Source organism: Ptychodera flava, chromosome 9, assembly GCF_041260155.1.
Source record: "Ptychodera flava strain L36383 chromosome 9, AS_Pfla_20210202, whole genome shotgun sequence".
NCBI classification, from domain to species: Eukaryota; Metazoa; Hemichordata; class Enteropneusta; family Ptychoderidae; genus Ptychodera; species Ptychodera flava.
In genome coordinates, this window is record NC_091936.1 from 9,020,470 (window position 1) to 9,164,648 (window position 144,179).

A 144,179-nucleotide genomic window follows, 5' to 3' on the forward strand; every position below is an offset into this window, starting at 1 on the left:
TGACTGATGTGCATTTTCAAGGCTTTCAAGTCTATGCTTTGCGTTCTTGAATACGTATGACGGGCCTACCATTTTTGGACGGGATAAAGCCGTCACTAAGGGCCCAAGCCTACGGGCTGGATCCCTACTTTTTGTAGGCAATCAACATTCTTCTTGTCTTTCACTCCCCTCTTCATGATATTCAGTAACGTTTTTGCTCACGTGCAACTCAAAAACCACTACACATCAAATTCTGGAAATACGTACATATGTACTTGTGTGTAATATATAAAGCAGTCAGACGGTATGGAGTCGAAATCTTTATTTAAAATACCACAGTCCAAATTACTACAATGAAATAAAGTAAACCGTTGCACAAAAAACCCATCCCTCCCCACCCCTACCACACCCCAGGGGACTGATTTCTGTGCCCCGTGGTAATGCAAGGTAATGCAAGATTACACAAGGCTTTCTAAGAGCAAACAGTACATGCATCAGCAGACTCTGTTCCCTTGCAACAATGGTTTGCTCCTCATTGAAGAGCCCAGAAATTAGATTTTCAAAGCATGTAAATACACACTTGTCAAATTCTTAGCTACACTTGGTTTCAAGTCAATGAAATTTTACCAAAATTAAGTAATTTATAAGAGCTCCTCTTGTGTCTCTCCTATCTTATACAAACCTATTTGGAATTTCGCAGTCCAGGCGGGGTTTTCCTACCGATTGAGACCTTTGGGCCTGCGCATTAATGAGAAAGTTTCTACCGGATTCTTTTCCAGCACAAACTGCCCTGTATACCGTTCACCGCATTCATGTGTGTTACATGAAAACTGAACACAAATCATCGCGTTCAACCCACTCCAAACTTCACAAATCACAGACTTGAACCAAAACAAGTTCATAGCCTCTGTTTTATAGAATCCCGCAATTTAGGGTCAGCGAAAGTGTCTTTCCCCATTTACCGAAACCGAAGGAGACACGTATGACAGAATCAACCTTTTAGAACTGCCCGTTTAATATATATATGTACATGCTGATCGCATGAAATAGTAATGCTATGCGTTGCGTTTATCACGTAGGAATCCAGGGCTGGCTAACACCAAGATTGGCACACGATTTGATTTGGAATAGAACTGCCAATGTCCATGGTGGGATTGGGAACAACGTTGCACTTGACCTTGTGAACGAATTTCTGAATAATGAATTTAAACGTGAGTACACACAATAATTTCATTTATCTTACCGACTGCTTTTATGCGACATTTCGTCAGTATTGTATCGTTCCTGCTTGTTTTTATGCTTGTGTAAAAGTGAGTCAAGATATTGATGTCGAGGTAAAACATAGGCCATCCCATATCCCATCAGTCAACCATTGCTCCCACTTCTATGAATTGCTATGACACAGTTAGATTGTCAGCCCTGAATGATTATTTTGGACAAGCACATACATACAGCATCAGCTTCACTTGTCTCAGCCTACCGTGAATTGGGCCAGACTTTCGTGTAGCCATACAGATGGACGCCAAACTTAGAATTAGGGCTACAGAGTTATAATTATGGCAAATTGGAACAAATTTGGCAAGGCTTACCTATGTCTATCACTTAGCAATGACAGACACAGTTGGAAAATTCATAGTACATGTATTGACACTCGTCAGCTTGCAAGCCTGATCATAGGCGGCCCACACACTATTAATGAGCTTATTATGAGCTTTTCTCAGTTTTCTCTATCAGTTTCTTTCCTTTTCTTCATGCTCCGACTGATCGTAGTAAATAAAATAAATGACTATATAGCCTAACCTAGCCTATTGACTCTTTATTTTTTACACCCCATTACAAGTCGTTTATCTCTCATATACACACATCTTGTAATTGATAAGTCAACACAACTAATTATGGTAATCCGTGGATTTATCAGGGATTTCATGTGTTGGTCAACATTGCGAAAGATAGGAAAGGTTACTAAAACGGGTTACATCTCTATACTTTCCAATGTTCATCAACCCTTGATAAGTCCACAGATAAGCATAATTAGTTGTGTTGACTAATTTATTACAATATGTGTATATGAGAGATAAGCGTCCTTGTAATGGGTTGTTAAATGAATAAAGAGTCAAGAGGCTAGGTTAGGTTATATAAACATTTATTTTATTTACTCCGATCACTCACAGCATGAAATCACAGTCCATCTATCCATAGAGGGACTGTACGAAGAAAAGGAGAGGAATTGATAGAGAAAACAGTGAGAAAAACTCAATAATAAGCTGGGCTTATAAAGGCCACATGATGGTGTAGTCAAGTAATTGCTCAAGGTTCTCAAGCATACCATTTTTCAGTGAGTAATACAAAATGAGTAAATAATGACTTCTTGCCGAACTCCTGTTGTGTATAAATGCCTTGTTAATTCTTACATTTTGTATTTACCCACAGAAAATCTGAAACACAGCCATGGGCAATACTCTGAAGCACAGGTTAACCGATGCTCGAAATTGGTTGGCAGTCTGGGAAAGAAATTAGAACATACTTATTTTACTAATGTCATTAACAAACACAAATACGTCTCCCACTCGACAGGACAAAACACTTGCGAGGATGTTAAGAAATTAGTGGGCGTTCTAAAATCCCACAAGTTATTTGATAGCCAGCCTCATAGGGAACATAGAGCTTTCCCTCGATTTATAAATGAAATATGTTTAAACAAACCAGACAAGTTGAAATCACGTTTAATGCAGTATTCAAATGCCATCGACATGGAGAAAAGTATTCTGTTAATGGCGTAAGGATGCGACCCAGGCTCATTCCATGTACTTTCAATCCGTATTTTTACATATAACAAAAGGTCACACCCGACATGTGTTACTTTTCTATCAGCTCAGTCCCCGAAGAGTTCCGATAATTTGTTGGCTTTTCGAAAATAGTGCGCTTGCGGTTGTTCCCCCCCAAATGCGTGTTCTATAGTTGTTTTACTTTAAAAAGTTTAACTACAAATCTTCAATTAGCCTTACTGATCTGTTAACGGCAATCAACGGCTGGATATTGGGCAAAAAAACCATGTTCCGGATTGGGAAATTCGCTTTTGTTTTCGCAAACGCATTTTGAAATGTTTAATAAACATATTTTTCAGTCAAATATGTCAGCGTTTTTCTTCAATTCAATACAATATTTTGAAGTATATTTTGTTTCTCAGTCCGGCCACATGTTGTTTAGCATTATTTACTCAGTCATGTTGACAAGTTTTAGACAGAATGCAGAAAGTCCGAGTAAAAAATTACAATTATTTGTATCAACACAAAAAAAATGTCACGATATCCAAGTGTTATGGTTTCAAACAAATCGTGTACCTTGCCTGTAGAAATTTTGGCAATGGGTGAAAAACTGAGAATGCTGTAATTTCGATACATTGTCAGCAATTACACCTACTTTTCAAAGGAGTAAAGGTAAGTTATATATGTGTTAACCCATGACGAGTCAATCTCTAAAATTTGACTGAAATTCGCTGACAAGGCCGGTGTGAGTTGACAAATAAGCGCTGTTTTTCACGCAACACACCTTCACTCGGAATTTGCCAAAACTGAATACAGTTGAAACTGGCCAAAATACCCAGAAACGTATTTTATTAACAAACAATTTGCCAATTACTTTTTAAAAGTTACGACCAAAATGCAATGTACGTTCAGATTCTTCATAGGGGGATTTTATATATTACCTGTACAATTTATGGTAAATTTTCCATTAATCTGTGTAAATATTTGATACTTGGAGACTTCAATGCTCGAACAGGTGGTTTAAATGACGGAATTTAACATGATGCGATTGAGCATTTTCCAATGGATGAAAATACTTACCTAAGTGAGGATGCATTACCAGAGTGCAATGGTTGTGATGATGCGATGCCAGCACATATGGTAAATATCTTCTTTAGCAGTGCAAAGCTACATGATTGTGCTTTGTAAATGGCAGAACAATCTTCAATTTGGATTGGTTGGGATACTTCAATTCACTCTAAATCTCAGCATGGATGATGATGTCAATTTCAGGGAGTTTGGGGGCGGCATGGAAAAATTTGCTCAGGATAAATTAGAGGGTGTTTATGACACTACTGCAAATGAACAAATTAACATATATTATGAAGTTCTTCATCTCCCAATTACCGAGGAAGAAGTAAAACAGAGTGTTATACATGTGAAAAATAACAAACTGTCGGTATCGATGGGATTCTGGGAGCAATTTTGGAATTGGTGTACTCGTCCCACTTTTAGTTAAGCTTTTCAACAAAATTGTCAATAGTTGAAGGTTTCTATATTTATGGTGCCATAGTATTATCTTCCCAATGTTCAAAAAGGGGATAAATCTCAGCCCAAAATTCGACAGAGGAATTACACTGTTAGCGATCAGCAAAATTTTACAGTCGAGTTCAATTTTGGGAAAAAACTATTGCCCCTTTGAGGGAAGAATAAGCTGGTTTCAGAAAGTGATACAGAACTGTTGACAACTTTATCATTGTACACACTGTTATTCAAAATACTTTTGACCGGATAAATAGGACGGCCATGCATTTTAGGAAAAGCTGGATTGCGGGTTGAAATATACACAGCGCTTAGGTCGAAATGTCGAACCATGACAATGTTAAATCTTGTGTATTAGGCAATGAAGGACATACAGAACTTTTGCAATGTCCTTATAAGACAGGGCTTTATTTGTTCCAGCGTTTTTGTCTTTTTTCTAAGTGATATGTATGATGAGTTTAAGCAAGATCCATGGTGAGACGATTGTTCTGTAGGCATTTTACAAATTTTGTACATTTACAAATTTTGTACATCCATAAAAATATGCGCCGATCAAAAATAATGCTGTTTCATTATTGCGATTGAGATCGATCCGTCACTGCAGTCTGCCGACACAATGCTAAAGCTGGAAATTTATAGAATTCGGTCTCTGATACAGTGTTCATATCAAGTTCTGCTTTCAAACTTTAGCTCTTACATGACCATAAAATAATTGCTCTTGTGTCCATGGAGACTGAACCGCAACAACGTCGTTGACTGTTCTTTTCGATATTACACTCTACGTTAGCGAAGCTGAGTGACAGGGGATAGTTTGTCTTTTCCAAGGAGTATGACTAGAAAGAACAGTCAATTCATAGGTCACTACACTATGGGCTTGCGTCACCTTCATACATGGGGATTTCTTTGCTTGCTTTGTTTTGTGAGCGATTTCCGCGCTATCAGTAGAATTTGCAGGGGAAAGAATGGCTCGAAATGCGTAATTTTGTGAGTTGCACGTGAGCAAAAACGTTACTGGATATCATGAAGAGGGAAGTGAAAGACAAGAAGAATGTTGATTGCCTACAAAAAGTAGGGATCCAGCCCGTAGGCTTGGGCCCTTAATGACGGCTTTATCCCGTCCAAAAATGGTAGGCCCGTCATACGTATTCAAGAACGCAAAGCATAGACTTGAAAGCCTTGAAAATGCACATCAGTCAAGTTGTTAGCCTTCGTTTTATACAAGCACAAAATTTACGGTCATTGAAAATTACTTTCCCCTACTAACGTAACCTATAGGAGACCCACATAAGAAAATCGGCCTCAGTGACCTTTTGTATACCAACCCCAAAACTATGTAACTAACATTGAAGTTGGCGCTTGTGGAGGTTACAATGAGGTGAAATGGTAGGCCAAATACATTTACCAGTATTTACCGAAGAAGTTCATGGCCCACTTAGTATGAGCCGCAGGTGTAATATTTTTGAAAATGGCACTCAAGTTGGTATCAGTCTTGCAATCATAATGTCACCACGTCTACTACTAACAGTGAGAAGACCTACTTATGCTTGGTATCAGTATCAGTATCGGCATTAGTGTTGGTGTTTCCGTGATATAGTGAACAGAATGTTTTATGTAATGGAGGGGGGGGGTAGGATATTGGTGATCACGTACCAGCCAATAATCTGTGTCCCTGTATTAAATATTTGTAGTGGTTCCCGGCCCAAAATTGGAGCATGTCAATCTTCCAGTGACTCATCATGGAGTCACCATCATTATGGCGTTCGGCGTCTTTCTGTGCCATGTGATAAAGGCCACGCCAGGTTAAACAGCATGCGTATTCTTTAACATGGTCAGGCCTGTTGCTATTGGCTTGACGACACTCCTCGTTACAATACCAATCACCGTCTAGAAGAAAGTAACACATTTACTCGTAATGGAATCTGCATGACATAACATCTGCCCAAATTAGTTTTGTCTATTCAACTACCTGCCTTTAGTCTCCGTTAGTTTCAATCATTGATTGAAGACTAATTGTACTCTGTTGGGTTTTTTTACTGAATTTGTCTGCAGCACCTACACAAAGGTAACATTGGCGCCATTTAAATATCCATTAATATTACTATCAATTAATAATTTGCGCAATCGCGCAGTCGAGAGAAAACCCTGATCCAATAAGAAATCATATCAGGTGTTTCCCATACGTAAAATTAAGAGATCGCATCATTATTTCTAAAAAGATGCAGGCAATCACAAACAAAAATAAAATGACTACTACGATCAAATAGGCCTAACGAGTGTTTCGAGCAGTTGGAGCCGTAAGAAGCAGCCCTAGAACCACAGAATTGAAATGCTCTTCCAAAAAACATCAAACACACTGAATATGGTCAATCAAAGTGAATCTAACTATGCTGCAATAACATCAACTTTCGTCAATAAATACGGTAAGTAAAGATATATCACGCTATAATATTGCCTATACGTAAGTCTAACAAAGAATGACCCTTCGTTGAACTTCTTTGACGCCAACTGATCGGTAGGGTAGTACATCTGTTCATGAAATTTGCATATGCATTGTTTTATAGCTCTACTTGATTTGACCTGAATAGAAACAATATCTGAACTGGATAAAGTGTCTCTTCTTTATTTTGACACTGTCACGTCTTGATAATCAGTAAACTTATTCTTCGCTATTTCCAGTATCCTTTGCGCGATGTTTCTGTGCAACCATAAACGGTTTTTGTGAAGTGGGAGGCTATATCTTGGAAATGGAACAGTCCATTTATCTTATGTGAATGAATGAATGAATGATGTGATAGAAATATTAATATTTTAATATTAATGTAATATTTAGGAAATGCAGAGGTTAAAGGTTACAACAAGATCGAACAATAATTTTAATTCAGTAATAAGGTTTTGCTATCGTAAATAGTTTCACTGGCCTTTGAAGACGTTATTAATTTCTCTTAAAATAATTTCTGATATGATATTAATTGTTTCAATAAAGTAGGACGCTATGTCAAAAAGCTTAATTTTATTACCTGCAAGGCATTGTTAAAACTCGATCGAAGTATTAGCATCGTTGCTGGAAGTATTCAACTGTGCCGATCATCCCACCCTCATGTAAAAGTAATGGTTATCCCTTGAAAGTGTCTCAAGTGCAGTTCTCTCCAAAATCGCTCTCAAAGGCCTAGATGGGGTGCATTTTGAGATAAAAACAAACGATCAGCAAAATCTTTACTTGCTAATACCAAAGGTCCGATTTCAAGCCAGTCGGACAACGCACAAAATTTGTCTGAATGTCACCGTCATCTCCAACACTAAATCTATGATAAAGGAATGCTGTATATCGTTATGTCAACGACTGAGTCAACAAAAGTTGACCTTTTTACTAAAATCGGACCAAATTTACTGGCGTTGGTGGCGCGATTCTTGGCCGAGCGCACTCGTCCCAATTAAGGCAGAGGCCAACTGCAAACTTTCGGCGGGTACAGAAAGTCCGTTAATCGATCTTCAATTCTGCCGTTAGCTTTCAAATGGAAGAAGACACCTTTGATACAATGGATATCAGTGATGGACGTCAACGCATTTTATCATATCCAGTCGGCGTAACATGTCGTTTAAATGATGAAATTAGATAGCAAGTATGATTTTCGTCTTCCAGATATAGCTCTAATTTAGACTTCAGGTCTTCATATTCAACCGTGACATCCAAGATACCCATAATGCCTAGCTTATGCCCTGTAATAGCTCTCATGTTTACCTCGGTATCTTTCAGCTTTGCTCCCTTGAAATACTTGTCATAGTCATCTTTTGACAAGAGAGAGATTCGGGATCCGGTGTATATTTCAATGTTCATGAGTTTTCCATTTACTCGTGGTGTTACTCTTGCAAGTTGACTGCCTTGTTTGTTTAAAGTCTTAACACTTGTGAGGCGTGAAACAAAGTCGCTGTCACTGTTATCACTGTCTTCTTCTAAAGCATGCACCTTCTTGCTTTTTCTTTCCTGGAATTTCTTTTTGCTTTCTCCCTTCCCTTGTTTAGAACAGCAAGCACTTTGAATGTGTCCAGTTTTCTTACAGTTGTGACACTCAGCATCTTTAAATCTGCAGTCAGCTGGCTTATGGCCTTTCTTACCGCATCGATAGCAAGGCTTTGTCTTCCCTTGAGGATTACTGACCTTATTGACTTTGAAGTCTTGCGACTGATGCCGTATGTTGTGGGTTCGAACCCGATTGAAAACTAGCCGTATCTTGCATGCAGCTCTTCAACTCAGGCTGCTTCTTATCAGCTGACTCCATCCTCGTCGCCAATTATGTTGTGTTTAGTGCACTTTTGATTTGAGCAAAAGACACACTGCTCACACAGTGTAGCCATTAACTAGAATTCTACTTTATTAACATAATCTCATAAGGGACTGGACGTAAATTAGCAGGGGGGAGGGCTGGGGGGATTTCGCAAGAGAGTGGCAAAAAATTCATGACCCTCCCCCAAAATTTAGTCCAAAAATTTATGACCCTCCCCCAAAGCAAGGCTGAAAAATTTGTGACCCTCCCCCAGTTTCAAAAAAATAGAATTTTACAAATTGATCGAATCTTAAACGTTCAAAAATTGAGGTGGGGATTTACAACACAGGGCAATATAGATGGACACCAGCAAAGGATGCCTGCAAAAGTTTTATTTGCTTCTGCTTGTGACAAGAACAAGTCTAGATATGGATGTCAGCCTTACCCAAGAATACTTTCACTGACTCTGTGTCAGTCACATTTGACCAGCATGGGTAAAACTATTAAATCTTGTAAAAAAAATTCTGGATATTCTACCGGTATGCTACAGATTTTTCAGTACTTTTAATAGAAGGGAACCCCCTGATTTCTCTGCCTACATACTATGCATTTCAATTGTTATGATAATGGTTTTAATATACTGTTTAATTCTTACACTGTTTAAACTTAGTAAACCAATCACCAGATAAAGGAGTCTAGTATTCTTGTTTCTAGTGTGGTATGGGTGGATTGTTCTGGGGAACACCATAGGATAAACTCTATGATGAAATTAATTCATTGTTTGATTTTCTGCACAAGTTTGATGAAATGCTCAATTTTCCATTTTGTCAGCACACTTGTAAATTTGGAACAAACCACAAAAAAAAAACAGTTTTAAGACTTCACTGGACACAAAAAATGACACCACTGCTCAAGTGTTATCAGGCTATGCTGACAAACTGAATCAATACTGAGCATATCATGCTAAAATACAGCAGCTAATACTGAACAATCTGAAAAAATATTCAGCTCCTGTCCTCTTTTACTGCATATAACTTCCTCGCCAGGTCTTTTGCAGTCCCTTTAACAAACTTGTGGTACACGCACATTTGTTTCAGCAAACTCAGACAATTGCCAGGTCAGAGTTGTGACAGCAAGTCTGAACACACATTTAGAGTACTGTAAAGTGTTGGGTCTGATATCCTTGTTAAATAATACATATCAATTAATTTAACCATTTATAAATTTTCAATAGTAAAAATAAAACCCTGTAAATTCTGAAATCTTATGAATTTATGTAACTCTGACTTGCAGAGTAAACAATAACAAAACTAACAACACTTTGTCCATACACTATTGTTTCAAATTACAATGACTGACAGGCAAAAATAACAAAACAGCAAACATGGAATTTAGCCATTTTCATTGGCCATTAAAGGGACAAAGTCACTCATTTTTGACAAAATTTTGGTCATTTTAATTTCTGTTGAATATATGCTTTTCTGCTGCTCACTGAAATGGACTCAATTGCAATCTCTGGTTGTCACAGCTCAACTCATGTGCATGCATGGATATAACATGTGATCACTTAATAAGCTTAATAATTTAATTGAAGGTATGTACCAAGCATTGTAACATAGTAAATTTCACATGTTAATGTGACTTATAAAAGTGTGAGAATTGAATTGCAATTGCAATAACCAGAGAGTGAGCATATTTCAGTGAGAATGATCTATCAAAAGAAATATAAATGGCAAAATATTGTCAAAAATGAGCAACTTTGTCCCTTTATAACTTGGTACATATCTGATACAGATTCTTTCAAGTGTCACTGTGTCAAGCAGCAGAGCGCATGACCATTGCACTGTTGAAGTATTAAAATGGTGGCAATGAATACTTTTATAATTGGTGCATTGACAAGATAGTACTGTAAAATGTTGACAAAAATAGCTTTGTCCAAATTATCATAATATTAGCCATTTCTGAACAGAATGTAAGATTACATCACCATGCTAACTCACAAATATTTCCAATATGAAAGAGCAGTCCTCTGTAGAGTGCCGAATCATGTATGTTGTACATAACGGAAATATAGACACCAAAGCATAGCATCATGTGAAAAAGTTAAAGTCTTGGTACTAGATGACCGCTAAACAAGATCGGCCATCCGCTTGTTTCAAAGCTATTTAAAAACTTTCTTCTGGGCCTATTTCATATCATATTTGACCCCCTGGACTTGACCTGCAAGCTTGGTACGTACATAGTACATTGTACATTGTTGTATTCGACTGGAAAATGACAGTGACTTTAACGTCATTTTAAGTTAAAGATTCGTCATATTAGTCCAATTTCACTCAATTATTTCTGTCCTTGTTTCCTGACTGTCAAAATTGATTGAGGTCTAAGTATTGAAAGTACTTAATTGAATGATGATTTTCATAAATATGTTTCACTTACAACTGAACTAAATTGTCACTACTTCCAAGTGTGACTGTGAACACCATTCTAAAAATATTCAAATAACTAGCATGCATTCGACGTTCACCATGAAGTTCTCTGGACGTACACTGTACATTTTAGCCTATCGTTTTCAGGAAATAAAGGTCTGTATGTTTAAATGATTGACTTATTGGTCTATGAAAAATATCTTAAGGATCAGAAGGATGTTGATATTACAATTCACAAGTCTCGGTGTTGTTTTCTCAAGCGGGAGTGTATCAGTATCACCATGGAGTTACCTAGCCCTGCGTACAGGTCTGTGTGTTCCCGGCGTTATACGGCCTCCACCACAGGCCGTATATAACGCCGGGAACACACAGACCTGTACACAGAGCTAAGGAGCTACCACTGCTACCACACTCTTTTGGTAGTTCCATGGTATCACTCCTTGATTTATGCAGCTACAGTTCTGAAGCTGAAGTTTTGCCTTTTTAGAGTTTTAGCTTCAAGTTGACGTCCGATACATGTACGGCAATATTGCCCTACTCTACGCTAGGAGGATATATGTACCACTGTCGCTATGCGAAGGCCTACTGTATGCACCCGTTAGAGAGCTCTTCCTGGTGATGCATGGGCCTTCGCGTAGCGACTGTGGTTGCACCTGTGGGTGTTGACTATGCCATTGTTGGAGGCAATCAAAGCAGCCGATAGCTAAATACTCTTACCATTCTCGTAGGGCTTAGACTGCTACACCAAGTCAATGGCATATATCATGTAAAGTAGGCAGTAAATATGTACCCTTTCACTTTGGCTTTGAACTGCACATGTGGAATTTTATGATTCAACAGGCTGTCCAATAATTCCAAAATTGGCTTATAATGGACTAGAGCACACTTATACTCCATTAAGAGTGCTCTTCAAATGTTTTTTTTTATATTAATGCACATGTGCTTGCCATTTTTTCATAGGAATTATAATTTAACATTTATCAAAATATCAGTGAAATTCATAATTTTGGAATGTATCACATACTGGAAACACATTGTGACAATGATCTCCACAACAATGTTATATGGTCATGTACAATGTATTGAGCAGTTCAATCTCTACATGGGGAGGAAATATGGAAAGTATGTTTAAAATGTGTTCCTTGTACAGATATAGAACTATATGTTTGTGCATGACCCCATTATTCACTGAATTTTACAATATTCCCGATAGACCTGTGTAGTTAGAGAACTGAAAATACCTGTACATGTGCTCATTGCACTCATAGCAAATCCAGTTTTACAAAATGTACTACAGTATGTGTTCCAGTTGACAATGAGAAGTTTTGGTCGTTGCCCTGTTTTGGAGGAAAGGTTGCCTATTCAAACAATAATTTAAGCAAACAATTCAAAGTGCGGTCATAGATTGAATGCTATAGTGTGAAATTATGGTGTTTTAACATTGACAGTACTTTGTAAATTTGCAGAGGGGATATGTTTCTTTGCATTTTGAACATATCACAGAAAGCAGCCTAGATAATAGGGAATAGACTGATCCTGATTTGACACAGAAGTGGCAAACACTATTTCAATCAAATCTTCATATTCTGAAATGATATTGGGTAGGGTATATTGCTTTTTAGTACATAATGTTGCATCAAGATTCTCAGAAAAGGGTTTGAATATGTGATCAATATGGCTAATGCAAGAATTTTCAATTTTACTTGGTTTTTCAGATTGGATATTATCTTGACCTAAAGATTTTATTTGTCTAGTTTATGCACAGATTATACCAAAAAAGACGATAACTTGTAAGACTTTAAAAATTTTTCAATACTTTTGTTAATTCACAGTATAAATTACCCACATTAAATTTCAACAAATGTTATATATTCTGCCATCACAACACAAATGAACGCTATCCATTCCAAAGATAGTACCCACGAGGTAAAGCCAATGTAAACTTGAAAAATGACTGTACAGAAATATTTCAGTATACTAAAATCACTTTTCTGGAATCAAAATTATTAATTATCACACCAAAGCTAGCTCTTAATTTCAAACAATAGTACATGTATCTCTAAAAACTAAAATTCATGAACCTAAAAAGGGACTGATGCAGGGTGGAGCTTGGCCTTAAACTTTGAAGGGAAGTGGCTTATGTGAGAGAGGGAACTTTTGTTCATCAACAAGAAGTGGAATGAGAAATAATATCGTCAAATGGTTAGGCTCAAGATTGACTACATCAGTAGAACAATGTAAGATATTGTTGTAATATACAGCAGTGTTTTTGTTAAGGGCGGTACCTAGGTAAATGTTACCGGGGTTCCCCTGTCATTTTACCAGGGTTAGCCTTGGTATATCAGTGCAGTCATACTAGCGGACAACAGAAATTTTACCAGGGTTCCCAATATTCCCCAACCTTAGCAAAAACACTGTCCAGTGTTTATTAACCATAAGTCATTCCCTTTAATATGTTGGGTTAGCTGAGGAACAATAGATTGGATTGGCTATAAACTTAATGGCAATAAGAATAGCAACAAGAGAGACAATCCTGTTTAAGATAATGGTGGGGAAGAGATACGCAGAGAGTTGGGAATGAGCGTTTAATAGAAAGTAAGAGGCAGTGTGCGAGTGATGCATGCGATGTCATGTGAGCATATTGTCTTTACAAACAATTTGTTTTCTACTTTTAGTGCACCAACAACAAGCCCAAAAATTTGTGACCCTCCCCCTTAGAGGAGCTCAAAAAATTGTGACCCTCCCCCAAACAGAGGCTCAAAAATTTGTGACCCTCCCCCCAATCCCCCCGACCCTCCCCCCCTACTAATTTACGTCCAGTCCCTAAGTAAACTTCACGTCATTGGTTACTATTGGATAATTGAGATAGTGTCTCATCCTGGTGGCTTCCATCATTCAACACTTGTTAATGTATATAGGGTGAATATACTACAGATAGGCTCATCTGCTTCACATCTTGCTTTTTAACGGGCATTTTGTTTGTCTTCAAAGCTTCGGGGCTGCCACAGATGGCGGACATTAGTCTCAGAACAGCTTTTAAAAATCTCATATACAAAGCATTTTCATTGTTACGTACTAATCTTCATGATAGGCGGTGACTGTGTTTCAACAGCCTACACGATTGTATGTTCTTACACATTGTCTTCGTATACTGTGGGACGGAGGTCTTGGTCTTCTGCCTTTAAGTAAATGTTTGTTTTAATTAACCACTATTTGAGACTTTCTTTAAAAAAAAACATTTTCTTCGTGGAGATAGAATAATGTAAGGTTTCCAGTTTGCGTTCAAATATTGAGGTAATTTGTTCATCTAATTCCAACTATTGTTGCATAATCACTTTTTTATTATTGATTATGACAGAATTTTCTTGGGGAAAATTTAAGCACTTATTGCCACGGATGTCCCTGAGGTTTTGATAAATAAATCAACTAGAAGTATCGCATGTTTGGTGTTTAGCCATAAAGAAACTATGGACAAGTTTTGCGAACGACCTACAAACGTATGTAGCTCCACTGTGTGGAGTCTCTTTCCAATAAGAATTGAACTAATACAGATTGTGAAAAAAGTAGCTTTTTCCCTGATGTGTACCTGGGCACTTGCTAATTTTCATATTAATCTTGTTAGATGCAGTTGTAGCCGACAAAGCTTCTAATGCAATACAGTGTTTGTGCGCAAATTTTGCGCAAATTTTCACGGCGGGCAAAATTAGAACCGAATCAGCAGGCGGGGATAAAAGCCACTTTTTACAGTTGGCGGGGAATGAAATTCAGTTTTTACATGGGGTGGGGAGAAAATCTCTGGCAGTGGATAAGGGAAAATAAGTACAGGAAAGGGATTGCCGTGGTTTATAAAAGTTCAGGGACGATTACGTACCTAAAGTTGAAATGATAAATAGAACAGTTCATAGCTTTACACCGAACACAGCTGTGAATGATATCCACGCACTGAACGAACGCACACTACAGGGTGATAGACTGGCTGACACAAGCAAATAAATAAAGATGTATTTCATGTTTGCAAAAGATGATTTTTTTAAATTTTTGTTTTGCCTGTAGTTAAGGAGAATCTTACTTGAGTTCCATCTATTTCTATACACTACCAGGCCAAAAAAGAGTGGAAGAGCCACCAGCAAAAGTTGCATGTACGTCAGTGAACAGTACTGTGACAGGAATAATGGATGACTTGATCGAGCTAGGATTTTGTGGCTAATCGAAGACTATGGCATCTGACTCCAATAATCCGTCTTCAATTAACATAACAATATATCTATGTAAATAATACCTGTATGTACATGTGTTTTGTACCATTAAAATAACAAAAAAAATCATTGTTTATGGATATTTCTTTTCGTATTACAAGGAGACTGAATTTTTCTTGGGAAGTTTAGACCTACCTCCGGGAGTTATAGAACTGCTGTCACGCTCGTGGTTATGGGAATTACGAGTTGAGGTACCAGTCTGGATCGTAATGCTTTCAGTAACTGAAGATAACTCACCAAGATGTAGATTGTAGCACAATCTTAAACGGTATTCAAGATGGCGACCGTGTAGTTCACCGTCAAAGTTCTGATCTGTAATGCATTTAGTGTAAATTCGCTACAAAGTTAAATACGTCTCTAAATCTTGCAATTATCATCATCATCAATGGTCATCACGTGGAAATTTTCCCGCCAGTCTTTGGTTGTTTCTTAAGACTAAACAGGATCATACCATGGAATATTCCGTTCGTTTTAATAACCAGCGTCCTCGCTGGTCAAGCGAGTGACGGAGCATGGCGATAGTTGATAATTGCAATCTACTTAAAATAAAAAGATTCAAAATAATTGTAAGGCAGTGTGGTTAAAATACGCATAAATCACATATTTTACAAGTTAGCATGAAGTGTCATTATTCGTGTACCTTGAAAATTACAGACTAACATTAACGTATCTAAAATATTTACAGAACTAATTATAAAATCACTTAATATACATCCATTGACAAAGACAGCTACTCTGAATAAAAATAAAGAAAATCGACTGAAAATCATTCGAAAATTGTGCCATATATCAATGATTATATTCTTTAATTTGTGTGCAAGGTGAGTGAAGTGGAAGGTGGCGGACATTGAGAAGGATGACGTAATTTTGTCTGGTGTATTCTGATATCACGGTCAAAGGTTTAGAGTAACCATAGTAACGACCGATAGGCATCACTAGACTGCAGCAAATAGCAACTTCTGTGCCAAAATGCGACGCTCTTTCTATCTCCGAAAATCTTCATCAAAACAAAACAAAAGCAAAACATCAACACAAAAACATCATCAAGCAACTTCAAAATCTCCAAAAATAAAGGCGATAAACCTCAATATCCCCACATCTCTAAAACTCAATTCCTCAGGCCATTTGGTCAAATCTAAGGACCATTGTATTACTTCAAGTTACGGATCACTAGTACTGGCATTTTTAGCCAACCGAGGAGATAAGCAACAAAAACACGGCGAACCAAAACTTCTGTACGCGTACCTCATCAACAACAAAATAAAACTTCAACACTTCATCAACAAAACAAAACAACACTTCAAAGAAAGAAAGATACCTCGTTTGCATACAAGTCAGAGTATTAACTAATGAGAAAGAGTGGTTTCCAAAATACCAGAAAATTCATCAAAACAAAAAAGTCATGCATCTTTTTTTTGTTGCTGTCGAATCTTACGAGTGGCTCTTTTACATTCAGTTGTCATATATAGCCAAGACGGAGTCAGCTTGGACTCTCTGTTGTGCCGCGCAACAAAGTAAACGCATTCACTGACGTTTTTTCAGACAGAACACCCAAACTAAACGCCATCAAACAATCGCACAAATCAAACAAAAGATTCAATTTGTATCCTTTTTGTAACAAATAATTACGTGTGCAGAATTTCTCTACAGACGGATTAATATTTTAATTTGAAACACACTGAAAACATTCATCATTCCAGCGAGATATACCGGGTATACTGCAGACTGTAAAATGAAATGACAGAAAAACCGCAACCGTCTTTCTAGGGTTACCTGGTTCGTTCTCAGGAAAAGGACCTATTTCCCAGGAAAAACTACATGGTCAAATAGCCAACTTTGCGATAAAAGCCGAGGCAATCACCAGGCGTAATTTCCATTACTGCGCAAAGGACAGCATATTGTTTATTGTCCTCAAACAAATGCCTGAATATCGGTCTTTTACATAGTGTCTTTAAGTGTCCGAAAACATACTCAGCTGCGTTGAAGTCAGGCGAGTAAGTTGGCGTGAAAATGTACTGTATTCCCATGTGATCTAAGAATTGTGCCAAAAGTTCACCTCCACGATTGTGATGAGTTGGGCAATTGTCAACAATGACGACGTCGCCAACCATGAGCGAAGGAGTACCATCGTCCATTACCGAATTTGCTGCCTCGTTAAAGAATGCTAGAAACGAATCAGTGTCAGACGCCCCATCCACTACGTTTGCATGACAAATGCCATGGGCCGCTGACGAGATTCAGCGTTAGATTTGGTTGTTTAGCGTTTATCACGTTTCCTGCGCTCGAATCTAAACAAACGCCCGATCGCGCGAGGAGGTGGTGTTAGCTTCAGCGAAAGTGGGATAGCGTCAACCGGGCAAACTCCGCAGCACGCAGCTCAATTTAGATTGCTACCTTCGTATTGCCAGTACTAACACCTTATCCGTATTATGCGATGCCACCTCCATCACCGTACGTCTATTAGGCCAAACAAAAAAATATGTGCTGTTCCGATTACCCGACCCAACCCAATTTTAACCCCCCGACCCTAGACTTTTTAGAGCCTCGTAAACCGGAAGTAAAAATAACGGTATGAAAAAACGTGAAACGCATGAAATCACGCGAGAACTATGACAAATCGCGCGAATCACGCGAGAACTAATACGGTGCCAGACGCTCATGAAAACTTGCGACATGATGACATCGACACTGACAGTTGTTGCACACCGAACGGTGTCCGGTTTTCAAACTGCTGTATCTCAAAAAGTGTTAGGTCTAATTCAATAAAATTATCGATAAAAAAAATTCCAATTCAACTGCTCGTTCTACCATGGGATTTTTTTGAAAATAAAGAAAAAAATATCGTGTCATTTTAGCGCTCAAAATCCAGCATTATTTTTCGCCATACAGCGCTGCAGCGTGCCGTACTGCGGCACGCACATTTCTCAGGCCACTACTTCCTATGTTAGAATGGAATGGCTCGTTACAGTATGTTGTTCAGTGCCTAAACGGCGTTTTGTGGGTAGGTTTTCGCTAAAATGCAGGGACAATTTTCAGTGATCGGAGTTAGTATACCAAACAGCAACTGTTATATTAAATTTGTGGAAAGTTTGAAGCATTTTCACGGCCGTTTTTTGATGTAATCTTTCATTTACCTTGTTGTTGTCATTTCCGAACCGCGCCATGCACAGCGCGGCCATGCAGGCCAAGTGAAAACCCGGAAGTGTTTTGTGATAGTGAATCGAGCAAAATTTTGGTCAATTTTACTTTTTATAGTCATTCTATCATTACAATATAAACCCGTACACCAAAAACTGTGTGTTAAGGTCAGTTCTGAGTAGTTTCAAAATCTGTGCGTTCGGAATTTACCGTGAATTTTGCCGTACGTACGTACTTCGTTGAACAGCCCCAACTGCCAACGCTACAATCAGCTGTTTTCAAACGTTAACCCTGGTAGTTTTGCGAACATTAAACTGTGTTCATTTTTCATCTGTTGATGTTACACAAAATTTACAAAATGCTATTTGACAACAGAAATGAATACTCTTTCAATGATGTACCGGTATGGGAATAAAGTCAGCATGCCATGGTTATTATTATAATAAATGTATGTAAACAACCTTAAACGTAAACTGGGGAAAATGACAGATAGGGGTAGTGCAGGAATCGGGAATTGATAAACAAGACAAGTTGAAAGACGGGCAAATGAAGAGAGAATGAAAAATCTAAGGAAAGGAAAGGAAAAAATCATAACCCTGGCTCTAGATTTCAATGCTAAAGGAAAATTGACTACAACAAGATGACAGCTTTTTAGGGGGGAGTAATATTCTTGTGTAAAAAAGGACAGCTCCAGGGGGATTATTCTGTACTGTGAGTTGATCAGTTGAACAATGACTTATTTTATTCATATTCCTATGATTTTTGGTTTTTTGAATATCAGAATTTCTCAAATGTAACACTTAAGAAATTTTACAGATCTAATTGTTATTACTCAAGTTTAACTGTCCAAAATTTGACAGAGCTAGCTTAAAAACTCTGAAAATTACAGTAGTTTGAAAATGGCGAAAAATAGCTTTTTGACTGGTAGTATACACTACGTAACACGGTGCCTTCCAATTAATTTTCAACTCTGTCTCACAAAATTTTTGGCATTTTCAAGTCTCTGTGTAAAGAAAACAAAAGCTCCTTATACCGTACTCTTACAATATATTGCACAAAAAGTATTTTAAAGCAGATTAGTTAGAGAATTAATGTTATTATACAACTATATTTTTCATAGGGATACCCACAAAATGACTCTCAGCCATATGTTGAAATTTTTTGACCTTTTGTCAAAAAATCGAGCATATTTTAATTCTAAAAAAATCGTAACCCTGGAAGTAGACAAGATAGAACCATTATTCAAACAGTTTTTTGAATCCTGAGACAAGATCTTCAAGAAAACATACAATTCAAGTAAGTTTAACCGAGAACAAAAAAGGGCCTGGTATGCCTACTTATAGCAGGCCTCGTCTCAAACAAAATGGTGACTCGCGATGGACATAACGTGTACTCAATTTGTTTCGCAAATGCGATCATGGTGAAGAAAGGTCGATTTTTGTCTTCTGTTAAACAGAACCGAACATTCGAAGAAATTTTGGAGGAACACCATCCAGGTTTTTCTGAATGTAAAATGTATTCTATTCAAGTTGAATGTGCCAGTGATGCTGCTGGGGCGTGGTTGTAAGTACAACAGACAAATATACAGGTTGGCGAGGCTACAAACAACTTCAACGTAAAGCATGTGCGTTTTTCTTGCGAGTGACTGCTAAAAGCTGAGGATTTACCTTTAGATAAACAGTTCACTTTCGTGTCAAAGAATTGTTATTCAGCCATATCAATTTCCATGGCAGTCTAATAAACCACACACTTCAATTCTACTGATGAATATTTTATTTTAATATATTGGTATTCAATTTGAGTGCGTTTCATGAGGAAATTGTTCACTGGTAGTTTGTTTGAACGCGTACAAAATGCACATTGAGAAATAAAAAAAAAATGAAAAAAAAAAAATTTCCCTACCTACCTACCCTATTTTTGAAAACCATGTAATCGGAACAGCACATATTTTTTTTTTGGCCTTATCAACGTCAGGTGAAATTCCGACAACAGCGAGCACACCTGCGTCAGCGACTGTGACTGTGACCGACTCCTCCACCCCTCTCCGGCTGAACACATCAGCGACTAGTATCCGTACCGATAAATGGTTCCCACCCATTCCCAAAGAACTCCACCATCGTATCCACAAACACCTAGGGAACTGGTCAGTTTCTTCAGCCGGGGGGGGGGGGGGCGGTGGATTCATGGGGGGGGGGTCACCCTGTTTTTGACTTTGGTGATAGGGGGGTCACCATGTTTTGAAATGCCCAATAGGGGGGGGTCAGTGTGTTTTTGAATTTTGACACCGGCTCATCATTGCCTAAAATGCTAGTGTCAGCCACAAATTTCATCATTCAGTTGTATTTTTCGTCGCGCCCTTCGGGCGCGTAACTTTATTAATCAGTCATATTTTCAGCACGCCTAACTTTAACATATCAAGCATACATACATCAGAGATATCTGTATGTTCAATATTTTTCAGCGTGCTCTTCAAGCTCAATACTTTAATATATCAGACATTTTCAGCATGCCCTTCAGGTGCACGACTTTAATATACAAGGCATATATATCAGAGACATCAGGATGTGTATATTTTTCGGCGCGCCCTTCGGGCGCCATACTTTAATAAATCAGAGATATCTTATGTTTGCTAAGTGAAAGTGTACCATTATGAAATCTGCATTTCATATGAAAAGGATGACAAATTCCTGATACTTTTCTGTTCTCTCTATGAGAATTCAGTATGAGAAAGCAACATGCACAAATATTTCATAATATATATTTGATACAGTGACTTATTTTAGAGATAGAAAAATGACAAGATATCTTTCCTTCTCATTGATGCAATTATTTTCCTTTGTTTCACAGGTTTTCTGTAGAAAGATGCTTTTTATGAACAAAATAACAGTCAAAAAAAGCAGTTTTTGTCATTATTAGCTGTGCTTTTATGGTTTCAATGTTACAAGAAAAGGTCCTCTCAGACACTGTACACATCAAATTTGGCTAAAAAAGCTCTCTATGGCTCCTCAGGAGATTTAATTGGATGGTTGGCAAGTTTTAACACCCATCAAAGTTTTTGATTCACTGCTTTTTCCTCTTTGATATTAATGATTGACATCCATTTCTGTACAACAGTTCAGGACATCTGGTTAAGCATAGAAAGTGTGATATATTCACAGCTCATTCAAAATACAGCTCATTCAAAATGTACTGTATTCAGACTTTAAGATTGACACTTTGAAATTCCTATCTTACAACTGACATGTCAACAATGTCATTAAAACATAGAATGACTATATAAATATAAATATATGTAAAATGTAAAATATATAATATATATATATATATATATATATATATATATATATATTATATATATATATATATATATATATATATATATATATATATATATATATATATATGTAGATGAAAGTCCGGAGCTGGACCTATAGCTCTAGTTCAACTATTGAGCACTCTGCCAGTCCGATGAAGACATCAACTACGTCCTGCTCGTACATATATATATATATATATATATATATATATATATATATATATATATATATATATATATATATATATATATATATATATATATATATATATATATATATATACACAACTGAGTTGATCAGGATAATCTAAAATATTACATTTCCACTACAAATTTGTTTCGTATAGGCTGCAGAGCCGCCTACACTCATCGGGTGGCTGTGATCGACTGAAACTTTGGGCGGGAACGATTTCTTTTGTTTTGTTTTTGTTGGCACCTGTTTGTTGCAAAAGGTTGAATAATTAGTGACTGCACAGGAGAAATTTTCTCCTGTGTCTGCAGGTCGATACTAATTCGTTTCTATTGTTGAGGGAGCACATTTCTGGATATCTGAGGAGTATGAATTCTCGTGGAATCAGATTGCATTTTTTTGTGACGTTGGAGTATGGATTGCATTGCTTTATTATTTTCCAGTCAATTCTGTATTCTGTCTTTGATGCAAAGACAGAATACAGAATTGACTGGAAAATAATAAAGCAATGCAATCCATACTCCAACGTCACAAAAAAATGCAATCTGTGCCTCCACGAGAAATTCATACTCCTCAGATATCCAGAAATGTGCTCCCTCAACAATAGAAACGAATTAGTATCGACCTGCAGACACAGGAGAAAATTCTCCTGTGCAGTCACTAATTATTCAACCTTTTGCAACAAACAGGTGCCAACAAAAACAAACAAAAGAAATCGTTCCCGCCCAAAGTTTCAGTCGATCACAGCCACCCGATGAGTGTAGGCGGCTCTGCAGCCTATACGAAACAAATTTGTAGTGGAAATGTAATATTTTAGATTATCCTGATCAACTCAGTTGTGTATTTAGCTCTACTCTAGTATTGAGCACTCTACTCCAGCTGATCTTGAACTAAACAAGTATATATATATATATATATATATATATATATATATATATATATATATATATATATATATATATATATATATATATATATATCCACCTTTTGTTTTACCTATGTCGCGCGCCGGGGGGGGGGGGGTCACCCTGTTTTCGAAATTTGGAATAGGGGGGGTCACCCTGTTTTCAAAATTTGGAATAGGGGGTCAGCCACACTTCTTACGTCAGCAAAAAATAATCCACCGCCCCCCCCCCCAGGCCGAAGAAACTGACCAGTCCCTAGAATGGCAAGGAACACGACTAGTATTGCCAGGCTTACGAACTTGTTGACATTTTCTTACATGTTCTTGTTTTAAAATTTTAGTGTTTCCATAGACCCTATCCATGCTTAGGGTCAATTTTTTTTCCCACAAAGACAGAAAGCCCTCGTTTCTGAGTTGAATAAAATCGTTGAAATATTGAAATTTAACTTTTTTCATTAGTTTTTGTTCTAACATCCATGATGAAATCAGCACGTTCAAAACATCCTGGTAACGCCAGCACGCCTTTTCAATAAAAAGATTTCATTATATATGCTACATTGTCTGCATGTTTTGTCTGTAATAAACGTCAGTGGCTGCGTTTATTTTGTTGCATGGCACCACAGTCGCTCGAGAGCTATTCAGCTCTGGACTATTCGCCCCATAGACGAATATACAGAAGCGAGAAATACCCAAGTCAGGAAATGAAATGGCTATTTCGTATAGGGATTGTGCCACCATGTCATCTTCGACGTTCGATTTTACCGTGAAAAGTAGCAAGTTCATCTATCATGTAACCGTCGACCGTTCCCTATCATTCTCAAAATTCATACCTGGTACTTGATTTGCTTCACAAACGCTCGTTTCGTGTGATTTTTGGCCGAATTCGACGGACACGTCGCTAAAACATAAGCGTGAGCAACATTCCGGTCACCTTACAGTGGACGTTGGGCACCTCCACTTTACTGACGTTAGCGCCGCGTACCCATGAGGGGTGACTGGAAGGTTGTTCATGCCTTATGTTTTGGCGACGTGTCTTCTGAACTGGGCCGAAAATCACACGAAAATTCATACCTGATACTTCATCTGCTTACAAAATGCTCATTTCCTGTGATTTTCGGCGAGTTCGAGAGACACCTGGCCAAAACATAAGCGTGAGCAACATTCCAGTCATCCCTCATGGGTAGGCGGCGCCAACGTCAGTAAAGTGGAGGTACCCAAGAGGTGACCGGAATGTTGCTCACCCGCAGGTTTTGGCGAGGTGTCCGTCGAATTCGGCCGAAAATCACACGAAACAAGCATTTTTGAATCAGCTAAAGTATCAGGTATGAACTTTTAGAATGATAGGGAACGATCGACGGTTGCATGATAGATGAACTTGCTAATTTTCACAGTGAAATCGACATGGAATGTGACATGGCGTGGTTTTTATAGCCATTCTGTTTCCTGACTTGGGTATTTCTCGCTTCTGTATACTCGTCTATGGGGCGAATAGTCCCAGAGCTGAATAGCTCTCGAGCGACTGTGGTGGCACGAGAGAGAGAAAGTCCACGGTGACTCCGTTTACGATTATTATCCCAGCAATGTGCCAAGCGCCTGTGAACCTAGGCGCCCTCAGTGACCGAAAAGGTCCATTGCTTTTTTCCGATATTTCTCTCGCCATAGACTTAACACGCGCCGTGGGGCAAGAAAATATGGCAGCCATTTTGATCCTGATCTTGGTTACCCGGACTGCAATTGGAGATGCTCATCTCCCCCCCCCCCCCCTCCCCAACTTGAAGTACAGTCTGGATTACATAGACTAGAATCCAAATGGTTGTCACATTTTACAAGTTTGACAGACCATAGAAATCGTCGGTATGTCCCGGCTTGTTATCTTGTGTGCCGTCTGTGTGTGCGTATCAGTGTATGTGGCAGTGAGTTTTTTGTACCAGAGAGTACAGCACTGGCGCTGCGACTCCTCACGCAGCAGCACGGGGATTTGTTTTAATAATAAAGAAGAAGGAAGGTTAAAGTACAAAATTAAGTGTTTTCGAGTGTGGTTTGTGTGTTCAAACGCCTCGGAAACTTTGTAGGTTTACTTTTTCTCACAATGTGGAATCTTCCACCTGTGTAGTAATTTATCCATTCTTTGTTTGGAAAAGCGTTTTTTATTTACCAGTCGTACCGTTGCACACTCTCTTTTTCTCTTATCTCACGCCTGATATTCAGTCAATTGCACCAATTTGTCATGAGGAGCAAGCACGTGGCATTGTATTAGAAACTTTTTAGAGTGTAATTTATTGACTATATTTGTAAACAAACAAACAAAACGAAAACGTTTTATGTTAACACAAATACAACTCTTTATTGGTTCTCCATTGTTTATGGAAATAATCGTAAGTACCAAATAAAAAAAACACATAAACAAATAAACAAACAAGCAAGGAGCCTGAGTCCCATATGGTATGGCTCGTTATTTACTCCACACAGGTTCTAGCATGGCTCATACAGGATCTGTAACTTGTTTAACTATATGGTAGGAGTACTCCTTGGCATCATCATTGGACTGTCACCGTTAAAACCAGAAAAAGATCATTACTGTCACCGTCTGGCATGAATCAGTAAGGATCTGTTACTGGTATTGACTGTGACGGTAGAGCTGCTGGGTATCATCTTTGGACTGTCACCGCGTAACGCCAATCTATCTGAACCAGCAATTCCAATACAGTGATGTTGCCATAAGTTTGCGGTAATGTCAGCCAGGAGGTCAGCCAGGATATGAATGCATTGGCATTTAAATATCGTGAAATACAAAATCCTTCATAAGCATAGGCTTTATATGAACACACAAGTTAGGGAAATGTTAGTTAACATTTGTAGACCAGGGTGTAACAGTCCACCCTGAACAAATATTCGCTTAAAAATCGACCGTTGTCATCGTGTGGTTAGGATTGTATGTGAACTTCAAGGACGGTGGAAAACATTACGTCGATGCGAGGGTTTAGTAAAACTAAATGAAGACACTCGCAACAAGACAAAGAAAAATGAAGGTTGTTTATTAAATACATTTGGTACATGTTTATAATAAGAGTGGTGACATCGGGATTCCTCTACATGTTTATCAACTCAGAAATCAACATCAACAGTGTCAACTCTGCCCCCAAATTTTGATGAATGGGGTAGAAATTGCCTTTTCCATGGACATACAGAGTAAATACTGTTGGATATGTGATTATGGGTGTACAAGTCAGTCCTGGTTGTTCGACATGACTGATGTTTATTGTATTTGAATTGCAAGGACGTCAGTCAAGATAGTTCAGTTGGGGGAGAGGTGAGGGGAAGAGATGTTTTTGCATTGAACTTCAGACAGAACATAAATCTCAAAACATGAGAACATTTGTGTCGCAAGGAAACAAGAAAGATTCGAGTATTTTTCCCGTAAATCACTGCAAATGTCTCAACTTTCGTTAAGATACAAGAGGTACTTATGGATTTGTCAGAGCCACACTGATCTGACTAGCCCAAACGAACAAAAGGAAGAACAATTCTGGCAGTCATCATTCCTGCTCTCTAATTTCATCATTAAAACGATATGTACCGCCGATATTGAATACGATAAAATGCTTTGACGCCCATCACTAATATCCATTGTATCAAAGGTTTCTTCTTTCATTTGAAAGCTAACGGCAGAATGAATATCGATCAACGGACTGTTTTACCCGCCGTAGGTTTTCAGTTGGCCTCTGCCTTAAGGTAGAGACACACGTTAGATGATACTTATTTTAAACTCACTTTTCTCAATAAATTTCACTTTTAGACCCCACACATTATATATTTTCTGTTAGCCCTATATCTCAACATTATGAAAAATATGTTTATTTTCCGAAATCACAGTGTTTGTGACCATTTCTCTCAAAAATATGCGTTTTTGAGTTTTTTTACCTAAAAAAAATTAGGTGTTACAGGACTAGGGCGACTTGAGATCTTTTAACAGAAATCAACAATTGAGTAGTCTGGGGAAAAAACCGTGTCCCAGATTTTCGGTAAAATTGATAGAACAAGAGAAATTCTTGCTGAAGTGAACGAAACCCGGTAATTTATTCAAAAACCCAGAGTTGTTACTTTCACACCTTATTGTGCTGAAACAAAAGGGAATAGAAAAAATCTGGGACACGGTTTTTTCCCCAGACTACTCAATTGTTGATTTCTGTTAAAAGATCTCAAGTCGCCATAGTCCTGTAACACCTAATTTTTTAGGTAAAAAAACTCAAAAACGCATATTTTTGAGAGAAATGGTCACAAACACTGTGATTTCGGAAAATAAATATATTTTTCATAATGTTGAGATATAGGGCTAACAGAAAATATATAATGTGTGGGGTCTAAAAGTGAAATTTATTGAGAAAAAGTGAGTTTAAAATAAGTATCATCTAACGTGTGTCTCTACCTTAATTGGGACGGGTAGACCCGGCCAGGAATCGCGCCACCAACGCCAGTAAATTTGGTCCGAGTTTTAGTAAAAAGGTCAACTTTTGTTGACTTAGTCGTTGACATAACGATAGACAACATTCCTATATCATAGACCTAGTGTTGGAGATGACGGAGACAGTAAGACAAATTTTGTGCATGTTTTGACTGGCTTGAAATCCGACCTTTCGAAATGGCAGGTAAAGATTTTGCTGATCGTTTGTTTTTATCTCAAATTCACCCCGTGTAGGCGATTGTGGAGAGAAGTGCACTTGAGACCCTTTCAAGGGATAACCATTACTTTTACATGAGGGTGGGATGATCGGCACGGCAACGATGCTGATACTTCGATCGAGTTTACACAAATGCCTTGCGGGTGACAAATCTAAGCTTTCTGACATAACGTCCTTCTTTATTGAAACGATCAATACAATATGAGAAATTATATTGAGCGAAACTAATAAAGTCTTGAAAGGCCATTAAAAGTATAATTTACAAAAGCAAAACCTAGTTACCGAATTAAAATTCTTGTTCGACCTTGTTGTAACCTTAAACCTTTGCATTTCCTAAATATTACATTAATTTCGAAATATTAATAACTATGTCTATCATTCGTTCCCACAACATAAATGAATTGTTCCATTTCCAAGATGCAGCCGACTATTTCACCCACATTGTTTATGGTTGCATAGAAAGATTGCATAAGCGATACTACAAATAGTGGAAAATAAGTCTGATTATCAAGACGTGACGGTGTCAAAAGAAAGAAGAGACATTTTAGTTCAGTTCAGATTCAGGTCAAATCAAGTAGAGTTGTAAAACAATGCATATGCAAATTCCATGAACAGATGTTCTACCCTACCGATCAGTTGGCGTCAAAGAAGTTCAACGAAGGGTCATTCTTCTTCATTTTTATGGCTCAAAATGGAAATACTCGTTAGGCCTATTTAATCGTACTTGTCATTTTGTTTGTTGTTGGTACTTGCCTGTATTTTTTAGAAATAATGATGCGATCTGTTCATTTTATTGATAGGAAACACCTGATATGATTCTTATTGGATCAGGGTTTTCTCTCGACCGCGCTATTGCGCCATTGTCTGCCCTGGAAAAGTTACCGATAGCGCTGAAATCGCGCACAAAACAAAGCAAGGAAAGACGTGTATTAAGGTGACGTAAGCGTATAGTGTATTCACTTGTGAATTTGCTGGTCTTTCTAGTCATCCTGCCTTGGAAAAGACAAACTAACCCCTGCCATTCAGCTGCGGTGACATGCATCATGTGCAGCCAACGAACAAGGCACTTTTAAAGGGGGTCCTTATCATGATAACATATATTGACCATGACAAGTAATGTGAAGTGACTAGTTTTGCCCTCCAACTGAAAATTTTTCGACTTACCCTCCCGCACTCGAAGTCGCTTCATTTTTACCCACTCCCGACATCCTTTCCAGTTGTGAATTTTTGAAGCTCCCCTGCCCTGTGACGAAAACACTTGTCGATTTCCCCTGCCCTTGAAAAATTTCCCCTTGAAATTTTATCATTCCCTGCAGACATGAAGCTCATCTACCTAGTGATGAAAAAAACTCGATTTCCCCTGTCCCTGTTTTACAAGTATCTTCCCCTGTCCTCGTTTTTCCCTTATCCCGGTCCCAGGCCAATCAACCGACATCTGCCCTGCCTGACATAAAAAACTAAAATCTACTCCCTGTCAGCTACAAATATGTCCCCTGCCCAAGCAAAATTAATTTTCTCTGCCCTCAAAAATTGCTCCCAGAACAGCTTTTTCGATGAATAAGCTCCGTTGGCTGCACCTGATGTCTCAATCTCTACATCTGATTATTATTGTCAGATCGACATATCCCTGTAAAAAATTTAAAAACATCTTATTGAAATGGTTGTAATTCAAGAACCTGTCAAGAGTTAAAACAAAGAAACAAACCATCAACCTCTTTCGACAATTTATCCAGTGTAGAAAAAGTTCAAACCCGGAAGTTCAAGCAAACCACTAATTTTCGCTCTTCAAGACGTTCGTAAATGAGTGGTTTTGAGGACTTGTCAAGAAGACGGTGAGTTTCGTACATATTTCGTACGCCACATACATATGTGTGGTTTAATTATCCAAGGTATCTTGGGAAGTGTAGATGGGAGGGGGGAAATCAAATGAGATGGCAGATTATAGGCCCTCGAAATGTTTCTTTGTTTTTTATCTGTATTATCAGCAGTAATAACAGCGTGCTTTGCCCACTCGAAAATATACGGTCAAGTCTTTGAAGATGATAAAAGATTTGCATATTTTCTATCCGGCCGCAGTGTCTCACCTAGAAGATGTGATGGTGTAGCAACTGCAAAAGGGAACTGAATATATGGGGATTGTGTGTGTTGGTCATTACGTGTAATTACTGTCATATGATAGAGATTAATATTACTATTTACTTACAATAAGCAATGATTGTACCCCATCAGGCCTGTAAGAGACGAAAGTAAACTTTGCACTCGATACGTACTCGGTTTCGCCTCGTACACTATGGAGTGCAAAGCTTGCTTGTGTCCATTGTGGGCCGGGGGTATACGATCTGATTAAAATCCGACGAAGAGATGGGCCGGTCTTTTACGCCATCGTATTACGGTCTTTTCCCCCTGCGGTCCCGAACACCGACTGAGCTTTATTAATACATACTCTATATGTCACCATTATTACCACAGAGGGCGTACGAATCTGGGTTTTGCTGTTGTCTTTGCTAATGTCATTTGCAAGCAAAATTCGAAGAAGATTATTGTTGTTGCTGTTGCTTTCATCATATTTATGTCGATGCAAACAAATGTAAAGGAATACTAAAATAATGGTTCTTCGATGCGCATTATGAATGACGATATCAAGTGATGCAATTTTTACGGGTTTTTATTTGAAAAAAAAATCCAGAGCTATCATCGGTCAAAATCACTGTATCTTGATGTGTATAACGATCGAACCTGTGGATTTACATGAATCCGAATACGACACAGTGTCGTCACAATTTTGTTTAAAGACGCTTCGTCGATTCATAGGCCGATCGACCTGGGCTTAATAGTTCTCAAGTTTAGTTTAATGATTCGGACGCACATATTCTGTAGTCATCTACAAGTTTCGCTTTAATTGCTGAGTATGCTTGCAGACCACAGGTAGGCCCCTTCTCTTATGAAACAAGCATCGTACAAACATGTACAGTGCGTAAAATCGATGCATGAAAACTGACATTTTTGGCAAAATTGCATCGCAGTTCAGTTATCTATAAGATCCCCCTATGGTTACACGCTATGACATTAACACGACCATATTGTTTGCTGCCCTCTACGACGAATCATGTGACCGTGATTGTTCTGTTGTTTTCATTCTTCGAAGCTACTTCGTTGAACGTACACCATGTAGCGCCTACTGTGGCCCGTAAATAAACTCTGGATTGCCAGAATGAAGAATTGTTTAACATTAACATTTCCCTTTACTTATTTCTTGTCTTTGATTCTAAAAGTTTTACGTAAGAGTCACATGTACGCTCTTATTCCTCCTCCTGCGGTTGTAAGTTTCACTTTTACAACGCCTTCGAACATTCACCTGACAAGTGATATGTATCACACGTATTACTACAAGTTAGTCATCCTTCTCAAAATAAAATTTTAAAATATCAAATTTTACAAACAGAGGAACACGGTGACGCTACAGAACTGTCAGGCAGCATTTCCTTCGATGTAGATGTGTGGATTTCCATGTTCCAGAGACAACCTATAATTAATTGTGTATATAAGAAAAAACCCATTGAAAGCAAGTGCTTTATAAAATTCATAATTTATTTATAAACTACCGACGTTAACAGCTTTGAGTGGAGTTTACGACAAAAGTTATCGTCACGCTGTATCCCGTGTACATTGTTATATATTTGATGTAATTTAAAGACAAACTTAACGTTGGTGTCTGCTTGATTTCATAAAAATTCGTATTCGACGGTGGGAACATTCATTCAAGTTCGCCGTATGGGAAACAACGCAATCGTACGACGGTAGGGGTGTAACAAAAGATCATAGTTTTCGAAAGTCAGTGTTAGTGGTTGAATCGACAAGGGAGCGGAGTGATGATGAAATGGGAGAAAGAGGAGAAATGTTACAGATGTAGTTGGTGTAAAAGGCATTTGAATGTAGCCGGTTATTACCAAAACACATCCCGATTCTCGACGTCCCTGTGGGACGGAGCTCGTATGCCCACAAGCAGCGAGTTCGGATGTCCCCTTAAAGTGTGATATACTGTGATTATTTGTAGTACACGTCTGCCTTAGCTTTCAGTGCTTCTCATAGTTGTCAAAGACGAATCGTTTTGTTCCTTGTCTCTCCGAAGAAACCGTATGTGTACATTCAATGAACGATAATGTCTTCCTGAACTTCCAATGTTTTTTTTTTCGATTCTTTGCTGGTAGTTTTAGTCATAGTGTATTTATGATATGATTCGAGATCAAATAACTATCATGTAAATTGTTAGTCAGGGCACTATTTCCTAATTTTAGCGTATCATCGTAATGGAGCGAGGAGACTCACATAACCGATTTTGTAGATAGTTTTGGCGTGACAATTATATAAACCGAGGACAAACAAGTTTTCCAGAATTTTGTGGTACACTTTGGTGAGGACTCGGAGAATGGAGGGTTTATCTAATCAACTAGTATTTTCTTCACAGTAGTCTTGACAACGTGACTGCATCATTTTAACATACAATAGACGCTGAATTACCCCAATGTCTTATTATTTCATTTTTATTTTTAAGAATGGTTTTACTTTGGGAATTTATTGCGTATATCACTTTCGCGAAAATATGTATGACATACAGCGTTCGACGATTCTAGGACAATTACCACCCAGCCAAATACCCTGTGGACAATTACCACCAGACATTAACCTCCCGGCTAATTACCAACAACCATTTACCACTGAGACATTTACCACCAAAGACATTTACCACCCGGATGTTTACCCCCCCCCCCCCCCAATACTATTTATAACCACAATATTGCTTTGTCGAAAATGATGCCAAATGGGAAATGATGACAAAAGAAGTCTTCGAACAATCGCGAAGACTGCGTGTGGATCGTTTCTAATGCTATCTCCTGCTGGGAGCCTCGTGATTTACCTCTCACTATGCCTCATATGTGGCACTATAAATTCAAAATTTTACTCTGTGCCTATCAGGGAAACGAACCCGGGACGCCCGAACTAAGACCCCCACTCTAACCACAAAGTCATGATTAGTTGTCTGCGACTGTTAGTTGAAATGTTAATCTCGAACTTGACATTGTAAGTCTAACTATTCATAATATAACAAATGAATACTGTAAATGACATTAAAATAACAACTATATGGTGTTAACGGACTAAAATAATGTCTCTATACGAATCACTTTATTAGCCAACCCTAAACCTAACCTTGACCCTAACACTTAGCAATTAATTATATTTGTCTCTTTTTCCATTGTTGTCCTTTTTAGTCAAAACCGGGTACAACTTACACACATCTTCACTTTCATGTTTTACGGGTATAATGTGTGTTAGATGTTTCATAAAATATTTAGTAATTCCTTCATCACCAACATATAAAATACACTCCATAAGGCTGTTTGAATCATAGACAGCGTCTATGCTTTGTCAAAACAAAGTTCAAACAGTTTGAAAATGAAATAATGAATCAAACGTCCTTTAATATTACTTTTTAAGAGGGGGCAATTGTCCGGGTGGTGAATGTCTAGTGTGGTATGTGTCCGAGTGGTAAGTGTCCGGTGGTAAATAGCCGTGGGGTAAATGGTAGGTGGCAAATGTCCAGAGACTAAATGTCCAGGGGGTTACTGTCGTGTTACCCGTTCGACACGTACAAGATTGATGAGTAATACATATACAGAGTACAGAGTATCTGTGGGCTTGGGTACAGCGGTCCGACCACTGTACCTGTACAAATTGGCGCTCGCGATACCTTTGTTGTTTTCGATCTGTAAATTGTTTTTATTTCAGTCAGTACATGCAATGTCGGCAATTGATCCAATTCCTACTAGTCTAGTTACGGATTGTATTGAGTCTTTAGCGTCGTTGTTGGCGAAGATTGTTAATGAGTCATTCGCGAGGGGTACCTTTCCACAAGACTGTAATAGTTAGACCTCTTATTAAGAAATCCGGTCTTGACCGAAACGAACTGACTTTTATGACGAGGCCTCTTGCATTCTCCTCAGCATGCTTTCACTGCTATAATACAAAATGCTAGAATCTGTGTTTGACAACAAAAAAATATAAAAGACTGAGGACATACTTGATTGATGTGTTACACACAAATATATTTTATTCCAAAGTTTTCATATTTTACAAGTTTTTAAAGCCTAAAACTATCTGTGCCGATAACCCAGGGTCTTCAACCACTAGTATAGCATACATGAGAGAACAAAAACAACACTGATTCATCATGTATCCAAAATAATAAATTAATGTGACAAGTCAAGGACTGTATCTTCTTACATGTAAAATGCATGTGCTGAAAGTTAGCAACACTGGGCCATACTACATGTAGCTGTTCCGATGGTGAATCTATCCTCTGACCTCAAATTTTTCCAACTTTTTCCAAGTCTAGTCAACAAATAAAACTTCCCATTGAGTTTGTGGTAATGTCAAACACCCAGTGTCAAAACTGTCATACCCCCCCCCCTTGCCGCCTCATCCAAGTGAGATATCCCAACTGGTTTGTGTCTTGCTCAACTGTTTTTTTTCTCTCTCTCAAACGAGTGGTTCTGGAAAACAAAAGAGAAGCTGTCATGAGTTATAAATGTTTTAACTGTGATGATAGATATGCCAAGTTCAGCTGTAGATTGTTGTGAAGTACTAACAGTACAAATTTGATTAGTTTCTGCTAACAAGACAGTTACATCACAACAGCTAGCCATGGTTACCTGTACATTAATTTAAAATTTGGAACCCTGTAGAAAAATACAGTAGCAAAGATGATAAAGAGAAAATGTCAAAGACTATGACAGGCTAATCCAGATCTTACAGTACATGTACGTCATGAAAGATAATAATATAATTTTGATATAAAAGTCGACACGTTTGACTGTTTCGAATAGACGGGCAATGGAATTCCAAATTTTCACAGCATTGAAACTGATGATCTCTGACGTATAGCTGTGCTTAACAGTGATGGGTGATGGTTACCATCATTAGCACAATGATATTCTTCTCTAATATAGCTTATACATATACGCTGTACGAGAGACTGCAGATAATTGAGTTGTTAAAGCTGACTGGTGCAACTGTCAGAGTTACATCATTTGCCTGGTACTTGAGTATTCCTCACAATAATGAATGGTATTGTTGAGCCTCTCAAAATGTCTGTGTTGTACTGTCATAATATTGCTGTCAAATTATATTGCTGTGCTCACTGCCTTTTAATGGTCTCTAATTCTCTGCTAAATAGTAAAGCTCACACAAACATGCACATGATGCATGACAAATAGAAAGCACATTGATATTATTAAATTTTGAAGACTTTTTTCAATAATCTTTATCTTGAATGAAAAATGACAGATTTTAAATCATCTTAATGTCTATGGAGGACACAATCTGACTGTGCATTGAACATTCAAGTGTCTATGCACATACCACGTCTCAGATGCTCAAACCATAAAAATTACTTCAGCTGTAAAACACTAAGTATATAGGTGAATGACTGTAGCTATACACTTCTCACACATTTGAGCTGAAGAGTACAAGATACTACATGCATCGCTTGTCTTCTGTACAGTGTATAAGAGAGTTCTTGCAGTGCTTCAAAGCATTGGTAGCTCCATGTTCAGTAGCCCTGTGTACAGGTCTGTGTGTTCCCGGCGTTATACGGCCTCCACCACAGCCCTGCAACGGTCCATAGAGATAACTGGCGAGATTCAAAATGGCGATCTCCATGGGTAAACAACTTGTCGAGTACGTTATGTTTCAGAAAACGAGTGGTTTTGGACGTTGGGAGAAGTTAATCGCATCTTTTCTGGCGTCGTAGGTAAAGGTAGACAGGGAAAGGATTTTGCCCCGATAGAGAAGAATTTCGGCCAAAATGACCGTGTTTTCGTTGCCGTTCAGTTCAGTTCAGTTCAGTACAAATAAAGGGGAAGGTATCCTAGTGGATTATAAAACACCTCTAAATCGTTGTAGCTGCTTCATAGCGGTCGTATTCGTGCTTGAAAGTGTTCACATCTTTTGAATTAACAATACTGGCTGGTAGACTATTCCACTTATTAACAATTCTGGATGTAAAGAAATGCTTCCGTATGTTGAGTCTCACTGATGGTTTAAGCAACTTTAAATTGTGTCCACGTGTTTTGCAGAAAGATGTCTTTTGAAAGGAGAGATCACACAAGTCGTGGTGGTGTAGAATCTTGAAAGTTTCAATCTCCGCGTCGTCTTCTGTGCTCAAGTGTTGTTAGTCCGAGGCATTTCAGTCTATCTGCGTAGTTTACGTTGCGAAGTTCTGGAATTAGTTTCGTTGCTCTTCGTTGGACTTTTCCTATAAGTGCTATGTCTTTTTGTAACCATGGGGACCAGGTTTGAACTGCGTACTCAAGTCTTGGCCGAACCAACTGTTTATATAAGCGAAGAATGATGTCCTTGTGGATTTGTGCGTGAAAGTCCTTTTGATTAAACCTAGCAAACGACGACGCCAGCCCTATCCATTGGTATTGCGCAAAGTGCAACTCATGTGCCGTAAACATTTTGAGAATGATGAGCAACTTTGAACAAAGACAAGCGAAAGTTGAAAAAGACATTTGTTAACTCCTTTTTCAACTTTCAAGCTGGGCTAGACAAAATTATTCTTTTTGATGAGTAATTTTGTCAATTTTCAAAATAACAAAGCAGACACTGATTGTGTTGAAGTTAAAAGTTGGGCATCACGTCACACTTAAGGCAGAAGAACAAGAAACTGTAGTGTATAACTACACAAAACAAAACTGCTAAAAATTAGTCAAAAGTTACAGCTTTGAGCTGACCATTCCCATGGCCATTATGCAGTTTGGATTATTCAAGCTAATAGTGTTATACAAAATACATAGAAATGCATTCAATTCTATCTTTATTACACAACATATTAATTGATATAGTTTTGTATGGTACCATAGATAGTAGAGAGACTGCGATGGTACATCAAACATGAAATTTTTGATGTTGAGCAACACATCATTAAAGTAATACAACAAAGTGTGACATATAAACAACTTTAAGGTATAAATGTTTTTATATCATTTTCCTTGCTCACAAAGTGTTTTTTAAGTTTTTTCGGTAATTTCTACCCATTACAGACGCAAGAGAACGTAATCACGTCACATATGCAATTTGGCAAGTTAAAATGTTACAAACATGCAGCAAAACTTCTCAGAGCTTGACAAACTGTTACCTCGGAGTTTCTATGGTACCATAAACCCTAAAATAAAAAGTACCTGCAAATTTTACGGCAAATTATGTTAAATTATATTCCAAAAAGACCGTTTCTCTAACAGAAAAACTGTAAAGTTTTACAAATTTATCAAACTTACGCCCTCTTGCGATTTGTATGCCGCTCTGTTGAGGTAGCACAAATTCGGTTGAAAAAAACTAATTTTTAGGAATTTTAATATATGCACCCGACTTATGCTGTGAAATATATATTACAGATGCCGATAGGTCATCCAGTAAAAACGTGTTCTTGAGGACAAATATTTATCCTGGCATACGAAAACACGACATAATCGACTGAAAATGTACAACTTCTCTCAGTCACTCCAATCCGAAACCGAATCCGAAACCGAATCCGAAATCGAATCCGACACTGAGTCTAACTTCAGCATCGTAAGATAGCGTCGGATAGGGTAACCCACCAACGACACACACCACTGTTCGTTAAAACGACAGCAATTTGGATGAAAAGCAAGGCTTCTTTAAGCGGGTGAGTGCTAAATAGTGATATGTAACAGGTGTGACCTGAGAGCGAGCGCAGCGACATTAATGTTACTAATGTTCCCATGCCAATTAGCACTAGTTCTAGGCCCCGGAATCCCAGTAGACTTTAAAATGAGACTTCAACCTCCAAAAAAACACTTGCCTGTGGGAATTTAAGTCATCTGAAGAAGGACTTGCAAAATTGAACGGTAATTTGTCACCAAAATGGTGTCATTTGACCCAAACTTGTAAGTACAATTGTAAAGCACAGTCTAGAAAAATACAAAATGGCCGCCTATTGATATGCAATAGACCACTCTCGAACCAGAGTTCTTATCGCGCGTACGCTAATAAGTATCTCTGGCACAGGCAGATTAATATTCATGTGACCCCGAGGTCATTGGAACGTCAATGAACTACTTTTTTACCTGCCGCGCACTGTAGCTATGGTATTGCCACAGTAACGCGCGGCAGTTTGAATTCGTTCCAGCACGCGCACAGTTATCTACAAATTCAAATAAAAACGCCATTTTCTCCTTTCAGTGTTAATTTATTGTTCTTTCTTGAGTATTCATATATACGCCTTGGTAAATAACTTTGAGTGCAGGAGGGGTCACAATTCAAGAAAATACATCATCAGCAGACGATACAGGGGATTCTCACAAAGGTCAGAATAGGTCACAGCCTTGTTTCTTCCCGAATAATTGCACTATTTAAAAGTAGTTCCAATGGTAATTACTTTTTTCCAGTTCGTGTTTTGCTATAAACTTATAGTAATTTGTTTTCAAACCGATGAACATTTTTGCATCGAGGATGGACTTTGTATTTTCGGCGAGATCGTATCGTGTTGGTTTTCGAGCTGACTTCCGGTTTGCGGATCGGTACATGTATGTGGTGATTTACCACGTAAACAAGACACCTGTGGCAGAGTCATTATCGGCGACAGCGTAAGGAATTGTGGGAAAGACACGCCGATAAGAACTCTGCGGTGGAGATTGGCAATAGACATCAAATCCGGTCCAATAATCGTTATCATTCAACAAGGTATGAAATTTACCAGGTCCAAGGAACATATAGACTTAGATGATGACAAAGGCAATGGAGTCATCTTGAACCACGAAATAGTGGTGGTACCAGGTGTCCATAATGGGTAAGCGTACCCTGCCAGCTAGCCGCACCCGTCAAGATTGACCCAAAGCGACAAGTCCATTGTTATTTGGTGAATTCACCAAATTACTTTTGTGAGTCAAAATTTGGTATGCTGTCACTCATCATTTGAGAAACAGACGGGTCAAATTTTGATACAACATCTCCGTATCTACCGTAGAACTTCTTAAATGATTTCACTAATCTACTTTCTGAGAATCCTAATGCCTCACTAACTTTTGAGCTACATTTACATTGTAATACACTGTGTCTAACTCGAAAGTCTTCATATGGGCTTCTAGACGTTTCGGCACTGAGTCGTTTCGGCCCAAGACGTTTCGGCCTCCCGATTTCAGGCCCCAAGTCGTTTCGGCACTGCGACTCAAGACGTTTCGGCACTACTCAGGGCTATCTGTGGGAAGTAGTGCTGGAGCGTAATGTTGCAAATCAAAGCACTAAAAAAGTAGTGTCAAATAACATTCATGTACATCATGCTTCACTTTGTGAGAACATAGTAAGAGACCGTAAGAAAAAAACTTCATATCATTTTCAAATCTGTGACATAAGTTTATTGATAGCAATAGCTGCCAACACGACAAATGTTTGAAAGCGGTGCCAAAACAGCACGGCAAATGTCACACAAATGCACAGAAAAGAACTGGTCAGAACACAAAGGTCACGCTTACGAATATGACCGAATATGACCGGTCAGTCAATTACTAAATAGTTTGAAAACAAATGGAAACAGGGATGCCGAAACGAATATGACCGGTCAGTCAATTACTAATTAGTTTAAAAACAAATCGAAACAGGGATGCCGAAATGTCTTGGGTTGCGGTGCCGAAATGACTTTGGGCCGGAAATTGTGAGGCCGAAACGACCAGTTACCTTCATACATCACCCTTACATGTATGAATGGCATGCTCTACTGTATCTAAGGAGTTGTGAAATATACACACCATAAGCTGGGAAATATACACACCATAAGCAGGAAATGATGGTATATTGCTCGACAAAAAGGGAAAGTTTATGATTTTAAAATTGAAATCGTCTCTTTTGTCATACAGCTTAGTATACAGTGTATAGTGTATTATGTCTAATTTCAAACAATACGTCTAGGTATGATGTCGAGTCCACACTTTCAGTTGCTTCTTTTATTTCTAAATCATCTTGGTAGATGTGGTGTAGATAATTGGATATACCAGGATTGTTTGAACTGATGAGATCATCGATATATCTGTGGGTGTTGTTAAATCGCTTGGCAATCCTCTTACATCCAGATTTCTGAAGTGATTGCATGAACTCTGCTTCATACGAATACAAAAATAAGTGTGCAAGAAGTGGGGCGCAGTTTGTGCCCATGGTTAATGCCTATGGTTTGCCTGAATGTCATGCCAGCAAACTTGATATATATGTTGTCAATTACCTAGACAGCTGTAAATCCTGTCAATTGTTCACCAATAGGTAGGGAAAATAATTTGATGTTCACTTTGTTTATGCGGACCTGCATAAGCAAAAGGAGGAGGAGATTGGAGTAAAATAAAAAAATCATTAAAATCATGAATTTGTCAACTGTACTTCAGTAACATGTAAAATTGAATGTTTTCAGTCAGAAATACTATTTGGAGGTTACACTTTGCAGTCATACACACCATTATTGGATATGTTCAGTTTTGATGGTGTATGGCAGGTCTAAAGTGACATCATATTTTGCATAAATTGGTATGTGCTGCATACACAGAAGGATGTAACATTCTCACAATAACACACATGTAATGAAGTAATTGTTACACCTATATACTTACATGTACATGGTTATAATATTATTTCTAAATTTCCTGCTTGATAATCTTCCAGTAATTTGTAGGTATAAACAATTGAACTACAATCTTCGGCCGTGTCCTCATCATAGGTTATGTTGTACCATAAATTGTAGCCTGGCACCTGAAAAATATACATATATATTAGGTTCAACCAAAGCCAAAGACAAAAATTATGATAGAGTTATCCTTGACATAGGTGAAAGACAATGTCATATCAGGTGCTCTGGTTTCTGGCATATCTGTACACTGAAATTTAAAACAAACATTAACATTAGCGTGTAAATATATTTAATATTGTCATGTGTGTTAGAGTGTGTTGAAATGATAAAGAGGTCATAGTAGATAATAGCCAACAGAATACATGGAAAGTATCATTGCGTATATTATATTTTTATCATTGAACATGAAGAACATTTCTAAAACACACTTTTAGTACTCTTACCTGCAGTATACATGAATACTTACGGTGGTATGTCATTATCAGTTGACTTTACATTAATTAAAATTTACATGTGCGTCACTTTATATGATCATCATTACCAGTGCAGAAGCCTTGTTTTGTTTTGACATTTTACCTGCGATATAACCTTTCCTGTATATCAGGTGTGAACTCCGGCATCATCTTGAAATTGATGTTTTACCCTCTTGCCAACAAGGATGTCAGGAGCATCAGACACAGTTGTGGTTGCCATGGCTTCTGTCAACTTTTTAAATTATTTGCGAGTTGTTCCACTGTGCTGTTCGGTCAACACGTTTATTTGCTTGGGTTGGAGAGGGTTGAGTAAAGTTGTATATTTTTTTGTTGGCAGATGTTTGTTTTAGGAGATTTTTCCTAAATCCTAGCTGTGCCTTGAGTGCTTTTACTTTGGATGTTTTGTCAGGGAGCGCTGTCAGTTGGGAGTCTACCTGTATACAGGACTGCCACACATCATAGTAAACAATGTCCACTGTTTGTAGTGCTTGTAGTTGATTTTGTTCAGCTTTTTGGCATTTGGCAATGGCTTCCTCTATCTGTGCTTTGCGGATAGTGTGTATCACTTCCTCTCTGTCATGGAACTTCTTCCATTCATTCTTTACTTCTCTGGCGGCCTTGCTCACAAGCTCTGTCACTTCAATTGTAATTTTTGTGTCTAACCATTTCTGGGTTTGGTTAACAGTAAACATCATGGATGCTTCTGAAGCGAGACTTGAAATGTTGGCTTTGCAGTCAGCAGATTATCAAGATATGCGAACATTCGCACTGGTTGTTTGTTGTGTTTGGGGCACTTTTGTAGATTCAATCACGGCATTGGACATTGTGGTGTACGAGACAAGTTACATGTATTTATATTGTTTGACATGTTGAAAGATACTGAATGTATAGGTGACCATTCATATATTTGACCCCGGTTTTAGACACGATACATGAAACCAACGCGAGAAAGAATAGTGGTCCTGACCATTAATTCTTTCTCCCGATTGTTTCATAACTCAATCGCTCACAGACTGAATTTGCTCTCTTGACGTCACAAACAGTTAGTTTACCAGCGATTTACGGTGGCCGGTCATATCATGGCCTAAACAAAGGTCTGCCTAGCTGCAGAGCAGATTTTCAGAAAACAGGTGTCTGTGGTTAGTATTATTATTGTGCACGGAGTTATTGCAGCTAAAAGAGTTTAGGTTAGGTTAGGCTGGTACTGAACACAGGCTCAACAGTGCCTCTATATTCAGCTCCTGATCCATCCACACTCTCAGTAGTTTTGTCGGTTCTGGTTTGCATGATGTAGGGTTCAGAATAGTTGTACTTTATGGGTTGTGTTACCAGGAATTTGTCTAGATGATTCTTGAAGGAAATTCACAGACCTAGCACTGATTACAGTTTCAGGAAGATTGTTCCAAATTGTAGTTATCCTATTTGTGAAAAAATTACATCTGATGTTCAGCTTACAATGATCCTTGTCAATTTTGAGCGGGTGTCTTCTGGTGTATTGGTAATTACTGAGTCAGAATAATCCTTCCGAGGCACAGTGGTCATACATACCACTCATGATTTTAAAAGTTTCAGTGAGGTCACCACGCAATCTACGAAATGACAATGATGGCAGATTAAGTATTCTGAGTCGCTCCTGGTATGAATAAACATCAATATGATATCAATGAATAAACAGTTCGTTAAAATATCAGAAATTTAGATAAATTGTAATGTTTCTTTAAGAGGGTAGGTGCAAAATAGTGATATTTGACAGGTGTGACCTGAGAGAGAGCGCAGCGACATACCCATGAGTACCGTATTGTGCATACATTGCCGATGGAGTCCTCCTTGGGACAGCAAGCTTCAAAATAATACTATAGTTGATCCTGGGCATTGTGGGTTTTGTGTCTGGAAGAAATACAGCAGTAAGACACTGATTGAAATTGATCTTCTTCTTTTACATTATTTATTAGATTTAACACTTTGCACATAATGGTTTTCCCATGCACATAATTCAATATCTAGTTACCAAAGATAAATAGCAAGACTGAAGATTTCCACTTTTTAATTGTATCTTCTATGGATTTCACAAACTTAAGTCAACAGTCCCTCCACACACTGTTTGGGAAACGCCTGGGTCCTTATTGTTACAATGTGCCTTATGGTTTGATAAGATGTCTGTTTGTAATTGTAGAGCCTCATTTCGGTTTGAATACAATCCACCCCACACCAAAATAAACACCTCATGTCATGTGATACCTGTCGTAAAAGTTTATCATCAGGCACAATTTAGACTTGGATCATGCACTAGAATGCAGGCGAGGTACCTTAACCGCCATTGTGTTTTACGGATATCAAAACAACAAAATCAAATGGCCAATTTCTCCAAAACCTAATTGATTGTTCATTTTTTTAAATGGTTGACCAGGCTTCACATATTCAGGGTTTTCTCTCGACTGCGCAATTTTGCAAATTGTGCATTTCGAGCCATTTCTCTGCCCTTTAAAAGTTACTAACAGCGCGAAAATCGTGCACAAAATACAGCAGGCAAATACGCTAATATAATGGAGACCAGAGCACATAGTTTACTGACCTGTGAATTTGTGTTGTTTCTGCCCCTAAAATGTCAAGTCTGCCCCCTGATTTTGATGAATGGGGCAGAAATTGCCCCTTAAGTAATTATGCAGAAAAAACACTGCATATTAGAGTAAATATCAGTGGTTCTTGGTAACAAATTAGAAAGAAAAACGCGACGAAAATGGGTATGAAATACGGATGCCAAACCATAATGCGCATACAATTGCTGACGCTGTACTCCCTACCTGAGGTACACTGAACAGAAACTGTCAACCATCTCATAATGTCACATCTCGAGTTCCTTCTCACAATACTACTTCCCTGGCTCCGTCATTTTGGAAAATGGCAGCCCGCTGACAACAGTGTGACTTTTTACATGAAACGGGGGCTAATGTGCAGCATTGAATAAGCTGTTATCCAATTGGGTAGCTGAATCTTACCAATATAATTAAAACAACACTAATGGACTCCCTAAGTCACTGTGAATAGTGACAATGGACCAATCAGAGAAGAGCTTATTCAATGCTGCATATCAGCAAGGAAACTGCTGTTTTTGACTGCCTATCCTGTCGTTTTGGCACTCCAATGCAAGTACTGTATGTATACTCATCAACCCTTTTCTTTGCTACACCATCATATTATTGGTACATGGTTTTCAAGGATGTGAATTTTTGCACTTTGATGTTTTTGCTGTTTTTCCTGTTTTTAAATTGAGCCAGAATAGGCGCCCTCACTATGGATGCTTCTTAATGACTGAAAAAGTTTGATGAGGTCGAAGTGACTTGGGTACCTGAGTTGAGGTGACCACAACCAGCGACAAGAGGGAGTGAATAACTTGGTCGAAATGGATAGGGTCGAGGTGACCAGCTCCTGTGCAATGCAATGATAAGAATGGACAGAGATGACTGTTCGTCACAACACTAATAGACAAACACTATTTTGTAAACTAATTAAAATTTGTTTAATGCAAATTATATGACTTCTTCAGGTGTTATGAAACTGGTGTTCATCTTTAGCCCATTGAATGGACACAAAATGTTTTTATTTTTCATTTTAATGTGCATTACTGTTTTTTTCTATCTTCAGCTGTGTCCCTCATCATTCACATCCTCATTCAAGATGGCTATGTTAGACCTCAATGTTCATCGTATAGAAGCAACCCTTGTGATGAAAAACATGACCAATTGAGAAAGGACCTACATCCAAAGACAAGACATTTACTGTATGCAGAGAGTGTGAGAACAATATTTGCAAGATTCAGATCTGAGAAATCATCACATCGGAGTCAACACCAGACCCATTGGATGCAGAGAATGAGGTGCAACAATCACAAGTCAAGGCAGTTTTGAAATCACATAAAGAAACCATTCAGCTGAAGGACATTTTCATTGGAAGAATGTGGTAAAATGTTTAAATGTGAAGCTACACTGAAACCTGACATCATGATGGACACAATTGAATGTAGAGCCTTTGTACAGCAGAGCAATTTGGAGGGCCACATTAGAAACCAAACAGATAAAAAACTATTTGAATGCAAAGAATGTCATAAAACATTCAAAGATGAATGCACACTGGATAAGCACAAAAGAATCCATACTTCTGAAAGGATATTTGAATGCAAAGAATGTGGTAAAACTTTCAGAATGCGAAGCAGACTCAATAGGCACAAAAGAATTCATACTGGTGAAAGGCCATGTGAATGTAAAGAATGTGTAAAACATTTATACAGAAAAGCAATTTTAATAGACACCTTCTAATTCACACAAGTGAAAAACCATTTGAATGCAAAGAATGTGGTAAAACTTTTGGAGATCAAGGCAGACTGAATTACCACACAAGACTTCATAGTGTTGAAAGGTCATATGAATGCACAGAATGTGGTAAAACTTTCAAATGCTAGGCACACTGAATAGGCACAAAAGAATTCATACTGGTGAAAGGCCATTTGAATGTAAAGAATGTGGTAAAACATTTATACAGAAAAGCAATTTTCATAGTCACCTCCTAATTCACACAAGTGAAAAAACATTTGAATGCAAAGAATGTGGTAAAAAATTTACACGGAAAAGCACTTTGAACAGGCACTTTCTAAGCCACAATGACGAAAAATTATTTCAGTGCAAAGACAGTGGTAATATGAACAGCACACTTAATACGCACAAAAGAATTCATACTGGTGAAAAGCCATTTGAATGCATAGAATGTGGTAAAAAATTTGTACTGAAAAGCACTTTGAACCGACACTTTCTAATCCACAATGGTGAAAAACCATTTCAGTGCAAAGACTGTGGTAAAATGTTCAGAGAGCATTACACACTTAATGCGCACAAAAGAATTCATACTGATGAAAGGCCATGTGAATGCACAGAATGTGGTAAAACTTTCAGAGATCGAAGTGCACTGAGCAGGCACACAAGAATTCATACTGGTGAAAGACCATTTGAATGTGAGGAATGTGGTAAGATGTTTGGGCGTCGTTCATCATTGAATAATCACAAAGTAATCCACAAAGGTGAAACACCATTTAAGTGCAAAGAACGTGGAGAGATATATATCAGTGAAGAGGGTTTCAAGCATCACATACAAATTCATACAGGTGCAAGAGTATTTGAATGCCAAGAATGTGGTAAACCATTTGGAGAGCCAAGCCATTTGGAGAGACATGTGAGAATCCACACAGGAGAAAGACCATTTGAATGCAAAGAATGTGGTAAAACATTCGTACTGAAAATCCATTTGAACCGCAACTTTCTTGTCCATAGTGGTGAAAAACCATTTCACTGTAAACAATGTGGTAAATGTTTAGGCAAAGCTCATCACTTAAGACTCATACAAGAACCCACACAGGGAAAGACCATTTGAATGCAAAGAATGTGGTAAAACATTTGTACAGAAAAGTACTTTAAAGAGCCACGTTAGAATACACACAGATGAAAAACCATATGAATGCAAAGAATGTGGTGAAACATTCAGATTTTCAGGTGTACTGAAGACGCACAAAAGAATCCATACAGGTGAAAGGCCATTTGAATGCACAGAATGTGATAAAACTTTCAGAGTTCAAAGTGCACTGAAGAAACACAAAAGAATTCATACTGGTGAAAGACCATTTGAGTGTGAGGAATGTGGTAAAACGTTTGTACAGAAGAGCAATTTGAAGAGACACTTTCTAAGCCACAATGGTAAAAAACCCTTTCACTGCAAGGAATGTGGCAGAATGTTTGGGCACAAATCTTCACTTAATATTCACACAAGAATTCACATGGGTAATAGACCATTTGAATGCAAAGAATGTGGCAAAACATTTGTACAGAGCGGCACTTTGAAGAGGCACTTTCTAATCCATAAGTGAAAAGCATTTCACCACAAAGAATGTACAATTTTTAGGCAAAAATTAGCCCTGCACACTCAGACATTAAGAATCCACACAGGTGAAAGACGATTTGAATGAAAGGAATATGGTAAATCATTTCCATAAGCATGATATTGCCCGTTGTGTAGGGTAATCCGGGTGTTTAACATTGTTGTTGCTTATGCTGTTATTGGGAAATAAAATTGAAGAATACAACTATTTTCTCTTTGTTGATTTATTGTTACTGTTTGTCTTCTAAATATCTGTAAAATAGAGCTTTCAACACATTGGAATATGCACACAGCACCAGTGCCCATTAGAGATCTGCGAGTGGCCACTTGGGCATTTAACATTTTGTAGCCTGTGGGTGGGGACAGTGGTAGAAGTAAGTCTCGCTTCCACCTCCATGTGTTACCCAATCCGCCAACATCGTCTCACATGCTTGTGTGCACTTCGTCAAAAGCACTTTTTTGTTCTCCAAAATGTCTTTCTCTTTTAGTATCCTCTTATATACACTGTATATCGCAACGCACTTGCGCGGTAAAGACGTTTTGTCTACAATGTACAGGAGAATCACTTTGTTCATTGAAAGCAGAATAAGAAAGCATTTACAGTATTTCAGTACAATGATGATTCCATTCTCGCTGTGGCAGCGAAGAGTACATTTCTCGTATTAAAATAACGCCCTCTATCGTAGAGTATAATATCGAATGTTAGTACATGTATGTAAATCAAGGTATCACTGATATGAAATGTAAAGGCGACATATCCGTAAACAGAAAGAGCAAGAGAAGCGAATACAATAACGAAACTCCTTAGAGAAGATACAGAATAATCAGACGGATATAAAACACCAGTAATCAAATCAATAAGGACTTTCCCTTACGTAAAATATGATTGTTTATGTGATATGTACATACAAGGTTTTAAAAATTCAGAGTTCTGTAGTGATGAAACAAAACGAATATTCAGCTGGATGGAAAAGTGTATCACAGCTCTAATGTAGGTGAAAAATCAAACATCCAGTGTATATGTCTCTGAAAAAGTGAACCATCTTTTTAACATTTTATTCTAGTCCATGAAAGCAAAACATTACATAGAAGTCTTGGGGGAAAGTGTAAACTAATTGAAGTGTTCATGTTATCTGAAGAATAATATGGCTGAAGAATATTGAGACTTACCGCAGTTGAATAGAGTTGCTGATTTGATAGCCTAGACTCTATTCTTCGCTTTCGGTATTCGTCCAAGGCCGAAAGCGACGAATAGGGTCTAGGCTACTGATTTGATAGCAGTATCAGACCATAATTGACTCATCATGAGTTGATACTGGCGTCGTTGTCCAGAACCTAATATGCATGCAAAGCTTTAACTCTTTAGGACTTATACAAAATGTTTTAAGTAAGGAGAGATCACTCAGGTTTTTTGCTGAAAATATCACGCTAACGTCGCAGTCGGAGGGAACATTTGCATTATTGGTAATAGCATCGTGATAAGCCACAAGTCATATCGAGTACTTTGTCCCTGAGATATTGACCTGATGTAGATTTGAAATGAGATAGAACACGCTTTGAGTCGACACATTCAGGGTATAGAACATCGTAAAGGAGTGGCGGAATAATATTCTGATCTCTCTGTTCGCAGCACGGTCATTAGTAAAGCAAGTCCAAATCACAGTCACTTGTCTGTGAATCTTTAAAGTTCTCCATGTATCATTCAGATATTGTTTGACACACTGTCCGATTTCCAGGCCATTGTTTCAGCTGTCACGTAGAGGGCCATCACGAAGGGATGAAAGCGTGTTGTCATGGATACGGATGCGAAAATGACGATCGACCTGATACTCTCTCAGTGTTCATTGCGCTTTTGATCGTTCAAGTGGGAGATACAATGCGCGCGTCCAAAGTTCGGCTAAGTTTGGAGGTTAGATGTTAACGGACAGGTATATTTGTCAGGTAAGTAGTTCAAAGAATAGTACACACGGCATACATTAATTTCATCGTGGTGTTAATGCTATTGAAGTTGATCAAAGTTGTTGATGAGAAAATATAAGAAAAGCCATATGCTACAGTCATTCACAGATAATCCATGCTAATTACATGTATATGAGATAAAATACTTAATGATCTATAATCGCGGGGGGGGGGGGACAACAAATGGTGTTACGAGGACATTGCATACGAGTTTTCTTTTAAAATCTGAGCTATTGAACTTCGTAATGTTTTATTCCTGTTTCAGCTAAGTTGGTTAGATATCGATATTTCCAAGCCATCCTTCCAAAGTCAAGTCCATCTGATCGATCGAGATGACTGCAAACAGTAGCATCAACGATACCTTGGACAGGTTTGATGTGGATTCGAATCTGGCTGAAGCTTCCACTGGTCAGTGCTCGCTACGCTAATGTTCTTGATCATCCTTGGTAACGGGATTCTTGTATTTGCCGTTCTGACCACGGCACGTTTGCGAACAGTGACAAACTTCTTCATCTTGAGTTTGGCGTCAAGTGACTTAATGGTAGGAGTGGTCGTCATTCCCATAAATTTCGCCTTCCCAACTGCTTTGCTAAAGGGATACACAACCTGTATGTACGCAGCGTCTTTTACGGTGATAGTCTGCATCAGTTCTATCGCTAACATCGTTGCCGTCACCGTCGACAGATACCTTGCAATTACGTCGCCTCTCAAATACAACGTGACAATGAGTAAATGTCGTGCTCTGATCATCATATGTGTTGTGTGGTGTACGCTTTTATCATAGGATTTCTGCCCTTGATGGGATGGCGGAGGACAACCAATACTTGTCAGAGAGGCGAGGTATATCCACCAGGATACGCTGTCGTCCTCTTTCTGATGGGGCTCGTCATTCCAATAGTTGTGTCTACAGCCCTGTATTGCCGCATCCTGAGTGAGGCGAACAGACAAGCCAAGCGCATCAGGCACTGCGAAGTTGAAGCGAAGGAGATCGTTGAAAATGATGAACACCATGCCTCGAAAAATAACGTGTCCAACGGCGCATCGGTTTCTGACTTGAACAGTGAAGCAGGCAAAGCGCAGAACAAGAGCATACGGCGCACCAACCGGAAAACAATCGTAAGCATTTCGAACGGTCATTTACATACTCGCATATTTTGAAATTTCATGGTTTCCGTTGTTTCTATCATTACTGATAGATGCATTCTATTCACCTCGACTGATATCGCTGGAGGTACGATCATTTATAAGTTTACTCGCTTGGGAAATTCCGTCATGGATCCACTGATCTACGGCTATTTCAATCGAGATCTGAAAAACAGGATCAAAGAAATTCTACCCAAGGTGTTTCTGCACTGTCATCGTTGAGATATATGCAGCGTCGATAAAGAGAATTTACAAGTTTTCGTGATTGACTGACGGAGTTCATGAAACTTCAAATATGTTAATTTCGGGAAAGTGAGAGAATTAGCTAGAAAAATATAAATGTTGGCATTATAGATGAGGAAATTTTTTAAAGATCGGTGAAAGGATTTGGGTCTTAATCTCGTCCTGAAGACAGTGAAACACTGTTAAATTTAGAAATTTAGAAATGCTAAAATTTGCTATATGTTGTTTGTCTACAGCCGTGTTTCTGTTCACCATCAACACTACGTTATGTTGATGATGAAGTTGCACTTTTCAAGAACCGTATCCAGCGTGTCTTATGGCATATTTTCTTTTTGTTCATTTGAACAAGGCTGAAAGAAATCATCAGCAAGTTATGGCAATCCCCTTGCAGGACTGTCTATTGATTATCAAGGCAAACCAACGCATCTTTCAAAGAACGATTAAGAATGAGGGAGTTACATTATTGGTGTACAGCTTTTTGCTTGAAAACTCAAGCTTTTGGGTATTATTCGCAAACTCTCTTTCTATTTTCCTTCAACAAAAAGGGTTATGATAATGAAACATCTGACAAACTGTACCAGAGTATATATGCCACTTAAATTTTCGTTGAATAAACGGGTGATTTTCTCTCCATTTCATCTCAGGCGAACAAGTGATCTTGATTTTTAGCTATTGTAGACTGTGGTACAAAAGCTATTCGGGAGGGTAACGCGTGCGTGCCTAATTGGAGTTTGTATACTATATATACTACACAAGAACTTGATTTATTTATTTATTTATTCATTTATTTATTTATTTATTTATTTATTCGTCACATTTCTTGTAAAGTTCCATTGTCTTTACTACATACTTGTTGATGTAATTCTTTATCCTATGGAACAAATAAAATATAAATCTTGATTTACAAAAATACACAAGCTTAGAACAGGAAAAAAAAGGTAAGAATCGTAACCATATTTTACATGCTCGTAAATAGCTTATGTGAAGCTAATGTAAATCTGGCTCCCAAAGAACAATAACATAGTCTTAAATACAAATGAAAAAGTAAAGTGGGCAAAACTTACACGAGGAAATCACGATTTATCGATAATGAAAGATTTTAGGGCATGACTGCCTGCGTGCCGATGGTTTCCATATATTATATATATATATATATTATTATATTATATTATATTATATTCATTGAATCCTAAATTCTACATCTGTCATAGTAATATTCTACAGTTCGAGCTGCACAGTATGGGACATTTTAGAGACTTATAATTCAACTTATATAGTCCACACATATGCCTGAAGTATTTCAACACTAGTGTCTTTGCAAGCTGTATTAAATTCAACGCCACTCTTTACGGGGTACTGTTCTCGTCTTACTGATCATGAAAGGATCCCTGAGACGAGCACATATTAAATATTTGGTTTACTTTATACATAGCTGGACATCTTTCACTGCAGGCCTGCAGACAAATATTACTGAATAGTTTGTTTTGCTGCAATACAGTCACCGTATTGTCTAGCAAGTTATACAACAAACACGTCACCAGGTCTCAACATCCTCAGGCATAAACATTTCCGTGGAAAATAAAATGTTTAAGTGACGTACATCTAGCATCTGTTTGTGTCATTTTATTTTTCATTTTTTCATTCACAGTTTTCATACAATTGCACAACATATGCTTAGGTTAAGGTAGGGCATCAAAAATACATTAAAAATACTCCATGCCATAAACTTAAATTCAGGCAATTTAATTTCAATCTGTGTGAAATATTGTATACATATTTTTTCTGATGAGAGCATCAATGTGTCAGAATAATATTGTTCATAAATATTGCTTGAAACTCTCATGATTAGAAATGCAAGCATTCCACCTGCACGGTTGACTTCCATCAAATATGACCAACAATGGTCCATCAAAATGGGCTCTCATATATACCCTTTTGGATCTCGACCTGAACAAACAAGCCAAAAGTTCCTTTCTTCACCAAAACGGATCTTAACAAAAGAAATGTCCACTGTATGTGAAAAAGAGGATTATTTCTGTAACGATTTTTATCACTCATTTCATTTTGGTACAGTAATGCAGGCTGAAAATAGCTTCTATAGAACAGTTCCCAAGGAACTCCAGATTAAAACTCTGTAGGGAACGATACCATTCTTCTATGAGCTGTGCCGGCTGCATGTGACAGCTTACCATTGGAAAACAGGGATTTTGAAGTCAGTATCACACGTCTTTACAGCACAGTCAAAGGAATGCAACAAGAGTCATAGCAGGGTTGCTGTCGACAAGAAATGCATGTCTCCATCATGAAGCTTTGCCAATCACAGAAATTTATCACTCAACAAAGAATGATGTGAGGTCTCGTTATCTGATACCCAATGAAATAATCCAGTCTGAAGTTTATAAAAAAATCTTTATTAATACCATCAGGGGTCTGGCAACCCTGCAAGTCAGTGACATTAAATTGTGTGATATGTATTTGGAAAATTAAATGTCTGGGGCTGCTCAGTATTGACTGTAATGGCTGTCGGATGTTGTATAAATAATCAGAAATGTGAAACTTCACAGGAAAGAGCTATGCTTGAAAATTACATCTTCCTAGACATGTCTGAAAAACACAACTATTATCTTTGACTGTTAAATATTGTCAAGTATATGTGAGTGTGGCGTACTGAAGGATGTTATTTATTTTGTAACCCTTCAAGGAATTTTTACCGATAAAGTTCATTACAGAATATGGAACGAAATCATTGTAGAGGGGCAGTATTTGAAAATATCACGGCACAAATTTTAAACAGATGTAAATGTTAAAGCCGTGTTTTATTAGTAGCAGAACTACAGTATGTGATTGACCTTAAGTACATATGGATGAATCAATGATGTGAAACCTATTCATCTGTGTTTTGAACTTTGCAACAGGAATAGTAATGGAGAGTGGAACCAATGAAGAGATAGAAAACACTTTACTTTGTTGGTGTGTAAATGATGTACGTTGGAAGTTTTAATCATGAAAAAAATATGAAAATAGACTTGTTAATGACATATCAAGTGATGTGAAAAGATGATTTACATAAATTCTCTTCAGGATTTGAGACGTTACTGGTGAGTACTGAGTAAAAAAACAAAGTTGTTATGGTACATATCCTGTTTAAAATTCATGAGATTTGATGGAAACTCAAAGCACTTCTACCAGATACAGCACTATCAAAAGAACACAATTTGCATTTGTGATAAAAACAGACAGCACGCTCATGTCGACAAAAAACATATTTTATATTGCATTTCATTAAATATCTTCCTTTACTACAAAGCCTCTCATGGAACAGGAACTTGTTTTTGATTATCGCAAGATTAACAGTCAGAGATATCCGTAAGCTTTTGGTTTGAAAATTGCAAGATTATTTCACTAGGAATATTTGGTCATCTGGGATTGAATCAAACTCACTTTCTATGTAAATATATAGGAAACATGATCACTCTTTAATATGAAAATTGGTTCATATATCAGATTACACACGACGTCATAGATACAGTAAAGATCTAGCTTATGGTTACAATCAGAGCGCATTGCTGACTGTCAGATATTTACCCCTTTTCTATATGTACATGCATATAACAAAACAGATACAAAACCAATGTCTGTAAATATGCTTCCTCACACACTCTAACATCTAAATATGATCTGCACACATAGGGTACTTGTTGTCGTGATTTCTTTTAAAGCTATACATAGTTTTAAAAACTAAAACTGTTGGATACATATTCATACAGGTTTTACAAGAAGACAGTGAAATATTTGTCTTCATGGTTCAAGACAAGTCGATAAACTACTCCTGATAAAAACTTATCAATATTCATGTTACAAGTTATAAGTAACCATGGAAATGCATACATATTGGCTAGCATGGGTTTTTTCTTCATAAATAAAAGTTGACATAACGATACAACACTGATGCATATCCAGTATGCTTTCAAAACATTTCTGACAAGAAAATGGCAGAATTCATGAAACTTATACAATACAAAAGACAGTACAAAACTTTTCTATAAATCAACATTTTGTTGGTTTTGTGCCCTTTCCTATGTTGGACAATTTTTCATTAACATTGTTATAATTATTCATATCAAAGTTGTTGTGTTTGAATTCTACAGTCTTGGCAGTGGCTTTGACCTCTCCATGGTTGGAACGTTTGCGTCTGCAAAGAAAAAATAAACAGACTTTCAGGACTTTATCAGACATGGTTTATGCTCATAAACAGCAAATACTTCTTACAATAGTCTCAAAGAGTGCATACATTAAAAGGTACTCAAAGTTCAAGGACTTTAGAGGACATTTTAGGGTTCAAAACACCATTTTTCAGAATCATTCGTTCAACATATCATCGTCATGTATAATTTTACATAAAACTACAATACTGTTATTTTCCAAAATTAAAGGTAACATTAATTTTTCAGGACTTTCTAGGACATCTTTTCATTTTACAACAACTTTTCATGAACTTTCCAGTAGACTTTAAAGTCCAAGGATTTCAAAGGAGTGTAGACACCCTCTTTAATCATACTTTGGGGAATACAGTCTGTTTTTTGGCTGCTTTCTACGTCATGGCATCACAGAAGTTGCCATGATCTTTTGTATAATGTTGATCATGCATAGTATTGATGTCAAATACAACTTAAGGCATACCGGTATAGTATATGCTGAGGTTTGTGATTTGTCAGGGTGTAGTATATGCTGTAGTGTATCAAATATCTCACCGCATCATCAGTATCACAGCTACTATGACGACCAGCACTAAGGCTAGTAATCCTCCAATTGCTATGGCAACATACTTCCACAAGTCTCCTGGAAATGAAATAGAATCAACCACTGGTAAATACTACTGTTCTTGGCTGGCTGTAAACTGATGTTAATACTTGTGACTTCATGGATCAAATGTTGTGTTATATGATGTTTTTTCTGCATTATGATTTCAATGGATAGTAATAGAGGTATCTCAAACATAATACACACTTTGAACAAACCTGACCATCTCAACTCCAGATATTCACTGTAATTTATGATATACTCTCCATGAATTTTAGTACAAGCGACCTAGCGGCAGATATAGCTCCACTGTTTTTATGTAGAGAATAACTATTTTTGACACATGTTGATGAAGAAGGTGGAAATCTGATAGCTCAATGCAGTAACCAGAAAAAAGTGACTAAAATAGCTGCAAAAATACACAATCGAAGATTTCATCATACTTTGAATATATCACATCGGATCATCCCTAAGAACATGTCAACCAAAGCTATCTGAGTAGTTTGTGGAGAATAAAATTTCTGTCTAAAAAATGGCAACAATTGCCCCAAAAAACGAAATTTGCAGATTTCATCATAATTTCAAAAGATCAAATTTAGTTCATCTATAGAAACCTGTATACCAAATTTCAAAGCTGTTAGACAAGTACTTTTTGAGAAATACATTTTTTAACCAAAAATGGAAAAAATTGACCCAAAACTTCAAAATTGTAGATTTCATCATAATTTCAATAAATATTATTTAGTTCATCTATAGAAAGCTATATATCAAATTTCAAAGCTATCAGATGAGTAGTTTTGGAGAAACACATTTTTTGACCAAATATGGCAAAAATTTCCCCAAAAATACAAAATTACAGATTTCATCAGAAATTCAATATATATTACTTAGTTCATCTATAAAAACCTGTATACCAAATTTCAAAACTATCAGACCAGTACTTTTAGAGAAACACATTTTTTGACCAAAAATGGCAAAAATTGCCCCAAAAATACAAAATTACAGATTTCATCAGAAATTCAATATATATTACTAAGTCATCTATGGAAACCTGTATACCAAATTTCAAACTATCAGACCAGTACTTTAGAGAAATACATTTTTTGACCGAAAATGGCAAAAATTGCCTTAAAAATGCAAATTTGCATATTTCTGCACAATTTGAACAAATCTGAAATAGATCATCCCTAGAGACATATGTACCAAATATCAAAGCTATCTGACTGGTAGTTTTGAAGAAGATTTTTAAAGATTTTTTTACCAAAAATGACAAAAATTGCCTTAAAAATACAAATATGCAAATTTCACCACGATTTGAACAAATCTGACTGAAGTCACCCTAAGTAAACTGCATACCAAATTTCAAAGCAATCGGACAAGCGGTTTCAGAGAAGATTTTTTTACCAAAAACACCAAAAAATGCCCCAAAAATACAAATATGCAAATTTCACCACGATTTGAACAAACTTAAGTGAGGTCACCCCAAGTGAGCTGCATATAAAATTTCAAAGCAATTGGACTTGCGGTTTCAGAGGAGAAGGCAATTGTTGACAGACGACGACGACGACGGAAATCAACCTATTTGATAAGCTCCGCGTCGCTGACAGCGGAGCTAAAAGTAGTGACAATGTCACCGTTCGCTCCCATACAGTTATCAAAAAAAAGCGACCTAGCGGCCGATATAGCTCCGCTGTGTTTATGTAGAGAATAACTATTTTTGACACATGTTGATGAAGAAGGTGGAAATCTTTGATAGCTCAATGCAGTGGCCAGAAAAAAGTGGCTAAAATAGCTGCAAAAATACAAAATTGAAGATTTCATCATACTTTGAATATATCACATCCGATCATCCCTAAGAACATGTCAACCAAAGCTATCTGATGAGTAGTTTTTTGGAGAATAAAATTTTCTGACCAAAAATGGCAACAATTGCCCCCAAAAATAAAATTGCAGATTTCATCATAATTTCAAAATATCACACTTAGTTATACCAAATTTCAAAGCTGTTAGACCAGTACTTTTGAGAAACGCATTTTTTGACCAAAAATGGGAAAAATTGCCCCAAAAATTCAAAATTGCAGATGTCATCATTATTTCAATAAATATCATTAAGTTCATCTATGGAAACCTGTATACCAAATTTCAAAGCTATCAGATAAGTAGTTTTGGAAATACACATTTTTTGACCAAAATGGCAAAAATTGCCCCAAAAATACAAAATTACAGATTTCATCAGAAATTCAATATATATTAAAGCTTATCTGTAGAAACCTGTATACCAAATTTCAAAGCTATCAGACCAGTACTTTTTGAGAAACACATTTTTTGACCAAATATGGCAAAAATTGCCCCAAAATTACAAAATTGCAGATTTCATCATTATTTCCATAAATATCATTTAGTTCATCTGTAGAAACCTCTATACCAAATTTCAAAGCTATCAGATGAGTAGTTTTGGAAATACACATTTTTGACCAAAAATGGCAAAAATTGCCCCAAAAATACAAAATTACAGATTTCATCAGAAATTCAATATATATTACTTAGTTCATCTATAGAAACCTGTATACCAAATTTCAAAACTATCAGACCAGTACTTTTTGAGAAATACATTTTTGACCAAAAATGGCAAAAATTGCCTTAAAAATGCAAATTTGCATATTTCTGCACAATTGAACAAATCTGAAATAGATCATCCCTAGGGACATATGTACCAAATATAAAAGCTATCTGACCAGTAGTTTTGAAGAAGAAGATTTTAAAGATTTTTTTACCAAAAATGACAAAAATTGCCTTAAAAATACAAATATGCAAATTTCACCACCATTTGAACAAATCTGATTTAAGTCACCCTAAGCAAACTGCATATCAAATTTCAAAGCATCGAACAAGCGGTTTCAGAGAAGAAGATTTTTTTTACCAAAAACACAAAAAAATGCCCCAAAAATACAAATATGCAAATATCACCATGATTTGAACAAACTGAAGTAAGGTCACCCCAAGTGAACTGCATATAAAATTTCAAAGCAATTGGACTTGTGGTTTCAGAGGAGAAGGCAATTGTTGACGGACGACGGACGCCGGACGCCGGACGACGACGGATAATCAACCTATTTGATAAGCTCCGCGTCGCTGACAGCGGAGCTAAAAACATATTTCCTGTGCTACTCACAAATGAAACGTAAATCTTAAACTTGTCAACACTGCTTGTATATTCTTCTCGACAACTGAATTTAAGTTGAGAGTAGATTTCACTGTCAAGAATAACATTCCATATTGCACATTATATAGTAAGTTTGCAAGGGCTAATACTTCGTAATCAACAAATTTTATGTTGCAAAGAAACTGTACTTATGTTCTTGAATTGAAATCGCAAAAATATTATCAAAAATTACAGCTATTTTCCCTGTAAAGACTCCTCTAAACGGAAATTACAAAGATATTATTTGAAAAATAAAGATATTTTCCCTGTTGAGATTCCTTTAAGCAGTACAAAACTACCAAACATGTAAACAGTGCACAATGATGAGCTGTTTTTCAATCTTGTTTAGTATGATAGTCTTCACTGTTTGAACAATAGGGGGTTCTGTATCCACTCATGTTATTTTGTGCTCTGTATTTCAGTTTCACTGAAAATGTTTCACTGACAATAATGACAGATTTTGATGTCACCTGGGACGAGAATGCCAGATACTATGACCCTCAATAGCCTTGATAATACCATTTTATGATAAACAGCTAATAACAATGTGGAGACACCATGCAGACACCCAGCAATCTCAAATGATTTTAATGAATTTGATTTGATATTTCAGATTTATAAACATTACAAGGAAGTTAACTTTACAATTCTCAAAATAAATCTCCAAACATCTGGAGCAATCAGTGCCATTATCTAACGGTAGCATTACTGTCAACTTCTTTTCAATACAACGATGAATGTTGGTTATTTTTTTAATTTCACAAGTAGAAGGCATTATGAAACACATTTACTGACCGTTTTTATTGACTTGCATTTTGGAAGAATCCTTATCAAGGAGAGACTCAACCACGTCTGTTGTTACATCTTCATCTTGGTTTATTTTAAGACATGGTCCGATCCCTATAAAGCAATGATAAAACACATGTCAGGAAACTTTATTCATACATCAAGTACGGTAATTGCTACCACAATAACATATTATGCTATCATGTTTTATGTGTAGACCTTAGATACATGTACAACTGTACTGGTACAGTGGAACACTCCAAGATCTGAAATTGCTGATTTTCATTTTCCCAGAAATGTCTACTGACTCAGTGCAGTTTTGGATAATTTGTCAATATTTGCAATAGTCAAATTTAAATAGTATGTGTAAAAAGATTTTGCTTTCGTCTGTATCACAAAGATTTGATCAGCACTCTATCTAGTACATTTTTCACAACTTCATCAAAGTATCTGTTAGCTAAAAAGCAACATTTGTTGAAAACAAAAAAAATATGAAAAACAGATTTGATGAGCTCAGAGTAATATGAATTTTTCTTTCTAATTGAGCATTGTATGCTTACTGGGAAATCAGTGAAGTATTAACTATGCATACATTACCTCAAAATAAGATCTTAAATAGTAAAAATTTTTTGGAAAGGTCCTTTTTTATGACTATGACAAAATCAGTGTTTCCTCAACAAATCAAAATAGTATTATGATATAAATCAATATCAAGACTCAAAAGAATTTTACATGAATTCATCTTGTTGTCCAGCATACTCCTGTATTCAGTTAGCACAAGTGATGCAATCTACCTACATGCACGTACAGATGTGCGTGATTCAACTAAACCATGGCTGTAGGTTTTGTTGACTTCAGTAATCAAATTGACTTCACGTACATGAAAACACTATAATTGCAAAAGACAAGGTGCCGTCTGAGAATAGTCTGAAGACACTGAACACAAAATGAAAGAATTCGCGGCTCAAACAATCTCTAATTACCATTGTATAGCACATATCCATCTTCACAAACACACTTGTCAGTAGTTGTATCACAGTGACTATGCTCAAACACACAGTGATGATCAGACTTGCAGCCAGAGTTCGGAAAACATTGCCCACCATTGCCTGGAAACAGACATGGAAATACTGTCAACACTATAATCTGTGTATCCAACACACAAATTTGTCTTGTAATGCAATGTGAAGAAGTGAACTAGATTTGTTTGTAGCAGTGCACTTCTTAAGTGAGTCAATTACCTGACGCCTACGGTATAAATTCTCTATGGCATCTTGTTGTCAAAAGACAACGCCCACCAGTTCTTCCAATATAATTCTACAAAACTTTTGAAGACACAAATAAATACACCAACATCTTTCAATAGTTTTGTTTTACAATAAAAAACAAGGAAATTCAGAAATATCTGTAGTTGTTATTGTTTTTAATGTGTTGTTTTACCTGAATAAAAAAAATCATTCATTCTTTCACGCATCTATTAAAAATACATACTCATCATTCCATCTTGACACTGACACTGTCCATCGCGGCATTCAGAGAATGGATCTACACATGGCGGATGACATTCTGAATTTGATGCTGGTTTGAGTTCATTGACACAACCACCGATGACATTGACATTCAAACCTGGAGAGACAGAGAAACAAGAACATTCTTAATCTTGGAAGATTTAATTTCAACCCATCAAAATGAATGATTTGACTGGTATAACCATGAAAAAGACGAAAGGATCAAATCTAATATTGTTGACTTGCTGATTTGGCCATCTTAGAAAACACACAATAAAGCATGTGATAAAGCTATTAGAGTCAGGGATTAGATTTATGATCAAGTTTAAAATGCCAGAGTATATCTGACATCAAAGGAAGCCTTTGAAAAACATGATGATGTCACAGATGCTGAGAGATGCTGACAAAAGATAGCTGTCAGATAAAAAAATGTAATACATGGTGTAGTTTGAGTTATGAGGGCGTTGACTTTGATGAAAACAGTTTTCCTTTGAAAAGGGTCAAAATACTCTGTCATGGAATCTTGATTCAAATCAGGAGATTACGTTTTCAAAAGGAGAGAGGACTGGGAAAAATCTTGGAACTGAGTTTATTTTATCCTATATTAAAAGATGCTACTCCATATTCAATTGACATTACACATGATGCATGTGATTGAGGACCAATATTATAGTGTTGAGTAAATTAAGAAATATATACAATGCTTGTTTATAACTGAAGTTGATATCTTGTTGATAACTATGGCTATGAACTTGAAAAGTCACAGGTTTATGAGGCTTATAATAATGATGACAGTGACGAATACAAGAATTAATACTGCAAAAGTTATGCACAAAAAGTTATTCAATCTTTGAGTAAAACATCATTAACTTTCAGTAATTGTGTGGCTTTGGCTTGAAAGTTAAAATATAATCCCTATAGTCTATGTTTCTCGGCTTAAGAGTTCAGTGGTTATTGGCCATTTCATAATTGCCAACACTCAAGCTAACTACAAGTAAATATGTGAGTTCATCTTAAAACGTTAAAGGACAAAATCGGACGTTTTCATAAATTTTGTTTGACGCAAGATACTACTTATATTGTTTGACATGTTGAAAGATACTGAATGAATGGGTGACCATGCATATATTCGACCCTGATTTTAGACAAATTGAATGAAAAGAATTAATGGTCATGACCATTAATTCATTTTCACCATGGTTTCATGTATCGTGTCCAAAACCGAGGTCGAATATATGCATAGTCACCCATTCATTCAGTATCTTTCAACATGTCAAACATTATAAGTAGTAGCTCGTATCAAACAAAATTTATGAAAAATGGCTGGCTTTGTCCCTTTCAAGCTTTAAACATTGCTGAGATATATGCATTCCGAAGGAGAGGTCAAAGTACCATCACTGTTGTATGGAAAGAGAAGCTATGCTTGTTGAAATAAAGGCACAACGCCTGTGACTTCAATCTGCACTGTGAGCAAATTGTAATGTACTCCCGCGTATTACTTTTTCAACAAACTTGTGGCAACCGCATGAATGTGTAATAAACAAGCACTGACATATTTAGGTCAAAGATCAATTTTGTTCTCACATCTCTGCAGAGCTATCAATAGTGGTGAAAAATCTCCTCTTTCATTGCAAAATAATGTTAATGTTGTTCAATGCATCTTCAACAGTACTTCTAACAGAGTTTGCCCTGAGGTGAATCTAAATGCAATCTCAGATGACACTGCGGATGTTACACGGCATTGGATGACTTCTGAAAAGCTGATTACATTCAGCAATCTGTCATGCAGTGCTGTTAACAGCTTTCTGACCTTGCCTTGTCAAGCAGTCTAAATCCATTTACAGATTCTGGAGTAAGATTTCACGTCAGTCAAGGTCAAAAATAACATACACTGAACATAGCTGTTGTAAAGGTCTTATTCAATGTACATGAAAGTATGTAATTCCTGAATATCTATGAATGATTGCCAGTTATAAATTTAATTATAGATCCTGCTATCAAAAATCATCCTTGATTAATGGCTGATCATCTGTGATGTGCAACAGTCATGCCCTTTTGTATGGTTTTAGTAACCTTGCGCAATTGATATACGAAAAGCATTTCATCCTAATCAAACAGCAGTCCATATGATAAACTACACTTGTTATCTCATTACAACCTGATATCAGACTGATATTTGATGTGTGAAGGTTAGCAAAGGAAGGGAAACTAGCATCTAAGCAGTAATATGATTTACGACGAGTATGGTAGCTGCCTGTTTTACATAGAGTTGATTATTTTGATACTAAATCTGATTACTTTGTACATTTTATATCAATACCTTGATATGATGGCACCACTGTTGCCATGGTAACACATCAATACATGGAAAAGGTGTTGATTTCGTATTAAGAATACAACAGCAAGATGGTAAAAATACAACTGAATTACATTAATTCCTATTTATTCCCATGCTACATGTGAGAGAGGCAACAAAGGACTAAATCTCACAACACACAGCGAGCAGCCTGTTTTCCTTCATAATCTATGGTGCTCATGCATTGTATAATAAAGAATTATTTCCATTAGTCATCGGGGAAACCTCTGAGTAACACTTATCAGCTCACATTCCTTTCTTATTGTCAAACATCCTATGAACTCATCAGTACTAGTGTTTCCTCTTAAACTTTACATACTGACAAACAACTTCCTATCAAGGGGTTCCTAATACAAATGATACATGTATACGTCATGAACATTTTATGCACACACACGTATGTATGAAACTTTTATTACGATAAATAGAAATTTAGTAAAATGGTTCGTTAGAATTAGATGAACTTTATTAGAATTCGGTGAGTTCAACCATGTATAAAATTTGGCTGAGATGAAGAGTGCTGTTGACTTATATTACCTACATTACTTGGAAAATAATGAAAAAGTTTGCGGCAGAAATGAGAATTTCACGATAGTATAGTAGCATTCTGGCTGATCGTTACCATCAGAAGAGTGACTGATGGGTTTCTGACAACTCAGCTACAATGTAACTGGTGTGATTTCGACATGATGTGTCAGACAAGGCAACATTTCTATCTGTTTTGTGTATTGTGTTCTTGATATGGTGAACATCATCTTTGATGTCGTTATATGCGCTGTACAACAAATGTTGGTTTTCTACCTGCTTGAACTATAAGGGGCCGTGGATAATTAAAACATGCCCATGGCAAACATAACTTCCGTGTTTAGGGAGGGAGGGGGTTTGGCTGTATTTCGATTACTGTGTCCAAAAATCGCACTACATGTTTTCATATCAACATCTTGCTCTATGTTTTACTGTATCGCAAAATATCGTGCTATACTGTTTGGTGAGTACCAGGCCAGTGCGCCACGGTCCTGCACTACACCATTCTCTTGACATACATGTACATGTGGTTCAGTCATAGTGTAAAACAACGAAACAATTTTGGATACATTGCGTTGTTGTCGCGATGGTGCTGAACAAAGATTGATTTTAAGGGGGGTATGCCAGTGGTGGTGGGAGCGTATGTGTGATGTGTGATTTAGTCGAGTATTTCTGTCTGTTGCTTCTCACTAGGTGACTGGATGCTGTATGTTGTGGGTTTGAACCCGACTGAAAACACCGTATATTCATACCCACTATCTGTAATATGAATATGGCTGCAGTGGGTAGTGGGATAGTGGTTGGATTTTTGTAACTCCAACCTTTTGTTTGGGGTGAGGCCAAATGCACTTAGTTTCTTTTACCGTGCACATGCTTTAATTATCCACGGCTCCTAAGACTCATTTAATTTGTTACATTAGATTGACTTTTAATCATGCATTTTTGCAGGCATTGTTCCAGCAATGCTTCGTAATGCTCTGAGACATCAGTGGGTGAAGATAGTTTTGATTGACACATTTTTATGGAGAAAAACAGAATTTAAAGATTAACTCTGAGGTTTGACGTGTATCTGCATTGAATTGCAACATTAATTAGTATTTACTTTTACAAGGGCACATATGGTGGGAATCTGCTTAGAAGAAGGGCTGTGAACAGTGCTTTGAAAGACGGTGTTCAGAAAATATTTACTTTACAGTGTAGAATTCTCTATTATGAACATGACATTGAACTTACTGTGTATTTGGCAAAGATTGGTCACTGCACAGATGTATGATTTAATGTATGCAAATGAACTGCTATGATACTTACGTTCTATCTGACACCACACATCCCTTGTTCCATCATGGTTATTCCAATCTCCTACCTGCCATTCAAATCTAGCACACACAGCTTCCGGCGCAGGGCAGGGCCTAGTGGGTGGTAAAAACATTGACATTTTCAAATGTACTGGTATGCACGATTCCAATATACATGGATATATATCAAAATTAAAGTTTTTCTCATCCATGTGTGTTCATAAAATACCCATGATCTATACTTGTTTAATAACACACATACATCATGGTATCCTATGCATACACGTCCCCGTAAAACTGTAATAGTGAAAATCACAAACATTCAGTAAAATGGTTGGTTTGTATATAGATGAACTTTATTAGAATTTGATGCGGTTACACAATGTGTACATTTGGTTTCAGTACATTTTCCTGAAATACAAAGTATTATTTTGAAGTATACTTTGTGTGTATGTGTACATATATATATATATATATATATACACACATACATACACACACATACTCAACTGTAAACTACAGTTCTGCAGATAGTCTACAGTTTTTTGCTTTTGCGTCTGTATGAATTTAATGAGTGTTGTGTGAACAATACCAACTCAATAAACAAAAACATGATTGTAAATGCATTTATCATATGTGTATATATATGCAATTATATATACATATATGATATGATATATCATATGATGCATGTATATCATTATTTTGATATATACCGGTATATGTTCACACACATATACACACATACACACATGCATTGTTGACAAATTGAAATAGGCATTTTGATTTTTAAAATAAGACACTGTGTAAAGTACAACAAAGAACACACCAGTGAAAGAATACAATATATCAAAAGTTTCATGACACTGAGAAAGTACACACGATAACTCAATACTGAGTAAGCAATTAGGGAGACATATTCATGATAAATGTAAGTAGTGATGGCCTAGAGACATATCTGAGAAGGAAACACATTTTAAATACAGTGAAGTCTACGTAGCAATGTCAGTCTTCTTACAAGATACAGAGACAGAACCTGTGGCTATTTCAGTATCAATCTTTGCAGCTACCCTTTGCGTGTAAATCATCACGTCAACAATTCAGACCTTTTCTCAAGATGATGACCTTGTAACCTCACAATGGAGCTTTGAAACTCACACAGAGTAAGATTAGAAATGTACTTTTGATTGAAAGGGACAGTTAATTCACTGTTCATAGTAGTTGTTTTGTTTGATAAAAATATTGTCAGGGATACTCACAGGCATTAATAGCTGTGCTTGCTACATGTACGGTAGAGAGAGCAGTGAAGTGAACTATAGCTTTCCCTTGGGCAGGGAATGAATTTACGCGTGCTTCAGCTCCTGCATGTGTTCATATGGCAGCTCCCAGACCCTGGCTTTGAGCTTTGAGCAACATACTGTGAGCTAGGCCAGTGATCCATGACACAAGTCATGACGGTGGGTGTATATATTTTGTCCAACAATAAATATATTGATGCATTTTAATTTATTTTCTGATACTAAAGTGATCTTGCTAGCTTTACAACTTTATCGATTGCAAATCTTGATCAAAGTAAAAAATATTGAGGGTGTTGGCTGTGACATTTGATGACATACACACAATCACTGGCAATCATGCACTTCATCTTTACATATTATGAACAGCACCTAAACCAAGGCAATTTCTAACATGCAGTGGACTGGGTACTTTTTTGGGTTTACTCCAAAACTTCTTATAAGGTTATTTTTCCAAATAAATAACATCCAACTTTGAATGGGATAACCGTTATACAATGCTGAAAATGTGTGAATTAGACGGTATATTTCAAGTCCACAATACTTTATTTCAGCGTATAAACCACTCAACGTTGCTGCAGTCAACTTACTTGACTTCCAGAAGGCTTTCAGGACATGGCTTGCCACCTTCTGATTGTCTCTGAGTTATGTAACGACTTCTTACTTTCCAACCATTCTCATCAGAGTCACAAGTTATAAAACACGGACTATAGTCACTCCATTCTGAAACCTAGAAGGAAGAAATCATCGTAAAAATCAACGGATCATTCACAAATAAAACAGTAAAATGTTGGAGCTTGTTTTCTGAAGTGATAACACAAACAGAGAAGTTTCACATGTCAGTATACAAGGTGATGTCTACAGTTTGCATCACACAAATGTGAATATTGACAAAAATATTAACAGCTTTCTTAAAAAAAAATGCAGTTGAAATATTCTCAGCACTGATGCTTATGAACAAAACATCAACTATATAAAACATATGCTGCAGTACAAAGAGGCAAAAGAAACTAATATTGGAAATCCAACACACTGTATTACACATTTCTTCCCTGAGAATTCCTAGTTTTCACCTGTGAGGGCAGTATAACAGTTACACAATTTGTATTTAAGACAAACTTTACAGATTGATACAGAACGTCAAATAAAATAAACCTACTACTATTTTCACAAAGGTTTATCATACTGGCACAGCTTTCTTTGTTCTAAATCATGACTTTTTGTCAGGAATAGAGAATGACTAAAATGGTAGCACTGATGCTGATAAAAATATTGTTTGACAATTTGCTGATATGCTGCAAATGAAATGGACAAGCACTAGCTTACAGATTGACTAATCCTTAGAATGAACTGCAGTGAATCCTACTGTAGGTGTGATGGTGTGAGTCAGTGTGTCTTTACAGTATATCTATTTATTTATGTGTGTTTGTGAGTGTAGATGATTACCTGACAATCCCCTGGACACGCACTTCCACATGGTATTGTAGTCTCAAGATCAAGGTCTGTTTTGTTCAAACTTGATGTTATCTTCTGTAACTCAGTTAAATTGCCATAATGTTCACCTGCAAAGTATAGATTCACAGTATAATTTCACAGCTACATCTACTTCATTGTTATATACATCTCAAGCAGAAATTTGAAATGGACCAGTAAAAACAAAACCATGTGTACAAACTCGCACAGCAATATGTGTATTTCCATGTGCATTTGTACATGTAGCCTTGTTTGTACAACCATCATATGGGGTAGTTATATTGAGACTGTAGGACACATTGCATCCTTTTTAATCCCGAATCAAATCATTGAAACATCGGATGATGCAGATTAACATTACCTGTCTACGGATATCATTTGCAGGAATGCAGTTGTACACAAAGATGATACGTTTCTTCTTTGTAGAGATAAAACCAATTTGCTTTCACCAAGATTTCAATTACAAGACCAGAATACTGAGATTGCAGTGCTCAGATATACTGTAAATTGTGTTTCCTCATCCCAGGGGGTACTCTTCTGTCTAGTTAGGCGCATTAATACATGTACATGTATGTAGGTGAAAAATGGCGGACAAAACTAGGCAGAGTGTGGAATAATTAACTTGTATGACATCAGCACTTTGTTAATAGATGTACAATGTACAGTACCTTGTAAGATACACAGGACATCATCCACTGTGTGTCCATCACTTCTTCTGCACTCCACTGTTCTTGTTTTTTCCCCGAATCCACACCCTTTGCTGTCAATGCTGCAACGTGACCACTCACTTCTGTACCACTCATAGCTGTAGCATGGTTTTACATTGCATGGTGTTCTCTGTATACGTGTATGGAAGGAAATATCATATCTGTGTCATACAGACTGAAAATGATGTACAATGTACATACTGTAGCAATATATTCTCATGACTCAGAGGGATTTTTTTATGCGGTATCAGTCAAGATGAATTCTGTAAATGTAAAACACGCCATTGAGCAATATTGCAATTCAAAATTTTCCTAGGAAGATGTTTCTACGACTGATTTAGTCTACAACTCTTTAACTGAGGCAACTCTGTTCTATTTCTGTTTGTAGATCTCATTCCTATAATGGTAGAGATGTACTTGGCTCGTCATGTCATGTCAGTCAAACTGTTTTGAAAACAAAAGGTCAATAAACTCTAGGTCACTTAAAATTCAGGGACCTTCAAGAACTTTTTCAGGGACTTTTTTGAGAGCCAAAATACAATTTTCAGAAATCATATTTCCACTACATCATTTTAACAAATATCATAACTGATCATTTTGTGATTTTCAACAATTTTTGGTGGCTTATCAATTTTTTCAGACTATCCAAGACTCAATTTCTTTTTGCAAGGATTTTTCAAAGACTTTTTAGGAAGCTTTAAATTTTCAGGACTTTCCAGGAGTGTAAAACTCCAGGGAAAGTTAGATAAGCCTATGTCATGGATACAATATGGAATTTGATTTCTCAGTCTCACAAGAACATTGTCAATTCATGACTTATTGATGACATCAATGACAAATTCAAGTAAGCAACATGTCTCCTAACTGAAAAAATCATGGAAAACATTCATAAACTGAAGATTTTGCAAATTTGTCCTTGCCATTTTGCTGTCATAATGTGACATCCACGCATACACATTACAATACTGTATCCTGGAAGTACTAGACAGCATAGGGTTGATTACATTAGAATAAATGGTGGTCTTTGTGTGATCACATTACATTTGCAGATCTACCAACCTGTGTTAGTTCATGCTGACAGGGTCTTCCATACTGTCTAGATGGATTGTCGACAGTTCTTGATCTAGATTTATGGCCATCCATTCCACACATGTGACTGCACATGGACCAATCAGAATAGTCACTGAGAATACAGTCCTCTGAACACAGTACATCACATGTTGCTATGGACAGAGTCACGTCAAAGTCTTTGCAGTTGCTAGGTGACACAACCACTCCATCAGATCTGACACAGTTGACTGGTCTCTGTTTATATCCTGTAAAAAGTAAAAAAACAAACATTATGTGACTTTTATAACCTCTAAAAGCTTAACTTTGTACTGGATAAAAATGTGCTGTAATTTCTAAAAATAAAGAGAGACTACTGTTATTTTAGCAGAAAGAGTTATCAATTTATTATTAAAAGATGAAATGAATGATTATTATATACATGGTCCAAATACTCCAAGGAACTTGAAGTTCAAGGACTTTTTTAGCAATTTTCAAGAATTTTTTTGGTCCAAAATACCATTTCCATATATCATTTTTACAATATGCCATTGATATGCATATCTGTTTACGGCAACATTCAAGAAATGGCACTCACAATACATTGCAGTTAGTGCCACCATTATGTGCTACAGTGCTTTGTTTATGGCAGGTATGACATCATCAGTTTGTGGCAATATCAGTTATTGGATGTTGCCCATTTTACATGTTATTTTTATGATATGGCTACTGATCATCTCATTTTTTTAAACTGCTGGTGGATAACAATTTTCAACGACTTTCCAGAATTCATGCTCATTTTGGGGGACTTTTCCAGGACTTTCAAAGAGGATTTAATAAATATAAAATGGGACAAGATGCTGGTGACAATAATGATGGTCAGAAGGACAATGTGACATAATGTAAGCTGACAATGACAAACACAATGACAACTGTGACATTAATTTCATAATTTGAAATGAAAAAATTAAATCAAAATGATATGGTGAGGTTTATAAATTTAATAATGTTAAACTCACATAAGAAAATTACAAGGGAGTTAAAATTTGTAATGGCAAACTGGACAGAGAAATTTCTGAACAAGACAATGACATAGAAATTCATCAAGCCGTTGTAAATGTATTGCAGTAAAAAGATACCGGATTGTGAAAGCATTTTGCCAGTGTCCTGACAGACTAATGAAATGATTGGAATCTACAGTAAAAATTTCTGTTGATCCTTCATAATGTGACTGCAATAACATATTTTGGTATCAATTACAAGCTTACAGGCTTTAAAAACACTCCTTTTTCAAAAAACCGAAAGTTGGAAGCTAATTATTTTTTTTTTTAATTTTTTTTTTTTGGGGGGGGGGAGGTGTTAGGTACTGTTATGGGCCTGTAGTGGATGCCTGGTAACACTTTGCCCTTCTAGACTGCTACTAGGCCTGGACGCTCCCACTGTGGCGGTATGTGAGCTTTAAATCTTGGCTCACTTCACAGAATGTTGTAAATACAAATTGTTTACTGGTACATGAATGTTATATACATTTAGAGTAAAGTGTATGTAGTGACTGAACAAATGTTAGGCTATGTGAAATGTAAATCATTACAGGTACAGCCAGTGTATTTACCTTGACCACAGTCACCTGAGGTAGGTTTACAGTCAGTCCATTCTCCAAGCTCTGTCGTATAAATCAATGGAACACACGGTTCTCTGTTACACTGTACAAAGTCTACCTCCTCACCGCACTGTTTACCATCTGCAGACGGCAGACGGATGATTTCCCTGCTCCGTGTTTTGATGCCGCCAATTGGACAAGGTTCACTGCAGTCACTGAATTCTGACCATGAACTCATCACACAGTCACCTACAAGTCAACAGAAAATGATACATTTTAAGAAAAGTAGCAACATCGAAGCTAACTCACATCTAAATCTGTTTCAATGCTTCAATACCAAGCATCTGCATCGTAATGATTTTTTTTCTCATCATTCAACTTTATTCTCACAGCTTCTCAATTATGACTAATTAGCTACATGTACATAAGCAGTGTCAGTGTTGACTTGTCAATTCTATACTGATCTACAAGCCACATTAAAATACTGGACGAATTCAGATCCTTACTTTCATTTTTACAGTAATCCATCAGAATTGCTTTACTTTATTACACAATAGCTGCCCTACACAATATACTGGTGAACACAGAAGAATCAGTTTGTCACATTATGTAGCTTTTGTTTTCAATGAATACTTATATTTAATATTTAACATTTCATTTCTCTTCATTGATTCATCCACAAATGGGTTCTCATGCATTGAATATATACATGTAACGTGTAAGTATAGATTTAAGTTGTGTATTGGTAGCCATATTCTTGGTTGAATCCAAAAATATTATATGTACCTTTACACCAAAATTACAATTCCAAGCAGACACTCTCAAAAAGCATAATAACATGCAATAACATCAGTTAATCATTGAAATATGGTATAAAATTGGAGTTATATTCCTTCAATAAATATTCTCACACACTTGTATCATTTGTGTTACTTGTGATAAGTACATGCAACTATGTAAACGTTGTGGCAAAATTGTTGGTTGACGAGTATGTACAGGGACCAGATCAATAAGTGTAGCATGCTACATATGGATATTGGCAAGGCCATGGTTTGCTAGTTGTGTTTTCACATTTAATGAACATACATGTTAGGGTGCCTAAATATCTTAAAAATTTAAGCAATACATACAGGAGTTTACAGAAAGTGGCAAGTTATCGAGATTTGTTGTGGTGGTAAAAGTGGATAAAAGTCTCTAAAAAGTTTGCAATAAAGTGACTGATTTTCTCACTGGATGAGGGGCAGACCAAACAGTGAGGGGCAGAATATACCATATGTGAATGCAATTTTGAATTGATAAGATGGACACAACTTGAAACACATGTGGAGAGAAACAATGAGAGACCAAATTTTTACCTGGACATGGTAATTCACATGTTCTAGAAGTTTCAGGTTTTGGTCTGACACGCTGACATTGGTCTTCATGTGAGTGTCCTGCTGGACAGGTGACAGCTCTGGTCTGAGTCCCTACACCACAACTCACATTGTTTTGTAACACACATACACTCCACTGAAATAGAAAGTGGATAATAATTGGACTTCATACAGATATTCTTGACTGCGTAACATGATATGATAATTTCAAAAAGCACCAATAGGATATTGAAATGTATACATAATACCTGTTGATGGGAAATATTAGCTATTTTATGATTATATCATACCAGTACATTGATGGTGCAAATGCAGCGACCTGATTGGTCAAGACGCAAAAGAGCAGTGGTATATTGGCAATATACCACGACTGGCATACGCGCGAGCTCTCAGCTTGAGCAAAACTCCATTTATGACGTTCCAAGCCAGAATTTCAATATACTGATATGATATAATAGCAATAAATCACACCCAGCAATGGTATACCACTCGATTTTGACCAATTCATGACATATATGTGACAACTGTCTCTGATATTTCCATTGTACAAGTTCACTGTTTGGATCTTTGCAACAAACTGAAATCCTTACACTCAAAGGCACTGAGTACTGAAATTCAAGATTTTTCTTTTAATTTCTAAGAAATTTTTCATGTGTATTTGGGATAGGAGAAGAAAAAAGATTTCCCAGGGGTGATTGTGTGGTCAATATGGACATAATCATGCCACAATTTGCAAGAATTTTTGGAAACTGGTTGAAAATTAAAAGAAAACAGGACAACGCGATGAGAAAATCACTCTACATTTGACTATCCTACAGCCATGTACCAGGGTAAACCTGATGGTCCAGTATCTTTGTCTTGTGGTAATCAATATTTGTTCTCTATCTCAATTAGCATTTAGTGTTCCTTTGTTACCAAGACTGGTGAAACTCAAAATTCTCTGATCCAGGTTAAAAATGTGATCCAGGTCCTAGGGACTGGGAACCAAAATTTTGCTTACTCCTGAATGCCTTTGATTAGTTCAAGCATGAAAGAACGAGCCCTTCTCGGTAAAACACTGACCAACTGAAGTTAAACTCTCACCTCAGAAACCTGCCATTCAAATATTTCACAGGAGTTTTCTAAACACACACTTGTTTCTACAACAGGAGGGCAAATACGTCCTCCATTCCTGGACTGCATCAGTATAGTTCTGGATCTTTGTTTGATTCCTGAGGGAAATACAAAATATAAATTATTGTTGTTGAAGCAATTGCAAACATGTACAATCAATATCACTTATGGCGTTATCGCTGGAATTTCAACATTTTCGCTAATCTGGATGAACTGATCAACAGTTTAATCCTTCAAACTCTTGGCAGGCTTCTGCTATGATATTTCAACAAAAATTATTCTTGGTTATTCACAATATTAAAGTGAAATCACAGAGAATGATCATTGTTATACACATTACTTTACGAAAGTAAGAAATGTGTAGTACACGGTTATTGAAACTGGGAAAGGTAACCGTTGCTGTTTTACACTATTGCTTGTGAATGGATAAACAATTTAACAGTCATTCTCAAAAATATCTTTGCCACAAAAACTACCCTTTTAAACATCTCTTGCTTATTTCTTTATGATTACAGGAATTTACCAAAATAATGATAAACTTGCAACCACAAGGAAAATGTTCTTTATCAACACATCTGCTGAAAACACTTCCATGAACAGAATAAAACATGCAGAATCTCACCAGGACCACAGACATGTGAACAATTGGACCACTGGGACCACTTGGAAACTTGACAATCTTCAGGGCATTCTATGACACATGGTCTGTGTACGTCAGGCATCAGAGATACACTATCACAGTGTTCTCTGCCAACGTGATGGCCATCGTTGCGAAGACACAGAACACTTCGACGTTGTACTCCAGTACCACAGATGTCATTGACAGGTACACCTATGAAAGTGGGAGATAAAAACTTTGTCTTTCACTCCTGACTGCTGGTAAAATTACATGTCAATTGTACTTGTTGACTATGCATGTTGTTAAAGTTCCAGAATTTCTATACCAGAGGTGGTATTTTTCCGTTGTGTATTATCATAGATGTTAAAGGTGTGATGTTTCACATTTATCAGCGCATAGCAAAATCATGTTACATGTACTTGAAACTTTTCACCCCTTCCATATTGAACACTGGTCAAACCCTATTGTTTACTTCAGCTAAAACCTGCAAAGACAAAAGAGGTAAGGCAGCAATGTTGCGAAGCATTTGTCACAAAGTACGCATGTCAATAAGGATGACTTTTATGATAATATTTTGCCATTTACGTAAGTTGCAAAGGACCACACATCTGGTATAGTCGTAAATATGTGTACATATCATTTTTAGGAGGGAGAAATTAGCCTATGGGAAATACAAATCAATTACCTTGTCCCAGTGTACTTGTAAATTGTTATTATCTAATGAGATCACAAATCAACACAATAATACAAGCTATTGTTGGCAATCTCACCTGGGTTTTCATCTGCTGTGTGTAAGATACAACTCATCCATTGTCCAACATCCCACTGATATGATGGACAGGGGTCTGTATGGCAGCTGACTATCTCTTGCAGATCATCATCTGTGACATGAGGGCACTGTTGTCTCAGGTTATTGGTTGGTCCTGAAATTGATTGAATGAATCAATTTTAGATTTTGAAAGGAAAAGCAATTCATTAAACTTATTGAGGTGTTATTAGTAACAAAGTGTGGCATTGAGAATGCCCAATTACCAAGATAAGCAGAGTCTCTCAATGTTAGACAGGTATGCATGGCTCTTTGCATCGGAACAACACGGTGTAATATTTCAATCATGATAGTGAGCAGTAAAAATAGACAGCTGCACCCAGGAGCTCAATCTTCAGCATTTTAATATAATTTTCAAAACAATTCTTGTCCATACTCACCATTGATAACAATGGATTTGGGTGAAACCATTGTGGTGAAAGGGTAAAAGCCACACTGACCTGTTGTTGCGATGTGTCTGTATCTCTTCATGACACCGGGTGTGTCTCCACACGTCTGAGAGCACGGAGTGAAAACAGACCACTCGGAGAGGATGCAGTCGCCTGCACATGGCACATGACATGAACGGTATGATGGCGGTCTTGCTGCCAACAATTTTTGAGACAAACACCTGTACGGGGAAAAATGAGACAAAAATTTGTCAAAGTTTTCTCGAAGGGAATATAAATATTGACAATAAATTCAAAATGTTTGCCTTTTGAGTTTAGGATATATAATTTGCAAATAATTTGCAAATTCAAAGAAAAGTCACAACAATATGTTATGTTTTTTTTGTTTTATTATTGTTCATACCAACTACTTAATCTTGTTTGGGGCATACATTTTGCCCATTGAAGATAAAGCGATGAAAGACATTTACACTGATTAATAACTCAGGTTATCGAATAATTCCATTCAAAGATGACTATTTATGTACCATTGTCATGTATCTTACAAATATCAATATTGTGTAATTATCAAAAATTGATAGTCAATCATTCTGTTGAAAGTACACCTTTATAAAAAGACAAAGCTAAGGCTTTTCTATCAATTCAATAAAATGGAAAAGGATGGCCCTGTTGGCCAATATTGAATATAAAATCCCAACTGGCAGGGAGTGGTAGTGCACGGCATTTACTGAAGTACCTGGCAATCTAAGGATGACCTTGAATATGAGAATACATGTAGGTCTGAAACTGTCACTCACATACAAGACAAGTATATTATGTTGATGATGATCTAAATACAAACTTTAACTCGAAATTAGATTTGAACTGGGTAAAGTGATTACAAAAAGCAATTACATGTACTTGATTTTTAATGAAGCAAATAAGATCTTGTCTTCCGCTCGGAGTGATTAAAAATTATTCCCGACATATTCAATGTATTTAGCAAGTGAGAGTGGTTGATAACATACCAGGGTCATCTCTCATACCATCACTGCGTTGACAGAATACATCTCTGGTCTGATATCCACGTCCACATTCTTCAACAAGAACAGTACATTCACTCCATGAAGTCTCTTGCCAGTGATAGGTATAACACGGAGGTAAGTCCTTACACTTGCTTCTCTTGGTAATGACACCTGTAAACAAAAAGAAAAACTCACATTTATATCCTTTTGACATTGCTACTGATTTCTGATATGGATACTTGCAAAGATTAGCAACACCTTGACCGAGTGTAGGTCACAGCCAATGAGAAAGTATTGACCTGACCATTATGCAAGCTCTGACGCTGAGATATTTTCTTATCACAATAGAATTGATCAATGATACACATACACAGAAATGTGTATTTGAAAGACAACATTTTGAGAAACTGCATACTCTTGATATGATAAGTGAGACAATACCCAGCACTAGTTCTTCGAGCAGCTATGGAACTTTGAGGGTGCTGTGCAAAACAAAGTCCTGAAAGGTTCCTCATGACACAATGCATTAAACCTGGAATTCAAATGAATGATGGTACAAACAAAACTGCAGGCACAAATGCGCACAGAAATGTGTGTATTTCCATACAATTTTGTACATGTGGGTTTGTTTGTACTCCAATCACGAGATCTCTTGGGTGTTTTTAGTGTATACAACGTGTATATATAATATATATATATATATATATATATACATATAATATTTATCACATGCACAAGCCAAGTTTGTCGTCTCCGAACAAAAAATACGGGATTTATTCTCTGGTCGTTCTACGTCACGACAACCCGCGTCTATGTCATCATTTTGGTGCGTCGGACCTTTTTTTTTGTCGATCTTCGGTGTGCTCGTAAATATGTAAACAAACAACATGGCGGCCGATGTTTCTCCCACGATCAAAAGTCATGTAATGAAATCGATATTTTCACAGACTACGACATTACTAATCCGAACAATGTAAACACAAGAGTGTACCGCCTGTATATTCCGAAGGAATTACGTGAATAATTTGCGGAAACAACGAACTCGAAGCTGGTCGCGTATACCGTGGGTTCCGTACGCATTGCAAACAGGGTCAGGCGCGACGTTTACAGTGTTCGCGCCGTCGAGATTCAGTCGATATTTGTTCCCGAAAAATAGCGTATCTTCGTCTGTGATAAATTTCTAGGACTATGCTATCTTTGAAATAGAGTATAACTTTGCGGAAGGTAGCCTACGTGTAGACCGAGAGCTGTCATTTGCTCCACACACGAACGAACGTGAGCGCTAATGCACACGACGGACGACTGGAAATGATTGACAACTTGTGCACGGCGTACTGATATTATTCCTAAAGTAGTTCAAAAGTTTAAACGCGGAATCGTCATGGAAAACTTATTTTATTTTGCAAAAAATAACGAATTCTTGGCTTGTGCATGTGATAAGTATATTATTCCCTAATATTTTTCTTCGTTCAGCTCGGAAAATACTCGTGACGTAATGACCGTGTCACCACTCGTCTTCGACTCGTGGTGACACGGTCATTACGTCACTCGTATTTTCCTTCACTGAACGAAGAAAAATATTAGGGAATAATATCTATATATATATATATATATATATATATATATATATATATACACACACACACACACACACTCACATACCAGTATATAATATGTGTGAGTGTGTGTCTCAAGTCAAATATCATGATTTGATGATGAAAAACCTTGATAACAATGGTTTAAAAGATAGACAACAAATGGGCTGTTAGTGTCAAAGCAAACTTTTTTATCAAATGGAAGAGATAATATGTCATTTACTGTCATTGTGAAAAGAAAATCTTACCATTTTTATCTGCATTTGATGGACACTCAGTTCCACCATGAGCTGGCAGCTGTACAACTCTCCTAATTTTATATCTATAACCTTCACCACAAGTCTGGCTACAAGCTGACCAATCACTGAATGCACTGAGAGCACAGTCAATGGGACAGGATACATTACAAAGCTGCATGCTATCAGGCTTTGAAGCCTCATCACAATGATGTTCTTCCACTGGTACACCTAAAAAAGTGCATCAATAGAAAATTGAAAATGGAATGCCGTTGTTAAATGATCAACAGTGAGAATAAACACAGCATTCTATTGAACTGAGGGCATACATTTCCAAATTTAATAAATACCTTTGGTGCAATCATTTTTGGCAATACTTTTTTTGAATCTCTGAATTTTGATAAATAGAAATTGAAATACATAAATAACATGATATTTGTGTGATACAAATGGGCTAGTTTTGCACAGAACTATTCATATTAAATATCTGATATTTCTGGCTTTTTCATTTTGAAAAGGTTCTATCTCTTGCTCTCAAATGAAACTCAATTTATGTAGGTGGTTGCATGTTTACTTATCACTAATAAAACACTTTTGCCCTATGAAACATTAAAAATTTCATTGGCCTCATCTCCCCATTTTGATGCTTGCTGATACATATACACCATCAATCACTTTGTCATGAGTGTCTTAGTAATATCAAACACTAGGCAAATGTGAAAGTAAGTGTACAAGGTTAGGCTAGAGGAATACCTACTTTATATAGAGGTAATAATGATATTATTAAGCTCATCAACAAGAGAAAGTCAGACACAGATACTCTATAAATAAATGAATAAAATCTTCCCAAAAATGAATACATGAACAAAAAGATATAAATTATGAATAGATAAAACTGTTGCATGTACTGTCAAACTGATTTGTTGCTATGAAAACCTTTTGGGTAGATTTACAAAAATCTCCTAGTTCAATTACAGCTGTAGTGGTAACTGGTTAAAATTCAAAATTTACACAATAGGAGAGAAAGTTTACATGTACACCAAGTTAATATCTATGGTTCAATACCTGTGTCTTTTTCACATGTTACACTTCTTGTCATAGTTCCCATATCCTCACCACACATGCCATCCTCAATACGCTGACAGCCAGTCCATGGTCCCACCTGCCACATGTAACTCCGACACCATACAGCTTCATTGCATACACGGCTCTGGGTCAGCTCATCTTTGGGAAGGCACACACTGTGCTGGGGATCTGCATGGGCTTCAGATTAAAGAAAGTGTCATTAGTATGGTAATGAAAACAGCACACATGTGCACACATTTAAGATATACAATCACAAAATCTCAGGCAAGAATGTGCCTCAAAAGGGAAAGACTTGAATTTTGCTCAAATTTTCCACAATAAAACTTATAATTTCAACAATTCTCTTACCGATTGAATGTTTCCATGGATGTTTCTCATAGCTATTGCAAAGCCGTTCCTGCAGAGCACATGTAGATGCTAAATATTTTATTTTATACAAACATATATGTCCACCATACAAGATTGGAAATAGAGAAACAAATTACCCAACATTTACCAATATTTGACAATCAAAATGGCTGCCACCTCTGTGTTAACTCTAGGTAAAAATTAAAATTTTCGATTTTCAAAAAAAAATATGATGAAAAGTTTTCTTACACAAAAACTGTAAAAATGAGCCTCCACAAGTGGTAGATCCGAAAAACTGTACAAATTTGAAGAGTCCAATATCTGTCCCTGAGGCATATCTACCTTAAATTGATAAATAAACTTTATGGAAGTGAATTTTTACCTGCTTATCACAGCAGCATGCATATTAGCATGAAGGAAGTACAGCACACATACCGTAGATGTTAATATTTTATTTATACTAACATATATGTCCACCTATGGGTGAATTGTCAGGAACTGTCCGGACATCGGCCATTTGTCAAAGTGTTTATGTAGAATGTGAATGTCCAATATAACAATCATGATAGCAGGTGCTCTTCTGTTTAGTTGCAAATTATAATACCATCATAAATGTCAATTATATGCGGTCTGAAATAAACTGTCATGGTTAATCTGAAACTGATTTCAGCAAAATTCAACCATGTCAGGATTAAATGAAGGCAATTTCAATTTGTTCATATTTTGCTATTCTGCATCAATATTATTTGCCATTTTCTGTTTCTATGGATATGTTTCTCATAGACTAATTGCAAGCCTTGTACTTGCATATCAGAAATGAGAACAATAATTTCTTGAAGACAGATAGCACAAACATACATGTACCTATATGTTTCCCATAATGTTTATCTCTTACCTAAGATTTGTCTGGTTCTGGTCTGTACACCGCCTCTTTTCCCACACGACCGTGAGCAAGCACCCCAATTGGACCACTGGGACACCACGCAGTCTGATGGACATGGCACTTTACAAGTCTTTGTTCTCACTGGCTCTTCAAGATGTGAACAATTGGATCGGTCTATCACATGGTCCATTGAACTCTTGCAGTACAAGACACGGACTTGACTTCCCGGTCCGCATCCGGAGTAACCGTAGTCAAGGAAGCATCTGCTCCAACGTCCTGAAAATTAAAGTGAATATTTACATGTTTAATTTAGAACAAGAACATGAAGATGCACTTGATGTACCAGTCCTTTCATCCTTCTGTCTCTGGATATGGGTCAGACCAAACTGTGAAAATTTAATATTAGGGTTGGATTTTGTGATTGGGAAGATGTCAAACGTGATAAATATTGATGTATGAAAATTATATGTCATCATACAGCACATCATGCTGGCCACTTTGTGATCATTTTTGATGCTTTCATAATTCCATAGGACTCATACAGAATATGTTGTGGGCTTTGTACCAGGTATGTATAGTTCTCCAGTGCAGTTTGATAGTCCTCTGTGTACCGGTGTGTGTTTTTGTAAATATACATGAGTGTGTGTGTGTCTTTCTGTCTGTCTTTGTCAGTCAGTGTCAGTGTCTGTTTGTGTGTTCATCAAAATATGTCTACTATAATTTTGCATCGTTCCATCTGACTAAAGGAATGATAATTTCAATGGTGGATGGGTTGGTATACTTGATACTGAGACCACTGAATTTGCTCATCTCTGCTGTATTGATTTTCATTCATACATGTCAAGGTAAATCTGAAATGAAATGCATATATCATTTCTAGCTGCGGTACAGGAAATCATTATGGTCCATTTGTAAGTTAGTTTACATCCACATAACTTACCAGTATGCCACCATACACAGTCCACTGGTTCACATTTTGTGGTTTGGGTGAGTGGCCCACACTCAGCGCCACCATGAGCCATCTCAACCAACACTTCACGACTTCTGACTTTATGACCGTCACGACCACAGCTTTTTGAACAAGGCGACCAATTCCCCCACTGTCCCAGCTGACAATCACGAGGGCAGGGCACTTGGCATGCACGGTTTGATGGTGGCTTATGATGACTTCCATTCCTTGACATGTCTGTAAATACAGTATGGTGAAAATTTCTGGTTAAAATTTATCATCTGGGATGAACAATTCAAATTCACTTGGTGTTCACTAGTCCAAGGCCAATTACATGTGTATAGTCTTGCAGTCAAGTTTATGGTTGTTATGCATTCATGAACATACCATTACATGTATACAATCTGCATTACAGTACATACTTTGACTGGCCATGGAGGTGACAGCACACATGTACATTTGTCTCCAAGGGCCTGTGGGTCTTGCAAATAAGAACAATTGTCTTTTCAGGGCGATGTTAAGGGGGCGCTGCACCCAACACAGCATATTTTGCTCAAAATCATTTTTTTGCAAATATTTATTCAATTGTAATAAATTTGTTGACCATGATTAAAATACTGGGTCAAATTTTCTGAATTTTCACATTATGTTCTTAAATACTATATAACAAAACGACTTTTTAGTATGGCAATAAAATTCTTACATTTTGAATAGGAGGCACTTTAATTTTGCTAATCATGTTTTTAATCATGTTTTTGAGTGTCAATCTTTCAACCCATGCCATTTTAGAATGACAGATAATGCAAAATAAAACAGTTGTTTTTTTCTACATAAAGTCTTGTTTCAAGTGAAATATTACATTTCAGAAAATAGTAAAAGATTTTGACTTAAATTAATTTATCATACAACCAAAATTAAGGTTTTTTTACCCCAATTATATGCCCCCTTCATCCTTCGGATAAATTATTGCTACCATAGTAAATTTTAGATTCTCTGCTTTTTGAAAATCTATAGTACAAGGGAGTTTCCTTGTAATATCTTAGATGAAAAATATTCCTGTGAAAAAAACTGTGTTGGCAACGTGCAGCTCCATCTTAAGGCATTGGGGAACAAACACATGTCACCAAAATATGGCATGTCAATGTGTAACACATTTCATCAATTTTCCTCCGTGGAAAAAAATTATCCCTCATCACATGTCTAGTTTGAAGACTACAGAACTATCGTCACTTTCATTTCCTGGTATGTGTGCATGGTTAGATGTGCACTGTTGTTGGCATAGTGTAACCATGGATGGCACTTCCAAACTTATCCCTCAAAAGTTTCAGGCTTGTGAAATAATATTAGCCCTTTGCATAAATCAGCACCAAATGTCAAATTCTTCATGACTGTGAAAGATAAATCAGAAAAGAAATTGGGTTCACTTGTCTACCGACAAATTTAATGTCATAGTCAAATCCACTTTGTTCATGCAAAAAAAAAATTTGGTGTTCTAACACCTCATATAATTGCAAATTTGTTCACCTCCTGATCATGGCTGTAGATAAAATGGAAATCTACATGTCCCTCCCCCCCCCCCCCGCCCCCCCAAAAAAAAAAAAAAAAATCTGAAGGTATAGACAGTTACATGTTGTATTTGGGAAAATATTGAAATACATGTACTCCATATGTATTTATATGCTGAAAAATCACTGGCTAAGTATCTCTTACTTCCAGAATATGAATATGCTCAGAGACAAAGAGCTAGCATCACTGATTTTCAATGTTTACTAAACACAGTCTGTACAGGAATCACAATGAGTCACTTCCTCTCCTAACAATAAAGCAACAACTCTCTTTGCCAAAGCACAGGAAAGGGTGTTCCAGCCGACAAACAATGGACTTAGACTCATAGAGGACTCATAATCTGTCTACATAGCTGTGTGGTCATGTATGTGTGTATGAGTGTATGTACTGTACATATATGTACATGTATGTATTTATGTGTGTATGTTATGTATGTACGTGTATACTTGATAGTTGGTTGAAATTTAAAAGAGCAAATAATGAAATCAGAAATGACTGTACTACAAAGTGTTGTTCGGTAAGAAATGAACATTCTTCCAGCTTACAATACCATGTATTACTAAAACCCCAAAGCATTGATGTATTCGTATCATTCAAAATAGGGTGGATAGACCTACATAGAAGGAAACAGGGATGGAAGGGTTATAGATTCATTATTATATATCACAAAATAGTATTTATCAGAATAGTTAAATCATACTTTAAATTTAAATGGATTGTTATCAACTTGGTTCTTTTGACTGAAAACATTTCAGGTTTAGTTATTGCTATTCACAGTACATGCTGTATGCTGTAGGCTACATGTATTGCTAGCTGGTACATGCTGTATGCTGTAGGCTACATGTATTGCTAGCTGGTACATGCTGTATGCTGTAGGCTACATGTATTGCTAGCTGGTACATGCTGTATGCTGTAGGCTACATGTATTGCTAGCTGGTACATGCTGTATGCTGTAGGCTACATATACATGTATTGCTAGCTGGTACATGCTGTATGCTGTAGGCTACATGTATTGCTAGCTGGTACATGCTGTATGCTGTAGGCTACATGTATTGCTAGCTGGTACATGCTGTATGCTGTAGGCTACATGTATTGCTAGCTGGTACATGCTGTATGCTGTAGGCTACATGTATTGCTAGCTGGTACATGCTGTATGCTGTAGGCTACATGTATTGCTAGCTGGTACATGCTGTATGCTGTAGGCTACATGTATTGCTAGCTGGTACATGCTGTATGCTGTAGACTACATGTATTGCTAGCTGGTACATGCTACGCTTGGCTGACCCTATGTGTATGTTTATTTCACAAAAGCATATCAAGAAACCCTACAGGGATATGTACATGTTGTCTTCCAGACCTTTTAGGTTAGAGTTTATTGTTATCGTTAGGATATCGTTTTCCATGTTTACGTTTTGGTCTGACTGTTTCCGTGACAATGATTTCAGCTGAAGGCTAGCCGTCATTCTGAATCCTGCAATTTAATCCAGAAATTTAAAAGTTCTAGACACAACTCGACTTGGCCCTTCTTTTTTCAGGGAAGACCCTTGCCATTACATACAATGGTTCCAATTGACGTTGGAGACATTTTGTCTGGAACTGGGTCACCGTTGATGTTTATTATAAAGCCGAGCTATACACACCCATCTTGGATGCTACAAATATGTACTTTACTTTGGACTGCCTTTGTGTACAGGTTCAATACATGAAATTATTTGAATTATTTAAATGTCTTTACATGTGTGTATACCATATACATTCATATACATTCCAAAATCTAGCTAGCCATGTTTTAGCTCTGGGGTTTGCAAAACCACACAATTACTCTGCCAGATTGTAGACTCTGCATCATTACAAACAACATTAATTCACTAGATTATCCATTAGTGTGCCTGGAGTTTTATCCAATATCTGCATCCCACAGCTCCAGGTGATCACCTAGGATATGCAGAGTCAAGAACTAACAGCAGGATGTGGTCAAACCATATGTTTCCTGGAGACCTGCACAGTCTCTCAGTGTATGTCAGGTCAACAGGAAATTGCAAGGAGAGGGAATGGTGGTCTATATATAGCCTATTCAACAAATGTTGTACACAGGTTTTAGGATCTACTTGTGATTTATACATATGTATGCATGATAGCATTTTAAACTCGGCACCATTTTACGTTGACCAGCCATTGAAGGTTTGCTCTCTTTTCCTGGCAGAAATTTCCCAATCTGTGAATTGGGGGAGGGAGAGGGGATGCTACATGCAACTATGTCAATTTTTCCCCTTTCTTGGCTGCTGGTAAATAAAAATTTGCCACCAACTAACAATCTTGAAGACTGAGCACATAGTACATACGATCAGACTGAATGACATATACACACTAAGAAGAAATGTGTGTACATTTCAACTTCACAATTGCCATACATATGCCAAACCATTGAACCTGATAGTTAGAAACATGGCAAATATCAGCACTTCTTGGTCCAATTGCTTTATAGAAGTAAATTTGCTAACATTCAAGGTTATTGACATCCTAAAACTATTTCTTGTTTCTGTATACCTAATTTTAAACTAACCCTGTTAAAAAACTTGATTTTATATCAAAGTTGTAAATTTGAAAACTGAAATATTAACAAACACCTAAAAAGATTAACATTCATTGTTTAAATTACGCAAAATTTGATAACAATCAAGGTTTAATTTTTTTCTATTCAGTAAGATGGCTACATTAGCTTTGATGACTCATTGATTATCATTTTGTCATATGGTGATGACATTGAAAACAACTACAATTGTAAGTCTAATCTGCAACAGATTTCCTCTGAATATTTGGAGTCTTTGTCACCACTTTGATCATGAAATGTGCTGATTGAAGTACTGATTCACACTGTTTCTAGAAGGTTGAAATTTGGTAGTACTTCAGATTATAATTTTAGCATATGGTGATGACATTGAAAACGACTACGATTGCAAGTCATGGTCTGCAACAGATTGCCTCCAAATATTTGGAGTCTTTGTCACCACTTTGATCATGAAATGTGCTGATTGAAGTACTGATTCACACTGTTTCTAGAAGGTTGAAATTTGGTAGTACTTCAGATTATAATTTTAGCATATGGTGATGACATTGAAAACGACTACGATTGCAAGTCATGGTCTGCAACAGATTTCCTCTGAATATTTAGAGTCTTTGTCACCACTTTGATCATAAAATGTGCTGATTGAAGTACTGATTCACACTGTTTCTAGAAGGTTGAAATTTGGTAGTAATTCAGATTATAATGTTAGCATATGGTGATGACACTGAAAACAACTACGATTGTAAGTCATGGTCTGCAACAGATTTCCTCTGAATATTTAGAGTCTTGTCACCACTTTGATCATAAAATGTGCTGATTGAAGTACTGATCACACTGTTTCTAGAAGGTTGAAATTTGGTAGTACTTCAGATTATAATTTTAGCATATGGTGATGACATTGAAAACGACTACGATTGCAAGTCATGGTCTGCAACAGATTTCCTCCAAATATTTGGAGTCTTTGTCACCACTTTGATCATGAAATGTGCTGATTGAAGTACTGATTCACACTGTTTCTAGAAGGTTGAAATTTGGTAGTACTTCAGATTATAATTTTAGCATATGGTGATGACACTGAAAACAACTACGTCATGGTCTGCAACAGATTTCCTCCAAATATTTGGAGTCTTTGTCACCACTTTGATTATTAATGTGCTGATATTGAAGTACTTATTCACACTGTTTATAGGTTGAAATTTGGTAGCAATTGAGGCTGCAAAACATTTTGTTGCAAGTTTGTTCTCCATGGAGACCTGTGGGCGATGATCAAATTCACACATGTAGAACTTACACTGGGTCTTTATTTGTTGAAAGTCGGTCACAACTGTTGTCCTGCTGTGCAGGCCTGATGTGGTCCTTATCTAGGGGTGAGTTGAGGTGAAGACAGCAGACATTGTACTAAGGTCTAAACAAAAATAGTTAGGACTCAGCAGATTTTTGCATTTGAATGTACATACTAGCATATAGGTAACTGCATGTCTCTAATTAGTTTGGATATGTAGAGACATTACTGATAACCTTCCATCTTTCTAATTTGCCATCTTCTTCACCTTTTTCAATCAGCCTTGACCTTGAACCCTAAAACAGACTCTCCTTTCCTGATCCTGTTTATCTCTCTGGTCATTTGATCCTTAAAATCAACTCGGACTGATCATAGCATGCTACATTGAGGACCACAAAGTACTAGTACTTTGGCTGAACAAACACAGCTTTAATGTAGTGCACGTTGCCTATCAAAACACAGGTGTAACTCATCAAAATACACTGAGCCTAATGGTTTACAGAACAGCAATGAAGCATAACATACTTACATGTCAGTTTACACTGTTGCCCATGAAAAAAAATCCCATTAAGAACAGCATGGATGTATGTTCCTGTTTCCTTTAATTGTTTAATATATATCCTTTACAGGCCTCCACTGTTGAACCGTTTATTACAGTGATTTACCTTGACTTTTGAAAGTGACAGAGTTTCCATAATTTTAAACAAGCAGATAAAACAAGCTGATATATTTATTTAAGTGTATATAACTTTCTGTTTTTGTCATGAGAAAAAAAATCATCCAGACAATTGGAAAAGAGCTGATTAACATAGTATTAGCACACTGTATTGTACAAAGTTCTGAGGTTAGATGACATTGCTGGTATAAGTTTATGAGTCAGCAAGTGTAACTTTGGATAATTTTCTTACTTTCTGTTTCCTGGATCAACTGCAGTTTCTAAATGTACCGGTAAATCTACTCTCTAAATAGCATAGAAGTACCCGGCATTCAGCTTGTTAACGCATATTTTCAGTACAATAAATATCATCAAATTCCATCAAAGTCATCATTCTCTAATTTTTTTTCCCCCAGCAGACAGTTACACTGTATTGTTGACAATTGCAAGTCTGGAAGGGTTTAATTCATGACAGCCAGAACAACAATGCATGATAGAAATAAGAATGATGTGTTGACAAACAGAATACTGGGTATACTAATAGATTTCAGTGAGTACCAGAGATCAGCTTTGAAATTACTGTAAAACTTGCTGGATGGCTGATTGTCTTTTGATGTATGGAATCATAGGACTCACCTTGAAGACAGAAAGTGTCCTCAACTGGTTGCACATCTTCATCATTATCTTGAACACAGTAAATTTGTCTCCTCCGCTGGCCAGCTCCGCAGACCTCACTGTCTTTCAGTAAAACACAATCTTCCCATTCTTCCGTATGCCATCGGTAACTAGGACACCTTGGTAACAGTGCCATGTGACAGTGCCGTTTCTCTATCATGGATTGGCACGGCAAGCCTCCGTACTCTGGCAATACCATGATTTGTCGTACTCTGGTCTGCATACCGACGCTGGCTCCGTCTTGGCAGGTCTTGGAACATTCTGACCAATCTCCCCATCGTGACAGCACACAGTCACACGGCAAATCACAGAATTCGGTACTAGCGGGCCATGTTTTACCTGAATTTGACAAAGATAACAAGCGTACACAAATATAATGAGAACCTAGTGTGACATGTGAAGATATGGTCATCTCATATTGCATATCAGAATTATCTGATGTATCCTTTTTGATTACTTAGTATGCTGGGATATCTCTGTCTGACATTCCAACAGCAGACTGACATGCACATTCATACAAGACTCTGCCTCATTCCAAGTTTTATACAGAATTAGTGGACCTGTAATCAGGATGACATGATTAGATTATAAAACGCATCAAGTTAAGAGTATCCATTCTTGTATCAACAGCCATTACACACTTGGCTTGCACTGTACATGCAGCACCATATCTTGAGATTAATGTCAGTGATATCTAATTTAATAGACAACTGAGTGGGACTGGAATGTGCGAGTCAAGTCAGGAATTAGCAATTGACAGCACTACCATTCCATGCATGTTTTGTCATGAAATATACACCATGTGTTCATTCAATGTGTACAATCTATACTTCATACTAACGGTACATGTATGTAGTCAGAGTTTCTTGGAATCTTAGTTCACCAAATGCAATATTCAAAACTTTTTACCCTGGACACACAGGGTGAATGTGCAGACATACTGTACAAAATGTACATGTCAATGTGAATCATATATCGAAATGATAGTGATGGTTTTGACATACATGTAAAGTACCACATATTTTGACCTACTGGTATATAGTCTGTGAGGCACTTATGATTAAACTTAGCTGTTCAATGTGTACCTACCTAGACACTAAATGCATTTTCATCAACACAGACATGGAAAAAAAACTACGTGAATGACTGCCTGAAGAATTTTTTGAAAAAAAATTGTGATCTTCTGGATCCATATCTCATTTGCATCAATCTGATAATAGCATTACTGAAATGTAGTCATAAACATTTGTTGGAGATATGAACCATGGAAACTCACTCAAACACCAAAAAGAAGGGAATTCAGGCTTGTTGGTATATTTACAGCTTTAGAAGTTTATCAAGATATTATTAGGATTTTCAAAGAGGAACAATAATTGAATATCTGATATTACATGCGTGACAGCTGCATAGTGCATGCAGACAGTACGGTCACCGGTAACATGACATGAATTTATGCTACAGCCTTGTAAAACTGTACTGTATAATAATAATAATATTTTTATTGCTTGCTTGTAAATATAGGATCTACATCACATTTGTGGCAATAAAAGTGTGATACAAAAATAAGTAAAAATTTTCTTCAATAAAGATAAAGTATTACAGTATTATAATAATAGTAGCTAATAATAAATATAACTAGGTATTTCTTTGTTTGTATAAAGTAAAAATATAATCTGCAAGTTGTTCATTAAAAGAGAACTCTTGTTTTGTTAGTAGAGAAATAAGCTGATTTTCAGTATTGTCGTTTGGGAAGTTGATTTTACTGAAAAAGTTCTTTCTTTGGACTTTGTATTTCTGACAGACTAATAAAAAGTGTGTTTCATCTTCAATACTGTTGGTGTTACACTGATTGCAGTATCTTTCAGTAATTGGGGTTTTTGGAACAGTGTGTCTTCCTTTTCAATTGCTAGATCATGATTGCTAATGCGAAGTTTGGTGAGTAATTTTCTTTTCTCACCTTGTAACTGTGTTAAGTAGGGTTCTAATCTAAAATTATGTTTTATTTTGGCGTACATTCTTAGTTTACTATTTTAATCAGTGATCAATTTTTTCCAAAAGACCTCATAATTGTTTGTTAAATTTGTTTTCATTAATCCAGTTATAACTTTGTGGTGTTTAAGTGATGGAGCTTTATCAAGGAGAAAGTCCATTCCATTGTCTTTAATTAAAGCACTTAAACAGTTAAACCAGGATCTATTGTTAGTGTTGTTTACCATTTGCTCCAGAAAAGCTTCTTTAGTGAGATTATAATGTGGCAGTTGTACGATATGAAGCCAGTGTTTAACAATATTAAGTTTGATCTCAAGTAGAAGTGGGAATTGTCCTAGTTCACCCCTCACAGCGGCATTACAAGCTTGTCTATTACACTGTAAAATGTTCTTACAAAATTTGAGGTGAGTTTTTTCAATTGCTGATTTATCCCACTTCTTGTAGTCCATGAAATCTTGTCCCCAAATCTCTGAGCCATACAGTAAAACAGGATAATGAAAACATTGAATAGATGTAGGGAAAATTTTATCTTTTTGTTGTGCAATAAAACCCTTTTTAAACTATACAAAGATTTTGCTGCTTTATCAGCCAAATTTGTAATTGTGTCACTAAACTGCCATTTGATTTAATTGTCAGTCCTAAGTATGTATAGCTCTTAACAGATTTGATGCATGTACTACCATAGTTAAATAAGTGTTTATCTATCAAAGGAGATTTACTAAAATTAATTGCTTGGGTTTTCTGTAAATTAACATCAAGTTTCCAATTGGAGCAAATGTGTGTAGTGTATTAACTCCCTCTGCAAACCTTCTTTTGAAGTAGAGATTAAGACAAGGTCATCAGCGTAAATAATGAGTTAACTGGGGTATTATTCAACACTGGTGGTTGAGTATATCTACTTTGTCTAGATTTGTTTTCAAGTCATTGACATATAAATTGAACAGACTAGGACTTAAAACACAGCCCTGTTTTACTCCTTTTTCAACTTTCAGGCTGGGCGAGATAAAATTATTTGTTTTGATGTGTATTTTTGTGTTGGTGTACATGTGTTTTATAAGTCTGTATAATTTGCCATTAATGTTATTTTGAGAAGTTTATGAAAAGACCAACTCTCCATACCGAGTCGAAAGCCTTAGCAAAGTCAACAAAACAAACATAAATGTTCTGCTTATTGTTAATATATTTATGTATTATTGTCTTCAGGGTAAATATGTGATCTATTGTGCGATGGTTTTTGCGAAATCCAGCTTGATTATTATGTATAATATGATTGTCATCTAAAAAACTATTTAGCCTTTCATTTAGAATGTAAGAGAAAACTTTTCCTACACAACTTCCAACAGAAATGCCCCTATAATTTTTTGGGTCATATTTATCTCCTTTTTTAAATAAGTGTGTCATAATGCTTGTATTCCAGATGTCTGGAAAGTTGGATGTGTCTAGAACTGCATTAAATAATTAGCTAAGGGTTTACAGAGAAAGGAGGAACCATGTTTTAACAACTCTATACAAAACCCATCAATCCCTGCTGCTTTTTTACTTTTTAAATTTCTAATTGCTGATAACACTTCATTAGTTGTTATTGACTTATCCAGCTGCTGATTAGCCTGATTCTTAGTTTCTTCAGATGTTAAACAAATGTATATGTTTTATTTGAGCGATGACTTTTACAGTTATTATACTGTAGATGACATCATGTCTAAATTTGTATCAGAGTCAATAGCATAAATTATTATCAAGTTGCACGATATTTGCAGTGATTTCAAATGTACACAAAGTCCATTCAAATCTTATCATGGTCTGTCAAGGTTCAAGGATTGTATATTTCACAGTGTAACTGTACAATGTACATGTCTAGACAAAACAATATGATATGGAAACCGAAACACATACATGTACATGTAGTGTTCATTGCCCAAACATGCACCTTACATGTATGAACTGAGACTGTTATTGTTGTTGTTGCCTCTCACAGAATCAAAAGAGAAGTCACAATCCTCACATTCCTGTTTTGAACAGACATGTTCAGAAGTCATACAGTACCGTGTTAATATCATAATCTGTTTGATACTAAAGTACGGAGTCTGGAAAAAGTATTAGTCCCATGCCACTACAGTGCACCACTCTGTATGCTCAATGAATTCAGTGTCTGTATACTCCCGGACTATGATTATAAGACTAAGAGAGTCAGTAATGACTGTGCAATCAAATTCTCTGAACCATCAAAATGCGTAGTTCTCTGACAAAGCCTTCAGTATTTTTTTAATTGATTTCTTGAGATATTTGCATAACTGCAGCAGCAAAATATTAACCCTTTGGCATTAAAATATTGAAAGACATTTAACAACTTCACGGATGATTGGCCAGCAGGACTTGATACACAGTCCATTATGACATTTTTAAACACTCTTTATGCTTGACTGATTTGAAACAACTCAGTGGCTATGGAAATGCATGATTGCTCATAACCATGTATTGGCAAATCTGAAGATGCAGAGTGGTTGAACAAGTGGTTGAATTTGAACCATTGACTATATTAATTTGGGAACTGTTCCAATTCACCCATAGTCATTAGCACTCGCATATTTTACAGTTTATAGATTAAACTATAATATTATAGCATTCACTGGTGCAGTTTGCATGTGACCCCAAAACAACGAGCAATTTTTAGATTACACATACATTGTACACAAACACCATTGCACAGCATCACTGAGATCTACTAATGACATCAATAGTCATACAATATCCATGTAAAACTGAGCCCTTGTAAATGCTGAATATTGATTTTTCAATACTGGCTTTCATCAAAGAAATGCATTTTACGTTTGACCTTTTCTGTAATTAGACTTAATGACCATCAATACACAATCAGACATCTTCATTTATCAATTGAAAATATAGCCTTAAGGTCTAAAATCACCATGGCAACCAATTAGGATAGACCTAAAGCCAATATCACATATTAAGGTTATAGGAATTTACCATTAAACCTTTGGAGGGTGTTCAGAATGCAAACAAACAAACAAATTAATTTGGTTCTAGTCACATTGTAGTTACCTCTAACCCCTTAGACATTTACCCATCGGACACTGGCCCTATCCGTACCCCTAACTGTAGACTGGCCCTGAACCTGTTTCCCTAACCATACACCAGCTGGTGTGTTGGAAACGTCAAAATGGAAAATGGCAAGGGATAACTTTTTTATTTTGCATTTAAAGCTTTGACCCCCCCCCCCAGTTGGTATGCTGAGCATCCCTCTTTCTTCAAAATAACACATTTACTTGGCTGTAAGCTGCGTGAGTAAGTTTCTTCAAGGCGGTAAAAACTAAAAGCCACAAAAGTGTGGACCTAACAGTGCATCCTTCAGTTGAATTTCTACTGCATATTATGTTGTACATACCTGACGAGGCTGACAGACACAGTGACTGGTTGACCTCATGACCCTTGTCGTTGATACAGCTGATAGCCCGACTTCTCTGTCCAACACCACACTGGGAACTTGATGTAACAGCGCTACCATCACTTGTCTGTAGAGCAGAGGGCATATGCCATGTTACTATAGCAACAGCAATTGTGCATGAAAAAGTTACCGTGGCAACAGGGATTGTGAGGAGGAAAAAGTCACAGCATTTAAGCCCCATTAAGTCTTCCTTCTGAACTATTTTCCAGTATTTTTACTCTGCTTGTAAAATTCAGTTTGTTGTTCTGCTTCAAAATTACTGTTCAAATGCCTAGTGTTCAATTTATCAAAGCTGTATATGCTTGATGTCCAATGTAATTGCTGACGATGTAACTTCAGTCTAGAATTTGATAGTCAACAAAATCACTGCATCTTCACCATCCACAGTGTTCTCGAGGCTATCTTTCATTTCAACATACTGTAGGAAGCATCATATAATATTAACTTTTTCTTTATAAAAAATTTAAAAATGTCAAATGTTACACCTATTGCGCCCCCCCCCCCCCAATCTTCATATCTATGCACAGAGGATCCAGTCTTGAAAGAACAATTGAAGGCTTTACACGAATTATAAATGTACAACCTTGGATATGTTTAAATGGCATACACACATTATCAAGAGGAATAAACCATTGGGCAAAGATCAGAGAACAATCGTCACATGCAGAAAGTGAATAAAAAGTTGACAGAGCATGTACAAAAAGGTTAAAAGCTTTTTTGTACATGCACACAATACCCATGAAAGGGCTTCCCTAAACTTCATTGCCGTTTGACACGGCAAAGAGCTCAAACAGAAAGACAGGTATTTGTCATTGATCTGCTCTGACAAATGACTCATTTGAAAGCTATTAATCACATCATTGCTACGCTCTGCTTCATTTGTTTGCATTTTGTTGATATTCATGGTATTAACAAGGGCAGCATATTCAGTTGTACAACCCAAGCAATTAAGTATTTTCAAGGTTATGTCGTGTTCTCTGTGTCTTACTTCTAACAAATTTTGTTTCACCAAACATACAGGTTGACAATATACATGTAGATTCAGTTTTCAGACTTATCGCCTGCTCAAGGTCTTCCCATAGGAATCTAGCAATACAGGAGAACTCTTATCTAGAGGTCAGGGGTCAAAATTCCTAAGGATTTTGCTGGATCAAGTGGAATCTCAATCTTCATGGTCATGTGAGACCAGTGAACAACAATGCTTAATGCTTATTGTATGATAAAAGAAAAACATAACTACTACTTTGGTTGCAGAGCCACAGACTTATGTTCTGACTCATAATATACCATGTAGTTGTTGAATGTATGGACTTGATTAGCCCTGCGTACCATGCTGCATGTTCCCAGCGTTGAATGGCCTGTTGTGGGAGGCCGTACAACGCAAGGGACACGCAGCCGGACACGCAGCATTGTATGCAGGGCTAAGATGTGATCAGCAAACTTAATTTTTATGTCATATTTTTTGTAGTGGAAATGAAGATGAAATTTGTTGATCTATGCCTCAGTGCATACATGTACACCTGCCTGCTTTCATTTCCATAATTACGTCTAAATGCATATACTTCCAAAGTCTCAGTTCCATATGTAATAAAAACTTTCCGGTTTCAATTTTTTGCGGAAACATAAAAGCTTGTGCAACACTTCATTCTGATGAAGTTGTAAGTGGTGGATTACTGGTAGAAGGAGCACCTGTTCAGTGGCAATAAAATGTAAATTAGTCTTTCATTTCATGACTGTATCCTGCATTCCAAGTCATTTATACAATGTATGTGATATTAAAATATGAGGCCCTCTCTTTTTTTAATAAGCAGAATTAAAGTGCAATTATGGTGACTGTAAATTTCTCCCATACCATTCTGCAATTGCACATTATTCTGTAATATTGGGGCACTATACTGCCTCCATTATACAATTTTGTTTTGAAAATTCATATCCTTTCATTCTCAAGATTTCAATCACTTTACCTGTATTTGGAATCACACCTGTCACAGAATTTACTGCCGTTAATTTTATACAGCTGTATCTCAAATGCTCTCAGCTGCTGATCCCTGGAATCCCTAGAATTCGTTCTAATAACATTTCATCGTACCCTACGGAATATTTCTATTTCAATTTCTCATTGAAATGTATAGTATGAGCTACATGCAGTCCCTAGCAGATGTAAAACACCGCACTGATTCAATGAATCTGCTTTACGATGCAAGTGTGGATAAGAACACTTAAAAGACAGCTGACACAAGCAGAATGTGAATTTAGATGTGAATATTTTCAAGACACATGTAGACTTTTTAAAGGCACATGTTGTCTTTTGAAAATTATGAACCATTCTCAACAAATATCCTTATTTGCTGACTTAGGAGATTCCATTTTAGAATGTATTTGATTACCTGCGTAAGTTGGTAGTTAAACCATGTTAATAACACAATGCCTAGATTACAATAGCTCTACAAGTTACTGCATATTGTGTTTCACTTTCAGGAACATGTATAAGATTTTGGCTGCATTGCTCATTCATGACAATAAATCTATCTGACTTCTGATATTGAAAACTCTGGAAATCCATTGAGTCTTTAAAGTCTCTTGATTTTGCAGCTGATCTTGGGTGGGATTTTTTTTGCTCTACACTAATAATAGAATATGCAGGTTGTACAATTACAGAAATAAATGATCTTATAATACTAGTATTTGACAAAAATACTTGCAAAAAAGAATTTATATCACAAAACTGCTAGTCCAAGAAAAAGAATCAGCTTGAGAGTAATACATTACAATATTCATGTACATGAACTCGTAATTAAATTTTAGATTGGCCTTTGTGAATATCAACACCTTACTGAACTCAATGCCAAAGGAACGACATGACGTAAAGCAATTTACAATCCAAACACAATACCATGAGAAATTTTGGATAGTAATGACAGATACATGTATGTTTATACATTTTGAAAAAAGTTGGAAACACCCAGTAATTAGTCTTCACTTATTTATAAAAAGAACAGGACAAAAACAACGGCATGTGATAATACCTGGAATGGAATGGAACCATTCCATTTTGGAATGGTTCCAAATTGGAATGGAATGGTTCCAAATTGGAGTGGAAGGTTCCAAATTGAAAACTCCGAATTGGAATTCCAAATTGGAATTTCCAGTACAGATATCACAATTGAAAAAGGGGCTTCTCAAAAATTTGTACAATTTTGAAAAGTAGATGTTGTTGTTGCAAAGGTATTGCTTGATCGGCATTTACAGTTAATTCATCTTGACAGGCTTTTTAAGGGGCAGAATGGTCATTCGTACTGTTTAGGTAAGAACCATTTGGTTTGGAGTTGGGAATTCAGAGAATGAAAATGTTTTAATCACTCAAAGAGCAAAAATTTATTGATTTTGCATATTTTAAACCTGAAAGTTCCAGCAGTTGAATTTTACATCAAGAAAACAGGCTGACTAAGACTTTGGAAACACAAACCTACCATGATTGGGAAAAAAACTTGTTCACATAATATTTCCTCCCTACCCTTCTGCAAATCACATGGTTCTCCCCTTTGAATAGTTCTCTGTGTGTGTGGTATCTTTGTTAGGGGTAGACCATTTGATATCCTGGGGGAGGGCTTGGAAGATTTGGGGTAAAAATTATCATGAGAGGTTGCGTTTTAAAAAAAATTTCTACCAAGAATTGCAGAAAAATAAAATAGATTGCTAGCAGATACGAAGGAAAAAATTATGCACATACAGTTACTTTAAGTCTCAAGTTTCTGCATAAATATTTGGCACAGCATTTTATAATATTTGTAATTTTGGGCATTTCTTGGGTGCACCAATTTTATAGTATCTTTCAATGTCCTATGCCATGACATGCTTTTAGCCTGCTACCCGGAACAAACTTATTACTGACAGCAGGTTGTAGTTTTCTTACAGATTGAGACCTCAGTGACTTTTTATTATCTCCCTCAGTAATTTTGCTGTGTTAAAGGATGCTTCTGTTTTCTTTCCAACTTTCCAGCATTCTGAAGCAGATGCTGTTTGCCTATATTTCCATGTAAACTTTGTGCCGGTTAAAGTTCTCTCCCAGTACTTTTTTCATGTCATATAAAGAACAACATCTTAACAAAAAGAAGAGCAAATATTGGCACTTTAAATCGCCCATGTGCACAAGAAAAAAATCCTTCCCAAATTCACATATACACAGTCAAAAAAAAAATTCCTGGTTAAGCAGGGACAAAAAAATAAATATCCCAGGGTCAATGTTCCAAGGCCCAACGGAATATCAAATGGTCCAACCCTTAGTAACGTATCTTATGACAATCAGCCCTTGTAATAGTTTTGTATGACTGATAATTCTTAAAGAGTAACTGATACAAATCTTTAGTACAAACGTCTGTTAATCACGAAATCAGTGTTTTTCCACCTGTCTAAATCTGTAATATGCACTGGTATATACTGAAATAATTAAATGATAGCATGTCTAATTACATAGTTTAGAAAAGATACATTACAAAATAAAACGTATTCTTATATGTTTAATAATGTGATTCAGAAATATTAAAGTGGAGATCATTGCTCCACTCTAAGCAGAAATGTTTATTTCATTTCCTGCAGAGTAAAGTCTGAATTATAACATTTTGCAAGGTACCTTTTCTAAATTATGCAGACTTGCTTATGCATTTCATCGAGATAAAGTAGTGACCATCTTCCTTCAAAAAGTAATTTTTGCATGATATTCTGATCTACAGTGCAGGACTTCTTATTTTACAATCGTGAGTCATTTAAGTCTTTATCATCTATTGTGTAATACGACATGGTGATGATAAGACCACCATCTGATAAATGTGCATGTGTCAAGGATTGTTGATAGCCAGGATCGCAGAGAGTTCAATTTATTGAATATTTCCTGTCTCTAACATAACAGTCAATAAATGTTCAAGAAAGTACCTTGCTACCAATCACTCACTGAATTGTTGCAAGTCAATCAGCATTATGTGATGATGTGATAATTTTAACCCACCAGTTACACTTGTACAGGGTGATTCTATCAAGAATCACTATTGTGTGCCCTGATTGTATATGGAGAGCCAAGGAGATGTTTGTGTCAGTATCAGTTTATCATCCAATCAATTACTGCTACCCAGGGAGGATCGTCTGGAAAAACTCTGTGTGTAAAGTAGCTTTCCTATTTGGATAGACTGTCATCGTCATAGCAACAGGATGGACTTTAGACTGCAACATTAGACTATATGAATGTAAGCTAAGTTTAATCAGGAACTGTGACCAGAGATGGGTAGAAGAAACTATCACAGGATTTAAGACAGGGTTCAGAGAGGAGAAAATAGATATTGCCTATGCCACCAATTTGTTCTTGGCCATCCCTGAAATACTTTCTGTTTAGTCCTTCCAACAATAACAAGATTTCTAGGAGCTGATGATTTCAAAATAAAGGAAAATGAGTGCAACTTCACACATGGTTTTCTACCTTGGTTAATGATTTGGTATATTGAATCGATCAAAGTGGTTTTGTGATGATAGGACTGCCATCTGATAAATTTGCAGGTGTCAAGGATTGTTGATTTCCTGTCTCTAACATAAGTGTCAATACTTGTAAATGTCTAACAAAGTATTTTGCTACCAATCATCAATGTCAGCCAAAATATTGAACAGACCAGAAGACAAATAATGTTAGCTTTACTTTGTCATAAGTATTTTCTAAACTTTGTTTAGAACCGATTGAGATTAGAGATGCTATCAGTTAATTATTGCAGTATATACAGGTGCATATTAACAGATATAGGCAGGTGGAAATTAAACACTGGTTTCGTGATCAACACAAAGTTTGTACAGAAAATTTACAAATTACTTATTTTTGAGAATTGTATGTCTCATGCGACTATTTCAAGAGCTATTAGTCATAAGATAATTTACTAACAAAGACACAACATGCATATAATTTTACCACTTGGGGAGAACCATGTGATCTATGGAAGGGGTGGGAGGGAAATAGCAATACACTACAGTAGACCATCAGGGCTATGGAAGGCAAGGATACTGTAAAGGGAATACAAGGACTCAGCGAATTTGCGCGATTGAACTACAACTTGGTCAAGTTATTAAATGATAGCATCTCTAACCTTTATCGGTTCTAAACTTTACAAAGTTTACAAAATGTATGTTACAAGTTAAAACTACCCTTTAGATAGACGTCTTCTTGTCTGTATTTGATTTGACAAGAGTACAATGACGACTATTGCTCCATTCTAAGCGGAAATATTCATGTCATTTCCTGCAGAATATGTACACTAGGTGCAGCGTGAAGTCTGAATTGTAACATTTTGTAACTAAAGGTGTATTTTCAGTATCGCTAGATATTTCATTTAAGATTTAAACTTAGGATGGTTCTGTAGTTTATCTAAGTCCAAGCATATGATTACAGGGTCCAGGTTTAGAGGCTAGGGAATGAGACAGGTGGCTTATACCACAAAGTATTAAGATTGTGTTAATCGTAAAATCAGTGTTATTCAGTGTTCTACATGCGTTGATCTCTGTAGAGTGCAATTATGAGCAATAATAGCATCTGGTAATCTAAATCTGTTCGACATGTTCATAGCGTAGAGAAGGTTGCAGGAAAGAGATTTCTCAATCAAAAAGTAAAACTACAGAGTAAATGTGTCTCCTTGTCTGTTCTGTGGCATTGTAGTTCAAGAAGAAATGAAATAGTCAAAGCTCTTCCACAAACAAGTGGGTGGAAATCCCAAATTCGTTATCTGTATGATATGTGTTATCGACAGGTGCATTGCTGTTTTTTATCTGTTTAATTAGGCATGAACTTCTGAATTTCAAAGAAATTCTACCCAAGTTCTTATATGCCGAAGAGTGCATTGTTCAGTGTTTTCATCTTTTGTCTAATATGCATGATATGATAACAAGGTGGTGATAAGACGATGGCAGGATAATTTGCAGGGCGTCTAGGGTGGTAGATTGGAAAATCAACATACATTCTGAAGGTAATCCACACTGCACGCAGATTCGGTTGGTCTCGCATCAACTTATAAGCATGTATAACAAAAATAAACGACTCGTTTGTTAATTTTCACACTAACAGCCAAAACACAACTCAGACACTAAACACACCAAAGCACATACAAGACGAGATGGCTGATGTGTGAAGCCACTTTCCCTTTATTACATTGTGATCTTCGTTGAAGGACTTCAACTTAACAATCTTGAATCATTTCAGTCATTTTTATCATTGTGTAATGGGACAATTTGACATGTTGGTGAAGAGACTGTCCACCTACATCCTATTATGAACCACTATTGCTACAGTTTAATTATAGATTCCAGGTTCCACCGCTCTGTGTTGGGGGCTAGAGAATAGAAGCTGCACGCTTTAATAGCAAAGTGACATTCTGATTGCCACTGTTGTAACTTTATCCTTTTGGTGGTTGTGTATATTTACAAACTTGTTGACATATTATTTTTCCCAACCCCGGACACAAACCACATGGTTCTCTGAGCTTCCTCACCTTTGGCCCTCAGCGTGCACATTCTTTGTAATTAAATTATGTTACGAGTAGAGATGTGTGAATGAAGATTCTCGATATAGTTACATAACCTGCAATCAGGATGTAGGCCAGCTGGCCGGCCATTGGTGCAGATGCTGTCTCAGACACAAAGCTAGTGAACCCTGGACCCTGCAATCACATCGTCACACTATGCTGATTGACTGGCAAAAACTCAGTGAGTGATTGGTAGCAAGATATTTTCTTGGACATTTATTGGCAGTTATGTTAGAGACAGGAATATTCAATGAATTGAACTCTCTGCAATCCTGGCTATCAACAATCCTTGACACCTGCACATTTATCAGATGATGGTCTTATAATCACCACGCCAAATTACACAAGAGATGAAAAAGATTTAAATGACGATTGTGAAATGAGAAGTCCTGCGCTGTAGATCAGAATATCATAAATTACTTCTTGAAGGAAGATGGTCACTACTTTATCTCAATGAAATGCATAAGCAAGTTTGCATTGATTCAGAAAAAGTACCGTGCAAAATGTTATAATTCAGACTTTACTCTGCAACTGATGATAATACACGTTCTGTAGGAGATGAAATGGATATTTCCACTTAGTATTGAGCAATGGTTGCCATTTTCCTTTTTCTAAATCACATTATTAATAAGATGAGAAGACATCTAAAGGACAGATTTACTTATAATGTATATTTTCTAAACTTTAAGTTTAGAACCGATAAAGATTAGAGATGCTATTATTTAATTATTTCAGTATACATGTATATTACTAGTGCATGTTACAGATTTAGACAGGTGGAAAAACGCTCACTTTGTGATTAACACAAAGTTTGTACTAAAGATTTGGATCAGTTACTCTTTAAGAATTATCGGTCACAAAGAGCTAATCGTCATAAGATAATTTCCTAAGGGTTGGACCATTCGATATTCAGAGGGGGGCTTGGAGATTGACACAGGGACACATTTTTGTCCTTGCTTCACCAGGAATTATTTATTTTCGACTGTGTGTGTGTGCATTTGCACATCTTTTTTTCACTCTGCCATTCAAAAGAATTTTTCTTGTGCACATGGGCGCTCTAAAATGCCAATATTTGCCATTCTGTTTGTGTAAGATGCTGTTCTCCATATGACATGGCAAAAACAGTCCAGGGAAAGAAATTTAAACCAGCACAAAATTTGCATGGAACTTAAGGCAAACAGCATCTGCCAGGTTTAGCCAATGTAGCTATTCATTGAAAAAGCTATCCCGGGAGCAATAGTTTGAGGTGAGGGGAAGATTAAATTTTGATTGGGTAGGGGACATATTTTTGCTCGCAGGGAGCAGATTTTAGTTTTTTGTCAGGCAGAGCAGATATCGGTTGATTGGCCTTGGGACCGGATAATGTTTTTACAGAGCAGGGGAGCTTTAAAAATTCACAATGGGGAGGGGAAACAGGCAAAAATGTGTGGGGAGTTCGTATAAATGAAGTTTGAGTATGGGAGGGTAAGGCAAAAAATTTTCACTTGGGGGCAAACTATGAAAAGCTAATTAATTACCTCATGGACTTAAAATTAGTCAGTTCACATTATTTGCCCTGAACAATATCTCTTATCATAATAAGGACCCCTTTAAAAGTGCATTGTTCGTTGGCCGCACCTGATCTGCTTCAGAAAGCTGGAAAGTTGGAAAGAAAATAGAAGCATCCTTTACTACAACAAAATTACTGATGGAGACAAATTAGAACTCATGGAGGGCTCAATCTGTAAGAAAACCACTATCTGCTGTTAGTGATTAAGTTTGTTCCAGGTATTAGGATAAAAGCATGTCATGGCTTATCGACATTTAAAGATATTATAAAGTTGATGTGCCCAGAGCATGCCAAAAATTACAGAAGTTATAAAATTTGATGCCCGGAGGGTGTGCCAAAAATTTTAAGCAGAGACTTAAAGTAACTGTATGTGCATTATTTTTTCCTTCATATCTGCGGGCAATCATTTTATTTTTTCTGCCATCCTTGGCAGTAATTTTTTTCAAAGGCAGCCTCTTTGAATAATCCCCCCCCCCCCAAAAAAAAAATCTTCAAAGCCCTCTCCCCAGGATATCAAATGGTTCACCCCTAACAAAAATAGCACACACACAGAGCTTTTAAAAGGGGTGAACCATGTGATTTGTGGAAGGGGTGGGAGGAGATATTGTGTGAACAAGTTTTTCCTCCATCATGGTAGGATCGTTTCCAAAGTCTAAGTCAGTCTGTTTTCTTAATGTAAAATTCATCAATTGGAACTTTCAGTTTCAGACTAAAGCAAAATTCATAATTTTTTGCTCCTTGAGTGATTAACAAATTTTCACTCTCTGAATCGCCCATCCCAAAATCAAAAGGTACTTACATAAACAGTACGAATTAACCCTGTGCCCCTAAGAAAGCTTGTCAGCTTGAATTAAATGTATATGCCTATGGAGCAATAACTTTGCAACAACAACATCTACTTTTCAAAATTCTATAAATTTTGGAGAAGCCCCCTTTTTCAATTGTGACATCTGTACTGGAAATTCCAATTTGGAATTTCCAATTTGAAATTTCTAATTTGGAGTCATTCCAATTTGGAACCATTCCACTCCAATTTGGAACCATTCCACTCCAATTTGGAACCATTCCAAAATGGAATGGTTCCATTCCATTCCATTCCATTCCAGGTATTATCACATGCCACTATTCACACGGTACTAATCGAATGACAAGCTAACTTACACAGAAACCCAATGTTTTTTCCATCTGAGTTATTTTACCCGGCTACAAAGATGTTATCACACAGGCTATTGACTACTTTTACCATCTGAGTGCACTCTGACAATATACTGTTCATGTAGCTGGAACAGAGAATGTACACACATGCCTTGCCTAGAGCTGTATTAACTGATAAGACAAGCTAGATGCAGCTCACAGAATGATGAATCCCTCGAGACAAACATTTATATTCAGGTATCCTGAGAATTTCACTGATTCAAGCTTTGATCAACAAAACTCTGCACGCCCCTAGAATAGTGAGGGAGGGAATATTATCAAGTAATCAGATAGAGTTTTGAGTCTTTCAGAAGAAATACATCAACCTTTTATTTCATGAATGTCAGCTACAGAGACGCCACATTATACTTGTAAAATTCATAATTATGGGGACTCAGTTTAGATAAATGTTTAAGAAATGACCTCCTGACCCCTGTCATGTGGTTGAATCAATTAGTTTTCATAAGTGAAACTAGACATGAACTGAAATGTCAGGGTAAGATAAATCATCATCAACCTTGCATAGACTTCAAATATAGTGTTCTAGGAAGCTGATAGTATACAGTGAGGCAGGACAAAGAAATTAAACACATTAGACAATCTTTGAAATATAATATTGACCTCGCAAACACAGTCTGTGTGGGTAGGATGAGCGAGTCCAGAGTTGCCAGAAAATTGCTTGAACCCCCTGTGAGCTTTGCTAGAAAAATGTAACTTTTGGTGTATTTCAAGATCGTGCATCCTTGTATTTAACCTGTGATTGTAAAATACGGTTTATTGTTTTTTCCTTCAAAGCCATGTTGGAATGCAAAGTGTTCAACCAAAGATCGTATGGTTCAACACGCAAACACAGCCTGTATGTTTGTACTGGTGTAAAACTCTTGAAATTTATTGTTGTCGACTGATTACTAATTGCACTAGAATTCACTTGTCAAACGATAAGATTACACATCAAGTATAATGCATTGTTTTCCAAAACTGTAGTTTGTATTTCAACATAATTTAGGGAGAAGAGAACCTGTATTTATTTTACAAAACAACAGTAGTAAATAAAAATAAAACTTAGTACATCAATTGTCTTCTATGGTTTACAGTGTGGAGCCTGTTTAGTTTTCTGATCACTATAACAGTGTAACAATGAAATGATGTCATACTCTTCCAATGGACACACTTTATGTAAGTGATATGTCAACAGATATCTTTGTTGTCTTTGATAACAATCACTCACAATACAGGTATGTCTGTGTGTCTATGTGTCTGTGTAATCACTGAATTCCTTTACAAAGCAAACTGTCTGCAAGCACGAATGTTGATCATATGATTACGTGAATGAATTCCATTACTTTACAGGTTGTATATGTACAGTAGATATGTTTATGTCACAGTTTGTATCTCTCTTGGCGTTTACAAATAATTCACAAAAGGGCCAGAGGCTGTAACTTTTGATGAATTTTTTTCATTATTTTTGTTTTAATGTCAAGTAGTTTACTGTTGTACTACAAAAGCAATTGTTGAGATACACAATATTACAGTTGTCAACTCAGCCTGTACATGTGTAGACTGCATTGTTATTATTGACAAGTGAATTCTAGTAAGGACTAGAATACAGCATAAACAATAAACAGTGCATTTTGCACAATCATATATAGATATCAATATCCTTTTGGGAGTTGGACAAGATTTTGCTATTGATATAAAACAAAAAATGGTGAAAAAATCATCAAATGTTACAGTTACTGATCCCTTAATGTTTGTAGCATGAATAAAATCATTCATCTGTACTAAGGAATCTAAAGTCAAATCTCTGACAAGTCATCTTGCTATCATTAAACACACATTCAAATCTAAACAACAGGGTGAACACTAAAACTTCTCCCTCTCCTTCCAAAAATCTGCAGCAATAAAATAGGTTTTTTTTCCTCAACAGCTACAATACCTTTAACTATTGGCCTCGATAGCTTTGAACTTTGAACTTTGAACTTCTATTTTTCATGAGTTTTCAGTATACACAAAAATACCCTCAGCTTAGGTTATATTCCTCTGAATTCTTGCTATTAAATATGCACAAATATACAATAAATGTGAAAATAATTTCATCGACTGAAAGTCACGACATGGCTGTCAAAGTATATTTAAGCAATAAACCACACAATCAACATTTACTGCAAGATTTGACTAGTTCACCACATACATGTATGTGCCCAAGCAATAATGCATATTGAGTGAACTGGTCAAAACTGAGTTGTATACCAGTTGCTGAGGTGGTTTATCACTATTTTAGCATTATCTTCAATTGAAACTCCGGCATTAAAAGTCAAAAAGGGAATTTTCTCTAGCTGAGAGCTCATGCCTCTTCCAACCATGCTACATGCTACATTTCATGTCTCGACCAATCAGATGGGAGTATTTGCATCATCAATATTGATATACATACATCTATATGGGAAAGGTCAGTAGAAAAGCATCAAAAGATATATGTGAAAAATACTTAAATAATACCTGGCCCCTGACTTATCTTTACTGCCAAATGCTATAGGACAGTTTATTTGATTTAAAAGCTAAGACACACTGACGAACAGAAAATTCTATCATCTTGAAAACTATTATGTAATGATGCATGATAATTTGCATTTCAGAAACTGAAGATTAAATTTAAAATAAGGCTAATGTTTTGCATGCAGACTACATCTCTGCAGTATTACAAGACACTCTGAAATCAAATCCTGTGTAATTAAAGAGAAACATACGGCTTTCTCATTTATTATTTATCTCAATTAGTCATTTTTCACTTCACTGATTACTTTTGCTGAAATATATAGACATTTACTGGAGGGCTTGTGTGACTGATCCATTGCATTTACATATGTTTATTTACTATAGGTAAGTGGACGAGTAGGAGGCGGTTTACGGAATTTAACGGTACAGTTTGCCAGTAAAACTCCGAGGCCCGCAGGGCCGAGGAGTTTCATGGCAAACTGTACCGTTAAATTCCGTAAAACGCCGACTACGAGTTCGCTGACCGTGTTATACCACGAATTTGCCGAGTTTTAGTGCCTTGTTTGCACGCCGAAAGATTTTTATTTGTAATTTTAGTGCAGTGCAAGTTGAAACTTTGGCAGGAAAACATTGACGCGTTTTGACACCTTGTTGAACGAAAGTATAAAAAATAACCCATGATTGGATAAAGTTGACATGTGTTGCTATTGTAGTGCGATGACGTGGTTGAGCACCTGGTTTGATTTGAATTGTATGAATTATGTTTGATTGATTGGTTGGTTGAATGAAGTGAAAAGGTGTTTGCAGATCGACGTTAGAGTCACGCTTTGCTCATTTGGGTCGAAAACTTTGAGCAGCATACACGCAATTGCCGAGTCGCTCTACGTATATCGATATGGCGGATGAAGTACAAATGAAAGCTGTATCCGGTGCACTTCAACTACCAAAGCCAAAGATGGAAAAGAAAAGTCCCCCTGTCACGCCAGTGCTAACGGCCACAATCGGAAGACCAAGCTACACAGCCACGTCAGAGAAAGGCGCAACAGAAACTGCAAGTACAAAAAAAATACGTGTAGATCCACAATGACTGTGGTACTGCGTGTGTGTTTGCCTGTAGCTAGATTTAACTTTACCAAAGGCGACTGAAACCTCCACATTCAGTGTTTGACAACTGACTTTGAAGTCTTAAATTTCAGCTTCGAATGATTGTGATAACAATAACCTTAACACAGAAGTGATATTTGCAATCAATACCGTTATTTCACGGTGACCTGTAATTGATTTTGAGATGTACAGTCGTGCAAAATTAATTCAGTCCAGTGATTCTTTTAAAGTGTCTTTACTCTGTACTTGATGGTGAAATAAATTTCTTCTGGTATAATGTCTCGCATCTGTTTTTTTTTACTTGTCGCCACGTGACTTTCCTTTGTTTAACAAGCGTCCATTTAAAAGTTCTTTTGTTTAAAAGTGTCCGATTTACTAGTAAACCGGACAGTTTTTAACAAAAGAACTGTCCGATTTACTAGTAAATCGGACACTTTTAAACAAAGGAACTTGTAAATCGGACACTTTTTAAACAAAAGAAAGCCAGGTGGTATATAATAAAATATTCGGTTATGGAAATTAGAGAGCATGGTTAGAACAATGGGCACGAGGCGGAGAGTGGTATAACCTCTTTAAACAGAAATATTGATTTTGAGTTGCAATGTACAAAACTTCTGAAAGTATTTGAAAACTGTACTTCTATAATAAACCTCCAGTGAAATTTCAAATTGAGATTATAATCATCATGCAATTCTTCATCAATAGTATATGCATGCATGGTCACTCTGATCAATATGACAGACCATATTCTCCTGGATTTTTGGCCAAACAGTGAAACTATAAAAAATATCTTACAATTAGTCTGAGAAAGTGAAAGAAGAACTGTAAAAGCAGAACTGAGAATGCCCTGATATTTTTCACTTCTGTTTCTTATTGTCAAGTATGTCTAGTGAAGAATTTTCTGACTATAGCAGAATCAATACAGCTCTTGAGAGGACTTGCTGTCTCAACCATGCCTGGCGTCAACTTTTGTTGTCTTGATGGAATATATCGCCAACAACTTTTATCAGATGTAGTCAATTTTTTCAGATTTATTCCAAAATTTTGGTTAAAAATTGTAGCAAATGAAAAACTGTGTTCAAAACTACCAAAATCAAATACAAGAATTTCATAAAATTTCTTAAAATGTTACACTGAAATTTTGGTGGGAAAAATTACAGCACTCACAGGGTTACATTATATTTTACCAAAACTCATCCCTTATGCTTTATCTTTTCCAAAGGAACTAGAATTATAGTTAATATAAAAGCATGTGATATATTCTCTAGTGTCTCAGTTGGAACTTAGTATCGATGGTGGAGCAGATGAACAGTTAGATGGTCAGATTCACAAATGAAACAATCAACTCATGAAGCTGACACACACTGACTCTGCCGACTCCATAGTTAACCTTTTCTAATGGAACCTGTCTGATTGCTTTTGTCAGTTTTTGTATTTGCGTAGTGATACCGTAAAACCACAAAGCACGTCATAGAGAAGGAATTTATTGAGGGCATGTCTTTGCCGTAGATCCATACTAATTAATTGCCATCAGCAAACAAACTATTGGTGCTCATCTGAGCTGCACAACAGGAAGAGGTCGCATTGTTTTCCAGGTTTATGACCCCTCAATTTAGACCATGAAACACTTCAATCGTCTGTCGTTCATTGTTCGTATGGAATTAATCCTTTCCTGGTTATTTAAATATACGAAATGAACCGAAAGTATCGGCATAAGCCTGCATCGATGTATCCATATATAAATAGATTCTAAAATAGTATAAAGTTGTATGTGTTAAGAGTTTGTCGGAACAACAGCAGCACTGCCAGCTTGACCAAAAGAAGGCAAGTAAATCTCTTTCGTTGTATCTATTTATTCACGGTTACTCTACCCGACATGGGGTAGAATAACCGTGATTTATTTGAAGGGGACTAACTCACCTTTCTACAGCTTGTCCAAGGACCGATTTTCCACCTGTAAACTGGAACGGGACACTCATCCAACTTACAAGTTCTGAACTCTGAGAGTTTCCCACAACTATTTCCATTCCCAACAGCTACCCGTACGACGTGTCTACTGCGGAACTCCGTCGCATGTCCGCAGCTTGCGCTACAACCCGACCACGGAGACCAAATACTCAGTACACAGTCCTCGGTACAATTTGTACAAGACTGTATACTTTTGGGCTTTTCTCCGTGACTGAGTCTTAGGCAATAGTAATCGGGGGAAATCCTTCTTTCCACCGCCTTTATGCAGCTAACTTGTCGCCTTCTCACACATCGATCTTCACAACATTTGTCCGATCTTGCGAAGTGGCATTCGCCCCACGGTGAAGTGTCCCACAGAAAGACTTCAGATGAAGGGACGTGTAAATTGGATATAACCACAGATTCGTCTGTCGCCACATTTGGTGCAATTGTCGAGTACGAGGCCACCGAAGACCACGTACAAAAGGCCACGAAAAGTTGGACAGCAAAACCGTGGTTTGCAGTCCGAGATAGCAACATGATAGTCATTTCAAACACCCGACAAACCTAACTCCTGGTATACGCGGGATTGATTGCTCGTTTTGGCCGATTCCTCAAGTCCCCACACGAAACACGGTGAGTGGACGTCAACCGACCGGAGAACAGGGGCAAACTTTCAGGAAAACGAGTCACATGAACTCCCACGCACAAAAATTTCACAACTTCCAATCGACAGCTAGTCAATCCCACTCATTGTGTAGTGCTGCACTGTGCTGGCTACTGTATCTCACATCTTGAAGTCATAATCTCTGCAGCTGCCCCCGCGCCCGCTGGCCATGTTCCGTGTTTCAGCTGTAGAAATCTTCAATGAACTGTCAATCACTGTAGCGTCACTTCCTCTGGACGTCCCACGCTTCAAATTCTAACAGTGCGCTACTCTTATCCATTGTCGCCTACGTACAAGGACAGTCGTGTAAAACTTGCGCTGCAAGTTGTAAAACATTTCTTTCAAAAAAAATATTTGAAATAATCACCCTTGGCCTGTAAAGAAAGTCAGGAGATAAATTGAGAGGAAGCTGACTGTACGGCCCATTTGTAATGCGGGAAAGAACATGAGATATGACAATTGAAGTTGTATTTGTCACTTGAGCGTCAATGTTGTCGTACTTTTTCGAAGGCTCGTCTATACCAGCCTTGCTGGTTGAAAGCAAAATTGAATTTTAAAAAACCCATCTCAATCGGCGTATTTGTTGTCAACTTTCCAAATCTTTTCACCTGTCCATGGATAATTCGCTATGGAAAGAAATCATTTTCAGTTTCATCATCGATTGTGCTACCCGTATTAGAAATTAGGCTATTAGGCTAAGCCACAGTCATTTACAAATTATCATTACTAACGATATATGTATGCCTGAGATTCAACGTTTAAATCTGTTCAAACGTAATTAGTCTATCGACCATTTGAAAAACCATTTATCAGCTAGTTAATAATTATTTATAGGGATATCTGATGTAGGCCTAATTTGCGTCAGTTTGCTGATGGAATGGCTATGTCGATCGGTCGTGATCGCCTTTCGCTCGATTCGTTAGGCTATAGGCCTAGCAAGCTTACAGTGACACCGGCTTCGTCGTTTGGCCAACCAAGCTTACAACGGTGACATTCCGTTTGCTAACAGTGTCATTCGGAACAGTGTGATATTGGCAAGTATGTACTGTGGGGGATGTGGTAGTAATCGTAATGTTATGCATACAACAAATAAAAGAATATTCGTATTTCTGCCGACTCGAAGTAGGGCCTACTTATTTTTTTCGTATTTTCAAAATTATCGCGATGGATATGACTATACATCCATGGCAAGCGAAATGGCCCAAAGAAATATTACACAAGACAAACTGTATTCATTTTGGCCGTATTACTGCTAGCAATATTAGACCTCGACACGATATCTTGTATTTCTTTAAGAATTACTTGTATTGTGTCTCAAACCCGAGTACATCTTGTTCAGATTCTGATGCACATACATGTATCAACATCATATTAATTTCCTCTAACAAAGTTACTTCAACATTTACCGTTTCTCGTCACAAATTAAAATATTATTCTTATGTTGTTATAATTAATAATTGTTGTAATTTTATATATGAGGCAGTCGTATGGCATAAGCTTATTAAAAACTAGATTGTTTTCTATAGGCCTAAAAAGCCTATATAGAAAGGGAAACCGCCGTCTGAACTGCGCCTGTGCGAGTTTCTTTTTTACAAACAATGCATTTCATGCACGATATCTAGATCCACCTCATCATCATAACTGTAACATTTAAATTATACGATGTAGATTATGACAGACATGCTTTAACTTTCTTTAATCACCATAGTACCTGGATATAGTGTTTACGTTGGTCTACGTTGATCGCATGGGACTTAAATGTTCCAAATCAGTAATTTGGATTTTTTGTTACCGTAATTCAAATTCCAAGCAACTGTATTAAATGCCTTTTAGTAAAGGTCTATTAATTACATGTAGATATTGATCACTGTGCATTATTTTTGTTCTGTAAGAGTAAACAAATGTGTGTTTCAGTTAACATGCCCTCAGGAAATAGCTAGGTCAGTTTGAAACTTATGCAATCTTCTATCTTTATTTGGTGACCTATCAAAAACCAACACAATTCAGGCAAAGGCATATGTGATTTTTGAAAATGTGAGATAACCTTTTCAAAATGCAATTGTTCATAGCTGTTCACAGCTGATATCTATCTAATAGTCTTGACTAGAATTCCGTCGTCAACCTTAAAATAACGTCTTGTACACAGCGATCGCGAGTTTCGTTTACTGCAGGATGATGACTTGAATTTCAATATTGGGATTAAAATTTAAAAAACGTATTTGTTCCATGATTCAAAATATTATCCGAAAGTTACAATTATCGTCTCTCTAAGTAAATTAAAGTGACGATTTCTAATACGTATATCTTCTTGAGCTGAGAAATTAAATTTTACCGTTCATGAGTCCGTACACAGTCGCTTGAGGTTTGTGATACGGCGAGGGCGCTGTATCCATTATAGACTTAATGGTTCAAGTCGGTGAATTTAAAAAAATCAAATCACACTGTATGAAATCGGGCGTTTACGATTTTATAAGCTAACGTAAACGCGCCTTATCCACTTCCTGTCCCGTCGATTAAGCCAGCTTATATTTCCTAGGGGTGTGACCGGCAGAAACTTACACATCCTAAATCTCACACTTAAGCTGTTACAGGCCGTGTACGTCGAATCTACAAATACGTCCAAATGCAGCTTTCAGCAGGGTGATTCGTTGCAATTTTCAACTATAGTGCTAACATAGTGATCTACGTTGTCTTTAACATGCACTTTTGTGGTTTACGGAGCTAAAACTGGATAGAAAATATGGTTTCGAGCAGGGTTACTCAACTATGTCGAAGTTGCTAGCGAGTGGCGTCAGTGGACAGACGGGCAATTGTCACCACTGTCCGTTGTGATTACATAAGCAACGCGCTCGGGTAACACACAGGAAGTATGAATCGCTTCGGTTGCGTGCCTTACTAATACTATGACCACTCTCTTTTAGTTCTGGTATATAAAGGAACATTAATAGTGGAGCAGCCTCGGTCAATTTTAGCACAGAATGTCTCCCAGTAAATATGTAGTCTTCCAGTAACTAAAGTCTGACGGTAGCCAGCTTCACTTGGACACCCGGACCATTTCGACAGGAGTTATTCGACGTCTAGTTTTGCCGCGGCCACATTGATTCCCCTTTTTAATCACTTCCAACAAGGGAAATTCTCATTTCACTCCTTTTCTTCATGTTAACGCACGTTTTAAGGCGAAGCTAATTCTAGGTACTACATGTAGTACGTTCAAGAACGTGTTAACTCTCACTCCGAGGCACGGTAGCATGGCATTCATTAGTGTCTACCAGCACGCATTATCGCCTAGCGCCTTCTTTACCTCATAACTATACATGTACTTAACTTTGAATCATTTCAACCCACTCTGATTTGATTTGTAATTAGCCATGGATTGACTGCTCACACAAACAGCTTGGCGGTCAGAATGATCAGGATCGAAGTGGCAATAATTCTGGCTGGACGTTGATCAGTAATTGGACGATGTCGTTACCTACTGAGGTCCTTAGGTGCGCACGTGCTACTTTTGATTTGAGCCTAAAATAAGTTTCCCGAAACTTACATTCAAAATCGCTGGCTGGTCAATATCGACGCACAAAAACTATAAAATTAAGAAAGTTCACTAGTAATTTTTGAAATGCGAAAAAAAGTTTAGTGTAAGTTAGGGTCGTGTTATAGAAAAAAAAGGCATATTACGCAAACTTTCGAAAACAATTGTTCCTGTTTTTGAAGGTCAGTGAACCGCTAAATACCGTGGTTTCAGTAAGTTGCGACGGAACGATGTTCCGATGTTTTACAGGACGAACAGGATAAAAAGTTGTGAGTGACAGTAAGCCGGTACGACTGACGTTTCGAACGATCAAGGGACCGTGTTTCCATGAGTGAAGTGAATTATCCCCCTGAAAATCTCCTTGAATGAATAGAATAGCTGCCAAGAATACATATACTATAGGAAATGTCGCTAATTTATATATCAATTTATCAATTTGACAATCATATGTACAACGACAGTCCCTAAACACATAACTACATGAATAATTAACGCAAAGCGTTTCTTCGCAAACGCCGATCACGCCTGTCTGAATGTGAAATACAATAGAGCATGGAGGTGTATCTGGTACTTATGTGTAAATGTAGTTCTAACCTCTTGACACCTCATGTTTCGCGATGGAATCTGCAATTGCATGATATGAATTTTCTTGCCACTGTGAGCAAACCAGCACTATCATGTTTATATCGCTGGGAACTATGATATACTTACAAAATACCGCAACCTCGAAGACAGATGCAATGAGCAATTATCATAAAACACATGATGGACTTTCGTCAATTTATAATGGCGCTTCAGTGAAAACTGGGAAATTCCTGAAAAAGTCCACTGACTGGAAACGCCATGATACTGGCCACGGTCCCTCCTGGCACGTATTTTACATTTATTTCCGGGTTAAATTTCTAGATGTTTCGGCATAAAGTCGTAAATTCCGACCGCAAGCAGTTTCGTGTCGGCCTCTCTGTTTTCTAACGTAAGTCGTTTCGGCACGAAAGCCTAAGATTAAAGTTGTAACAAAGTAAAGCTCTAAAATGTATAGTGTCAACATTAGCATGTTCTATCTTACAGGGAACATGGAAAACACAGTAATATCTTCACATCATTTTCAATTCTGTGACACAAGTTTATCGATAGCACTAGCCGCTGATAAATCAAAAGCTTGAAGGCGGATCCGTTGGAGAAAAAACAAAATGCACGTGAAAGTAAAGATAAGAAGGCAAAGGTCAATCAAGCTTACGAATACGACTAGTCAGTCAATGACTGATAAGTTTGCCCCCCCCCCCAAAAAAAAAACAACAAGAAAAACAAAACAAAACAAATAATCGAAACAGGGATGCTGAAACGACTTAGGTCACGATGCCGATGTGACTTGCGGCCGGAAATTGAGATCGTAACGACATGGGCTGAAACGACTGCTGGAGGCCACCGGTAGGCCACCGGTAGCCAGCGCTACGCAAACCCTTTTATTCCACAAGCTATCAGTCTTTTTAACGCAAATTTTTATCGTGGTAATTACAGTTGTCAAAGTGTAGGTCAGGCCCAGATCATTCAGCTATATCATGGCTGTGAGGTAATCGGCCTAATGGCTTCCTCAAATATCCGAGAGAATTTCTGAAAATCGCCGTTTGTGAAACTTTCCTTTGACATCTAAACGATGCGATCAGAATTCGTCCGACCTTCGCGACGTCAGAACTACGAGTGAAAGACAACTGATAGAAACATAACTTTTTTCCAAATGCAGAAAAGCCACTGACATGAACAATTATGCAACAAATCACTGTCCCTCCGTGGGTGGAGGGACGGTGAACAAATGTAGATCGTGTGAAACGGGTACGCTTTTCCCGCAGAGGAAGTCCTTCAAATGGTGTTTTCTTTGTACAAAACGTGTCAATTACCATTGCGCCAGTAAACTCTCTAAACAATCATGAAAAAATATTTCAGCCGACAAACATTGAAGCCAAGTCAGTTCAATTTAGTACATGTACAAAAATGAGATAAAAGTTCACAGGTCCGCATTTCATAGCCAATATATTCCCCGGAGAAATAACCCATTTGAGAGGTTGTCGGACAAGTGTGTCGAGGTATCGAGAGAACGTACCGGCTATCAAATACTACGCAAAATAGTAAAGAATGAGCTACAAAATCACTATAAGTTTTAAGTTGCAGGTAGAATAAGTCAAGCAAGCTTGTCGAAGAGAATGTTGCATCGGACATCAGAGGTATCGAAGATAACATCTGACAAGTGTGTCACGGGTGTCGATCGACTAGATGGCTTTCAATTCTACTGGTGGACTCAGAAGGAAAAAAATCAAAGAAAAATTAGTCAGAGGAAAGCATTAACGAAATCAAGAAAATCAGTGTATGTCTCATTGTACTTGTCCGTGCACAGTCCCTCCACCCAGGGACCGTGGTCCGCGTAAGCTCATTTTTAACCACAGGCTTTGTTTCTGTATATGATTTTACTGTTGGACAAAAACACCGCAATGCTACGCTAAAATTATAGAATTGATTTCCTTCCCAGAGAACTTGTTTCATATTATGATACGCAGATCGATGGGGAAATAGTTTTAATGTTAGGTATTCTTAGAAGTCGGCTGTCCTTTGTTTGATATTATGATTAGCAACTGCACCCTTCGTTCATTTGCATCTAAATGAAGCCGTCTTGGCTTTGGATTTGCACATATGCATGTGAAATGAGATTTCAACCTGTCGTTTTCACGGGTGTAAGCGATGTTGTAATCACCGTCCCTCCACCCACCTGGGTGGAGGGACGGTGTTGTAATTAATGGTTCATTGTGTATGCACAGGGGGCAGATGAAAGTCCCCGGGTGGGAGGTTTTTTGTGCAACGGTTTACCTTATTTGATTTTATTAATTTTGACTGTGATATTTCAAATAAAGCTTTCGAATCCAAACTGTCTGACTGTGTTTCCAACGTCCTTATCTCCTCTTCAACCAGTGCACATACCACTCTAATTGCTGCGCAAACATTGCCAACTTGTATCAGCGTATCAGCGGATTGGCTTATTAAGTCAACACCACATCCGTCCCACATGTGTGGGGCGGCTGTGGTGTTGACTCAATCACTTAATCCGCTGATACCGACAACGGATTAGCAAGTTGGCAATGTTTTCGGAGCAATTACAATGGTGTATACACACGTTGGAGAGGAGATAAGGACTTGTCGGGTAATATATAAAACAGTCAGACGGTGTGGAGTCGAAATCTTTATTTGAAATACCACAGTCAAAATTAATAAAAGTAATTTTATTAATTTTGACTGTGGTAAAATTAATAAAAGTAATTTTATTAATTTTGACTGTGGTATTTCAAATAAATATTTCGATGATCAAGAAAGCAGTCAGACAGTTTGGAGTTGAACTTTATTTGAAATATCACAGTCAAAATTAATAAAATAAAATAAGGTAAACCGTTGCACAAAAAACCTCCCTCCCTACCCCAGGGGACTGATTTCTTTCGCCTATGGTGTATGGTGCGAGTACTATCAGTGTCAAAGAGGTGAAACGATAATGGTGGTGACATTTCGGGCATTCTCCAAAACAGTCGGTTTTCACTGAAAAAAAAACAGCCTTTAATTTTAGGAGCGGTGAAGATCGCCCAGGTCCCCTGCTTCAAGCCATCGTTCACTGAGCACTGTTGATCGCCACGATTTAGCTCCGCACCGAAAACTGACGCATCAGCAATACAGTATTTGCATCAAAGCACGTGTTTGCATGACTTTGCGGTCCCATGGCACGCGCCGATAGCATTTTTGTCAAAGGATCAACAAAACATAGCTAAACTTCTGTAAGGCGAAACTAGATTCTAACGCCTCCCCTTGATGATAAACATATAAATGAACAATATCTGATTGGTAAGACGAGAGACGTTACATGACCGCAAAATCTTCACAACAGTCAAAGACTAATTCTCAGAAGCAGTTGTCACTAGTCTCTAACGGTCCCATCCTACGGGTGAGAAGTTACGCAATTTGTGTGATTTGTTAATTTCATGGCCACTCCATTTTGTGGGGTGACGGCGGTTATTCGGGTAAAATTCCATGGCCTGGGATCCCCCAGGCCGAAGAAACTGACCAGACCCATAGTGACAGTTGAAAGAACGCTAAATTTTCAGGTACAGGTAGTCAACGGAGCTGTTTCATCGAAAAGGGGCAGGGGAATCGTTTTATTTTTTTAATGGCAGTGGATATTTTAAGGGCAGTGAAACAATATTTTAACTGGATGTGTGGCAGATTTTGTTTGTTAGTTGGGTGGGTAAAATCACATGATTGGCGTTTGGAACGGGTTATTAACGACTGGCGAGAGAAAATGCTCGTAAACTTGTACAGAACAAGAACATTTACGATATACAGCGGAAACGCAGTCAGATGTGTCTCGCGGTAGCTACATGTAAAGAGTACACCAACAACCGCACACTATCCAAAATACAGTCAAAATGTAATAAAGTTGAGGAGAGCTGATGTACATCGGCTTTCATCTGTTTATATTACCAATAAAATCAATTATGAAGTATGAAGCTTTTTATATTTTGTTCTTCCCCCGAAGTGTATAGAAAATATACCGTATGGCGACATGTCTGAACTTTTCGTATTGTTTTCCCAGGCATAGAATTCCAATTGCAAAGAGTTAGCGAGTATATAGAGATGGAGCGTTTTACAAGATGGTCTATACCAGACTGCCTGATTAAGTAAAAAAATCCTGCGTGAGAGATTTAGAATTGACGGACGTCCGAATTCTACTTGTCCAGTTTATTATGAATCATTGTACGTAAGCGATCAAGACTTCCAAAGAATTCTATAGACAGGCACGTTTATAACAACTTTATAATCCTATAATCCGCGGACAACTAAGATCATAATATTTAGCAAAATGCTCTCGTTTCGATTTGTTAGGGTTGCCATCGCAAATGTCGCTCATTTTTTATGACAAATATGTGCAGTCAGCAGACGACACTCTCTTGTGAGTTCAACTTTGTTAAAATTGATGTGACTTGCGACGAAATTGATTAATTGACACAAAACTATAGGAGAGCTGCATTACATTTTGTACCGGTGTGTTTTCGAATATTGCCAATACACTCTCATTAACATTCACCAGGGGCATCAACGACATCAAAAATCGGCTCGGACGTGAGTCAAGGTTGTTTAGCGACATTGCTTAGCAACGCAGCTCGAAAACTTATTCTTGGAAACAGGACGGGAGCATAAGTCAGGGCCGGATTGAGCACAGTACCTATGGAAACCGGTGGTTATTTCTTACAAAATATGTGATTCGACTGCGTACTTCTTCTTTTGGCCTTGGACTTTCGCCGCCTTGCCCCAAACGTCAATCAGCAAACAAATCATAAGATAGTTCAGTCACATTAATCTTTACATTTTGATGCATAAATCTTTTGTGATTAATTGTTATTCTGACTACCTAACTCATACACCGGTACCTCCAAGCTCCATCAAATCCCACATCAAGTTGTGGTGAACACCAAGCTCAGTTCCGCATGTGAAATCGCGACCGTGACCCGATGATGATGAATTGCATAAAAAAAGTGCTTATATTTCGCTTTTCCCGTCATAGGGGGTGTGCCTACAGGTTGATAGTTATTAGGCTATACCAGGCTAATTCCAAAGCTTGTTCAGAAATTGAAACAGATACGATATCCAACTAAAAACCGTGTTTTATACAACTGATTCGTTATCTTTTCGCCTAGACCTTGTTGTGACATCCTTACTTCTGGAGCAACCTGGTTGAGCGCGGCCGAACTACAATATTTCTTCAATGTCTCAAAACATATTGCACCACGTTGGCGCATTGGACACGTCCTTGTATTTTCGTCAGAAACTAAATACAGTAGGTTTGGATATGACATCGGTTATAAATGATGTAATATTAAAGATTAAAATACTTTTATCGATCGACAAAAAAAGAAAGAGAGAGGGTATGTTGAATCAAAGTCGGGAGAAACGATACTTTCCACGAATTAATCAACAGTGAGCAACGACCATGAATATTTTATTCAACTTTTAAAATTTAGTTATCGACTTTCTTTGACACCCCCGTTTTTTTGGTTCGGAAATACTGTCTTCAGTCGTTTTGGTACCTCGTAGTATGACTGACACACGATTACAGGCCTTACCCAAAGTTTTAATTAGGCCTAATTGCTGCTATTTTTTACTATTTTGAAAAGACCTCGCCAAATATCCGGTTCAGCCAGGTGCAGCCAACGAACAATTCACTTTTAAAGGGGTCCTTACTAATGATAAGGTATATAGTGTGCACGGCAAGCAATGTGAACTGACTAATTTTCAGTCGAGAGGGTAATTAATTCATAATTTGCCCTCCCACTAAAACTTTTTCGACCTACCCTGCCGCACTCAAACCCACTCCCCACTTATTTTTGCCCGTTCCCCCTCCCTACTATGAATTTTTGAAGCTGCCCTGTGGCGAAAAAAACTTGCCAATTTCCCCGCCCTGGAAAAAAATCCCCTCAAAATGTTGTCATTCCTTTTCCCCTGCAGACATGAAAAGTTATAAGTACTAGCCCTGTGTCCCAATCCCCAGAAACACCATGGCTCAACTTCCCCTGTCCCCGTTTTAAAAGTAGCTTTCTCTCTCCTCGTTTTTCGCCAAGCCCTGTCCCTGACAATCAACCGATATCTGCCCTGCCCTACAAAACAAACACTAAAATTTGCTCCCTGCCACTTTATAAAAACATGTTCCCTGCCTGAGCAAAATTAAAATTTCCTCTGCCCTCAAAAATCGCCTCCGAACAGCTTTTTTCGATGTTCCTGTTCTGTGCACGGGTTTGGCACGTCTGTGTGCCTAACACAGAATATTCATGAGGATAATATTGCGTAAATACAGTACAAGCCGCAGTCTGATAGCACGGCAAAACTTGACCCTCTAGCCTGCTGTCCTTGAGTTTGTACATTTATCTGTGTAAGACGAAGATGGGGCTAAGTTAGCAATATTCTTGTCTAACGAGAGCGAAAAAATAACATTTTCTTCAAGATTAAGTAAAAAATGATAGTTATCATCAATTCTTCGCAGTTCGTTTCGTGAATATTTGAAAACCTAAGGAGCCGTAAGCCATATTGGTCAAAGGTCAATCAGAAGACCCAGTGTGGTGTTGGCGTGGCGTCGCTTGCACGTACCGCCAACAATGATCAAAATCTCCAGTCGTTCATCTTTTAGCGTTTACTGACATGTCCCGCCCGTGTTTAGGAATGTCTACAGTCTACCCTTGAAATCCTGGACCATCTCGACGACTACGCTGTACGTTTTAATCTAGTACAACTGGAGAGTCGTCCAATCGTGTCGATGTCATGAACTGAGTTACGTTTTAGAGCTACTACCAGAAGCTCAACGGTTCGACAAGCAGCAAGTTTATTCTCCGTTCAATCGGGACGAAACTCGACAACCCATTTTAGCAATTTGGACGGAAGAGGGCAACTCTTTTCGCACAAGCGAAAGGTCGACCCCTCGATCGCTGCTGAGTTCTGCATCAGCTGGACGGTGGTCGTGTACATACCAGGTACAGGTATGTATAGTTAACTTGTCCTCTTTGTCTTATGTAACCAGCCCAAGTGTCTTTTCTTACATACGTCTACTCCTTCTCGTATAAACGTGTTCAGCAATGTCTTTATCTTGCAAAAATGTCTAACGTTTGTGTTGTTTAAATCATCGATATTGCTGATAAAATTTCAAATAAACAATGAACATCTAATTCCCAGGCAACTTCATGCTAATGTGACCTTTGTGGCGAGGGACTGTACAGAAATTACGGGGGGGGGGGGCTAGGGTTGGGGTGTTGGTTGGTGTTTCGAAAATGTAGAATAATCACCCTCAAAAGTGTTTTCAAGAAAAAGATTGCCCCCAACTTTCATTTGTCCTTTGTGTCACAGTCTTATTTGATGTTTTATTAATAACTGACGTAAAATTTCTTATCTGACCTTTGAACTTTCAAAGAATACCCTAAACCTTTAGAAACATGTAATCACTTGGGTGAAAGTCCAATAGCATATTTGTTGTTCACATCTGCTTTCAAACGCTATTCTCACCATCCGGTACTATTCGAAAAACCAAATTTCTTGCACCAACATTCACTAGTAACCAGCTCAGTCTAATTAAGTACATTAATATCAATAATCAAGCATCTATAAATACACAGATGTGGCTAGTTCTGTATTGAAAAATAAGATTTAATGGTTTCCTCATAGATACAATGTGAAGTGAATCACCGTCCCTCCACCCACCGGTCTGGAAACAGCTCCTGTATCTTTGCTCCGAGCCGCGTTGCTGGTAAATATATATATTACAAAAAATCTCTGAATCTCTGACACCTTAAATGTGACAAGTACGTGAATTCGCATTAAAAATATACTAATTTTATCCAAAATGACCAGAATGCATGGCGATATTCACTACAGCGATTTTGCTGGATAAACTTGTCGAGACCAAAATATATTGTAACATAAGCGTTTTGATATTGAGGTGGGAGCTTCAAGGTTCTTTCACATTTTTATACATAAAAATTCATTTCTTTTCAAAGCTGTCGCGTACTCTTTTGGCCTCCAAAATAGAGCTTGCAAGGAATTGCTGCTAGACAACTGTATGCGACAGTATCCCTTAGTTACACAGCGGAGCTATATCAGCCGCTAGGTTTGAGTAATGTTAGAATGAAAATCGATTCTAGAAAATAAACTTTTAGGAAGACTTACACCTCGCAATTCCCCATTTTCAAAAATAGGTAATATTACTAAGGACATAGAACATACAATGTCTAAGTTGAAAACATTCAGCGCTCTGCATTATACATTAGACTACTCTGTGCACTTTATGTGAAGATTTCAGTGCAGGTATGCACAGTATCCTCAGTGTTTGCATGTTTGGGCAAATATTTAATCACAGCACAATCTTTACCTTGTGCAAAATTGCACATACACCAAAATTACTGTATTTTCACAAACTTACTTCAGCTCTGAAGGATGTTGGCTTTTACTGCAGTAGGAAACCATACATTTGTGAAACATATGATGAGTAAATTCAAATTTTAACAGTCATTTTGATTTTGGTAATATTCCTACATGTAAGGAACAGAACATGCAACGTCACAGGTGAAAACATTCACCTCTGTCAGTGTTCAATCTGGGATGTCAAAACAGGGGGTCACTGTAACCCCTACTCCTGTCCCAAGGGGACCATTTTAGAAATTCGGGGGACATCAACACACATGTAAAACCCTTGAATCTTCTGTGGAAAATACTATATTCTGTCAACGTGGGATTTAAAGGGACATAAGCTGTAACTTGTTGCAAGTTTTTCAGTGTTCTGCTTCTGTATATCAACTACTGTGTCTGATCCTAAAAAGTTTGTCATGCTGAAATTTCAAGTATTCTTTTTGTCAACACAGCTTGTATGTGTGTAGTGATCATTGTTTATTGTTTACAAATGAATTCTAGTCCAGGCTTGAATGCAATTTTCAACAATACCGTAATTTCGTAGATTATACTCATTTAGGTTGTGTTGATATGCTAAATACTTGGCTTTAAATTACGAATTAGGGATTCATGCATAAAGTGTAGGAAAACCACAAAACAAAAGTTCTGAAAAATAGCCAAAAGATACAGCTTATGGAGCTTTAATAAAGTTTATATCAACTCTTAAACATACTGTTAACTTGTATGTATTTGGAAATTAATGTTCTGGAAAATCAGATATGTCCGACCTAAAATATTGCTGTTCAAAACGATCATAGCTGGCCCTAAATGGATGCTTGCCTTGTAGTGTTCAACCTTTGTATGGGTGGTAGACGTTGCAGACGCTTCAATTTGAGGACATGCCCCATCATCTTTGTCTAAAACAGGGGTGCATCAACTACTGGCATTAAAAATCCAAGTCGCAACTAGCCTATCGCCATTATGCACAGTCTATTTTGTCTTGTTTACCCCTTTCCTGCCAAGTCGGTGAAAATCCGCTTGAAATTCGGTGTAGCCAGAATCTAAGCACTGGTGACCGTATTCTCCCAACGCGGTGGAAATCGGGCCCTTTTTGGGTACCCCCTTTCCTGCTAAGTCGATGGCACTACGTTTTGCTATCCCCTGCAGTGTTCTCCCCAGGCCATTTTAGCGTAGCGGTCCCGCTACGCTTTCGCCTCTCCCGCTACGCTTTGATTCTCCCCGCTACGCTTTAAAATATTCCCGCCATCCTTTAGTTCACACGCTAGCGCTCTGCGTAGCTACCAGCTGTTGCATGCATTGTCTACACATTAGCGCTCACTGCAACTTTCAACCTGGTGAAAGAGTGGAAGGTGTGAAGTATGGTATGCGTCCGATAACTTGTCCGTAAGTGTTGAGAGGAACGTTAAAACAATAGAAGAATCGGCTGGGCTGTTCACAAGTTTTCATGCCACAACGACTATTACGACCAACAAAGACCTTTAGTCGGTATACATCGAGGACAAGTATTCACAGAGTTAGGCGGTGTAGCACTAGCGGGGCCTTTGATCACATTCCCATGCTTTGATCAACGAAATGGACCGCAAAAGAAACAAAAGAAGCAGTTGACTAGTGAGGTTGATTATGATTTTACAACGATAATCTTTTTTTTTTGTCCGAGTACGATCACGATCGCGATCGAGTTCACATTGCATAAATTCCAATATGGCGGCGGCCATGTTGCCGACGTGTTTATAACGTGCTGACATTGATCCTGGCGTCGCGTGTGGTTCCACTCTGACACGTCCTGGGGAAACAGGACAGGTTTGACGGTGCTGCTGCCACCCTAGCACGACCCTCAGGGTCTCTGACTAACAGACGAGTGAGGTGATGTTTGTGCCTAGCGGACGTACGTAATACTGAAGGAGTTTATTTCCGAAAAAATAAACATGAAACGGCAATAAAATGACGCACTCCCAGGGGCAAACAAAGCCGGTGACCTCAATTTTTTTCTGCAGCAACCCTTGAGCTCCTTCCCCTGTCTACGGGCATGTAGAAATTATCGAAGTCTAACACGTATAAGTACGGCTAAAACTACCCTGAAAATGGGCGATTTCTGCCAAAATGGCTGGCAGGATAACATGCAGGAGAGCCAATCTTTTGCAGGCACATATTATGGGGCGGTTTTCTACTGACTTGGGAGAATAACGGACAAGGGCGCTCGGCAGGAAAAGGGTTAAATTCATTAGCCATGTCACATGCACACAGCTCTACCCTACATCAGTCCTTTCTACCCAGCTTCTTATGCACCACCTTATACACTCTCACAAACTTATTTCAACTTGAAAGTTCACCCTTTTCCTGCCAGACAGTATTAAGACTATAATTCCCAATCAGCCAAGTCAGTAAAACGCGGTATTGAGCCCAAACATGGCGTTTTTTCACCTGCTTGGCTCGGCCTGTTATAGCATCTTTAGTCAAAAAAAATCAAGCTTACAATATTTATGTTTTCTACAGCCTTCAAATGTATAATATTATGTTAAAATACACCATATGGAATATGTTGTGTTTCATTTATTTAACCATCTTGACCTGATGGTGAAATATGGACTTGCAGGAAAAGGGTTAGCGCATAAAATAATGCTTAAAGATACTGCTAGTGGGGCTTTAAAAGGCCGTGAGCTGCAACACTGTGAAATTTGTCCAACCTCAAAGTACCTTCAATTTCTTCAGATATTCATTGCAATCTACAAATTGAACGATATAGTCATTAACTGTGCCTCAACAGCATTTGCTTGTGGCAGAATAGACAAGAAATTGAGCACATCTTTGTTAATTTTAAATTTCCCGCAATTTTCAAAATCTTGCCATAATAAGTGAAAACAAGAATTTTCCTCTAAGTGGAGTGAATCCCTTTCCCTTCCTTCAGTGGGTTGCACCATGTTGTATTTGTAAAGATTTAAATGTGTACATCCACCATTTACGCTGTTTATCATGTAGTTGCATGTAGGCGGCCATATTTGGGTGCGGCACCCATTATTATTTGTCTTACAAGAATCTCCTCATGCAGTCCAACTCTGTGGATAATTACACTAGAGTAAACATCTCTGAGTTATGTAGAAATTTGCTATGAACTGATTTTAATCTAAATATAAAAATCAAAATAATGTCAAAAGTTGCAACTCATCTGCCTTAAAGTAAACATGAGAATAATTCTGATCTTACCTAAACATGGTATGTCATTTTATTTTGCATCACTTCATTAATGATATCCAACTTTCTAAATTAATGCAATTTCTGTATCAAATGAAATGTGGTCTTATTTTCAACATGAACATTTTGTATTATTGTATAACCATGGATGTAAAAAGAGTCAATCTTTCATCCATGCTTAGTGCAGTGGGAATCCGATGATGTCAAGCCTTTGTAGGCCATGGGAATGCTATTGTCTGATTCAAATGTGAATACCAATTGATAGCCAGATGAATATGATTATTCACATGAAATATGATGATTCATCATCTGTGTGTCAGATATTTTGATTTTTCACAGTAAGAGTTTTAACTCTTTTATTTATATCCTTGCAAGTTGCAGGCCCCTTGGAGATGTTTATTAGGCACTGAAAAAGTAGGGAAAGGGTAGTGTCCCAAGGAAAGACAGAGTTACACAAAAAGGCATGCCAACAACAGGAGAATAAGAGAGGTATGTACTACAAAGTCTGCACTGATAATTTTTTAGTCTAAACCAGTGAACTTTGAAGGACAAGGTAACCAAAGCACCAGTGTTGGTGAATTATAGTACATGGTAGAACCATCATGACACAAGTAAAATCAATTTGACTTAGTTGAGCTTTGATATTTGGTTATACATTTGCAGAGCACCTAACAGCTTTAAGCGACAAAATCTGCCTTTTTAGCTCCGCTGTCAGAGACGCGGAGCTTATCCGATAGACTGATTGTCCGTCGTCCGTCCGTCAACAATGGTCTTCTTCTCTGAAACCGCAAGTCAGATTTCTTTGAAATTTGGTATGGAGGTTCATAGGAGTGACCTCACTCAAGATTGTTCAAATTGTGGTGAAATTTGCATAATTGTATTTTTGGGGCAATTTTTCCTGTTTTGGGTCAAGAAATCTTCTTCTCTGAAACTTCACGTCAGATTAATTTGAAACTTGGTATAGAGGTTCCTGGAGGTAACCCCAGTCAAGGTTGTTCAAATTGTGGTGAAATTTGCATAATTGTATTTTTTGGGCAATTTTTCCTGTTTTTGGTAAAAAAGTCATCTTCTCTGAAACCGATCGTCCGATTGCTTTTAAATTTGATGTGCAGTTTACTTAGGGTAACTATAGTCAGATTTGTTCAAATCATGGTGAAATTTGCATATTTGTATTTCAAGGCAATTTTTGTCGTTTTTGGTTAAAAAAATCTTTAAAAATCTTCTTCTTCAAAACTACCAGTCAGATAGCTTTGATATTTGGTACATAGGTCCCTAGGGATGATCTATTTCAGATTTGTTCAAATTGTGCAGAAATATGCAAATTTGCATTTTTAAGGCAATTTTTGCCATTTTTGGTCAAAAAATGTATTTCTCAAAAAGTACTGGTCTGATAGCTTTGAAATTTGGTATACAGGTTTGTATAGATGAACTAAGTAATATATATTGAATTTCTGATGAAATGTGTAATTTTGTGTTTTGGGGGCAATTTTTGCCATTTTTGGTCAAAAAATGTGTATTTCCAAAACTACTCATCTGATAGCTTTGCAATTTGGTATACAGGTTCCTACCGATGAACTTAATGATATTTATTGAAATTATGATGAAATCTGCAATTTTGTTATTTATGGGTAATTTTTGCCATTTTTGGTCGAAAAATGTGTTTCTCAAAAAGTACTGGTCTGATAGCTTTGAAATTCGATATGCAGGTTCGTACAGATTAACTAAATTTGATATTTTGACATTATGGTGAAATCTGCAATTTTGTATATTTTGGGGCAATTTTTGCCATTTCTGTTAAAAAATTTGTTTCTCAAAAACTGCAAGTGGATAGCTTTGATATTTGGTATACAGGTTCCAAGGGATTATTGTAATATGTGATATACTGAAATTATGGTGAAATCTGCAATTTTTATTTTGGGGGACAATTATTGCCATTTTTGGTCAGAAAATTTTATTCTCTAAAAACTACTCGTCAGATAGCTTTAGTGGACGTGTTCTTTGGAATGATCCGATGTAAAAATTCAAATTATGATGAAATCTTCAATTGTATATTTTTGCAGATATTTTAGCATCTTTTTTCTGGCCATTGAAATGAGCTATCAAAGATTTCCACCTTCTTCACCAACATGTGTCAAAAATAGTTATTCTCTACATAAACACAGCGGAGCTATATCGGCCGCTAGGTCGCTTGTTAACCTTCCCTTGAAGATACAGATGTAATCGATTGTTATGCAGCTTATTCAATGTCAAATTTTGAGATCACAATGAAATGTGTAAACCCTGCAAATTATTTTAGAGAAACATACAGATAAAGTATCGCCCAAAGCTTCGCTTTTTTAGCCTCATTATCGTTTCCGTATCGTTTCCGCATCGCCCAACCCCAAATCCAACATCACTCACTCGGTTGTTTGGTATTGTTTCCGTATCGTTTCACTAGCGCATCGCCTCATTCACGGAACTCAAAGACATCAGATATGAGATATCGGGCATGAAAAGTCGATGTCATTTCGTCAAAAGTCATCGAAAATTGAGAATATAGACAAGATTTCATCTAGTTGAAGTTAAATGATCGGTTAATAATCATGAATTCGAACGTCTTGGACGATGTGGGTACGTGATTTAGAGTGATTGGCGCGGCGTGACATATGTAGGCCTACTCAGATTTATACCGTATGCGCACGGTGCGATAGTTTGCCTAAAATTAATTTTATTTTTGATGGATAATTGGTTGCGGAGTGTAACTCTATAGTATGAATGGCGTAGCAATTATTGAAACACTTGGAAGTTCCCGCTATCAGATTGTTATCAATGTGTTGTGACTAAAGGTCACGGACTTCCTCTACATCATAATTTATTCACGTCAATCGGGTTTAAAGGTCACTGTGTGTAAAGCGTTAGGTGAATTCAAGGTGGCATCACTATATGTGTTAACCTAGTATATGATACACTGCAGTTATTATTTTAGCAATTCTCCTTACTTTGTACGGCCAGTTTTTCTTGTGCGCTTTCAAGGACGTACATGTATTTAAGCTTAAAAATACTAATTTCAGTCATTTAAAATGGTCATCCGCACACAGTACCACACATTTCTGGGTTTCTAGTCAGTGGAAAAGTTGTCCCACGTCATTTTTTGACACTTGTCTCATCGGGCAACCGGTACTGGTGTTTCAGTTGCAGTTGCCCAAACGCGACTTTCACTTGCAACCGTTAATGTCTGTCCCTGGTAGAGTGCTATCTTGTTACAAAAATGTTCGCAAATAAAATGGTATACAAACTTCATATCAAATAAAAGCAATTCGTAAAAGAAACGCATTATAATCACAATATGTTTCAACTTTGTTCCCATTTTTGTGTGTTGAAGCAACATTTCATGAATGGATAATGTCGGACATATGGGGTCGGACACATGTATTTGATCTTTCATTTTGTATACCTTTACTCTCAAAAACATCGGCAATGCCAGGCGGCGAATTTCCGAAGGCGGCAACTTTGCTGTTGCATTTTTGAGTGAATAATATGCCGTGGCCAATTGGGACCATGAAATTGACTTGATACGATGCAGCGGCGATGTTTAGGCTGATACGATGCGGAAGCAATGCAAGGCTGATACAGAGGCGGTAATGAAACGATATAGAAAATAAACAAACTGATGCGACAGCAATGTCGGAAATGATACAGAGGTGATCTGAGGCGAAGTTTTATGCCATACTTTATCTGTATTGTTGAAACAACTTAAGGGGCTCTTAGATTGAGTTCAAAACACAAATGTACATAGCATAACATACAATAATAGCATAGTCAAACTCAGGATGAGCTTTTAACACTTTTAACAGCTTTTAACTGGCCAAAATATTGTTGAAGGAATCCATGAAGTGTATTTTATGAACCTTGCCTGGGAACACAACTTTGAAACAATATCACAAGACAAACTCATGTCCAAGAGTTGCAAATTTAATATTGAAAGATGAAACAAGCTTACAATGTATGCTCTGATAACATGTTCCAGATTACACGATGTGCTAAAAAACCATAGTTTTATCTTTTATTAACATTATACGAAACTGTTTTTGGAACAACCAACTGTGTGCAAGAAAACTCTTGCCTTATTTCACAAAATGTAACTTAATATACATTTTTTCATAAAAACATTTTGCATAGTCAAAACAGCTTCAGTGTTGCACCCGCTGGGAACAAGGATATAGTTTTGAACTAGTATTTACTTAGTGGCTGGACTGACAGTTATTGAACAGTATTCAACAACAGTCAGTCCATGCTTCAAGTATCTCTATTATACTTCAAACTTTTCTGTATGGCTGTCTATATAATTTCTTGAAAATTATATGAATGTATATAACACGATTGGAACTAATTTGGGATAATTGGATTTTCATATTTTTCAAATTTCTCAAAGATGTTAGGTGCCGTATAGTTGAATGTTGCAATATTACAAAATACTGATAAAAACAAGTGCGTAACGTAAAAAGAAAAGTAGATGAGTTACATTTGTAGATGAAATCGACATTACTTCATCCAATTATCCCAAATTAGTTCCCATCGTGTTATATGCACTCCAAATAATGCATGATATTGAAAAATCATTTGAAATGGTAATTGACAATGAGTCTCCTTCAAAGCATTTTTTCAAAATTTTTATTTTTTGTAGTCTACAGTTTTCTCTACACATGTGAGCTATGCCTGGCTTGACTAGGGAATCTCTGTTGGTACAAATCAGAATGAATCATGGGATATTTGTAGTATGGGTTGGGTCTTTGCATAGTTAGCACTATTAGATATACAGAGTCAACAATTTTGTCACAATAATTGTACAAATGTACTAATGGGTTCAAATAAAATTTAACAAAGCAAAACTTACTTTAGTTGAGGGTTATGTAAATTGACAGTTCCATTCTGATGTGCTCAAAGGTCTTTGGACAAGGGTGCCAATGTTAAAATGATACATGAATTTCCTTATGTTCCTAAGCATAGGTGGAATGGAAGGCAACATAATATGTTCAAATCAGTAATAAGTCATGATACCAGAGTTGTTCTTAAATATCAAATGTACCATATTGTTAGTTATGACAGTGACTTTATGTATTATGCCATCATTTATCTCACTCTTTGCATGATTTTAAATAACCATCATTTATAATTTCTACCTACAGATTTTAAAGAGGAGAAGTGCAGTGATCAATGCAGATGAGAAGGGTTTCTGGAATGATGTAACTGCAGACCTGATGTCTGATGAGGAGGTCCCACCAGATGGAAGGATGATTGCCTCCAGGCCTTTTTGGCGATCTGACAAACTAAACGATTTGATAGGATAGACACACTCAATCAGCGAATGCTTAATGACTCTAATTCAAGACACTACATACTGCAGAGGAAGTATGGCAGAGCCAGTGAGAGACCACCTGATAACAACAGTTCAGTGACAATTGTGTGAGACAGAACAGTGATGCATAGCTTTTCTGAGTAATTATCCATCATCCCTCTGTTGGTCAACAACTGATTTGTTCTCAATTTTAATTGCTTTACTTGAAAAGCAGTACACAGAGCTGGTGTTGTAAGTTCAGTGAAATATAAAGTCATTAGCTGGCACAGGTCAGTTGACACCAAGAAAAGTTTAGTATAACCAAGGCATAACTTACAAATACTTCACAAGTACATCTTTGAAGTATTGATGAAATTTGTCACTTTGACGTATCTGGATTTGTGCCCTCAAGAATTTATCAAGGTGCAGTTACAGTGTTTAAACATGCTGAAACAAATGTGAGCCACACCGTGTTACTGATGGTATTTTTCTATTTCTTGTCCAAAAATTTCTCTGAAATTGCTTGTCAGATTGCTTTGAAATTTTAAATGCAGGTCTCTTAGGATAATATAATTGAAGCAGTAATCAGTTTGTCCTGATATATGAAAGATTGTGTTTTTCAAAGAAAGCTACGATTTAACAGTGCACATACATGTATGTGATAAGTAAGAGTTAATTAAACATACACTACAAAAAAATTCACCCCTGTGACAGTTCCTGCACAGGCCCTGATACAAACTGTGATACAGGTCTGTGTCAGCAAACACAGAAGGAGTTCTATCAGGGGCTGATGCACATGTCTGTATCAAGTACTGTAAACACATGGCTGTATTTCTACCAATTACAGCACCTGTACACAGTGCTGTGAACACTGATCTCTAACAGGGTCTGAAATTTTTCAGTGTTCAAACAATAACATTTCTTTCTGCTTCTATCATCAAAATTTGCCAATTTTTACAACAAATTTACACCCTGAAATCCATACAGATTTTCAGGCCCTGCAGCTGACACACCACTGTACGCACACCGGTGGTTCAGTGCTGCAATTATAGGTCTTGATACAGTCAGAATTTACAGCATTGTATACAATCCTGTACCACCATGAATCAGAATTTACTCAACCCTAAAATCTGACAGGTTTTTACTGGTCTTGCAAAAAGGTTATTTATCTGGGCCTGTTACAGGTAATGATTATCCTCTGTTACAGGCATGTGTCTGCCTTTTCTTGCTGTGTAGATAGCTTGAGTGCTTCATATTCAATCAAGAAACTCTTGAAATGATTTTTTATTCCTATATTAAAGGTACACATAGTTGATCTTGTAATTTGGTGAATTACACAGTCATTAGCTGACACATCTCAATTGACACAAATTAAAATGTACAAAACTTAGGAATACTACACATGTATATCTTTAAACGTATGCCAAAATTTACAGCATACTGTAAAGAGCATTAATTTTCACCAGGATTTAATTTCACTATTTTGCTGTTTGGGACACATGATTCACTGGGTTTTATTTTCACAGATCAGGCCGTGAAACAATGAATTCTATTATAATTTAAAATTGTCATAGGGGTTTAATTAAGCAGATTTTTAGTTGCTTGTTGTATTTTGGGTTATTTTCCTGTTTTTGTTTAAAATAATTTCTCTGAAACAGGTCAACAGATTGCTTCAAAATTTTGTATACAGGTCAATAAGGATGATAATGGTAAGATATCAAATTGTTCTGATGAACCATATTTCTCCCTGTTAGGCTCAGGCATATTTAAAGTGACTGCATTAATTGATATTAGAGTTATCAAGGCTATGGAAATTCTTTTTTTACAGTATTGAAGATAACTTTGAATGTGTCTCAGGAAAATTGTTCTGAATGTTTTTTGTCTGTATTTTTTAATCAGTGTAGTTTACATAATGCTTTATATTGCCTTTTATTTATTTTACTAACATTTACACATTCCTTTGGAATAAAGAAGAATCATTTACAGTGATCTTGGATTTGTGTATCTAAATTGCAGTATAGTTTTCAGATGCAATCTGTACTCTATTTTGCTGTAGAAAGCATCATTACATTGGTGTCTTCACTTGTAAAAAGAGTACTCATTGCGTATACACACACACACACACACACACACACACACACACACACACATATATATATATATATATATATATATATAGTGTATGTGATGCCTGTATGAGTAGAAATACATGAGTCAAAAGCTACAAAGCATTACTGTTATTTGAGGACCCACCCCCACACCCCAGTTCCCCCGAAGCCAGTGTTGGATAATTATGTAAAAATTGGTGAATAATAAGTATGGATATATGCGGCAACTGACCCTCCCATTATTATGTAATCAATCAATCAAGCCAAAAGTACTGGTCCCTTGTTCTCTATAAATTAGAGAATCCAGTAGTATCCTGAAATACATATATAATGGATAACACGTGAATCCAGCAGAATCCTGCAATGGATTAAGCAATGGATTCTGTTCAGTATCCGACAGAAACCATTGACCACCAGAATCCACTGGCATACATAATGTATATTGTAGTATTCTGGTGGATTCTTGAAGTATCCAGAACAATATACAGAAGAATCCTCAATGGATTTTTCACTTTTGGCACAGTGTACCGGCTAGATAAGTAGTTGACACCAGTTAGTGTTTGACAAGCCTGCAGCTACTGTTCCCAGGCCCTGGGACGGCTAACCAACCAGATCAACACAAACCAAACCCATGGTAAAATATAAAGTAAACAAAATTGTGTCACAGATCATGAGTTTGGTTCTATTACCCTCTCACCGTCCCCTCTAAAGATGCCCAAATTAACGCAATTCAACTATAGACAGTAGAGGGAGCCCACTCTACTGTTTATGATAACAAGAACATCTATCATGTGATAAAGATTTCAGGAGCCATCGACGTCGTGACCATTTCATAGTTAGTTTCGTTTGTCGGACCACGCGGATGTTCACTTTCCTGTCTCAAGGCTGAAATTTATGCATGTGCGTCAATGGACAAACGTATTCACTTTATTGCCAAATTGGGCGTTAAAAACCCAGCGTACTCAGTTTGTACTGACCCAATATTACTGTTGAACGCTACATATGATTGTATCACAAAATACGATTGAAATTCAAAATCGTCGAAGTAAATAAGAAAACGCCACCGATATAAAATAGAGAGGTCAATCACGAAATTTTACAAGAGACATCTTTAATATGTGCATGGCGGTAGAAGAGACTGCTTCAAAGGATGGTCACCCATTAATTAGAGTATTATTTTGAGGTCCCGACATCGACTAATTCTTCATCAGGTATTTCTATGTCGTAAATCACAAATTAAAACATATTGAATATGGGAATCATGTAAAAAATCAACAAGGTCGCAGTTACAAGCTACCTGTGAAAGGTCGCAATCGACTACTATCGATGGACGAAGCGTGTCGCCCCTGAACAGAAATAATTATATTACTTTTGTGAAAGGCATGTAAAAAATTAAGAGAAAATAGCTTCAGGTCATAAGGACCTGCACCAAGCCAAAGCTTCAGGTCCTTACAGAAAACTGCCGGTCCTCAATAAATGCCGTTGTTAACGACCATTAAAGTTAACTTCTCCACCGATACTATGCTTTTGAATGTTGTAATATTTAATTTTTCATATCCTTTTATCAATAGAGTCAGTAAGTATTCACTCCAAAGGACTATTTTTCACATAGATTGCAGAATAGTGTAAATGAATGATCATGAAATATTCATCTACATGATCAGGAATCTGAAAAAGATCACAGCCCTCATCTTCCTCAAGGTCATGCGCACACATTTATCAATGTTTTCCATCACCGGGGGGGGGGGGGAGACAACGGGACTAACAGGAGAATTTGACATTTTCCTAGCCATGTCAAATCCCCTACTCTCGGACTATAAATGATGTCAAACACCCAGGGCCGGGGAATACAGGCTCATGCACTAGCTACATGTGGCTGATGATAGCGAGAAATTTTTTCTATTGTAACTTTCTATGGGGAATGGTGTTCTCTACATTGCTGTGTACAATAGCGCTGTTCACGGTTACACGTTTGTTCCTAAATACAGCTGTACGCGCGCGACATCGGACACACAGCTTGAAATGCGGACAAATTTTATCAATGTTGCACACATGGCCGTTTTTGCAGGTTGTACTCTGAGTCCTGAATATGCCTTTTATTATTCATTGTTACACTAGCAGTCGCCTACTAAGATTTGTTTTCGTCGATTTTGCATGCGCAATTTCAATTTCTAAAAATGCGGACAAATGTTAATTTTTGCATATTAATAAGAACAGTGACGTAAAGTTATTAAAATGACTCTGAAAAGTTTGACAGACCTCGATACTGCTGAAAACCATCGACACAATCAGTTAATGATACCGTAAAATCTTAAAAGACGTAATTTTTTGCGACATTTAGGCCTACAGTCCATGATGACGCTGAGTTTTGCCTGCCTGTCGTAAAACGGTATACATCGAAACAATTTGAAGCCCTACTCTCGGCCTCTGAGAGTATACACGACAGACAGTGCAACTCGACAAAACTGTTAATGATAAGGTCGCTCTGTTTTATAAAATGCACACTTGTTATCACGATATGTCGTGGTAAGAGTACGGCCTTGTGAACTTTGGTAAAGACCAAAGTAAAGACCAACAAGGAGCAAGATGTTCTAGCGGTCCACAAACAAACGCAGCGAAACTTGAACTTGACTGTCGACTGCAGGTAGTGCAATTGGGCTGTCGTGTAACATCTAGTCCTTGTTCAAAACTTGAGGTAAACAAATACCTCCATGTTCAAAACCAAATATGATTAGTCAACAGCACTGTTCTCGTAGTAGTTTTTGTCTTAAACTCTTCTGTGAACCGTTTATGTTTTTAAACGCTTCAATGAAAAATCAAAGCAAAGAAAATAGAGTCAGTTTGATAAAACGAAGGGCTGTATTATGTACATTTGTGTACATGTAAATTCCGAACACTTAAAGTGTGGAACTAGTGAAGTAGAACTGGGTGTTGTTATCATATGACACAGATATGCTAACATTACCAGGGTTACACTCTCTAGACGAGTATTTTTATAATATTGTGTCACATTGTTGCACCAAAATCAATCCATTCCATCATTGCTAGAATCTGCATGCACGGACGTAATTCATACTGATCTGAATGTAATCAGTTGCACCGTGCTATGCGCGTCGATCGGAGGGGTTAGACTTTTTGTAAATGTAAAAAGTCGCAAGACAAAAAATTACTATGTTGCGACATTGTCAACTCCCACCACCCCCGGTCTGGTGTACCATAGAGATCAAATTCCCCCTACCAGGACACGAAGTGCGATCAACATCCCCTGTTGCCCCGCACTCCCACGGTGGAAAACATTGATAGGTGCATGACATTCAAGTCTGAATCGCATGATTCAGAGTCAGTCATCATCTGCATCTGTGACAGGTCTTGACGGAGAAATTTTCATCATTTATTCCAAATTTCAGTCGGTCATAAGGACCGACATGTTGCCAAAAACCTTCGGCCCGACGAGAAATCTGTCGGTCTCGGACCGTCGGACCGACGTTAATTTCGCACACTGCTTATAACTGAATGTGTCATTCTAAAATCGTGAGGTTCGAGTCTTGTACAAGTAAAGAAATACGTGAACTTCAGTCAAACAGTTGAATATCGCGTTTTCTGATATGTTGAATCGAGCATTCGTCGTTCTTCGGTGGCGACTGGCCGTTGAACTATAACGATGATAGACAACCCAGCAGCACGCTGTTTGTCCGCGTGATTGAGTTTATAAACAGGAAAAAGCAGTTGGTGATTCGAAAAAAGCACTTTCGTGGTTGTTTAAGTTTTTTCAAATTCATGGAAATTATTCTATTATTTTCTATTTTGGTTTCTTTAAATTTATTGCATAAGTGTATAATTACCTTATTCAATATCGTTTTCAAGCTATACTGACATGAATTTGTGCTGTGAAATATCGCATACTTTTCAATCGAGATTTACTTCGACCCTGGACTTCGACTCATTTCATAAGCAGTCCACCAATGACAAATTATGTCTGCTCTATATAACTGTTCGTGATAGAGGGACCGTGGTCTGCTCTATAAGAGCGCCGGTACAGATTGAAAAACAAATGCTAGGTCAACATTGGGTTTACATTGTAAATCACAGCATCTGCATTCTAATGTAATATATCAAAACTTTACGTGCGTTACCCGTATCACGTTCCCTCTTTACCCGCATAGAATTTACATAACGATAAGCTTTTCCAAACCGGGCAGAGCAGACACCGGTGCGATATTTTGTCGCTTTAAAAGTTCGAACTATTGGCATATTATTTCTAATTTCTACTGAGAGGCATGTTGCTCGCTCAACTGTCGAAACAAAAAGACGTCGCAACCATTCTCACAAAAAAGGCAGAAAACTTTTGGTGACGTACAGGAACGTAATGTTCATTGCATGCTTTAAACCGTACAGTATAAAGCGGGAACAGTTTTGATTGCCAGACTGCACTGGGCATATGCAGACATAAAAGTCATCTGACATTTTTATCGTCAGTCGCAATTAGTTCGGAGCGGATCGATTTTGAATGTCGGACTTCATTAGGTGCAGACGAACATGTAAAGTGTTATCAGAAAAAGACGTAATTTTTGGATTTTCGAAGTAGGCCAAGTTTGATTGAGACGGGGTCAGTTTGAATGTCAGACTATACTTTGCATAGACACCACGTCAATTCGAGAAAAAAACGCAAAAAACCTGTTTTGTTACTTCGACGCGACGGTATTTGATAATTAACGTGCATTAACCTAAACGCAGGCATATTTTATTACCTAGTGATAATGTCGATCGGGAATGACAATTGTTCAAAGAAAAGTTCCGAGAAAATAAAATAAATAAATAAAATAAATCACGGAAAACTACCGATTTTTGGAGCCTTCGTTTCGGCACGTCGCCAGAGCTAATGGCTTTACCAGGCAAAAAAAAAATGACGATGAGTCATTACTGAGATCGGACGTGTCCTAATTCATAATATAAGCTTGCCTACGTTCCCCAGATACATCGGACTAATGTTTATTGTTCACAAGTTGTGAGAAGTAATCTATAAATGACTAGAACCGTCAAGCACCGCAAAGCGGCTAGTTCATCCTCCAACCACAACTATCGGTATTTCCGAGGTATAGCCTAAACTTACTTGTATAATTAGGGTTATCATACGAAGTTTGGAGGGTACCGACTGATGTTTCCGTATTTTGGCAAGTAGCGCAGCAACTTTATCGTGCCTTCAACAAACAGTTTTTGAATTGCTCTGAGCTCCGGTCAGAGGGTGGAGATTCCAAACCAAAGCAAGGTCATTCGAACGTAATGTAAAACAATCGACGAATACCCTGGCAACGTTTGCCGATAGGGTCCGAGGAGCGGTCGGCATATTTTTTCGCGTACAATCCGGGGGAGTTCAAAGAGTTCGTGGGGGATGTCGCCCGATCGACTGTCAAATTGTATGACATCGCAACCATTTCCAAAATAAAACGACACTGAAACCCTTGGTGAGGTACGTGAACGTAATCTTTATTCACCGTGATTACGTTCAGATGCATTGAGGAAGGTGCATAAGCTTACAACGCGAAGTTTACCGAGTTTGACCATGGTTGACCGATGTGTAAAACACAATCACTGCATCAGAAAAAGATGTTCGTTTTTTTCGGCTCCAATTAGTCCGGAGTAGGTACAATTTTGGATGTCGGACTTGAGCAGATATGCTAAATATATTCAGAAACGGACATAATAATTTGGTGTTCTGCATCATAGGTTGGGATTCTGGGAACAGTTTTTGAATGTCAGACATTGTATTGACCGACATAATATACCAGAAAAAGTCGTGGTTTTTGGTAGTTTTTTCGACCCTAATTTCATTCAGAGCAGGATCGAGTGTGGAACTTTGTTGCATGTCGACTCACATGTAAAATGTTAACAGAATTGGACGTATTTTGGGGTTTTAATGTCGTAATATTAAGTTGGATGGAGAACAGTTGTCTCTTATCGGGTATGGATAAGCTTAGACGTGAAACATACCGGTAAAACAGGTAGTTTTTGGCCGCAATGCGTTTTGAGCGGAGACACTTCCGTATGTCGAAAACTGACTTATTGGACTAGGCTTCAACCACCGTCCCTCCTGGGTGGAGGGACGGTGCTTCAACAAACATTATTGTTACGGTTTATTGTTGACAGGTGGGAGTGATCATGGGTTTTGGAGAAGCCCAACAACGTCACTATGTAAATTACGCAACGCTGTGTCATTCAAGGGGAATTATGCAAATAGGAATGCAAATGTGTCCACAATGTTTACAAAAGCTCCCCGATTTGACCGGGATAGCCACGTGCATATGTTTTGAATTTTAAAAATCGTGTATTACACGGAAACAATTACTTATTATGAATGAGCGACACAGCCTTGATTTCAAGGCGTATTCTCTGAGAATTTCGAAATTTGACAGAAAAATGACCAATTTAGTATTTATCTACCTTAAGACATAAGATAAACGATGGCACGCGAACTGGCTCACAATGTTCATTTTTTGTTAAAATCTAACACATTTCCGAGTATATTATGGTTTCAAACTTTCCGTCCACTCAAAGATCATATTTACACGGATTCAAAATTTACCATAAAACAAAAATGACCAAAATCACTCAAGGAAGGTGGGTGTACCCCTTAAACTACTTTTGTGCCCTTATCAGTTAGGATTCCTATCCAAATTTCTACGATGTGAAAATCGCATTGCGGAGACGGCTAATGTAACAATTATTTCAAATTTCATGAAAAAAGTACGTTTCCGCCAGAAAATGAACCGTCTACCTGGCAGTTTGTGTATTCACATAAATTAGTGTGATGGCAGGTTAGCCTATGACGTCGGACTGTCAAGTACGGTTTCTTTCAGTTGCCGGGAGGTGCTAACTGATCCTCGTTAATTGGGATTAGCTGATAAACAAAGGCTTGTTCCAGATCGATTATTCTCTTTTGTTCACTCGCCAGTTCCTTTCCATGATGGGTAGACTGGGAAACTACTCAGAGATTCGTAAATGTAGCGATTTTGTCGGGTGGTAATACGTGTTTTAACAAACGACCCGGTACTTCTTTACAGTGTAAATGTTTTGCCTGTTTTAGATTAGCCAAGATACGAAGCCCTCCTACTGATTCCGGCAGTACGTATGTAGTGTTCACTCAAAGGGGTTTGTTAGCGTATCGAGCCCGATACCGTTTTCATGTGCCGATATCTGATTAATCAACTCGACAACATATCCGATAGCCAAAAAATCTCCACTTACTCAAGTTTTCACGTCCGTCGTTGTTTCTTTATCCGCACGTCAGTGTCTTTTGTACTGAACAATTTAATATCGTATCGCGCAGTTACCTCCATGATCATATTTTAATTTTGCAGTCAGTGTTCGCATTCTCAAAGCTTGCTCTTCTTGAACGATTGACACAGTGACAATGCCATTTCCAAAATGTGAATGAGAGATCGACCAATGCAAAATAGATGACTCGGAGCAAAGCCAGCGCGAAAAGAACTGACAACGTCCGGTGCGGCAAGCTTATGATTAGCTGACCACAAGTAAAATTGACAGTTATGGCTACTTATTAAATTTGACCGCAGTTTGGGCTGTTTCACCTTTTGTGAATTGAAATATCTTCCGATGCCGTCATTGATGCAAGCGACGATGACGATGTCACGATCCCCATCCGATTTCCCCCGACGGTTGAATCGTGTCTATCCGAGTATGAATGATACCCTGTAGCTATGGGTAACCGACCATTGCCGAACAATGCCGAAGATCAACCGAGTAACGTTCCCGGAATGGCAAGGCTTGGTTATCACGGGTAAATGAAAAAGCTGGCGTTGAAAACGTTGTTTTCGTGCAGCTTTGTCGGACTAGGTCAGGTTCGTAGGCAAGCCATAGGGTTTTGAGCAAAGGCATTTTGCGGGTTTTTTCATAATTTGAGTCATGACGTCGCCATTGATGCAAAATTTCAACACGATCTTGTAGTAGCTTAGCCCTGCGTACGATGCTGTGTGTTCCGCTACAGCTAACCGCCCCGCTCACCACAGCGGGGCGGTTAGCTGTAGCGGAACACACAGCATCGTACGCAGGGCTAGTAGTAGCTCATCCCACAATTACGTTGTCACACGTGCCCTTGAAGAAGCAGGAATCAGCAAGTCGAAAGAAACAATTGCAAGTTCTGCAGTTTAAGACTATATCTCGGGCGACTGAATGGCTATGTCGCTTTCGGTAAAGTTAATGGCACCGACCTTGGCAAAATGCAACTATATTCTATAGGACTATCAAAACAAAATAAAGAATCGGCAGTTCCGATTGCAAATATGTCTGCATGCTCCACCTCCTATGTTTATCTGAAACCGAGTAAATGGCCATACAGGGCAATCACCTCCTCCAAAAAGAGAACTACCGTAAACGCATGTCTTCATGCTTATCCGATTCATTTCCCAATCATAACGTCAACCCAAACTTTGATGAATAGTCGAAAATCTGAACAGGGATTTGTAAAAACTCCATGTTTACAAAAGACTTAACACAATTTTACAAAGTGTTGTGAATTACGAAATAAAGTTGCATTTAGAGAATTTAAATGGGTTGCTTCGGTTAGGTGTGTCGCTTTTATCTTGTTTGCTGTGCAATCAATGTGTTTTAATATTGACAGCACAAGTAGGGAGAGAAATTTGGCGTCAGTTTTTCGAAAATTTTACATCCGAACGAAAAATGCCTTTGATACGAAACAACCGGATTGCTTCGGTTTAGAGATTTGTTGCGCTCATCCTTGTTTGTTGTGTAATCAATGTGTTTTTTTGTTGACAGAATTAGTAAAGAGATAAATTTTGCGTCAGTCCCTGCAGTTTGGTTCATGAGATTTTGTGCTGCGGACCAGTCTATATACCTAACTCATGCACATTTGTTGCGTACCTGGCATTTTCCCAGCATTTAAATTGGATCTGTGGTGTGATCATCTGAAAGTTTTGTGTTTTGTGCGTGCCAACACTTGATAGCTAAGGCTAATCAGACACATATTTAATCACCTTCGACAGATCAAGCTGATGAGGCTGCACGTGTGGACAACGAACCATGTGGCCATACTGTATATTACGCTTGTCACTGATACTTGTCTTCGCATCGAAGCATAGACCCTCTAAAACACGTCTATGATCGAAGTAAATAATCACTCACATGATCCATGAGTGACAGCTTTTTATTTGCCCCTTTGCATCAAAGCTGAACCGCGTCACGGCATTCCTTGCATAAATGCATATGAAATTAGCTGGTTACCGGTTGCCGCCTGGTAGCGTTGTTTGCTTTTTTGCTTTTTCACATTAATCCTGTTAGTCTGAAGTGATAAGTCGACTACATTTGTGGTCATAAAGCTTTCCCCCAGATTGAGCGCTCTATATAAGACTGCGCTCGATTCCCGATAGTTTCGAAACCGACGTTTGGTATGCAGTGTAAGATTTCTTTACAGACTGCCTGACTGACAAACATAAATGTTGTAATTTATGAAACATGTGTGTTTTCACGGCATATAGCCGTTCCGTTGGTTGAAGAATACTCGAAACGTAGGCCTACACACTGTCCCTCCACAAACTGGCCTACATCATGGATGTAAAAAATAGACATCCATGCCTAGATAAGCTCACTCTTTTAGCGAATATAGGCTACAGTAGAAGTCAGGTCTCGCTGCCACTCTCTACATTAATGCAGCGTGGAGGTAGCATGGAGGTAGCATACCTCCATTGATAATGCAATCATGAACCATGTCCTGTAAATCCCAGTAAAAATCACACGCGCAGATACGGATACCTAGCTTATGTTACACAACTGGTATCAGTGGTAAATGACGTTATGCTAGCAAGTACTGCGGTTTTACAAAAGTTTCGGCAGAATTTTGAGGTTGTGAACGGGTTACGAGTATTTGATTCAACGTTACCGACGTGGCCCTAACCGATGTATAAGTTGGGCTAACCATGCCGGTTAAAGGACATTTAAGCCATGTCGTATACGTCGGCCTACAAAGCGGATAAGCTGACGGTTAAGTAACGTATTGGTAAGTAAACAACCGACGGTTCTCTTCCGGTCCAGTCGGATCAGCCATTGAACCGGTGACGAACCGCTGACAAACCGTTGCTAAACCGGAAGTGTAAACGCCCGATTTCATACAGTGTCACTTGTAATCGTTTCCCTTGTGTGTCTCCTATTTCGTACAAACCTATTCCGAATTTGGCAGCCCTGGCCAGGTTTCCCAGCGATTGAATGCGTTACCTTTGAGTCTGCGCAGCAGTGAGTTAGTTTCTGCCGGATTCACTGATTCAGGGTGAAAGTCTCCTGTATAGCGTTCACCCCACTCATCGCGTCCACTCCACTCATACGTTTCTCATGAAAATAAAGCACAAATCGTCGCGTTCACTCCACTCAAACATTCCAAAATCACAGACTATATCCATAAGAAAAAGTACTTTTTGTGCAGCGGCCCTCGCCGTGGATCTACAAGCGACTGTGGGTCGACGTAGGCGAAATCCAACACAAGCGAACACGCGTATAAGATATGAATGGATCTCAGTATAAGGGGTTCATGCAATCAATCCATCCATGAGGAGTCTGTGAAATTGCTGAATCAGTAGAGAATAGGACGTACGTGGCAATTAAAAATAATCCATAAAGGATTGATCATGAACCTAGAAGTCTGTAAGCAAGCCTTAATTTTTTTGCGCTCCGTATTGAATTTGACTATTTCATTCGGATTTTACTTTGTCGACTTCCTAATGAAGTGTCACTTGTAATGTGGAACTTGTTTGACCATGAAGATTCATTTTGAAATGACGTCACACTGTTAATAGTCGCATAGCGATGACAAAGTTGCTTCTCTATCTTTTCTGAATGAAAGGCGACAACTTGAACTGATGTACTGAGTGTGTGGTCTTTGTGACAGAAGGTTGAAAGCAACGGAAAACGCCCCGAAGTATCCGGTCATAAACGCTGCCAATAGGCCTACCTGTAAGACATTTTAACTGACCTCCATGACTGTTCAAACGAGACAAACTGTCTAATGACCCGGTGACACCTTGACGATTTAGCCAGCAGATATATACAGCATATATATGCTAACGAATGAAGAAATTGGCGAATACGCTGGGAGCCGGTACGCCGAATACGTTAGGGACTGGAGAGAAATTACGGGGGGGGGGGGTGTTTTTTGGGGGGTGGGTTGCCATTTTTTGCGCAAGCATATTTGTAGGGTAAGAAAATTTTGTGCAAGACTTCGGGGGAGGGTCACCTTTTTCATGCATCAAAGCTGAACATGCATAAAAACCTTCTGGCATTTTCTGCCATTTCAATTTTCGGCGCGCCCTTCGGGCACACGTTTTAGGGTATATAAAAACAATTTATTGATTATCCAAGCAGCCACATTGAGGCAAAAGATTTAGGTTGTCATGATTTCTACTTACCAAACTCCTCTGTTGTGCATAACTGTTCCCTATAATGACTAAAAGTTTCAACTTAACCTTTCAA

At 37.4% G+C, this 144,179-nt stretch overlaps 1 protein-coding gene, 1 long non-coding RNA gene and 1 pseudogene across 4 annotated transcripts; 2 read left to right on the plus strand and 1 right to left on the minus strand.

The window, feature by feature from the left end:
- The first annotated feature begins 38,085 nt into the window (after window positions 1–38,085).
- On the plus strand, window positions 38,086–46,721 carry LOC139139923 (zinc finger protein 420-like; annotated as a pseudogene).
- Window positions 46,722–52,658: 5,937 nt separating this feature from the next.
- On the minus strand, window positions 52,659–109,888 carry LOC139139956 (thrombospondin type-1 domain-containing protein 7A-like). Of its 2 annotated transcripts, XM_070708923.1 has the most exons (24): window positions 108,883–109,888; window positions 93,013–93,139; window positions 87,582–87,959; window positions 80,868–81,113; window positions 79,940–80,203; window positions 78,676–78,873; window positions 77,623–77,841; window positions 75,783–75,950; window positions 74,827–74,996; window positions 74,331–74,483; window positions 73,564–73,773; window positions 72,912–73,039; window positions 71,811–71,964; window positions 70,468–70,704; window positions 68,868–69,124; window positions 67,770–67,938; window positions 67,075–67,190; window positions 66,219–66,358; window positions 64,347–64,447; window positions 60,141–60,275; window positions 59,633–59,758; window positions 58,659–58,763; window positions 54,613–54,700; window positions 52,659–54,053 (listed from the first exon to the last, which is right to left on the minus strand). In XM_070708923.1, the coding sequence occupies exons 9-24, from the start codon at window positions 74,855–74,857 to the stop codon at window positions 53,909–53,911; spliced, it is 2,295 nt and encodes a 764-aa protein (XP_070565024.1). In that variant the 5' UTR covers window positions 74,858–74,996; window positions 75,783–75,950; window positions 77,623–77,841; window positions 78,676–78,873; window positions 79,940–80,203; window positions 80,868–81,113; window positions 87,582–87,959; window positions 93,013–93,139; window positions 108,883–109,888; the 3' UTR covers window positions 52,659–53,908. The 2 variants fall into 2 exon arrangements, 1 of the variants encoding a protein (XP_070565024.1); XR_011553917.1 differs by lacking the exons at window positions 52,659–54,053; window positions 54,613–54,700; window positions 58,659–58,763; ... (8 more) ...; window positions 71,811–71,964; window positions 72,912–73,039 and having other exon boundaries at window positions 108,883–109,774.
- A 10,311-nt stretch (window positions 109,889–120,199) lies between these two features.
- On the plus strand, window positions 120,200–131,180 carry LOC139139926 (uncharacterized). 2 transcript variants are annotated; one of them, XR_011553907.1, is made up of 3 exons: window positions 120,200–120,658; window positions 125,643–125,756; window positions 130,433–131,180. It is a non-coding gene; the product is annotated as an uncharacterized lncRNA (long non-coding RNA). The 2 variants fall into 2 exon arrangements; XR_011553906.1 differs by having other exon boundaries at window positions 120,202–120,658; window positions 125,649–125,756.
- The last annotated feature ends 12,999 nt before the right edge of the window (window positions 131,181–144,179 follow it).

Coding starts and splice junctions, on each gene's coding strand:
- LOC139139956 (XM_070708923.1), bottom strand. CDS start 74,857: ATGAAGAGATACAGACACATCGCAACAACAG. Junction 73,040..73,563: donor TTCACATGTCTGTGGTCCTG/GTGAGATTCTGC, acceptor TATTTCCCTCAG/GAATCAAACAAAGATCCAGA. Junction 54,701..58,658: donor AATGCAAGTCAATAAAAACG/GTCAGTAAATGT, acceptor TTTCATTTCCAG/GAGACTTGTGGAAGTATGTT.